The sequence below is a fragment of the Heterocephalus glaber genome, unplaced genomic scaffold, assembly GCF_053883595.1.
Source record: "Heterocephalus glaber isolate CG9 unplaced genomic scaffold, H.glaber_assembly_v1.0 deba00000006, whole genome shotgun sequence".
Classification (NCBI taxonomy): Eukaryota; Metazoa; Chordata; class Mammalia; order Rodentia; family Bathyergidae; genus Heterocephalus; species Heterocephalus glaber.
The window spans coordinates 1442-145620 of NW_028258136.1; the positions used below are offsets into that span (position 1 = coordinate 1442).

At 36.4% G+C, this 144179-nt stretch overlaps 7 protein-coding genes, 1 non-coding gene and 3 pseudogenes across 9 annotated transcripts; 4 read left to right on the top strand and 7 right to left on the bottom strand.

The window, feature by feature from the left end:
• Positions 1–3693: 3693 nt before the first annotated feature.
• LOC101702227 (GRAM domain-containing protein 2B pseudogene) lies at positions 3694–6720 on the bottom strand (annotated as a pseudogene).
• Positions 6721–14624: 7904 nt separating this feature from the next.
• LOC101702573 (sin3 histone deacetylase corepressor complex component SDS3 pseudogene) lies at positions 14625–15445 on the bottom strand (annotated as a pseudogene).
• A 4349-nt stretch (positions 15446–19794) lies between these two features.
• Positions 19795–22999, top strand: LOC101702931 (olfactory receptor 8B3-like; annotated as a pseudogene).
• Positions 23000–24234: 1235 nt separating this feature from the next.
• Positions 24235–25321, top strand: LOC147830701 (olfactory receptor 8B3-like). The gene has a single exon (XM_087212013.1). It carries the CDS (start codon positions 24395–24397, stop codon positions 25319–25321), a length of 927 nt encoding a protein of 308 aa, XP_087068139.1. The 5' UTR covers positions 24235–24394.
• A 9433-nt stretch (positions 25322–34754) lies between these two features.
• On the top strand, positions 34755–35800 carry LOC101713849 (olfactory receptor 8B8-like). The gene has a single exon (XM_087212504.1). It carries the CDS (start codon positions 34868–34870, stop codon positions 35798–35800), a length of 933 nt encoding a protein of 310 aa, XP_087068630.1. The 5' UTR covers positions 34755–34867.
• Positions 35801–54725: 18925 nt separating this feature from the next.
• LOC101714197 (olfactory receptor 8C8) lies at positions 54726–55667 on the bottom strand. The gene has a single exon (XM_004874447.1). The coding sequence runs from the start codon at positions 55665–55667 to the stop codon at positions 54726–54728; it is 942 nt and encodes a 313-aa protein (XP_004874504.1).
• A 9179-nt stretch (positions 55668–64846) lies between these two features.
• LOC101703285 (olfactory receptor 8B3-like) lies at positions 64847–65810 on the bottom strand. Its single transcript, XM_013069147.3, has one exon. It carries the CDS (start codon positions 65787–65789, stop codon positions 64851–64853), a length of 939 nt encoding a protein of 312 aa, XP_012924601.1. The 5' UTR covers positions 65790–65810; the 3' UTR covers positions 64847–64850.
• Positions 65811–79410: 13600 nt separating this feature from the next.
• LOC147830702 (U6 spliceosomal RNA) lies at positions 79411–79517 on the top strand. The gene has a single exon (XR_015448993.1). It is a non-coding gene; the product is annotated as a U6 spliceosomal RNA (small nuclear RNA).
• A 25354-nt stretch (positions 79518–104871) lies between these two features.
• On the bottom strand, positions 104872–108406 carry LOC101703633 (olfactory receptor 8B3-like). Of its 2 annotated transcripts, XM_013069148.1 has the most exons (2): positions 108390–108406; positions 104872–105805 (listed from the first exon to the last, which is right to left on the bottom strand). In XM_013069148.1, exons 1-2 carry the CDS (start codon positions 108404–108406, stop codon positions 104872–104874), a joined length of 951 nt encoding a protein of 316 aa, XP_012924602.1. The 2 variants fall into 2 exon arrangements, with proteins under 2 accessions (XP_012924602.1, XP_004874562.1); XM_004874505.1 differs by lacking the exon at positions 108390–108406 and having other exon boundaries at positions 104872–105819.
• Positions 108407–118123: 9717 nt separating this feature from the next.
• On the bottom strand, positions 118124–119169 carry LOC101714541 (olfactory receptor 8B3). Its single transcript, XM_021251908.2, has one exon. It carries the CDS (start codon positions 119144–119146, stop codon positions 118127–118129), a length of 1020 nt encoding a protein of 339 aa, XP_021107567.2. The 5' UTR covers positions 119147–119169; the 3' UTR covers positions 118124–118126.
• Positions 119170–141169: 22000 nt separating this feature from the next.
• On the bottom strand, positions 141170–142120 carry LOC101704007 (olfactory receptor 8B3). The gene has a single exon (XM_021251920.2). It carries the CDS (start codon positions 142097–142099, stop codon positions 141170–141172), a length of 930 nt encoding a protein of 309 aa, XP_021107579.1. The 5' UTR covers positions 142100–142120.
• Positions 142121–144179: the final 2059 nt, after the last annotated feature.

Below are 144179 nucleotides of genomic sequence, written 5' to 3' on the forward strand. Positions count from 1 at the left end.
CAGAAGATACAAGATCACTATGTACTGTTAAAGAGACGAATTCACTGTGAAGAGATAGAAATTATTAATATATGTGAAACAAATGTCATCACACTGAATTTCATGAAAGAAAGTCTACATAACATAAAATAACAAATAGAAGCAATACAATCATAGTACAGAACTTCAATAACCCTTTCACAAATTTGTTAATGAGATAAAAAATAACCAATATCAGAGTTGAACTACATGACAGAGCACATAGATTTAATATATAACTATAGTGTTTCATCCAACAATAGCAGAATGAACGTTTTTTCTTAATAGCACATGGAACATTATCCAAAAGAAGACATATCAGAATCTATATAGCATGGTTAAATAAATGAAAAAGAATTGAAGTAATCCCTTCCATACTGTTGTATTATAATGGAATTAAACTAGAAATCACAAGAAATGAAACCACAGAGACGATACTAACAAATGGAGATTACATAATACACTCTTGCATAATGAATGGGTCACAGAAAAAAAATCAGAGGAAAAACATAAAATGCTCCTAGAATCAAATAACAATGAAAGTACAAAATACTAAAACCCATAAATTAAACCAGTTCTAAGAGGGAAGCTATAGCTATAAAATGCTCACATTGAAAAAATAGAATAATTAGAAATAAAAGTAATAATGATGCATGACAAGGCTCTAGAGAAACAAGAGTAAAGCAATTCCAAAATTAGTACGAGGAAGGGAATTTATAAAGATCAGATCAGAAATTAATGAAATTGAGACAATAAACAATTCAAAGAATCAAGGTATCAGAGCCATTCATTTGGAGAAAAATTTAAAAAATAGACAACACTTAGCCAATCTTACTGGAAAAAAAAAGGGAAAGACCCAAATCAATACAATTACAATGAAAAAGATAAAATCACAATGGACACCAATGAAATCCAGAAAATTATTAGTAACTAATTTGAGAACCTTTACTCCAATAAATTGGAGAAAGAAGAAATAGACTCCTAGATACATATGAATTATTGAAACTGAAGATATAAAAGATACAAGAAGATACCAAAACCTTAATAATCTAATAACTGGCAAAGAAACTGAAGGAGTAATAAAAAAACAAAAACTGCCCACTGAGAAAAGCCCAGGACCCAATAGATTCACCACAGAATTCTACACGAACTTCAGAGAAGATCTAATGTCAATAGATCTCAAACTTTAATAAAATGGAAAATGAAGTAGTCCTAAAGGACTTCCAGGAAGATAGCATTACTCTGATTCCAAAACTACAAACCATCTCAAGAAAGAGGCCAATCTCTCTTTGTGAACTTACAACAAAAATTCTCTAACAAAATACTGGGAAATAAAATGCAACAAATTATCAAAAAGATCATAGAGTATGACCAAGAGGCTTTACCCTAGGGATACAGGGACTGGTCAACATATGAAAATCCATAAATGTAATGTATCACAAAAGCAGAAGAAGGACAAAAATTTCATGATCATCTCAATAGACAAAGAAAAAACCTTTTGACAAATCAAAACCTCCAGTCGTGATAAAACCCTGAACAAAATAGGTTTCAAAGACCTTATTTCCATCTGAATAAAAGCCATTTCTGACAGCTGATGACCAACATCATATTAAATGGGAAAAAGGTGAAAGCTTTCATTCTAAAACCAGGAAAAAGACAAGGATCTCCACTATCACCAATTGTGTTCATTACAGTACTCGAAGTATTAGCCAAAGCAATCATGCAAAGAAATAAAAGGGATATACATAGGAAAGGCAGAAATCAAATTATTGTTCTTTGAAGATAAACTGAAGACCAAAAAATTTCCACAAAATGACACCTAGAATTCATAACTAAATGCAGTAATATAGCAGGATACAAAACCAACACATAAAAATCAATACTATTCCTGTACAAAACTGAACTCACCAAGAATTAAATTTAAAAAACAATCACATCAAGAAAAATTAAACACTTAGGAATTAACCTAAGTAAATGAAAGACCTCTACAAGAAAAAATACAGTGTTGTAAAGAAGAATGTTGAAGAAGGCATCAGAAATGGAAAGATATCCTCTGTTCCTGGATAAACAGAACCATATTGTCAAAATGGTGATACTTCCAAAATTGATATAGAGATTTAATGCAATTCCAATCAAAATATCAATAGCATTCTCTCACAGAACTAGAGAAAACAATCCTAAAATTCATATGGAAACAAAAGTAATCAAGAAGAGCAAAAGCACTCTTGTGCAACAAGAGCAAAGCAGGAGGCATCACAAACCTGGATTTCAAGTTATATTACAAAACTTACAGTGATACAAAAACGTATGGTACTTGCAAAAAAACAAGTCATGTGAGTCAATGGAACAGAATAGAGAAAGCAGAAACAAACCTAGGTACATTCAGCTATTTGATCTTTGACAAAGTTGCCAAAAGCATAAACTGGAGGTAAGACAGGCTCTTTGATAAAATATTTCTGGGGAAATTGTAAAACCACATGCCTTAACATTTGGGTTGATTCTATTACATTTCATAAATATTCTGATGCTCAAAGCAGTCTTTTCTCTAAGTATTTCTGTATTTCTAAATTCTTTCAACCTGAGAGCTATCAAAAAATGTTTGAAGAGGTTCTTTGAAGAAGAAATTTTTCAATCCAGTTAAAATGGTGAGTAATGAAGTTATATAGTATGGAACAAGAAATACACTTTCTTCACTGTAGCATTCATAACAATACAGTGATATATAACAGTGCAAGAAGACTGAACATTGACCTTCCTCCTACAACAAACAGTGGAGAAATTCCACCATAGATGTGCACAGAGAATTGGCTCTTCAATGTATGAGTGTACTTTACTATGTGGTTTCGAGTTTTTAACCACTGAGTATTTATTAAAAGTCAATGGTGGACCAGGCACAGTTATTGTCCAGTAGGGTAACAAATACAAATGATATAACCAATTCACTTATTGGGTTATCTGATTAAATAAAATATATTTCATAGAAATGATTATAAAATGCATTACAGATAGAAATAGAATGTTTTATATTTACAGATCTTTATGGTATCCTAAATAATTATTAATAAAACCCAGACAAACAATATGGTGAATAAAGTTAGAAAACCCCCAATTCTTTCTTTATCTTAGCCAGCAAAGGAGAAAGACATACAATTGACAGGCTGAAATGACTTTCAGCATCCAATACAGATATCGTGTTTCAAAATGGCTAACATAGTCCACCTACAATCATAAAAATTCAGTGTTCTTTATTCTTTATTAAATCACTATTTCAGCTTTTGGTTTAAAGATTCATTTTGGTTTCAAAGTAAGTTTAATTTAGTATTCCAGTCTTGTATGTCACAGATTCTTGACCTGAGATGGGTGAGAATCACTCCAATTGCATATTAGTCACAAGCACAAAGCAAAACAAAATATCCAGAGGTGGATGTGTTTTCTTCAGGCAGCAGCAGCAGCAGCAGCAAAAACTTCCTCAGAAAGACAAGGTCAACTTTTATTGCACAAGAACCAAAATGATTTCCCTTCCCCTTTTCCTGAGCTGGAGACTTCCAAGTGCAAGTGTTCAGGTTCTCATACACTAGCTCCTCTGACCAGCAGGGAGTGCTCATCAGGAATGCCTCTGGAGCACCTTCTTCCAAGAAAAGTGAGAGGTATTCATTGGCCCCAGCAACCTAGTCATCAGTCACCATTCTCTAGCAGGTTCTGTAAGTTGTTTTGTATTTTTCTAATTTTACTATATTGTCTGCAAGTGCATGGCAGAGGATGTCTGCATTTAACTGTGATCTCAGGCCAGATGGTGTTATCTGTTCAGCACTGTGGGTCTCCATAATGAAGGTTAGTGACTCCAGCCACTCCTTCACCTTACTGATTCTGTAGCTCATGTAGAAGGTCAAGATGACTAGTGCACAGAAAACAATTGCATAGAATAGAAGAATATGGTGGACAGTTAGACATTTCTGAGGCTTGACTGACCATGTAGGGAGATTCTTGGCTTTTCCTTCAGACACTGTTCATATGGGCCTCTGCCCAAGATCGTTTCACTTCTGTCTTGTAGATACGGTGGACCCTCGAGTTACTTCTGGACTAATATACTAAGAGTGGTCCTAACGGGTTAGGATAAGAATTTTAGTTTTAAATTATGACCAAAGTTTTGAGTTACAACCCAAATACCAGCTACTTGTGCTTCCAGATGGTCTCAGATGCAGATTTAACCCTTAAAGAGTTCTGGAAGGAACACTACAACATCCTTTCCCATGTGGGGTTAACTGAGAATCCTGGCTCAGTGTCTCTCTAAGGACAGAGATCTGCCTGGAAGAAAGTGTGGCCTAAAGTTAGACAGAAGAGAGACTTTGGAGGCTGTGTGCTTGACCAACTTGAGCTACAACCAGCCCTCATAAACCAATTGAGTTCATAAGTCATGGGTCCATTGTATTCAGAACAGTCTGAGATGCGGTCACATGGAAATCTTGAGAGTTCTCAGATCTGGGAATGTGGGAGCCAGAGCTGCTGTAGCCTTTCATATCTTGCCTTCTCTGTCCAACTGTCCAAATCTGAAAACTCATCATTGAAATCCAGAGGCAGAGATGAAGGCAATCTGCCCCAAAAACAATTTTCAGTAGAAGATAGATTGGGACGATTCCCCACACTTGTAAGTGTCCACACACAGATTTCAGTAATTTCTTAGTTGAATGTCTGAAGAGTAGAGACAAATATGTACTTGTCAGTGACTGTCATTATAATCAGGGGATTTAGCACCAAAGGAGCAGTTTCGGTTCTATTAGGGTTACCAAGAAAGCTGGAATACAGATTTTAGTGTCTTTTACAAAGACCTTGAAATGAAAACAAATCCAGTTTTCTGATGCAAAGTGTTTTTCCCGGTACAGTATTTCTTTCTGTAGAGCACAGGTATAGTTTTGCCTCAGTGGTTCCTCAGATGGGAAATCCAGAAACAACTTGTGAAAGTGCGTGTTTGCTTTATACTGCCTCGAAGATGAAGACGTTTTTCTTTTGGTCCTAGGGTCATTTTTGCTTTCTGTTTTACAATCATTCTTGGCACCTGCTAAAGAGGTATCATCAAAACTGGATTTTGACTGCAGGCAAATGCTTCTCTTCTGCTCTCGGGACTCAGCCTCCATGGATGGTTTTGATGATCTGAAGACCTTCTTTGCCTCATTCACACCATTCTCAACCTCTGAGTGGGCAGAGCCAACTGTGCTCTCCCTCTCCCAAAGCACTTTGTGTCTTCCACATCCTGCTCTAGTTTAGTCACTGGGCCAAAACTGAAAGCAGGATTCAGACTCAAGCTGGCTGAACTCCCTGGCTCCCAGCTCCTTTGACTTGGCCTACCCCACCCTCCTGCTGTGCTGTATCGCAAACAACCAGGCCACCCAAGCCCCAAGGACCTCCTACCTGGACACTTCAGAGATGGGCTCTGATTTTTTTTCTTTTGATGTTACTGTTGTTTGTCTGTTTCCGGTACTCAGTGCTGAATCCAGGGCCTTGTGAATGACATTCCCATCCCTAACCCATCATTCATTCATTCAATCATTATTTATTTGTATGTTTGTTTGTTTATTTGACAAAATTTTGCTTAGTCACTAACTTCACCATACTGGGCTTTAACTCGCAATCCTTCTGTCTCAGTTTCCCAGCATGCTGACATTGCAGGAATGTCACCACACCCAGCCTAGATTAGGTTTACCCATCTCTGCTGTTCTCTGCTGCACTAGGTAGGTTGTTCTCATATACTTAAGAATAAAAATTCTTCTTCTTCCTTTTTTTTTGGTTTTCTTTTTGAAAGTTTATTTTAAAAAAGAAAACCTAGGTGGATACTAACTAGACCATTTTCTGGTGGTCTCACCCACTTGCAAGTAGAACTTTTATTATTTTACCCAAATTCTGTGTCACCATGTATTTCTTTCTGAGATTTCTGAAGCATTTTGTTCCCTGACTAGGAATCGGGAATGAAATAGCCCTTTTGAGGATCAGCCTGAACCCCACCAGAGGGAGAAGCTCTCTGTCTCCTCTAGAGAAAAGGCACACCCCTGGGACTTATTTCCTAGGCTCCCCAGCAGGACATGGAGAGCTGCTCACCAGTTGCAGATCACCTGAACCCAAGACGGAAGACCACAGAAGGAGGGCTGCTGCTGTTGGTGTCTCATCTGTCTCTTTCCTTTGCTGGGTGAGAAACTGCAGGAAACCCCCTAATTGTTAACTCATGGTTTGGCTTTGATTTTACTTTGTGAATTTGTATTTTGTAACTTTGGGCAAATGCAGCATGGGGTCCTGATCACCCCTTGTGCTTTGCCATTTGAGGAGGTAGCTTCTTTCATTTGTCTTGGTTACAGTTAGGGGGTCACTAGGAGGGAATGTGATAGCTTCTGAATAAATGTGTGAGTGAAAGAGTTCTGGATAGGAGAGTGAGTGGAACAAGGTGCAGAATAAGACAGAGGGAGGAGGAGCTTGCACTTAGAGTCCTCCCAGAGTCACAGAACTTGTGTGTGGTCTGTCTTTTGGTCCTGTGGTCGCAATTAACAAAGACACAATGGTGAGCTTACATGACATCCAACCTTAGCCTAAACAGACCTTAAAGTGGCCAAGAGGCCCACAGCCAGGCAGGTGAGTGAGTGATTCTCCCACCTTTGTTTGTCTTATGCTCTGCACAAGGTACCCATACACATACCAACACTCTGATCGGCCGATCATGGGGACAGAAACATCTCATCCTACTGTTTTGTAATGCATTCTTAAGAATTTTAAGAAAGGTTTTACTGGAAATTATGGTATTAAGCTAAAACGAAAAAACTTGGAACGTTTTGTGAGTTAGAATGGCCCACACTTTGCCCAGCTTGGCCAACTGAGAGATCCCTAGGTGAGGGTCTCATCTGGTCCATCTGGCTAATAGTCACTGCCCCTGGATGGGAACATCCAGATCAATTTCCCTACATTGATTTATGGCTCAAATTATTCCAGGGAATACCTCCTTGGATTCATATGTGCACCTTGGAAGGAAAAAGCAATATCTTGGTGGTCTGTCAGAAAGGGGATGATGCTGAAAAGAAACCGGTCCTTTCAGATCTGGACCAAGAGAATTTAGACTTTCCCCCTCCTTTTGAGTTGCTAAATTCACAGGTTCAAAGGAGGTGGGGACAAAAGCATGAGAACTACTTGGCTCTAGAGCACCAGAGGATGCATGCTGTAGTCAGACTCAGAGAGGATCAAATGGGGCTTACAGTCAAATTGAAAAAAAAATGAAAAGAAAAACTAAGTAATGGATTGAAAACAGCTAACAAAAGCTCTGAAAGGCATAAAACAAAGCCAGAAAAAGTAAGAAATTTTATGAGTTACAAACTTTAGCTAATTGATAAATGTATCTGTGTTGCAGTTTAAAAAGTTACAAATTTTAGCTAATTGATAAATGTATCTGTGTTTCAGTTTGAGTTGATGTTTAATTGGGGTGCTTAAAGTATTTCTTGTACATTGCAAATTCTTCAAATGTAATTATAGGGTTAACTTGCTCTTTTCTGTACTTTGTTGATAAAAAACTCAGGGTTACTACAATTCTATTGGCAGCCAACTAAATTTAAAGTATAACAATCTGAGAACAAAAATGGGACACTTTAAAATTTTTAACAGCTAAAGACAAATTTGTGATAAAAGGTCTGTAGTAAGTGAGATAAAAATTATTAAAAAGCTATAAGTAAAAGAGAAACAATTTTGATATAAAAAATTTGTATGTTTGCCTTGTTAGAAAGATAAAAAAAATACAAGACCAGAAGGCCTAGGTATGTCAAAAGATGTGTGAAAGTGATTTATCAAAAAATATGTATGTTTGTTGATTTCAAGTTTGTTACAAAAAGTTTAAATATGTTTACATTGGTTGTCATCAAAGGGTTCAATTCTAAATGTGTTACCATAATATGTGTACATTGGTCATCTTCAAAGGGTTTAAGAGCCAACAGGTTACAATATGACCTCCTCCTTTATGGTGAGTTAAAAAAATACTAGTGGGAAAAGGCACAAATATGTCAGACCAAGGTGCAGTATTTGATATTTGACTTAAAAAAAGGGACAAAGGAGGCTAGGTCCAGAGAGAAAGAAAGTCATTTATTCTCTCCCAAGAATCCTCCAAAATGCTTCAATTATTTGATTCCATCTTTGCTACCCATTGTTCTAATTGGGAGGACTATAAAGAACTTTGTAGAGCTTTGTTAATTTCTAAAGAAATGCAGAGAGTTTTAGGAGAAATTAAAAAGATCAATGCTCCTAGAATGCTGACAGGCACACAAAATCCAGATGCTTGACAGGAACAGCAATTTCCATTGAATGAGCAGCCCAATTGGAACCCCAACACCCCAGGAGGCCAGGTCAGTTAAAGCAATTATCAGATGGCCCTCCTGGCAGGGATATGAGCTGTGAGTAAAAGCCCTACAAATATGATTAAAGTGCTAGAAACACAACAGGAGCCTGATGAGAGCACTGAGAGATTTTATGAGAGGCTCTGCAAGGTCTACAGAATGTACACACCATTTGAACCTGCTGTTCCTGATAACCATCAGTTAATCAATACAACCTTTGTAACTCAGTCAGCTCCAGACATTAGAAGAAAGATTCAGAAGCAAGAAACTTGGGAAGACATGAATATAATGCAAGTGTTGCAATTAGCTGGGAAAGTGTGTTGAACAGAGAGTTAGTGTGAGAGAGAGCGAACAAGCAAGAAGGAAGATGAGTGAGATAAGAGAAAAGCCAGATACATAGCAGTTGCTATGGGAGCCAAGGAAGAGAGGGAGAAAGAAAGACAGGGAATGAAGTCAGAGGGAAAACAGAAGAAAGGTTTTAAACATGAGGACTTAGACTGTGACCAGTGTGCGTATGGCAGAGAGAAAGGGCATTATAAAAACAAGTGCCCCACAGCTCAAAGAAAACAGCAGAAATTAAAGGGAAAAAGGAAAACCATTTACTTTGGGATATAGGGGAAAAAAGGCTTTTAAGAAACTAAAATTGACTTTGGCAGCTGCCCCTGCCCTAGGCACACCAGATGTGAATTGACCTTTTACTCTATATGTGACTGAGAAAAAGCCATGTGGCCCTTGGAGTGTTGACCCAAGAAGTAGGCCCATGGAGTCAACCAGTGGCATACTTGTCTAAGAATTTAGATCCAGTAGCAAAAGGGTGGCCTCCTTGACTTCGGGCCTTGGTGGCCTCAGTGTTTTTAATCCAAGAAGCAGATAAGCTAACTCTAGGTCAGGAAGTCAGGAACTAACTGTACAGGTTCCACATGCAGTCTTGAAACTGTTGAACACAAGAGGGCATCGATGGCTCTCAAATAATCAGGTTACTTAGTACCAAGCCCCTTCTCTGTGAGAACCCCCACTTATGGTTTATTCCTGTAAAAGCTTTAAATCCTGCTACCTTCTTGCCCATGGAGACAGGCCCTCCTGATCATGAGTGCTTGAGTGTCACCAATGAGCTCTTTTCCAGATGCTCTAACCTACAAATGACATCCTTGTCTGATGCTGACTTTGTTCTGTTCACAGATGGGAGCAGCTTTGTGGAAGATGGGGTTCATCATGCTGGATATGGGGTAACCATGAAGGATGAGGTGATCCTAGCTGGGGCTCCTTCCTAGTCGGCACAGCATGGTGAGCTCTGGGGACTCGTACAGGCACTCTGATGGGCAAAGGGTAAAAAGGTAAATATATATACGGACTTTTGCTATGCATTTGCTACATTATACATCATTGGCATGATTTACCGAGAGTGAGGTCTTCTCACAGAAGAAGGGAAGCAAATTAAAAATAATAGGAAATTATACAGTTGCTAGAGGCAGTGTGGGAACCTAGCAAAGTTGCAGTAATACATCGTTCAGGACATCAAAAAGGCAAAGACTTCATAGCACAAGGTAACAATAAAGCTGAGACTGAAAGCTGAGAAAGACAATGCACTCAAAGCCCTGCTCTCACCACTCCAGAAGCTGGTGAGTCAATGCACAGCTGAAGAATGGAAGCACCAATAAGGACAACATGGATTATTGTGTTGTGCCAGATCACCACTGCTTTAAGTTTGTTTTTGAACTGGGGGTATTTAAGTCTAGTTATGAAAAGTTTGATGAACAATATGTGACTTTTAAAATGGTAAAATGGGAACCAGAAGTCTATCCATTTACAATATTCTTTGGTGCCTGCCCAAAAGAACATTATGGGGGACCTAGGATAGCTTCTGAGTGTGGGGGCTATTCTAATGAGAAATTATATTGCAAAGAAAAACACAAGTTTGGATCAACAGCTCCCTTATTGGATGAGCCACTGGTAATTGTTACAGTTTTAAACAAGGTCAATGTAATCCTATATCTACGTATATGCCAGCCCCATGGGATCCTACTTGGCTACAAGGAGAAATATATTTCATTAGGACAAGAAATTAGAAAAGATCTTGAGTAAATTCGAGACACACTTCAGGCTTTAGGAACCCAACTAGATTCGCTGGCCAATGTCATATTACAGATTAGGCATGCTCTCAATTTGCTAACAGCCCAGAATGGAGGGATTTGCTTATTTCTTGGTGAAGGGTGTTGTTATTACACTAATAAATCTAGTGTACTACAAGAATCACTAGACAAACTGAAAGATCAGATCAAGGCTCTTGATGAGGAATTTGGTATAGGAGAGCTATCCTATGGGATTAATTTTACTTGAGCAGGATAAAAAACTTGGGTAGGACCTCTTTTGAGTCCCTTTCTTATTATAATATTGATATTAATGTTTGGTCCTTCTGTCATCCAATGGATTTCAAAATTTATACAGCAGTGGATTGCTGTAGCTCAACACTACCAAATGCTAGTGTTAAGAAATGTAGATAAACTGGATAGAACTTATAATGGATAGAAGAATTATCCCAAAGTAAACAGAGGGAGGAATGATAGGAAAAAGTTTTAGATAACTTAGTAGATTGAATATTAAGGTAGTTGTAGAAGCAAAATATGTAATGTGCTCCTTTAAGATTTGCTTTTCCCATAACTCTTGTTGTTTAAGTTGACTGTAATCTGACTCTTTAACCAGTAACTTCATTAACCTAACAAAGTTGCAATGCCTGGGTGAATTTACCATGTATACGTGCCCATCTTGTGTCTGTGATTTGTAAATAGGAACTGGAATTGTATTTACACATCAAAGACCACTAGGGATGAGATAATGGCTAAAAAGGATATAAAAAGGGAAATGCTAAACAAAGGGGCATGGAAAACCAGACCAGTTTCTGGTGGTCCAGCCCACTTGCAAGTAGAATTTTTATTATTTCACCCCCCCAATAAATAAATAAATAAATAAATAAATAAATAAATAAAATTTTAAAAACCTTTTTACATTTTTACATTCACCCCTCAGAACATTTAGTTTTACCAATTAATGATGTTATATTTAAAGCCCACCCACTGTCTGAAATGGCTGCAGATTTATCTTGTTCTGGTATTAAAATGTTTTGATCTCTGAAAAAAATTGGTATAATAGTACCAAGATTTCTAAATCTCAGATGAGAAAGAAAATTTTTTAATAAGGAAAAAATTATTTAGTAAAAATTCAAGACTGAAAGGAAATGCTAAAAAAAAAAAATGGAAAAAGAGACGCCCCCACCCCCCGGCAACACTTAGGTTATACAATGCAATCAACCCCATCCCACTCCCTATTTCTCTTGGAAAAGCCACCCAGTTCTGAACACAGGGTCTCATATGCAAATATGTGTAGCTTGATTTTCAGATCAGCCTCTGAGATCATACACTTGTCCTAGTTAAAAGTTTAAAGTAAAAATTAGGTTAGGTAGTTAGACATCCTTAAATACTGGTATTCAAATGAATGGAAACACTTTGCCTTTGGTATGGGTACAGACATCTACCTGGAAATTGTACAACAGGACACTAGATTGGGGAGAATTGGACAAAGAGGGGAGGACACATAAACATCCCCATGTGGAGGTATAATAAGTATTGGGACAAATCCCGAGCAAACACTGGATAGAACACTTGAGGAAGATGTCTCTAAGAAACCACACACACAGGTTCTTGGTCAGAACTGTCTGGAACAGCCTTTTTCAAAGGGTCACTTGCAGGGCACAGCTGAATACATGTGCTGGTGTCTACTATAAGACAAAGACCTTGTAAAGTAAGAATGCCAGCCAGGCTGAAAACCAGCCCCTCTTATTTCAGAAATCTCAAGAGTCTGCTTCCATTTTTAGTTGTCCATCACAGAAGGAGCTCAACTTATCAGTGGAGGACTTCTGGCCTTGGTCACCACAGAGGTCTGTCAGAATGGTTCAACTACCACTTTTTCACCTCTGGGGTGACTAAATAAAAATTAAATCTGGTACTAGGACTATAACTTACTATACAGTGTCTTGAGTCTGCTCACATTTCCCCCTATTCTCGAGAGGTCATGATTAAGGGTTGTAAAGACACTGAGGAGAAAGCAGCAGTAGCGTCAAGACCATGTCTAAACATGACCTCAAATATCCTCAAACATTACAGAGAAGAGGACACAAAGGAGTCCTTACTATGGTCTTCAAATAAATAGTTACTTCACAAAGCACAAAGGTAAGACCAGAAAGGAAAGAAAAAAAGACAACTTGTTGTTGCTTCAAACCACAGCTTCCAGTGGCTATCAACACAATCCTTTACAATAAAAAGACACTTTAGCACACTACTGAGGAGGACAAGGAAGATGATCAGGTTGTTTTTATTTTCTCTTAATTTTTTAAAGACTTTTGATGGCAGATGCGTTCTGAATGTATCTAAATAAATTTCTATCACAGGGGACCTGATAAACATGTTATATGGTAGGACACACACCAGTGGTAATTCAAGCAAGAAAAGTTATCCCTCACAGAACAAACCAGTGGTGAGGCCTCTGCTTACTGTGGCCTTGGTTCACTGTAGTGAAGATCCTAACAATGAGGGAATGGAAGATAGAGAAGAAAGAGAACACTTGGGGAGCTTTTGATAAACAACATTTTTCCTGTTTTCTAAATAAGTCTTGAATACCGATTTTTAAAAAGGAGGAAAATGGATATAAATTAAAACAAAAATATATCTGTATAAGTCTTTACTCTGAGAACCATTTGGTATCCATAGAAGCCAGAACTGAGGAGGTGATTTATTTGTCATCACAGTCCCCTTGCTATGGGGTATGTAGATCAAGAGACAACATAAAGAGATTCCAAGTGACTGTGATCAAGGAACCAAGGGAATTACTTATAATGATTTCCTAAAATGTGTAAATTCTACTGACTGCCCAGAGAGATGCTAACAGATGCTCTAGCCCCAAATGCTTGAAACCACAAGATGGCAGCTAGAATATAAAAACCCCATCACCAGTGAACCAATCACTTCTCAATCAAGGGGCAGAAGGGAAGAAGCAGGGAGTGCAGGGAAGACTGTTTCATTAGGACTCATCAGGAAGAACACAGGTTTGGCCGCAGCCATAGCACAGCTTTCCTTGTCTCCAATGGAGCCAGGTCTCCTGAGAGGCTACAAGTGCCCAGGGCCTGATGACAAGGTTCCATGGTGAGGAATGGCCAATGTTTGATAATGATACCAGCACTGAGAGTGATCTCTGAATTATGCATCAAGCCTACAGATCACCGATTATTATACTATCAACCTTGCTGTCCTGCCTATGAGAGATAACCCAGATGATCACCCTGTGACATGTGCTACTTCTATCTACTTGGGAACTGGGGAGAGAAAGGAATTACAAATGAAAACTTAGTGTTCCAGCCTGAGCTAGAGTAAGTATGTTGGACTAAATCACCAGCATTAAATAACATTTAAAAATATGGTAACTTCAGCACATTATGAATATGAAATGTCCCTACCCCAGCTGCATTTGCTGCAGTGCACAGTCTCCTGTCGTTCGGCCTGGGGAATGGATGGCATGTGCCAGATGTTACACAAGGCATCTGTTTCCCCAAGAAGGCTTCGACCCAGGAGAATTAATCTCCTTCTGCTGGGACCTCTGCCCCAAGCTGCTGAGAAAACAGTGAATTGGGCTTGACAAGGAAAGCAGCTATGTGGTGATCCACTAATCAGATTCAAAACATGAAAATGCACCAAAAAGTGCATTCCTTCCTGCTTTTTTCACAGGAGAAAGACCAAAAGATAATTAACAAAAAGGCTTGTCCCTTCAAACTCAAAGGAGGTTTTTAAAATAAAGCCTAAGCAAAAAAACAAAGAAATAAAATAAATCAAACCCCCAATACTCCCGAAAGTAAGAGTCCATCATGACGGGGCCAGGGATTTAGCTCAGTGGTTCCGTCACCTGCACCATAAGCGCAAGGACCCAAGTTCCATCCCTGGTACCAAAAAACAAAAAACAAAACAAAACAAAACAAAAAAGAGTCCATCATGACAGATGTCTAGAAGAAGTTGAGGCAGGAAAGAAGGACACAAAGACGGAAGTGGCCAGCCACAAAAGTGCCTTGTGGAATCCACAACAGTGCTCTCCATTTCCAAGGCCAAATAGTTATTACCAGTAAGTTAAAAAAATTTCTAGTAAGAAGAAAACAAAACAAAAATAAAAACCACTCCAGAAAAAGGGTCAAGGGAAAAGGGACACTGTAGAAAGTCAAGCCACTGGCCCCCAGTGGATTACAAAGAGTCCATGCTGAAGCTGGCCCAGATAGATCTTCATCTTGGTGCTGTCACTTGCCTTCCTCACCCAGCTCTCATTGGATCCAACTGAGCTGATCATGCATCTCAGTTTCTGGTTGTCCTTTGACTCCAGATAGATGGCCTGGCTCTTGTGATACCATCTCTTGTCATAGTACAGCTTGCCATCTTCTATCTGAGCCTCCAATCTCTGGGCTGGAGACTCCACAGGTGTAGCAGGCAATTGTTCAGGAGAAGAAGGGGATGCTGGTCTCTTGGGTGACTTAAACTTATTTAATGTTCTCAGATCCTCCATGATCTGCTCATCAGTTAATAAATACTTTAGCTGAGCAGGAGCAGATTTTCTTCTCTTGTCTGGGACAGGGACAGGATCATTTGGTCACCTCAGCAACTTTCTAGTCATGATGGGTTTCACTTCCATAGACTCTCCCATCAGTTCCATGGTCGCTTTTCATTTTCAATTATTTTCTTCTTTTCTTCTAACTCAGCAATCAGGTTCTCTTTCAATTCAACCTTCATGTCTTCAAATTATTTCACTGCTGCTTTCTTTTCTTTAATGTAATTTCTTTCCACTTGTTCAGTTTCCAGCTGGAGGAAGAATTCTGCATTTTGGATCCTCTCCTTGTACTGCTGATCCAGCTTTTTCATTCTCTTCTGGGTTTTTTTGTTTGTTTGCTTGTTTTTTTGTTTTTTGGTACAGGGGATCAAATTCAGGAACTTGCGGCAGAACCACTGAGCTAAATCCCCTGCCCAAAGCATTTGCATTTTTTTTTTTTTTTTTTTTGTACTGGGGATTGAACTCAGGTCCTTGTGCTTCTGAGGCAGGCAGGTGAACCACTGAGCTAAATCCCTGGCCCTCATTCTCTTCTGATATTCCTGTAATGTTTCTTCATGCAGTTGTTGCAGCTGCCTCTTGAGAGAAGCCAGTTTGCCCTGATACATCTGTCCCTTCATTTCTACATGATCTTCATCATACTTTGCCAGGTCAGTTTCACTAGCATCCTCAGTGTCCTCCTCTGACCCATGGCCCCAACAGCTGCGCTCCTCGTCCTCAGTGCTCTCCAGCTCCTCATGTTGCCTCTGACCAAGGCTGACTCTGTCCAGGGGAACCACCGTGGCCACAAGAGCTGGGGAGAAGACCTCTGCCTAGCAGGGCCCAAGGGCTCCCTCAACTCCAGGAGCAGAGCCGCCTGTCTGTGCTGAGCTCTGCCCCCTGCAAGAATAAAAATTCTTAATGTCTGTTTATGATGTGCTGATTGTTCCATACAATAGGACTCTAGTAAAAGTTTTACAATTTTATTTTACTGTGAAATTTAGCACAGCCACACACATAAAAGTATATAAATTGTACATTTCAGCTAATTTTCATACAGTGAACAGCTTTAATCAGGAAACAAAATGGCTCAGTGTCATCTCCAGGGAACAGAGTCTAGGTGTAATAGGAAATAAGAAGTTGTATTTACAATTTGAACCCTAACATGTCTGTGGTTCCTTAGGGACTTAATATTGTGCTCTCTCTTTCCCTTTTATATAGAGAGTGTATATCCCCCACGGAAGAACCAAAAATAAACTCTGATTTTTCAGTCAACCAGACAGTAGAATAGGAGATCCTACATCACCTTTCCCCTATGAGCACAGCAATTCAATGATATTCATGGACAAATTTCAGTTATGAGAATTTCCAAAACTGGTTATGGTACTCCTGGAGCCTGGTCTACCATGAAATCAACCACATTGAATCATGTGGGAACATATGAGTTACCCTCTTGCCATGGTCCTTATTCCTGTCATAGCACCATAAAATTGGGACAGAAACTTCTCATAGGAAAAGATTGAGGTACATCATGCATCCAGTGCCCCATCTTTTTCATAGGTTATTCAGAAGATAAACATCTATCTCCTGTTCTCATCACACTGAGTGGGCACAGGACAGAGGCCACTCTGATCACCAGGTGCCACTTAGAAAAGATACAGCAATTTAGCCTGCCATTCAGCATATCCAAATCCCCTCAGCTCAGTGCAGAGACTGGAGTCAAAAATTTGAACAACACATCTCTACTTAAACTAGGGAAGAAGTACATTGCCCTTTCAATGCCCCAAAATTTTCTGAGCACTGCTAAGAAGACTGCATACATAGGCTGTCTCAAAGTACTAACAGGACACCGGACATAGTGTATTCCTACTTCTCACCCAGTGAGAATAAAATGGACTAGCGATCACCAATGCTTCTCCCAGAGATTCATCAAACATCAGCAAATAAAAATCCTAGTGAGACAGAGGTACTTTCTGAAAGCAGTCCTTCTTGCTTTTGGGCTCTGTTGTAGCTACAAAACTTTGTGTTGGAATTTTTCTGTCCGTGGATGTTAAATCATTGCTTCTGTGGAAATTTATGGTTCAGGTACCTTATGTTCCAACATTCTTTTGCTTACCTGTGTGATTTTAAGGTGTAAGTCAATCCACATGCCTTGGAATGTTCAATCCATTTTATAAATATGTATTTCTCTGTGTGTGAAAAAATGAACATATACAGGTATATATTTATATAAAAAAGGGACTTATGTGTAATAGAAACTTCATTCTATACTTACATATAGATAGGCTTAATAAATAGTACAAAAGAAGTAAGCTTCCTCATTGTTTTCAAACTCCTCAAAATGCAGACTCTTCAAACATAAAACAATGAATTGTACTAACACAATTATGAAATATTTCCAGAAACATAAGACAACAAATGACATCTTGTAACAGAGAAAGATGAAAAAGGCTAGTTAGGCATTGAATTTATGATGCATTAAATTAACATTATGCCTTTTGTAACTTAAATATTAGATTTCTGTATATCGTTTCCTTTGTCTTATTTAGGATTTTACCCCGATGTGTTACCTACGAGTTTAAAACTGCTAGACTCAGTAAATGGGGAAAGAAAAGGGAAACACACTCTGCAACATTATGTATAAGGAACCAAGATTATCAGATAATTACTACTTATATGAATTGAAAGTATATACCACATAGTCAACAGAACAATTATATTTGATAGTTTTAATTTTAATTAATTTTATTGGTACATTTTAGGTATAAAATGTAACGACATTAATCACTGGAAATTTGTACCTTTACATATTCACTCTTGGTTCTTATTTTTTTCCCCATTCCCCTGCCCTACCTTCAACCCCTCCAACCCTCCCTATCTACAAAGACTTTGTTTCCATTTTTTCTTTTTCTCATATTAATTCCATTCCCTTCCTTCTTTACCCCTACTCCTCCAACTTCCCCTTTGCCCCTTTTCCTCCTATTTCACATTATCTATTATACCTTTTAGTCCTTATTTACACTTTCAGTTTCTCACACTAGAAAAACTATTTGGTATTTACACATACGTGTCCTATTTATTTCACTTGAGAGTGTCACCTCAATGTGCATCCATTTAGCTATAATGTCTCTAATTTCTCATTCCTTATGGCTGAGTAGTACTCCATTTTATAGAAAATCCACATTTCCTTTATGCAGTCTCCAGTTGATGGGCAATTGGTCTGTTTCCAAGTGTTAGCTAATACAAACTGTGCCGCTGTAAACATGGGTGCACACATATTGCTGCGGTAGATAATTTTAATTCTTTGGGGAAGATACCCAGGAAGGGAATAGCTGGGTCAATTGAGACTTCCAATCCTAGTGATTTGAGGTATCTCCATACAGATTTCCTCACTGGTTTCACCAGTCTACACTCCCACCAGAAGTGGAGTAAGATTCCTTTTTCCCTACAGCCCCGCCAGCATTTGTTATTGGTTGATGTCATGATAGCAGCCATTCTTTCTGGAGTGAGGTGAAATCTCAGCGTTGTTTTCATTTGCATCTCTCAAATGACCAGTGATGTTGAACATTTTTTAATATGTTCATTTGCTATTTCTACTTCTTTGTCTGAGAAATGTCTGTTCATTTCAGATGCCCATTTTTGGATTGATTCTTTAAGTTTGAGAGGTCTGGTTTTTTAAGTTCTCTATAGATTCTAGATAGCAGACCGTTGTCCGAGGGACAGCTGGTGAAAATTTTTTCCCACATTGTTGGTTGTCTCTGCACACTGTTGGTGGTTCCTCTTCCTGTGCAGAAGCTTTTTAGTAAGAAGAGATACCATTTGTTGATTGTTTGTGCTAGTTCACGGGGAACTGAGGTTTTCTTCATAAAATCTTTTCCTACACCAATGTCTTTAAGAGTTCTACATAACCTCTCTTGCAGTCGGTTTAGTGTTTCTGTTTTGTATTTAGATCTTTAGTCCATTTTGATTTTAGTTTACTGCACGGGGAGAGATACAAGTCTAATTTTAATCTTTGGCAGGTTGAAACCCAATTTTACCAGCACAGTTCATTAAAGATGCTATCTTTCCTCCGTTAAGGGTGTTTGGCTCCTTTGTCGAAGATGAGGTGGCTGAGTGTGTCTGGAGTTGTTTCTGCATCTTCTAATCTGTTCCACTGGTCCTCAGGTCTGTTTCTTTGGCAGTACCATGCTGTTTTTATCCCAGTAGCTTTGTAGTATAGTTTCAAGTTGGGGGTTGTGATACCCTGTATCTTGTCTTTATTGGGGAGAATTGGTTTTGCTATTCTAGGTCTCTTGTTCCAAATATATTTTTGGACTGTTTTCTCAAGGTCTGTGAGGTATGCTGCTGGAATTTCAGTTGAGGCTGCATTGAACCTATATAGCAGTTTTGGAAGTACGGCCATTTTCACTATGTTTATTCTTCCTACCCAGGGGTAAGGGATGTCTTTCCATTTTCTGATATCTTCTTTAATCTCTTTTTTAAGAGTGCTGTAGTTTTCAGAGTAGAGGTCTTTGATTTCTTTGTTAGGTTGATTCCCAGGTATTTCAATTTTTTGGATGCTATTGTGAAAGGAATTGATTTATCCATTTCTCTATCAGTGAGTCTGTTTCTTGTGTACAGAAAAGCTATTGATTTTTCTATGTTGACCTTGTATCCAGCTACTTTACTGAATTTGGTTATTAAGTCTTGAAGACTTTTCATGGAGTTTTTATGGTCTTCTCTATAGAGTATCATGTCATCTGCAAATAATGACAATTTGACTTCCAAAATGGCTCTTCTGTGTCTGAATTGATTCTACTAGGCTTAACAGAATATGTTTCTAGTAATTCATGTGGTCACTGTGTTGGCAAGTTTAGGTTTAACAACTCCAATTTAGCTGAGTTCACATCCTCACACCCCTGTGTAATTTTTTCCTCTTAAATTTAATCCTTCATAGACTTCTGTTATTCTTCTGTATTTACACTGAATATGTTCATGAACTTCATATCAAAGAAGAATGTTATCTCCTACAGAGGGTGTAAGACTCAGCTACACTTTTATTGCTTTTTATTATTGCTGAGAGCTATGTGCTGACGTCACTGGCTTATGATCGCTATGTGGCCATCTGTAATCTGCTGTTGTATAACACTGTCATGTCCCCTAAAGTGTGTTCCAACCAAATGCTTGGCTCATACCTGATGGCATTTTCTGGTGCCATGGCCCACACAGGAAGCATGCTAAGACTGACCTTCTGTGACGCAAACGCCATCAACCACTATTTCTTCGACATTCTCCCTGTGATGCAGCTCTCCTGCACCAGCACCTATATCAAGGAATCAGAGGTTTTCATTGTAGTGGGGATCAATATCATTGTGCCCAGTCTCACCATGTTCATCCCTCATGGTTTCATTGTCTTCACTGTCTTTCACATCAGCTCCACAAAGGGCAGTTATCTTTCTATCTCTACAAGTGGTGATCAGAAAACCAAATTAATGTTTAAATCAAAAAATGTATTGCATCATCTAGCAGCTGTTGAATTGATACATCATGTACAGGTACAAGCACCCAAAGATAAATGTAAATGTATCGTATACCTAAAATGTACCAATAAAAGAATTTAAGAAAAAAATGTATTGCCGTAAAGGATATATGTTCCCTCAAAATACTCCGCTTTACTACAAACAATGTCATGTTGTCATTCTTGGAACTTTGTAAAGCAGTTATGGAAGCCCTCTTCATGAGTACATCTTCAATTTTTAATTAGTGTTTTTATTTCATGGCATACATATATTGCATATACTGTATTATTATGTTTGTGACTAAAGTTTCATAGTTTTTGGTACTGTTGTAAACGGTACTGCCTTATAAAATTTCAAATTTTTAATTGTTCATTGTTAATAAGAAGAAATAATATTGACCTTACAGTTTAAATGTCTCCCCCTAAACTCATGTAGAAATTTAATTGTCTTTGTAATAGTCTGAAGAGTTAGTACGCAGTTAATGTGGGAGTAGGTTCCTTATACAATGACATGTCTGGCCCCTCTCTGGCTCATTCTAGTCTCCTTACCACCTTCACTTTTCCTCTCAGCTTCTTTTTGCTTTTCTGCCATGTGATGCCAAGCATCATTTTATTATGCTGCAAGAAGTCCCTTACCAGATGCTGGTGTCTTGGTCTTGGATATCTAAGACTCCAGAACAGAAAGCTACTGAATTTGTTTCTTATAAGTCACCCATCTGTAGCATTCTGTTTTACCAGCAAGAAATGGACTGAGACAGATTTGATGTTCTGAGGCATTCTAAATTTATTTATAACTTGTAGTAGAATTGGTTTTTTAGAGTGTCTTGAATGTTACTGTGAGCAATCATTATCTGCTGAGAAAGTTATCTTGTTTCCTCCTTTACAATGTAACTGCCATTTCTTGTTTTCTTGCCATATTGCACTATCACCTCTAACCATGGAGTAGTTATAAGAACGGAAAACCATGTCCTGTTTTCTCACTATGAGGTAAAAGTTGCATTCTTCATGAGTTTGTCAAGTCTTCAAGTTCTTACTCTCTTTGAAATACCCTTGGAAAGAATTACTTCCCTTGGTGTTTAACACTGAAGAACTCATATGATTCTCAAAGTGACAGCAGGGAAAGTGAAAAAAAGGGCAAAACATTTATCAAAAGTTTCTTCCACCAACTTATAATTGATACTACTCTCTACATTCATGAATTCATACATCACTTCCATAAAAAGATGTAAGTAATATAATATGTAGTTTATAGATGAACACAGTAATTAAAATTTGATAAAAATTTGTGATGACTGTGATGCCAGAAGGTACACCAGAAAAGATGAGAACATAATCACAGATTGTCCCCAGTTTAAAATGGTTCAACTTACAGTGTTTCGATTGTACAAGAGCATGAAAGGAACAAAATCCATAGGAATGCTCGAATTTTGACCTTTTCTTTGGCTAATGACCTTTTCTTGTCTAGTTCTGAGAAACTGCATTTTGATTCTCAAATTTTGACCTTTTGTTTCATATGCTCTTGTGATGCTTTAAGTTAATGTAAGCATTCTGAGCACAGTTAAAATGGGCACAGCCAAGCTATGTTGTTTGGTAGCACAGCTGTATTAAATGCATTTCCATTTTAGTATATTTGCAGTGTGTGATGAATTAATCTGAACACAGCTTCTTCATACTGAAGGACATCTATACTCAAGTTGATATTTGACTATTTTCCTCATGCATTCCATCATTTTCACCCTTTTTCTTTTCTTCTTATATAATCATCACAACAATCCAGTGAAATGCATGTTACTTTAACCATCTCTATTTGATAAATGTGAATCTGTAGCACAGACATGTTAAGTTACTTGTCCAAGATATTATCATTTGGAAGCACGGGGAAGGATTCCAACATAGACCTTGTAACTAATTTCTCCATCTTGTGTATGACGAATTTAGAAATTTCTAACTACACTGCTGAAGTGTTATATTTAAGAGCTCAGCAGGATACTTGGGGAGACATTTCTACTAAGTGTTTAAAGGTCAAAAACTTCAGATCAAACAACAAGGAAGCATATATACAAACTCTACAGAAGATGATCATTAAAGATGTGGGAACAAACAACAAAGAACCCAAGGAATGCATTTCCTTTGAGAGATCACAGTGATGGGGAGATAGGAGTTTAATTTTGGCTCTACCATGGGAGATGTACAGTCCCCGAAGAGAAAGGAAAACCGGAGAAAATATTGAGTGTCTAGGGAATTCAATACACATTGTGGCTTAAGAAGTAAACACAATCCCTTCCTTTCTTTTTTTAAATCTAAACTCTCTTCTCTGTGCAGAAACTGAGGACTCTTCTTCCTTGTTTACAGACAAGTGCATTATGCAATTAAATGCACATTGAATATTCTGATGTCTCATGTAGTGACAATTATAATAAGAAGGGCTGTTTATTTTTCTCCAAAGCTGATGCTTCAGAGAAGTTACCGCTATCACTGTAAATTACGACCACTAATTCAGAAAGACTTCCTGCGAATATGAGAAATTAAGTCTATTTTATCCTCTTAGGATCAAAGGAATCAAAGCCAGAAACCCAAATTGTCCTTTCAGGACCAAGGGTAAAATACAACAAAGGAGCACCAAGTTTTCTCCCCTAAGAAGGGTAAGTTTTGACATCCATCTATATGAATATCTTCCAATAAAACCTTTACTGAGTTATCACTAACATGTATAACTATGTATATGCAATATACAAATTGATTGCTGACATACATACACATTGTAAAATGATCTGAACAATGAAAATTATTAACTTATGTGATATACACACAGATATATAATGAAAAGAATTTTTTTTTTTTTTTGGTACCAGGGATTGAACTCGGGTCCTTGCGCTTGTGAGGCAGGAGGCGGAACAACTGAGCTAAATCCCCGTCCCCAAAAAGAAATTTTAAAGATCTATTTTTTATCAAATCATGAGTATATGATACAGTATTAACTATTATTACCATGTTTTACATTAGATCTCGAATGTTTCATTGTTTATGTAATTGATCTTAATACCCTTTGGACAAAATCACCTGAGTTTCTCACTGGCTAATAACAATCAACATTCTACTCTCTGCCCATATGAATGCACTATTTTAGATTTTCACACACACGCAAGATCTGACATTATTTCTCTTTCTGTGTCTTGCTTTTCATAATTAGCATAAGGAACTCATGTTTTGAGGTGAAGTCCAGGAATCTGATATATGTCATTTTTCCCCATTTTCTGCTTTCCCACGACTCAAGTACAACTAGCAGAAGTACATCTTTGAAAGAGAAGTAGATGATGTTCTTAGGAATATTGGACACAGGGGTGCAGTATTTTAGTTAGTAAGCACCCTTTCCATGGACAGATCTCTCACTCTTCTAGACATAAGATTTTCTGCATCATGGGACTGTAATGGAACCACTCATTCTTAGGGTCTGGTTGTTTTGTTTAGATTAGAACAGTTTTTATGGTTCAAGCAAACAGAGTCTAATCTGCTTTAGAATTCAATATCAAGATGAAAGACCTCTGGCTCCAATTTTACTAGTGAATGGAGGATCCAAACAAAGGAGGAACTGATGAGATGAGAGAAAAAATTCTATGCTGTTCTAGCTTTGTTTTTCCTTTGTTTTTTCAAGGCAGCTATGTTTTCATATGGCACCACTGGGCTTGGCTCTACTCATGATGCTTTTCAGTGTGTTTAGCTTTGAAGACTTAAGTGAGGGGAAGACAGTGTCACTCAGTAGCAGGTAACATTAAAGGCAAGTGTCATGGACTCAGGCGGGTTAGGTCTGGACATTCACAGCTTATGCCTCACATTTGCAAGAGAAGATATTGTTGGAAGAGTGGGTGTGGTATGATGCAATCCTTCTTTCCTGTATCCACAGATTCTATAGAGAAGAATGGCTCCTGAAAATGGCTCTTTTGTGACTGAGTTTATTCTGATGGGGTTAACAGACCGGCCAGATCTCCAAATACCACTGTTCTTCCTATTTCTAGTAGTGTATGTGCTCACTGTGTTAGGAAATTTGGGCTTAATAACTCTAATTGCATTGAATTCTCATCTTCACACTCCCATGTACTTTTTTCTCTTTAACTTATCCTTCATTGACCTTAATTACCCTTCTGTATTTATACCCAAGATGCTCATGAACTTCATATCCAAGAAGAATGTTATCTCCTACAGAGGGTGTATGGCTCAGCTCTACTTTTATGGGTTTTTTGTCATTTCTGAATGCTATGTGCTGACGTCAATGGCCTGTGATCGCTATGTGGCCATCTGTAATCCACTGTTGTATAACACTGTCATGTCCCCTAAGGTGTGTTGCAGTCTTATGCTTGGTTCATACCTGATGGCATTTTCTACTGCCATGGCCCACACAGGATGCATGCTGAGACTGACTTTCTGTGATGCAAACACCATCAACCACTATTTCTGTGACATTCTCCCTGTGATGCAGCTCTCCTGCACCAGCACCTACGTCAATGAATTGGAGGTTTTCATTGTGGCGGGGATCAATGTCATTGTGCCCACTGTTACAATCTTTTTCTCATATATGTTCATCCTCTCTAGCATATTTAAAATAAGCTCCACTGAGGGCAGGTCTAAAGCTTTCAGCACCTGCAGTTCCCACATAATTGTTGTTTCCATCTTCTTTGGATCAGCTGCGTTTATGTATCTTAAGCCATCCTCTGCTTGGTCTATGGATGAGGGGAAAATCTCTTCTGTCTTTTATACCATTGTGGTTCCCATAATGAACCCTTTAGTCTATAGCTTGAGGAACAAAGATGTGAAACTTGCCCTGAGAAAATCTTTGAGCAAAAGATAGCTTTGATCAGGAACATTATCTCTCTGTGCTTGTGCTTGCAGCACAAATAAGTTCTGAGTTCACATAAAATATTTTTGGTCAAAACTTTCTTTCATAGTTGGGGGGGCAATATTTGAAACTTACCTTGTTTTCCAAATCTTTTTTTTTTTACAGTATGTTTTCTCTCTTTCCTTATAATTGTACAATATCTCCTTTCACCATTTTTTCTGTTATGTATGAATTAAGTGAAAAGGACTAAGAAAATGAGGTTGACACAGTAATCTAGGAAAAGTAGTAGACTTTAAATCAGAGTACTAACAGGTAGTGTTAGGCTTTCTTTTTTCCTTAAGCAGCTAAGGGAGTCTAAATTATTCATCTCTCTGAGTTTCACTAGCCCTTTCACTCAATGAATATACATTGATAATCTAGGAAGTATTAGTTACACTTCACAAGGTACAGTAAATATATCTTTCTAAAAAGTATAACGCATAGTGTTTATTGCTGCAATAGAGGTTCTATTTGATGGACTATGCAAAAAGATCTATATTTGTAAAATGGTAGCATATGAAAGAAACATATTCCTGCCCAATGTAAGCCAGAAAAACTAGAGTATAGAAAGGCAGCCTGTGGGACTCATGTTTCGATAACAACTGACAAATGAAAATTGTCTCATCCCCCAAAACACCATATCAGAATAGTGTCACTTTCTTTTATTGTGTACAGAATTATTCATTATTTATGAGGAAAAATCCATGTTGACAATGAAGGAGGGAAAGAAGGAAGGAGAGATGGAGAGGGAAGGAAGGAAGAAGGTAGGGAAGGAAGGGATAGAGGAAGAAGGAATTACACAGGACTATATAGGAATTTTTCTAAAGGTTCTTGAGTTAAGTTTTTGTTCACGTGCACAACCTGATGGTAGATTTTGTGGGGTCAGAATACATGGGAAATGACTGACACAAGTTGGCAACAGAATTTTTTTGAGAAGGAGAATTAGAATTCATTTTCAGGGTCTTTTAATTGAGAACACTGGGACCTGCGATAGAATGAAACCGACAAACCAGTTCCCAGAGAAACACGCTGTCAATTAAAGAGATCTCTGTTTGAAGAATGACCAATGAAAATTTAACAGCATTTAAATCTGACCTTGTATCTTGTTCTGCAGAGTCCTCTAATTATCCTCCACTCATCAGGGAGCTGTGGGAAAACTTATGAACCAGAATGGACATACATTAATATTGTTTTAGGAATAAAAATGACCATATTTGTGGAGAACCAGGAATCAAAAGGACAACAACTTCAAGAAATCAAACAGTGAATGTTAATTAAAATTAAAGTTAGAATGAAAGAATTTAAAAATTCAAATATTGGGAAAATGAAGGCTCTTCTCCCTTCTCTTTTATGGAAGGCCCAGGAAATATGAAAACTATAGGTTTCTCTGGATGGAACACAGGCTTAGGCCATTTGATTTTAAAGAACAGTTAACCTGGAGGGCAGGAGGATCTGGGAACAACTAAATCACTCCTGCTTTTATTGATTTTAATATACTGTTCCTATTTGGAATTTAAAGAATTAAAACCTGATATCTCTCCTTGGAGAGCAGTGAGAATTAGAAAACTACATTTGGTAAATTAAATAAATTATGATAATTTCTTTTCAAGAATAGGATGATGGATACTTTTTTCTTTCGGGAACCATAGTCAATGACTATTTGAAAATTCCTAATCTGATGCACCAAATGGCAATTTAAATAATTTCTGAGATAATTGTAATAATATACTATTTTAACTTTTAAAAAAACTTTCAATTTAGTGTTTACTGCAAAATTGAATGTCAATGGTCTGTTTTCTTGTATGTTTATATGTGTGGCTTTGCTAAATTTTTCATTTAAGCCTTGAAGTAACCACTCCTTCCCCATCTGATGGCTGCAACACCAGTGTGTTTGGTATTTCCCCACAAGTTTCAGCTGTCTATAATTGCTGAACTTGGTAAGGATTTGTTTAAATAGCTTTTACTGTTCCTTTTGATCAAATTATTTTCCCTCTTAAATAAAAGTATATTTAAATAGATAATATCTGTGTCTTTTGGTATCCTTTGAAGGCATTGCAGAGGTTATGTGTGCACATTATGTATTTCATTGGCACTTGAACTGACCAAGCCTATCTTAAACTGGATCACTGATCTTTCATTTGAAGAATCTCTAAATAAGGAAGTCTGTTTCTTTTTTAAAGTGTTAAACTTCCTTTAAAATTAACTCCCTCAATTTTATTTTTGTAAAATTAACTTCAAAACTTCAAATACTTTGTAAAAGGAATACAAGATACAAAGTCCTCAGAAAGTCCCTTATAAATAGAAATTCAGTTTGACCTAGATATTCCTCTTCTAGGCATCTTTCCCAAAGATGTAAAGAAATCATACTAGGCATACATGAACACCCTAGTTTATGGCAGTGCAACTCTTACTAGCTAAACCTTGGAAGTGGCTCATGTGTCCATCAAATGAATGGATAAAGAAAATGTGGTCTATATACATGGTGGAGTACTACTCAGCCATACAGAAGAGTAAATTTGAACAACTTGTAAAAGATGGATACACCTTGAGATCATACTATTAAGGGAAATAAATTATATACATGCTTTCTCTTATGTGCAAAACCCAAAGTATAAATTATTTAAAGGGCAAAATTAAAGATAGATAACAGGAAACAGGGACATAGATCTTTTGCAAATGGGAAGGAGCGTTAGAGGTAGAGGTAGAGGAGAGTGAGGAGAGGGAAAGGGGAAATAAAAAGATTTAAGATGTGTTATGTATGTTTACCAACTCCCCACAAATCACATAATCATTAGGTACTGCCAATATATATTAATGAAAACATACTGTGGACTTTATTGCTCAAAGCTGCTTCTCAGTGGAAGCTTATGTGAGGAGGTGGATCCACCCCGATGCCACTAGGAAGAGTCATAGGAGCGCTGCTTCAGGACCCTCTCACAGCTCAGCCCTTGGGTCTCTTCATATATGCCTTCCAATAAAACTGCACTCATAAAAAAGCAGATGGGATCCATTTAATAGAATTGTAGGGATGGCTCATCATGGTTTAAATTTGCATTTCCCTAATGAGGAATGATTTGAAGACCTTTTGCTTTTTAGACTTCATATTTTACACTAGTTTTAGATTCACAGTAAAATTGATGACAACATACACAAATTTCCCGTATAACCCCTGCCCCCACAGATACACAGACTACTCTGTTATGAACATTTGCTATCAGAGTAACCAACGTTTTACAACTGATGAACTCATATTGATGTACTACAAGCACCAAAACTCCATAGTGTGCACTGGTGTTCACTCTTGGTGTTTTCTATTCTATGAGTTTGAACAGATACATGACATGTGTAGACCATTAAAACATATAGATCATTTTATTGCACTCATAATACAAAATATTTTCATTTTCATCTTCCACTATTTGCCTATTCTTCATTCTGTTACTCTCTAACTCCTGGCTATTACTGATCTTTTCACTGAGTTTAGATTTTTACCTATACAGGAGCACCATGTAGTTGGAATCATACACATGTATGATTTTCAATTTGGCCTTTTCATTTCGCAAATGTAAATTTAATATTTCTCTATGTCTTTTCACCCGTTGGTAGCTCATTTCTTTTTACTGCTGAGTAATATTTCATTGAATAGGCCACTCATTTATTTATTTTTATTTTTTTCCCCATGAAGTTTATTGGTATATTTTTGCTATAAAATACAGTTGCATTCATCATTGGGATCTTGTACCATTACATGAGTATCTTGGTTCTTATTTTTTTCCCATTCCCTTGCCCTCCCATCACTCCTCCACCCTTCCCTATTTGTAAAGACTTTGTTTCCATTTTTTTTCTCTTCTCATATTTTTTCCTTTCCCTTATTTCCATTCCCCTACCCCTCCCAATTCCCCTGCTCTTTTAGACCTTTTCTTCCTGTTATACAATATCAGTTATACATTTTCAAAATTATAATATTAAGATCTAGGAGACATTACCACAGATTTTACAGAATTTAGAAGGATATAGGAAGCATATTACAAAAGTCTTTTTTGAAATAAATTTTCCAACTTCTAAGAAGTACCTTGGAAGACAAATTAATGAAACTAACTCTGGAGAAAATATAAAATTTGAATAGCACCTATTAAAGAAAGTATATTCCTAGCTTGAAAAATCTACCTATATGACAACAGCAGGCTCATAAACATTTTAACTGATAAATTATATCAAACAATTAAAGCAGAAAAAAGAAGGAACACTTCTCCCCTCATTTTAGGAACTTAACACTGTGCTAATCCTAAAACTGGATAAAGACAATAGAAGAAAAAAGTATGAACATAGATAGAAATTTGTTTAACAAAACAAACTACTGGAAGTCAGATCTGGCAGGTTGTAGAAAATGGTTTTGTTATAGGGATGGCAGTGTTGGTTCAGCATTGGAAGATCCACCCCCAAAAGTCATCATTTAAACAGAGGAAAGGAAAAAGTCATATGATCCTGTCACTAGTTGGAGTAAAAGTATTGGACTAAATTCTACAGCTGTTCATGGTAAAAGCCATCAGGAGACTAGAAGTAGAACAGAACCTTCTCAACAGATTAAAGACATGTACTCCATACTTCCAGCGAGAATGCCTTATATAAATGGAGAAGATATAACGCTTTCTCCTTAAGGTGGGGAACAAGGGCAGATATGCTTACTCTTTATCTGTCCATTAAACTTTGAAACGCAGTCCGCACCAAAATAGTCTGGCAATAAAATGGCACAACTAGGATAGGATTGACAAGGTAGAAGCAAAATCTTTATATGTAGATGAAACGATCATCTGCAGAGATGATACTAAGAAATCTCTAGGAGCCCCTAGAACTTGTATTTGAATTTAGCAGGGTTAGAAAACACAAGGTATATATAAAAATTCAGGCCTGTGTATACTTGCTATAAATGAAGAATTGGATATTGAAATTTAAAAGTTATGTAGGAGTACAAAGGACCTAGAAAAGTTAAAAACAAAAACAAAAACAAAACACTGTTGAAAGACGTTTGTTTAGTACCTAATTTTAAGACTTTTTCTAAAGCTACAGTAATCAAGGCAGTCTTGGTGTAAGGAAAGACATATAGATCATTTGAATAAAACAGAGAATCTAGAAATAGAACCACACATATATGGTCCACTGAGTTTTGAAATATTATTTAACATTAACATTTTATAGAATATAAACTCAATTCAAGAGTCGAGGAAGGGCCACTCATTTATTTATTCACTCATTTATTTTGCTGCTTCCAAGTTTTGGCAATTCTGAGTAAAGCTCCTACGTACATCTATGTACATCTATGTGTGGTTTTCAGCTCCTTTGGATAAATATTAAGGAGTGTGATTACTGGACCATATTATGAGTAGGTTTATTTTTCTAAGTTGTCAAGCTGTCTTCTAAATTGGTTTACCATTTTAGTTTCCAACCAGCAATATATGAGATTCTATTTTTTCTATACCCTCACTAGCATTTGTTATTGTCAGCCTTTTGGTATTTGGCTATTCTAGTAGGTTGGATTGTGTTTTACTGTTCTTTTCATTTTGCTGAATGTAGATGTTGTGGAGTGTCTTTTCATAGGATTATTTGCTCTCTGTATGTTTATATATATATATATATATATATATATATTCATGGATAAAATATTTGTTCTGCAGTTATATTTGTATTTTATAGTTATATTTTGTTACAGATTTCTAGCCTGAGATTGTATAATTTGTCTTCTTTCAGATTTTAAAATGTATTTATGGGCCTGAAAATGATTTATCTTGGTAAATTCTATGTCATTTGTGTTCTGCTATTTTGAGGTGAAGTAGTCTGTGGATATAGATACTCTAGGTCATCGCTGATGTTTTGGATCAACTGTGAGCTTCCTGTGGGAGCTTCCTATTTTTAAAAGAAGGGGTGCTTCCATTTTTTTTTCTCATATTAATCCCATTCCCTTCCTTCTTTTCCCCTTCCCTTCCCATTTTCCCTTCTCCTTTGCACCTTTTCTTCCTATTTCACATTATGGGGTGGAGGTGTTAAACAGTGGGCAGTAGAATGGGAAAAAAATAAGAACCAAGATGGATTACGTAAAGATGCAAATTTGCAATGATGAATGTCATTATATCGTATACCTTAAATGTACCAAGATAATTAATTAAAAAATGAAGTGTTGCTGAGATCTCCAATTGCCATAGTCGATTTATGTTTCTTCTTTCTTTTGTATCACATACCTTCATGTTATGTTGTTAGGAGAAATCACACTAAGGATCTTATCTCTTCTTGGAATATTGACCCTTCTATTATTATGTAGTGAGTGCTCTGCATCACTGTTAACCTTCAGTTGCTCTGAATTGAGCCCTGTCTGAAATTAAGATAGCTACACCTTCCTGCTTTATTTTGATTAGTGTTAGCAAAATATGTGCATAGTACATATATAGTATATATAATGTATTTATATTATATATATTATTAGTGTGTATATATGTATAAGATGGACATATACATTTATATATTGTATATATATCTATATATATACAATATATATTTCTCATTCTAACCCTCTCAAATTACCATTTTATTTTCTGTTTATAGATTTGCTTATCTTGGACAGCTCATAAAGTGGAATAATATGATACCCATTCTTTGTAACTTTTTTCATGTGGCTTTTTTCATGTGGCATAGTATTTTCAAAGTGCATCAATTCTGGAACTTATAAATTTTTTTTTTGGTACCGGGATAGAACTCAAGACCTTGCACTTGTGAGGCAGGCACCAGAACCACTGAGCTAAATGCCCGGTCCTTTGGAACTTATAAATATGCATCTTTCCTAATCCTTTGGTTGAATAATAGTAAATTGTTTGGATATATCACCTTTTATTTGCCCATGAATTAATTGATGTACGTTTTGAAATTATCTATTCTTGGTTATTACAAATAATGATATTATTAACATTCATGTACAAGATTTTATGGGAATACATGTTTTCATTTTCCTTAAACATATAGGCAGGAGGGGAATTACTGTTTGCAATGGTAATTGTGTTCCTAGTCTTTTAAGAAAATGCATATTGCTGTATAAGTGGCTGAAACCATTAAATAGCCTCACCAGTAGTGTATAAGCATTCCAAGGTTTCACACCTTCTGTAACACTTGTTATTAGTTGTCTTCTTTATTAAAACCATCCCAGTGAGTCTGAGGTGGATTCTTTGGTTACTGGAAGCACTGCTTGAAATAATTGCTTCCTTTAACAAAGAGCAAAGTAAAAGATAGCTAATATGAAGTAGAGACACAAATATTTTCCAAACAGGAAAAAGACCAAGAGGTGGAGGGATGGGGCAGATGGTGGAGAAAGAGATGAAAAAAGAACTGAGATGTGGTATGTACATGCACCAACTCTCCAAGAGTAATGAGATCATTATGCTACAAATGTATTAATAAAATAAAAAGAATGCAAATGTTTCTCATATTTAAAGGGAAATGAGGTCATAGAATAAGTGCCACATTTTTCTGCAATATCATTTTCAATATCTTCTTGCAAGTATTAAAATTAGATGGATATAAATCAAGGTTCCTAATTAGATTTTAAATAATTTTTTAAAGAGTTTTCATTTGGTATATCCATCCCTTAGCGGAATTTTAAAAATTAATTTAAATCTCGTCCAAGCCAAATTTCTTTTCAGAAGACACTGCCTATCTACACTAAAACTTAAACATTAATTTCTAAATGACAAAATGTCCATCTCTGATAGGAATCTACTTAGATCACACAGCTGTATAACTTCATTCACAGGAATGGTTAACACATTTACTTCCAGCAGGATATTCATACACAAATTTATAGTAGTTGTTCAAAAGTAAACACTTTGCTAGGAAGAGCTGAGTGTGGTTGCATTTGCCTGTAATCTCAGCCCTCTGACAGGCCGAACTGGGAGGATAATAAATTTGAGCCTATCCTGTGCAACTTGGTGACTTAGCCAGATCCTATTTCAAAATTTAAAAAAAAAAAATCAGTAGAAAGGGCTGGAGTAGTCACTTAGTGAGAAGGCTCTAGGTTCAATCTCCAGTACCACAAAACAAACAAAAACTTCAGAAGGGAGACATGGACTTTAAAAATGAGACATTCCATAAAAACTACCAAACGGAGTTCTGACAATTCTTGTAAATTTTCGGATGAAGAAAATAAGAACCAGGGAGCAAGAATGTGTGGGGAAATTGCCATCTAGAATGGGTAGGAAAGAGAAACAATGAAGTGTATTTCCCACTGGATATGTGAAGAGGGAGAGAATGAAACTTATTTTTCGCTCTGTGTTGGGGGTTGTACAAGCCCCAGGGTAAAGGAAAATGTTTGAATGAATTTGTGAGTCCCTCAGGAACTAAAGGCAGATCATAGCCCAAGGTGTAAATACAATCCTTTTATTTCCCTTTTTCTAGGTTGAATCTCTTCTCTGGGGAAGATACCAAGCAAGCTCTTATCCTGTTTATTACCAATCACTTTGTGTCACTGATTCCACATTAAATCTTTCACGTCATACTAAGTGGCAAATGTGACAATAATGTACACTGTTTTTCTCTGTTATGTAAAAGGACTAGAAGTCATAATCAGAAAACGTGATCTATAGTTAATAAAAATTTCCAGGCCCAGGTGGAAATTCAGTCTCCCTTGTCTCCTCTCAGTATCCAAGGAAACAAACCCTAAAATCCTGAAATTCTCTTTGCAGGCCTTTGGTGAACAAGTAGCAAGGATAAGGAAACACCAAACTTTTCTGGTCTATGGATGGTGAGTTTATAAATTCTATGACTATTAATGTCCTCCTTTGCATTCAGGGATCTAAGTTAGGTTGTTTGTTTCTCCCATTTTGGGCAGTCCTGAGACTCAAGTAGAGCAGGCAGAGGAATTTGTTCATAGGGGGTGCAGAAAATGTTCAGAAACATTAAGGAGTTTGGAGTATACAGATTGTATTAGGCAACGTGTTCATTGTTCAAGGACAGAACTCTCCCTGCCCTAGGAGATTTAGAACTTTAATTTTGTAGTATGATTAGTGACTCACCTCTCCTAGATCTATTTTCTTGCCTGTGGATTTTAGAGGTTATACTTCAACTGCTGAGTATAGATCAGCACCGTGGTGCTAAGGCCTCTGCTTCCAGTTTTACTAGTGAGAGGGTAGATAGGTGAAGCAAAAGGGTGAGGAAATGAGAAAGATCATTCTTTCCTGGAGTCCTTTCTTTGTTATCCCTTGATTTTTGAGCAGTCACATTTGGATATGGCAGCACCAGCCTTTACTTTGTAGGTCAGCTGGTGATGCACTTTAATATGGTTAGCTTAGTAAGACTCTAACAAGTGGATGTCCATGTCAGCATCTGGTCATGATAAAGACTAATTCTATGGGCTCAGATTGAGTGAGACTTAGACTTGGCCAGTATATACTCTTTTCTAGTGGGAAGAGATAATGCAGGAAAAATAAGGATGTCCTTTAATGTGACCCCTTTTTCCATGACCACAGATTCTACTAGGGAAGAATGGCTCTTGAAAATGTCTCTTTTGTGAATGAATTCATTCTGATGGGGTTAACAGACCAGCCAGATCTCCAACTCCCACTCTTCTTCCTGTTTTTACTAATATATATGATCACTGCATTGGGAAATCTGGGATTAGTAACTTTAATTGGACTTAATTCACACCTTCACACTCCCATGTACTTTTTTCTATTCAACTTGTCCTTTATTGACCTCTGTTACTCTTCTGTGTTTACACCCAAAATGCTCATGAACTTTGTATTAAAGAAGAATGCTATCTCTTATACAAGATGCATGACCCAGCTTTATTTTTACAGCTTTTTTATTATTTCTGAGTGCTATGTGTTGATGGTAATGGCCTATGATCGTTATGTGGCCATCTGTAATCCACTGTTGTACAACGCTGCCATGTCTCCTAGAATGTGTTGCAATCTTATGCTTGGTTCATACCTGATAGCATTTTCTGGTGCCATGGCCCACACAGCATGCATGCTGAGACTGACCTTCTGTGATACAAACACCATCAACCACTATTTCTGCGACATTCTCCCTGTGATGCAGCTCTCCTGCACCAGCACCTACATCAATGAATTGGAGGTTTTCATTGTGGTGGGGATCAACATCTTTGTGCCCACTGTCACTATCTTCATCTCTTATGGTTTCATCATCTTTACTGTGTTTAACATCAACTCCACTGAGGGTAGATCCAAAGCCTTCAGCACCTGCAGTTCTCACATAGTTGCTGTTTCTCTCTTCTTTGGGTCAGGTGCATTCATGTATCTGAAGCCATCATCTGCTGGGTCTATGGATGAGGTAAAAATCTCTTCTGTCTTTTACACCAATGTGGCTCCCATGATGAATCCTTTAATTTATAGTCTGAGGAACAAAGATGTTAAAGTAGCCCTGAGAAAATCCTTGACCAGGAGAAAGTTTTGATCAGTAATTTAATTTCTATATGCACTTAATTATAAGACATGGAGTCTATTTTAATAGATGAGCAAATAGCTATTCCTATTATTTCTCATCATGGTGACAGTTGAAGATTCTCTCCATGTGTTTCCAATTTTACTAATATTCATTTTCCCCTTCACAGACACATTTTTTATTTTCATCATTTTTCCTATTTAATAATAAAATTAAGGAAGATTTCATCTCTATTTTTTCTCCTTGTAATTATGAACTATTTTTCTTTTGGTAAAAATAAAAATTTTGCAAATGACAAAATAAATGTTAAGATGATATTGTACCATTTCAGAGGATGTGTTTCTTTTCTTGTTTTGTTCTATTCTATTGGAAACAAATGAGATGTGTTTTCTATACCCTTGTCCTTCTATCCTCCAGTGGGCAGGAAATGTCTCCTTTGAATGCCAGTGTTTCACACATATACATCCCCAGGTCTACCATATGCAATACATTTTGCTGTTGCAAACTCTATGCATTCATCTTCTTTTTGTCATAATATTCATATATACTGTGTAAAGCAAACTAGCTTATGGAAGTTAGCCAATATGTATTTATTGCATGGATAGTATACTGAAGCTCAGTAAGGTTAACAATTGAAAGACTCACTGCTCTTTAATGAAAAGGCATAGAACAAGCCAATACACTACTTATTTTAACTCTCCTGCTGTTTCATATGTGCTTCCCCCTTTTATTTGCTGTATTTCATTAAACATGACAAATATTTCTGTTTTTAAAGTTGACAATGCCTTGTCTCTAAATGTTACGTAAACTTATATCCAGGTATTTTGTTATTGCTATTCTAGAAAACAGTTTCAGGTTTCCTTTTGCTGTGAAAGAAGAGGCCTGTTGAGACAGGAGAGTCGAGAGATGATTGGCTCAAGGAGGGAGCTCAGTGTTGTACAAAACCTAAAAACAGAATTTGAAATGTTTTCAGGTATTTTAAACTTAGAGAATGAGTGTGAGAAAGAATCCCAGCAACATGTCCTTAGTCCAGGACCCCAAAAGGCACATGGCTTTTAGATAGGAGGTTGGTCTAAGGAATGGTGATTAGGGGTGTAAAAGCTGCATTTCAGCATGAATTTGTATTTGTTCTGCAGAGTACTGCAATATGCTTCTCTACCATGGAGCTTTGATCAATCTTATAATCCACAATGGCCATACATTAATAATTTTGGAGGAATTGATATGAAAAAGGCATGGCCACTTCTGTGAGAAATGTGGAAGAGGAAGGATATGAAGCTCAGGAGAAACACCATGAGTGGTAACTGAAACAAGATAAGAATTTAGAAAGTGAAAAAGATGGAAAACTAAAGCTCCTCCAGTAGCTATGGGAATTTTCTCCAAATTGGAGGACTTTACAAATATTATAGGAGTCGCAAGTTTATCTGTGTAGGATGAGTCTTAAGGTTTTTGGTATTAAAAAATGTTAAATCTAGAATGTGGAAGGTCCTGGGAAGAATTAAATAATTCCAGTTTTGTATGCTTTCACATTTTATTTCCAGATTGACTTTTAGATGTTAAAATATCATATTGTAGTTAGGAGAGCAATGAAAATTTGAGAGAATTATTTGCTGAATAAACCAAAAGATGACAATTTCATTTCTAAAATACAGTGTATCATTTTCCCTTTGAGAAAACTGACAAAAAAGATGATGAGTTCAAAAATCCTTAATCCTTACTTCTTAACCAAAAGACAATTAAATGTTTTCTAAAATAACTGTAATATTTACTATATTATAACTTTTCTAATCTTCACTTAATATTTATGCATTGTAAAATTTACCATATGTGCTTTATTGTCTTGTTTGGTTATGTTTCAGTGTGGAGCATTTTTAAGTCTTTGATTTACAGTGTGAATCGATCACTCATATTCCATTCCCAAACCTACTATCAATTTGCTTGATTTTCATTCACAAAACTTCTATTTATGCAAAACAGTTGAATCTTCTAGTTTATTTTTTTCTTTAACCTACTGTTTCTTTTTAATAAAGCATATCCTCTTATTGAATGAGAAACACTTCTAAATAAGTAAATAAAATCTCTGTTATTCATGATGCTTTGTAGACATTTTAGGGATTTATTCACCTTGTCATGTGTTTTATCACTAATTGGAGTAGCCCAAGGAGTAAATTAAACTGGATCACTTAATTTTCATTTGACAAGCCTCAAAACACAAACAAAATGTTTCCATTTCAGAGAACATAAACTTTCAGCATTCTGTAAGACTTTTTGTGAAGAAAAATAATGTTCACAAAGACATAAAGACATTGTAAAAGTTAAGGGTGTCACAGTTAAGACACAATTATTTTGATAGATTTTGCTTAGCATTTTTAAGTATGCTGCTTAAAGGTTTTATTCAAAGGAAGTAAAAAACGTAAAAGAAAGTAAAATGATATTAAATTTTTACATCTGAGATTTAAAAAGTAAGCCATGGGATTCACCTGAGTCTGCATACTCCAAAAAGGATATTTCTAAATCAGTGGGGAAACTTGAACTTTCTGAGTGATAGCTGAGAAAAATTTTCCAGCGGAAAAATGTGCTCATTACATTTAGAATTAGCTTAATGTAAACTTTCTCTAAGCAAGCTATGATTGTTGGTCAGGCTTAATTTGGAATGAATGTAGTCAGAGTTCACTCTCGTTAAAGGCTGATGAAAGCCGGAAGTAAAAGGGCTTGATTTCTATATCCCTATACTTCCTTAACCTCCAGTTTTCATTGACCTTCATTTTGTAGCCCTCTTCACACTGTTACCCTAAAGAATTACATCCTACCTGTTTAAAAATTCTAAAATTGTCTTATCTAGCCAGGACTACTCCTAAAAACTGATTGTGAGAGCTGATGAATTTTTCTATAAATCTACCTCAGCTGGCTCATTTCTTGGTTAGTTTGGCTGAGTATCAGATGAAGTAGGTTGTTTCAGGGACCATGTTTTGCAAAACTTTTATCTTTCCACATTAAAATCTCAATGTGTAGAAGTTTTTCTTCTGAGGCAGGAATTCCATCTGCCTTAGCATGTAGGAGGTTGATAGAATCACCTGAACTGTTCAAGTTCTCTCTCTCGGGCATGAAACTGAAGACCTACTTTGGACATCAAGCTATAGGTTTGCACAGGGGGGCACACATACTCAGAGGAGGAGTGCCTTCTGCACTTTCCCATCTGTCATTCACTGTTATCCTCAGGCAAGTACTGGAAGGTCAGCAGGTGAGGGATCATAGAGCTCATCTCATAGATGATGGGCCTGACGCTAACAGAAGTTTATGGCCCGTTCCAAATCATAATTTAGAAATAGTTGAGCAGACACTATGAATAGACATTTGGAATCTAAATAATCTTTTTTAAAATTATGAAAAATGTGCATATTTTTAAAAATTATCACAATGCGAACAATGGTTTTTGTGAAGAATAGTGCCTAAAAGCATAAATGAGAACAAGATACATGAGAACAAGATACATAAGAAAAATATCCAGAAAGTACCCTATTACTTAGTTCATATTTCATAACTCTCTCACCTAATTCAGAATTGTGAATATATTAAGTTTTAATGGCCTAGACAATAAATGGAAATGAATGAGAGTGGCCTATATCATCATTCTTGTTTTTAGTCCCAGGGTCAGCACTTAATTTGCACATTCAACATCTTATTTAATCACACATCAATCATGTTTGGGAGGCACCCATATGAGCAGCCCACTGAGGCTGAGACTGTTGCTATTCAACCCCTCTTCCAGAACACACTCTCCCCAGGCTTTCTCCAGTGATGTGGCATGTGGCAGTTCTAGAAATGAAGGATACCATATCAGGCCTGTGGTGTCCCCTTTCACATTATCTTTGTCTTTTGGTAGGCTGATGCACATGACAGTGAGGTCCTATTTAGATGCTGAAACTATGAAGAAAAGTCAGAATCAGGATGAAGAGGGAAGAATCAATGGAGACACTTATAAGATGGAACCTATGGAGGACTCTGACAATATTCTATTCCTAGATCTGTAATGTGGTTTTAAAGTCTATTTTAAAATAGGTGGAAGTCCATGTAATTTATAACACCTTTACATTTGTATTTATGTAAATTTCCCAATATAATCAGGTTACAAAACTTTGATTAAAGCAAGACTTTAAGTGAGCAATACACTAATTCATAAAGAGAGACTGAAAGTAAATCCCTGCATATAAAAATGATTTCCTAGTGCTAACTGCCTCACCTAGGAGAAGACCAGCAGATAAAACATATAGACTAATTCAGACTGGGTCGGGCATAGGAGTCTCAATACCAGCCCATATGTAGAATTCCCCCCAAGTTCCATGGGACAATGAAAATCAACATATCATCCAGATTGTGTGGACTTGTGCTTTGTTTAAGTCATTATTCTTGGATTAATGGGATCCTAAACAGTGTATTATATAATTTTATTTTCTCTACTCCTTCAACATTCTTGATAAGTCTTTCCACAAATAACTTCTTCAGTCATTATTTGTAATGGCTCTTTCTTCCCCACTTCTCCCCAATTACAAAAAAATTGTAGTAAAATGTGAAAGATGTATCATCTTAACTATTTTAAAAATGTACACTTGGTTTATATTATAGTCATAATGTTGTGTAATCATCACTACTAGTCAAATCTAGGACTCTTTATATGTTGTAAAATTAAGGCTTTTAATCCATTAAACAGTCATTCCCCATTGTTCTCTCTCCCTAAACACACACAACCACCATTCTATTTTCTATCTATATTTGGCTACTCCAAATGTGTCACATAAGTGGATTTACAGTATTTTTATTTCTATGGCTAGAATTCTATACTTAGCACACTATCTTCAAAGCACCTTCATGTTTTAAGATGCTAAATGTACTTCTTTTTAAGGTTGCATAGTATTGCATTGTGTATATACACCACACTTTGCTTATCCACTTGTTGCAGGACAGTTGTCTTGCTTCCCATTTTAGTTTTTGCGAGTAATGCTAGTTGAACATGTTTCTTGGAATTTCTTTTTGAATTTTTTTTTTGCATATATAGCCATTGATAGAAGGCTACATTCTGATATAGTAATTCTATTTAACTTTTTTGAAGAACTTTCACACTATTTCCCCAGTATGTCTACCATTTTACATTTCTTTTAACATTGTATACGGGTTCCAATTTCTCCATGTCCCTGAGAACATATGTCACACTTCATTATAAAAATCAGTCTTACTGTGCTTACATAGTCTTATATTATAGTTTTAATTTGCATTTCCCTAATGATTACTGGTGTTGATGTTTTCCATACGATTTATGTCCATTTGTATATCTTGGTTGGAGAAGCATCTAGTGGAATCCTCTGCCTATTTTTGAATTGAGTTTTTTGATTTGTTTTTTAATTGAATTTTTTGGTGTATTTACTTATTTTACAAGTTTTACATGTTCTGATTATTAAATGATTAACACTTTTTCTCCCATTCTGTGTGCTGTCTTTATACTCTTAATATTATCTTTTGAGGCAAATGTACAACCGTCCTGAGTACCAAGGAGGTGAGCCATGTGAACACCAGCAACATACATACTACCCCCCACTTGAAATGAGAAGACACATAAACAAGTCTCAAAACCAGACTTCCAGATCACCTAAAGCAACCTCAAAGGGAAATGAGATGGAAAAATATGATACTCAACCACCTGGACTCCCTGAAGTGACAACGAAAGAGGATTTGGAAAAAATGAAATCAGAAATAATTTCTCAGATAACAGCAGAGATTGTGTCCATAGTGCAAGACATGATTAATAAATCTAGAGAGGACACAGATAAAAAAATAGAGGAGCTGAGGAACAGGATGGAATCCCAATACAGGAAACAAATGGAATCCATAAAACAGATCCAAAGAGATATCCAAGAGATTAAAAACTCCATTGACAGTTAATGCAGCAAAATGATAGAATGTGAGGACAGAAATTCAGATATAGAAGATAAGATTGCAATTGGTGAAGAGGAAAAGAAAAATTTCTTAAAAATAGTAAGGGACCACAAGAAATCAATCCAGCAGCTGCTAGATAATGCAAAGAAAAAATAACATAAGACTGATGAGAGACAATGAAGAAACAGGAAAGAGTGCAGATGACATAAAAAAATTTTTCACAGAAATGATGACAGAAAACTTCCCAGGCAGGAGAAAAGAACTTGACATACAGATAAGTGAGGCATATAGAACTCCAACTAGCCTTGACCAAAGAAAATCTACACATAGGCATATAACAGTTAAGATTCCAGAAACCCAACAGAAGAACAAGATTCTGCAAGCAGTTACAGAAAAAAAAAAATCACATACAAAGGAAAGCCCATCAGAATCACAGCAGACTTCTCAACAAAAACTCTCCAGGCAAGAAGAGTTTGGAGTGACATATTTCAAGCATAAAAGGAAAACAGCCTCCAACATAGATTGAGGTATCCTGCAAAACGATCTTTCAAAATTGATGGAGAAATAAGATACTTTCATGAGAAAGAGCACCTGAGGAACTTCATGAATAAAAAACCAGCACTCCAAAAAATTTTAGACAATATCCTAGGAAAAGACAATGAGGATCACAACCCCAGGAAGCCCAACAGAATGAATCCATTGGTCACTACAAGAAATTAAACACAAAGGGGGAGAATTCAACAAAAAGAAAAAGTCATGACAAGGATAAGTCAGCACATATCAGTTATAGCCATCAATGTTAATTCAATTCACCAATCAAAAGAAATAGACTGGCTGAATGGGTCAAGTAGCAAGATCCAACAAACAATATGCTGTATACAAGAAACACATTTCATTCAAAAAGAAACTCATAGACTAAAACTTAAAGGGTGTAAAACAATACTCCATGCAACAGGAACCCCCCAAAAAGCAGAAGTACCTATCCTCTTTGAAAATCAAGTGGTTTTCAAACCAACAATGATTAAGAGAGACAAAGAAAGATACTACATCCTTGTAAAGGGGACAATCCAAGAGGAAGAGATGATAATCACAAACATATAAGCACCCAACACAAGTGCCCCCAATTATATAAAAAAATACAAATGGACATGAAAAATCAAATAAGTACTAACACAATAGGAGTGGAGGACCTCAATACCCAACATTCACAAATAGATCAACTAGAAAAAAAAATAAGCAACGAAATACTGGAACTCAATCAAAGTCTTGGACAAATGAACTTAACAGATGTTTACAGAGTGTTCCACCCCACAAAATCAGAATATACATTCTTTTCAGCTGCACATGGGTTGTTCTCAAAAATACACCACATACTCACTCATAGAACATATTTAATAAGTGCAAAGGAGTTGATTTTATCCTCTGTATATTATCAAATCATGGGGTTTTGATCACAGAGATAAATAGCAAAAGAAACTGCAAGAATTTCATAAACACATTGAAATTGAACAACACACTTCTGAATAACCAATGGGTCACAAAGAAAATTAAAGAAGAAATCATACAATTCCTTCAATTAAATGACAATGACAATACAACATATCAGAATCTATAGGGCACAATGAAAGCAGTCTTATGAGGGAAATTCATAACAGTGAATAGTCATATTAGAAAAACAGAGTGAGCCCAATTGAACAACCTGATGCTGAACCACAAGCTTCTAGAAAAAGAAGAGCAGGACAAACCCAAAACTCATACAAGGGAGGAAATTAAAAGATTAGTGCAGAAATCAATTCAATGGAGATTAAGAGAATGATACAAAAAATCAATGAAGCCAAGAGTTGGTTCTTTGAAAGAATCAACAAAATTTACAAACCCTTAGCCAATCTCATCAGCAAAAGGAAAGCAAAGGCCCAAATCCATGCAATAAGGAATGAAAAGAATGCAATTACAATGGATCCAGCAGAAATCCAGAGGATCGTCAATACCTACTTCAAGAACCTATATGCCAATAAGATGGAAAACACAGAAGAAATGGACAGATTCCTAGATATGTATGAATTACCAAAGTTGAATGAGGAAGACCTAAAAATTCTAAACAACCCAATATCAATCAATGAAATTAAAAACAATTAAAAACTTACCAACTAAGAAAAGCCCAGATACTGATGGCTTCACCGCTGAATTCTACAAGACATTTAGAGAGGAACTAATACCACTATTCTTTAAACTCTTCAATGAAATTTAAAGGGAAGCAATACTCCCGAATTCATTCTAGGAAGCAAGCATCACCTTGATCTCCAAAGCAGAGAAAGACCCAACTGAAAAAGAGAACTATAGGCCAAACTCACTCATGAATATAGATGCAAAAATCCTTAATAAAATACTGGCAAATAGAATGCAGAAGGTCATCAAGAAGATCATACACGCTGACCAAGTGGGATGCAAGGATGACCAGGGATGAAAAGATGGCTCAACATGAGCAAATCAATAAATGTAATACACTGAATCAATAGAAGCAAGGACAAAAACCATATGATCATCTCAATAGATGCAGAAAAAGCATTTGATAAAATCCAATACGCATTTACGAAAAAAAAAAATATTGGAATAGATGGTCTCTACATCACTCTGATAGAAGCCATCTATGAAAAACCAACAGCCAATATCATACTAAATGGTCAAAAACTGAAATCCTTCACACTAAAATCAGTAACAAGACAAAGATGTCCACTATCACCACTCCTGTTCAATATAGTCTTGGAAATATTAACCACAGCAACTAGACAAGACAAAGAAATACAAGGAATAACTACAGGAAATGAAGAAGTTAAACTCTTCATTCACAGATAACATGATACTCTATATAGAAGACCTCAAGAACTCCACCAAAAGTCTTCTAGACATAATAACCAAATTCAGTAAAGAAGCTGGATACAAGATCAACAGACAAAAATCAATAACTTTCCTCTACACGAACAACAGACTCACTGAGAGAGAAATGGGACAAATAATTGCTTTCACAATAGCATCCAAGGAACTGAAATACCTAGGAATCAACCTAACAAAAGAAATTAAGGACCTCTTCTCTAAAAACTATAGCACTCTAAAAGGGAAATTGAAAATGATACCAGAAAATGGAAAGACATTCCTTGCTCTTGGGTAGGAAGAATAAACATAGTGAAAATGGCCATACTTCCAAAACTGCTATATAGCTTCAATGAAATCCCAATTGAAAGTCCAGCAGCATACTTCACAGACCTTGAGAAAATAATCCAAATATTCATTCAGAACAAGAAGAGACCCAGAATAGCAAAAGCAATTCTAGGTAACAGAGACATGGCAGGGGGTATCACAACTACCAACTTGAAACTATACTACAAAGCTACTTTGATAAAAACAGCATGGTACTGCCAAAGAAACAGAACTAAGCACCAGCAGAACAGATAGAAGATGAAGAAGCAACTCTGGACACACTCAGCCACCTCATCTTCAACAAAAGAGCCAAAAACCCTCACTGAAGAAAAGATATACTCTTTAATAAATGGTACTGGTAAAATTTGGTTTCAACTTGCCAAAGATGAAAACTAGACCTATTATCTCTCACCATGTCCTAAACTAAAATAAAAATGGATTAAAGATCTAAATATTAAAACAGAAAAGTTGAACCAGCTGGAAGATAGGTTAGGTAAAACTCTTGAAGACATTGGTGTAGGAAAAGATTTTATGAATCAAACCTCAGTTGCCCATGAACTAGCACAAACAATCAACAAGTGGAATCTCTTCTTATTAAAAGGCTTGTGCACAGCAAGAGAAACCACCAACAGTGTGAAGAGACAATTCACAATGTGGGAAAAAATTTTCACCTGCTGTTCCTCACACAATGATCTACTATCTAGAATCTATAAAGAACTTTAAAAAATCAGACCTTCCAAAGTTAAAGACCCAATCCAAAAATGGGCATCTGAAATGAACAGACATTTCTCAGACAAAGAAGTAGAAATAGCAAATAAACATATAAAAAATGTTCAATATCACTGATCCTTCAAGAAATGCAAATGAAAATAACACTGAGATTCAACCTCAACCCAGACAGAATGGCTCCTATCATGAAATCAACCAATAACAAATGCTTGCAGGACTATGGGGAAAGAGGAACACTGCTCCACTGCTAGTGAGGGTGTAGACTGGTGCGATCACTATGGAAATCTGCAAGGAGATACCTCAAAGAACCAGGACTGGAAGTCCCATTTGACCCCACTATTCCCCTGCTGGGTGTCTTCCTCAAAGAATTAAAAGAATCATACCACAGTGATATATGTGCATCCATGTTCATAGTAGCACAATTTGTAATAGCTAAAACTTGAAAGCAGCCCAATTGCCCATCAACTGAAGACTGGATAAAGAAAATGTGCTTTTTTTAATAAAATGGAGTACTACTCAGCCATAAAAAATGAGAAACTAGAGACATTTATAGCTAAATGGATGCACATTGAGGCAATACTCTAGTGAAATAAATAGGACACACATGTGTAAATACTGAATAATTTCTCTAGTGCGAGAAACCAAAAGTGTAAATCAGGACTAAAAGCTGTAATAGATAATGTGAAATAGGAAGAAAAGGGGCAAAGGGGAATGGAAGTGGGAGGGGTAGGGGAAAGGAAAGAAGGGAATGGAATCAATATGAGAAAATGAAAAAATTGAAGCAAAGTCTTTGTAAATATGGAGGGATGGTGGGATTGAAGGAAGGGCAGGGGAATGGGGAAAAAATAAGAAATGAGCGAGATTATGTAAAGGTACCAATTTCCAATGATGAATGTCATTATATTGTATACCTAAAATGTACCATAAAATTTATTTTAAAAAATATTATCTTTTGAGGCACAATATTTAAATATTTTCATTTGTCAATTTTTCTTTTGTTGCTTGTACCTTTTGTGCTATGTTCAAGAAATCACTGCCAAATCTAAGAGCATAAAGATGTAACCTACCTTTTCTTTTAAGAGTATCGTAGTTTCAAGTCTCACATTTATAGCTTTGACCTAGTTTTAAATTAATTATTGTATATAGTGTTAGGTAAGTGTCCAAGTATACTTGGTTCCACATAGATATTTATTTTTCTCATCACTGTTCATTGAAGAGGCTCTTCTTTCCTCATTGAACCATGTTGGTAACCTTGTTAAAATGCACTTCAGTATATATGAATGAGATTATTTCTAGTCTCTGCTTCATTCCATTGGGGTATATCTGTCTTTTAACTAGTACTACACTGTATTGGTTACTGTAGCTTTGTAGTTAGTTTTGAAATCAAGACACATGAATTCATTGGTGTTTTTCTTTTTTAAAAAATACTTTTGACTAGAGTTCCTTAACAACCCATATAAATATAAAATGAATTTTCTATTTTTGCAGAGAACTCGGGATATTCATAGGGATTATATTGAATCTGTGCATTGCTTTGTATAATAGTAATATCTTAGTAATATTAATTCTTCTAATTTATGAATATAGAATGTGCTGTCATTTGTTTATGTCTTTGATTTCTTTCAGCAAGTTTTCTAGTTTTCATTTCATAAGACTTTCACTTCCTTGATTAAGTTAATCCCTAAATGTACTATTGATTTGTGGTATTATAAGTGAAATTGTTTAATTTTCTTTTCAAATTATTCATTGTTCCTATACAATAATTCAGCTCAGTGATTTTCTGCCAGAACATAGGTATTGTGAAAATCATCACTCAATCAAAGTGAAAACAAGTCAGTGAAAGACTGATATCAACATTGCCATCATTGGATATGTAAATTCTGTCAAGACCATTACTATTGGCCACGTGCTCTGCAAATGAGGTGGGATCAACAGAAGAACAACTGAAAAATTTGAGAAGACTTCTGGGATAAGGAAGAGCTCCTTCAAGTATGCCTTGCCCTTGGATAAACTGAAAGTTGAGCATGAGCATGAGATGTATCATCATTAACATCTCCCACTGTAAGTTAGAGTTGGGGAAGAATTATGTGAATATCACTGATGGCCCAGGACATGGAAACTTATCATAGACAGAATTGTGAGCACCACTGTGTGACTGGAAACCCAGGTGGAAGCTAAATAGGAATTTCACAGGGAATTTCCACAGCAATAACAACTTCTCTAACAGTTGCTGTTCTAAATAACTGTTTATTCAATATTTCAAAGAGCATCCTACCATAGTTCTTTAGGTCACATAGGTTCTTTGGGAAACAATCATCTAAAACAGGAGATGACTTCTTTGAAACCATGTGAAAGAGATCATAAATACTATGATTTCCCTTTGTATTCAATGTCATTTTTTAAATAGGGGAAATTTTTTATTTGTAGAGCAGATGTTTGCTTCATTCATGTCCTTACGCTTAAAAATCTTCTCTCCTTTGGATATGTATCCAGAAATAAGATAGCTCAATCATTGATTACCTCTATTTCAGCATTTTGAGAAACCTCCCTATTCTTTCCCATAATGGTTGCATTAATTTACATTCTGAAGGTTTGAGGGTGGGTAGTAAAAGGTCACTCACTTTGATGAGGGCCTGGTGTATGCTTGTATGGAAACATCATATTGAATCTTATTCAATTGAATAGCTAATAAAAATTTAAATTTTTTCTCTCTCTACACTCCTTACAGCCTTATAAATTCAACAACTAGGATAGGTGAAGGCTATGTGTGGCTTCAACTTTCTTCAAATATTGTATTGAGGGCTGGGGATTTAGATCAGTGGTTCTGCCGCCTGCCTCGCAAGTGCAAGGACCCAAGTTTGATCCCCAGTACCAAAAAAAAAAAAAATACTGTATTGACTAGATCACTTCCTCTTTTCATCCCCACCAGGAAACAACTGACATTAGAATGCTGAAGCCAGACTGAAATCAGGGCCAGTTTGCTCTTTCTTAACAACTGACACCCAGATTTTCAGGAGAGACAAAATACACTCAAATGTGCATGGTAAGGTAGAGAAAGAATCACATGGCTACAATGAAAGAAGTGATGAACACTAAACTCAAGGAAAAAGTTCCATCATCAGAATAAAACTGTTGTGACTTTCAATCGATCTTATAATCCTATCCTTCAATGACTGCATTGCTTTTCAAGTCTCTTCTCAAGACCACAGTATCTCTAAATAAATTCAAAATCCTCAGATAAGTGTCTAGAATATATTGAGCAGAGGGCCTTTCTTTAGAAGTCTAGTTCTTATACAACTTATGAATATCAAACAAATGGAATGGAGCCATATGTCTCCCTTCGACATGCCTCAAAAGAAGATTGGAAACATCTGAAATCTTCCACATATTGATACACTGGTCATATGAAGTTATGAGATCATTGTGAAAAGCCCTTACCAAAGGGCTACAATTGCTCTGAAGTCAAAAACTCCCCTGAAACTCACTGTGGCCACACTCCACATGCCTCCTGGAGCTGTAGTTAGTCTGAGGCAAGACATCCAAGTCATTTTCATCATGTTAACGTTACCAGTCATTAGATACTGGGACATCATTTGGGGCACCTCACTGTTGCTGCCACATGTTTGCATTTCAGCATTAAGACAATTATATTTTTTTTCAGGTTGCTTAAGGCATATAGTAAGAATAGAGTTGCCATCCTCACAATAGCCAACCAGTGTGACAACATATTTGCTTTGTAGAGATTTTAACATCTGTGTCAATGTTAAAAATTATTTTTCATATCCAAAATGGTTAAAAATGAAACTTCCGCTGAGTGTCTTTCTTCTCTCAGCTAAGTCTCTATCCTGATGGGTAGGTCACTTTAGTGTTCTTATTGGCCCCACAGACTGGCATAAAAGCATTTTTTTTTTTTTTTTTTTTTTTTTTTGTGAGGCAGGCCACCACTGAGCTAAATGCCCTGCCCTTAAAAGCACTCTTTAGCACAAAATTTCCAGCCCTACATTTTTCTCTCTTGTCCTCTTTAGGGACTTCAACAACAACTCATGATTTTACCACTCGTACGTTATCTCATAATCTCTAGAGCATGTTTTACTGGTACCTGATTCTGAGAAAGTATGTTAGGCTTCTCTAACTCTTTCCATGCATTCTTCCACTTCCTTCTTTACAATCCATTCCCTGCACAGCAAAGAGGGTTACCTTTCTGGTGTCCCCGCCCCACATACGTACCACATTATTTGATTTTTCACAAGCTGAACTTTATTTGAATATGAAAAATAAATTTCATATGTTATAGTGTATTCATATAATAATTTTATTTTTATTTCTTTTCTTTTTCAAAATTTTACTTTTCAATGGATACATAAATCATAACAACCATGCATATTTATGGGACAGCTTGTGATGTTTTGATACATATATATACTGTGTAATGTTAATTTAGGCTAATATACTGAATAATCAATTTGAACATTTTAGTTGAGAATTGTTGCATCAATTACCTTGGTCTCTTGTCAAAATTAATCTATGTGACCTATTTCTGAATTCTACATGCCGTCTCATTGAGCTGTTGAGCTGTCTCTCTGTGTTGTCAGTTTCCTTGAAGTCTTTTGAGCCTAATATATTACAAATTTTGATGAAATCTAAATTATTTCTTTCTTTCTCTTTTGTCTCTTATGCTGTAAATTTCATCTCTGAAAAACCATTGTCCAACCAAAAATAACAAAGATGTACTCTGTTTTCTTTTGTGAGTTTTATTACAGTATTCATTACACTGAGATCTATGCTTTATTTGAATTAATTTTATATTATGAAGCAAATATCTAAAATTATTTTTGAATGTGGACATCTAGTTGTCCCAGAACCATTGCTACATCATCCATCATGTTGTCTTTGCCTCCCAATTAAATATAAAGTGATCAACTCTGTATATATATATATGTGTACTTACTGTACATTAAGTGTGTATATTTTTCACATGCTAACTTTTGTGTAAAGTAACTCTACAGTATGATATCTATTCCATTAAATGTATATGTTAAAGTTAAAGTGACTGTATATTATGATGTATATAAAATATATGGTCATTTTTATATATAATTTATGCATTTTACATATATATTATATAAATTATCTATAATTTATGAATGTGTTAAACAGAGTCATTTTATCTCTGTGCTCTAGATCTTTAATTTCTTTCAAATATTATAAGTTCTTTACTATACTAACATGACTTTTTAAAATGTTTTATTCTTTTTTTTCCCTTCTCTTGGGAGTTGTGGGGATTAAACCCAGGACCTCACAAATGAAAGGCAAGCTGTCTACCACTGAGCTACATCCTCAACTTCTAGGTCTTTATTCTTGTCTGTTAAGAGTCAAGAAAACAAACACTTTCTAACTACTGTATTCATCATTTGTGGACACATAAAATGAGAAGAATGAAAATGGAGTAAAAAGAAGAATCTTCAACCCTTTTTTGAGCCTTCAAGCTATGTCTGTCCTTGAATTACTCTTTAAAATAATTATTTCCCTTAGCTCTTAATACTTAATAACTCAAATGCTTCTCAGAGTGGCAAGGAAAAAAACTATGGAATAATTTCTCTGGTGTAAGAAACTGAAAGTATAAATAAGAATCAAAATGTATAATAGATAATGTGAAGTAGGAAGGAAAGGTTCAGAGGGGAAGGGGAAGTGGGAAGGGTTGAGGGAAAGGAAAGAAGGGAAAGGAATAAATATGAAAAAAATAAAAAATGGAAACGAAGTCTTTGTAAATAGGGAGAGGTGGAGGGGTTGAAGGGAGGGCAGGGGAATGGGGAAAAAATAAGAGCAAAGATATATTTTGTAAAGGTACAAATTCCCAATAATGAATGTCAGCATATTGTATACCTAAAATATACCAACAGAATTAAAGAATGAAAAAAAGGAAAACTGTTTATGATGATAAATAAATCTTTACTAAATTATTCACGTGAAACCTAAAAATGCTAAAATAAACTTATGCATTCTGAAGTTATGTTACATTTAATTTACATATCATATTAATTTATAAACTTAAAGTCTTAAATTTAAGCAACTTAAATTACAAGTGTTAATAGATGTAGTTTTACTTAAAAAGTTAAACCAATTAGAGTTACCAGGTCAACATGAGAAGTTCTACCTGTAAAATGAGCCTGTGAACTTCACAGAACTGAGCCAGGATATCTTCTGATGTATTCTCTCCACCAGGCTGTGCCACTGACTACAACATCCTACTCAGAATCCGTATTGCATACTCTTCCTGTGACTCACATTCTAAAATGTTTTTAGTAACAAAGCTTTAAGAAAAAAGATGCTATATATCTCATTCTATGTCCTTAGTAAACATTCTTTGTTGACTACAATATGTACTTCAGAGTGAAAGTCAAACCAGTTTTATTTTGTCTGTTATGCACTACAATAACTATAAACAAACAAAAATGTAAATACTAGGCATTCAGACTCTGCTTGAGAAATTAAGTTTTAAATACATTATAATAGTTAAATTAAATATTAGAATAACAACAAATGCTTAACTCTCCTTTAATACCAGTAGCTTTAATCAAATTAAAGTTCACCACTCGCATCATTATCTTAACACTATTTTTATAGCAAAACATTTATTAGTACATTTTAAACGTACATAATTATTACACTCATCATAGGAAATTTGCACCTCTACACGATACCTCCTGCCTCTTTTTTTCCCATTCCCCCCTTCCCACAATTCTCCCTCCTCTTCCTATATACAAAAAGTTCACTTCCATTTTTTTCTTCTATTTTCATTTTGTTCTTAAAACTATTCTTATAAGTCAATGTATTAAAACTTTTTAAAAACCATGAAATCTTTATATAAGCATAAAAATTTGAGGGTGTAACTCAGTGGTAGAATACATGAGGTCCTAACTTCAATCCACAGAACACACCAAAAAACATAATAATAATCATCAACTATTACCACTTGATTAGGAGACAATGCCCTGGATTCATTCAAAGTAGTGATAGTTAACTGTTACTAATAGTGATATTTAACTGTAGTGATAGTTAAACTGTGAACAATTTAATTTCTGTGTAACATTCACAATCAGAACATTTCAAACAGCACAATTTTTAGCATGAATAACTCATAGTGACTCCAAATGAGTACATCTTGTGTAATAGTTGTATAAAAATGTGTCAACAGAAAGACCTGACCCAAGATTCCCATTTTTACCATTCCAGAAAAATTACAGCTATTATTAAAAGATCAGGATAAAATGATTCTATGTAGCCTATCCTGTTTAACATATTTTGAAGTCAGACTTCTGCAGCAGTATGTGCATTTTTCTAGTTGGGTAATAAAAACTTTGGAGGCTAAGAGAGTTCATTAATATAGGGTTTGTGGGGATGTTGCAGATACTAGCCAAATTCAAAGGACAAATATTCTAAGCTACCAGCAGCATGGCCACATCCTACTTGGGACAATGTACTTCCCATCTAAGGAGCCAGGTATTTCATAATGAAAATGTTAAGGGAAGAAAACATAAATCACTTACTCTACACACACAGTGGGACTAGATGATTGTATCAGGGCAGTGCAAAGGTGACAAAATTCTCGATTAGGGCAAGAGGCATAAAGAGAAATTGCTGCTAGCTCTTGGTTGATTGCTTCTAAAGGCAGAATGGATGTCACCTTGATGGCTAAATCTTCAATGTACAGAAAAGTAAATTTGGTGCTTGCAGGCCGAGGGGTATTTTGTTTTTCTTTATTTTGTTAATTTAGCTTGAAGCTGCCAGTTAAGATAAACTCCTATTATCTTTTTCCTCCCTCCATCCTCCAGCCTGTACCTTAATTTAGGGCATCTTAGTATTTATCTCTAACCACCCAGTAGGTCATCTCTGTCATAGGCATCTTTGCTCAGGGCATGATTGCAATACAAACCCCATTTTCAGGCTCATGTTGAAATAATTCTCCAGAAGTTCTCTCTGCTTCTTTACAATTCTTCTTTCTTTTTCCCATTGTTCATAAAATGCACATTGGTTCAAAGGCTGAACTTGCATCACTACATGTATCGCCTTAAGCAAGTAGCATAACCATCCCCTCATCAAGAGAACAGAATAAAAAGGCATTGTTAACTGAAAATTTAAAGAATGTGACACACAGTATGGCCCACTGAATCAAGTTATCTCTCTAAGAGGCAAAAGTAAGAAGACAAACTTATGCATTGAAAAAGTAAGTCCCAACTGGGCAAGATTCATTCCATATATTTTTATGTGTGTTTTTAAAGGATGAAATAGACTTTGTTTTACAAAACACAATCCTTGTTATGAAGGTGGAGAAATAAAGAATCTTAATTACATGTGACACAGTATTCATGAGCCAGGAGTACCCTTGTGTAGTTCTGAATGGCAGACACAAACCACAGGTACATGGACAAACTAATAATCTCAGTTCGATTTATTACAAAATATCAGTTGGCCAACACATTATCTTTACTGGTGAGATTTGAAAAAGTTGGACAGCTATAGGCCTCATCCATCCTCATGTATCCACAAGCATAAAAATTTTAGTTCAAAAAGTGTACAATTTCATTAACAGATGTGAGGCTAAAACTCTCAAAATAACAATTGCTACTAAAAAAATCTAGACATTTTTACTATGTCCACAGTTTTTATCATCCATTTTGTTTTAATATAGTAATACGTACTAAAACACTTCAAACAGGAAAAATTTGATATAACTGTTTCCTTGGAAGAAGGAGGCATGCAATGAAGCAGGAGATGCTACATTTAGATAGGAAAAGTTATCAGCCCAGTCAGTGTCTTCCTCTTGTAGGGGGAATATAGACCAGATTGGAACCACCTTGGAACTGAGGTTGAGTCCTGAGTCCAAGAATGGGCACTTGTGGTCGTATTGCATGGTGGACAGAGAGAGAAAAGATAGTACTATAGAATTCCTGTGCAGACTGCAAGATGGGCTAGAAAGATGAAGAAAAGCAAAAGTAAAAAAACAGAAGGAAGGTGATGAGGAAGATTAGGAAGTGATGATTTACCAAGAAATGTGGGCAGGGACCGAGGCAGCTTCTCTGTTTGCTCAGCTTGTGTTTCTCTTCAGGGCTCTCTTCAGAGCAAGTTTGACATCCTTATTCCTGAGGCTATAAATGAGGGGGTTCAGCATGGGCACCACAAGTGTATAAAACACTGAGAAAAACTTTCCCTGGCCCACTGAGCCAGCAGATGATGGCCTGACATAAGTGAGTACCCCAGATCCATAGAACAGTCCAACAGTTATTATGTGAGAACCACAGGTGCTGATGGCTTTGGAGGAACCTCTAGCTGATGACATGTGACTGATGTTAAAGATAATCAAAGTATATGAGATAAAGATAATGAGGCTGGATGCAATTAAAATTGTTCCCACAACAACAGAACTCACAAGCTCATTGACATAGGTGCTGCTGCAGGAGAGCTGGAGGAGGGGGAGGATGTCACACATGTAGTGGTTGATGATGTTGGAATCACAAAAGATGAGCCTGATCATACACCCCATGTGGAGCATGGCACCAGCAAACCCCATCAAGTATGAACCAAATATCAGCAGAGAAAAGGTTCTAGGGGACATAATGGCCATGTACAGAAGGGGCTGACAGATGGCCACATAGCGATCATAGGCCATAGCTGTCAGTACGTAGCACTCAGAGTTGACAAAAAAGCAGAAGAAGAATAGCTGAGTCATACACCCTGTAAACGAGATGATGTTCCTCTCTGAAACAAACCCCATCAGCAATTTGGGGGTACAGACAAATGAGTAGCATAAATCAATGGAGGACAAATTGAAGAGAAAAAAGTACATGGGTGTGTGAAGGTGTGAGTTCAGGCAAATTAGGTTAATTAAGATCAAATTTCCCACAACAGTGACTATGTTGTTGACCAAGAACAAGAAAAACAGGGGCAGTTGTAACTCAGGTTGGTCTGTCAGCCCCATTAGAATAAACTCCATCACTGAAGTGTTTTTTTCCATGTTCATTTCCTTCATGGTGGGATCTGTAGAAACAGGGGAAGACAGTGATATTAACAAGGAACCATCTGAGCCAGAGGTAGAGCTGCTGGTTCACAAGCTACAGTTGTCTGAAAACATACAGCAAGGCCTCCAAAGAGCACGACTGTTGATTTCTGAGGAACCCCGATTTCCTTCTTTTGCTTCTATGTGTTGTTTCTGGCCAGGAAGCAAGCTGGTAGACCTCACAATGCCTCTGAATATTATTTCCTCACTTCAGTTTTTATTGCAGATTAGGACTGCGAAGAGCAATAAATAAATGGTGTTCCCACACATCCATGATAAATGAGAGGCGTTCCCACAAACCCATGACTTGAATGTAAAGATGATTTGATGCTCACCCTTACCCTAGAGGTCCTCGGTTCTGGGATCGAAGGGCCCTTCCTCTCCACTGACCTGAAGTTTACTCAAATTTTGTGATGATGCAGGAGGTAATGTCCATCAGTGCCTAGCTGTCATATTAGAGGAGTACTCTGGGTTACATGCCATGGTTTTCTAAGATTCTCTAGAAAGTTCTCTTCACTTGCAAGAAAAAAAGACAGCAATCTTATATGAGTCCCCAAAATGTCACCTCACTCAAATGAGAACCTATTGTATGACACATAGTTCTGTAGAAAATGATTAGATGCACAGAAAATTATTCTCTCCTTTATGATTCCCTCTTGAGTTGGATGAGGCCCCTGAGGGTAGATATTACTGAGCATGTGTTTCCATCCTATGCTATAAACCTAACATTGGGTCTTTAGAGACTCAATGTTCTACCTAACTAAAAATTTCCCAGCAGGAATACCTCATCCCCTGGGCAGAGTAGAGGATGACCCACTTTTAACCCTCTTCACCATGCCCTGAAGAACTCTACAAGAATAACCAGGGCATAGTCACTTGCTATTTCTAATATGTTGCTACATGCCTCTGGGATTGCATTAATAAATATTATACTTGATCATAGCTTTAACACTTTATATATTGTCAAGTTCACTTGTAGCAAAAAACTTGAAAGAACAGGTGCGGGTGCCCAGTCAATCTGAGTTTAAATCTAGACTTCTTAACTTCCAAAAATGAGACTGTCAGTGAATCATATAACTTCTCCGACCCTTCTTTATTTTTATATCTACATATTTGTGTATATCTGTAAAATGATGCTCATAGAAAGGTGCTCATTGGGATGTTGCAGGAATTAAATGAGATGACTCACATAAAGTATTGGGATTGTGACATACCCAAAGAGCCTGGTAGGTATTACAAGTAGTATGCCTTCCCTCCTTGCCCTGTTCCACACATATATTCATATAACAGACGTTGGCACTAAGGACATTTGGGTGACATTTGTGTGGTGTGGGGCTGTTCTGTGTGGAGAATGCACAAATCCACAGCCTCTGATCATTAGATAGTAAGAGTATCCTTCCCCACCCCACATGCAGACACACTAAAAAATAAATATTTATGGCCATCGAAATCTTCAGACACTATTAATAACTAATAATTGATACTTTGAAACGGGAAAAGGTACAAGGGGGTAGGGGTGGTGGGAGGAGATGGGGAATGGAAAGGAAAAATTATGAGAAAAGAAAAAAAATGGAAACAAAGTCTATGTAAGTAGGGAAGGGTGGAGGGGTGAAGGGTGCACAGGTAATGGGGAAAAAATAAGAACCAAGATACATCATGTACAGGTACAAGCACCCAATGATAAATGTAAAAGTATTCTATACCTAAAATGTGCCAATAAAAGAATTTAAGCAAAAATAAATATTCTGTGTTTGATCATGGGGCTTGGAAAATGATACTTCAATACATAATGCTTTGGCAAGCTAAGAACTTTGAACTGAAAATATCAGAAGGGTGCAGGAGAGAGTCACTCTCTGATCTTTTCTGACCCCTCTTCCTCCTGTTCCCCTTACTCCTCCAAAGCTGGCCATAGAAATTTCCTCTTATTCAAGGAAGGTCATCGAAACTAGAATTCATCTTCAAACCCAGCCATGAACCTAGAAATATTCTTTTATAAATTAATTTTATTGATACATTTTTGGGTATACAAGACAATGACATTCATCAGTTGTAGCTTTCCATAATTTATTTTGGTTCTTATTTTTCCCCCTTTCCCTACCCTCCCTTCAACACCTCCACCCCTCCCTATTTACAAAGACTTTGTTTCCATTTTTTCATTTTCTCATATTAATTCCTTTCACCTCTTTCCTATCCCTGGGGATTTAGCTCAGTGGTGCTGTCACCTGCCTTGCAAGTGTGAAGTCCTGAGTTGGATTCCAGATACCAAAAATAAGAAATCCTACAAATATTCTTATTCTCAACTTTTGGTATAAGACCTGGACATAAAAAAATTTTCTAACCATCACTGTTAGTAAATCATAAAATCTTCATTGCAGAAGATATTCGCTTCCATACCCAGGCAGAAGGATGACACACAGAGATCTAAGAAGAAGCAGAAAAGACAGGCTTTACTGGGTTTCCCCTTTTAGCATAGAATATTAGAGTAAATATTTTTATCCAATCTCATTTTTATAGCTGCCTATTTTTCCTCAAACCTAATCATAAACATAGTTTTCCCTGGTCTTGGTATCTTCATTTCTGGAAGCTCCTTTGTCCATGTAAAACTGTGATTATATAAATCTGTTAAATTTTTCTCTTATTAACTTTGCTTTTATTATAAGAATGTCATCCATGACTCATAATGGGAAAGAAAAATATCACACTTTTCCCGTCTACAGTGGTAAAATTGCCCACATTTAAGAACTGCTGATCTGTTTTGTATAGCCTGACATCTGCTATGTGTGCCTCACAGAGTTCTATTTCAAACCTACATACGTGCCTCTACCCCAAAGTATAGGTAGGCACTGAATTCCAGTTTCCAGTGGTCTCCAGTGCTGCTCTTCTGCAACTCATCATTTTCTCAATAATTTTCACAATTACCCAGGCACTGATGAACAATCTAAACCTCAGCACTTTCCAGTCTCCAAATCCCAGTAGATCCCTCTTCTTCAAAGATCAAGATTTCCTGTCAGACAGTATTTTTAGCCTCTCTTCAGCTCACATTTGGGTCACTGTAACAGTTTCCTTAGTCTCCTATGACAGATGAGAATTTGGACATTGTACTCATCACTAGCATTGTATACGCAGTCACCACTTTTCTTCATGATCCTCCCAGTTCCTGTCAACATTATTAAAATCATAAATTCAGATATATGAATATTACTTTTTATTACTAAAACTATTTTTAAAATACTATTTACAGTGGATCTATCATGTGCTATGATTGTATTCATTTCCATTATTCTTTTAGGTTGGTTTTCATAATATTCCATAAGTTTCCTGATTCATCCCCAAATTATTCCCCAGTTGTTGTTTGTTTTTTTTTTAAATCAAGACATTCAGGCACAAGTATTCAATTTCATCTCCTTAAGTATGATTTCTAGGAATTTATGAAACACTGTTGTAATGGTATCTTTTCTTCTTACTGTGATAGATCATATGAAATTTTGAGATCTTCTGCAATCTTCCTATCAGGGATTCCCTTTATCTCTCTCATGTACTGGGTAATTTATTTCCTGAATAACATATCTCCCTGTTTCTTGGTTCCCTTCCTCATTATTACACAAGATGTCCTACCTTAGTTTCTTGAAAAAATTAGGAGTTATGGAATAAAAAAATTTCTGACTTGTATGTCTAAAAGTGTCTTTACATATCATCCTGTTTATTGATCATTTTCATGGGACTAGAAAACTGACTTCAAAATCTTGAAGACATTGATCAAATCTGAGAGTTCATTTCTCCTTCGTTTTTTATTTCTTTATAAAAACTAGTTACTCTTCCACTCTTTTTTATATTTTTAAGATTTTATGTTTGTTTCTATTGTTCTGAAAATGTATAATGTTGTATCTTACACCTGCATCTGCACATTAGGAGAAGCATTACATAAGTCCACCTTGGAAGCTCAATGGCTTCAGTTCTGGTAGTATCTTCAATTATATACATATAATGGTCTATTCATAATCTCCATTCCCTTTCTAGAAATTTCATCATTCAAATGCTAAACCCTAGAGTTTATTCTTTCTGTGCTATCATTTGTGTTCTATTTTTCATTTCTTTATGGTCAGAAACATAACCTCAACTCTTTCTTGTAGAATTTTTAAACTTTTCTTTCCCTTATTTCTAATATTCCAGAGTACATTTTGGGTTTTTTTGATGTTTTCTTGTTTCAATTCTTTGAATTTTTTCTTTCATTCAAATTTTCTGTTTTTTCAAGCTGTACATTTTACACCAGAGGTTTTATGAGAGTCTTAGCATCCCCACCCTGCCTTAAGTATTTCCACGTGGTCAATTAGTACTTGTTAACTGTGGACTTCACAGGATATTGCCCCATGCCAATGGCACACTATTATTGGAAATACCATTAGGTCTTCTAGGGTGGCCTGGTTTGAGTAGTAGGTAACTAAAGAAATGTCCTCCAAAACTCCTGAAAGATATTGTCTTACCTTCAACATTGTTTGAACTAAGTGAAGAAAATAGACTAATGGTTTCAACATTAATGAGGCAAGACTTCTACCTTCTTCCCTTGTTTTATAAATGGTAAACTCAGTCACACATACACACATGGTCTCCTGATTTAGAAACTCTAGTTCACTTTCTTTAATGAATAAATGTCTATTTTACAGGATGTAGAGGTAATCATCTGGCTATGTGGACAGGGAAAGATCTGATGATTTAAATACTTCCAGAAAAGACTTTTAAGCATTTAATTTATTTTATCTCCCCCTTCCTATCTCACCGAAATACCTAGTGCCATGGAATTCAGAGTGTATGAAACAGTGCACACTGTAAGTCAAATTTTTCCATTGGCTGCTTCATTTCTGTTGGTAACACAAGTCATGAGGATTCCAAAGCAAATATTGCTCCTTTTTCTATTTTGTAACTCCCAAAATTTTGGTGGTATATTATTCTACAGGGGATTTTTGTTTGTTTTGTACTTCTGACTTACTATCATTTTCCCCCCTTTCATGTTAACATTCAACTTGTCAGTGAATTTCAGGAAGAAATAGAGATCATCTGTTTGCATTAACTCTGCCATCACTAGCCAGAGAATGCTGGCTGACTGTCTGGGACAATACTGAGGGGCATCCTATGCCTGTAAGAGCCAGGAAACTGATGATTAAAGCTGCCAAGTCTTGAGAGATTCTGTTCTATTCAGAGTAGATGGTACACAAGACCTGAAACCCCTTACTTCTTTATTTTAGAGGTTTTACTGATTTATTTCATCCAATAAACTCTTTTTTAGCATTTAAATATGCAGAGGACCAAGAATACAAACAAAATGAGATATAGGTTTCCCCTGGGTTCCCTCATTTCCATAAGAGAGTCAGTCAAAGAAGCTGAGATTTGTGCCACTGTTAGTTACTCTTTTCCCTTCACAGTGCAAAATTCTTTATATACCTTCTCTGCATTCATCCTTACAATCACCCTCAGAACTAGGCATCCAATCCTGTCCCCCCCAAAAAATAACATGGTGTTTCCAACAGTGGATTTATAAAACAGAAAAATAGTTATACAAATATCACAAAAGCAGAAGAGCAAATAGTTAATAATTAGAAAATATAAAGATTTGTAAACTAGAGAAAAAAGTTCCCATTCCCAGGCCTGGTGGAAATATAGAAAAAAGAAACATAACCAAATTCAAGAATCTGAGATGAGGAGCTGCATAGGATTGGCACTTGGATTAATTGAAAGTTAGTGAGCAGTGCCTCAGAGCTGGTATTTGGCTTTTCAAGTAGAGGCTCCACCCAGAGGTTGTTGGGACCACATGGAGGGAGAACAGAGAGGATGCCAGGCAAATAATCCCACCACTCAGTGGGCAAAGTTCATCTAATATAAGAACAGAGAGCTTGCCAGTAAGGGAGTGCTATGCAGCTAGGATATGTACAAGGGGGTGCAGCAAGTCAAACACATGTCCATTCCATATCAACCATTTGGATACCTTCTTTTAGGATTTTTAAAATAATTTGTGCATTTGTTGAATTTTTTATTATTGTGACATATTTTAATTATGGAATTGTTTTATATATAGGTAAAATATTTTATTTTGTATATGTATGGCTGATACAGGGTTGTTGTCTGCCTGCAAACATTCCAAACAAATAGTGCTTCATAAGTTTATGTGGTGGATTGACGAGTGGTCAACTTGTAATGCCCAGCTAAATTTAATGAGCATGGATTGAGCATGGAAGACCCTCCTGAGTATTGTTGTCAACAGCATAAAAAAAGAACTGGAGGGGAAGATTGTGGGCTGTTGATATTCTAGGAGAAGCTTGCTGTGTTTGGTTTTCCTGTGGCGCACTTGGCTGTTTTCTTTGGAGGAGGAGCTTGGGTCCTCACTGTTGCTGGGAATGCCTACTGTTCTCATCAGGGGAGCTCTGATCTTCTCCATGAGCATCACTTCCTGGCTCCAGTGTATATCTCTCAGCCTAGTGGCACAAATCCATCACCCCACTGGTGCAGGTTTTCTGGCCTCCACCACTGCCTTTGGGCTTTCTGGGTTCAGATCCTCCATGTAAAAGGAGCATGAGACATTCCCGTGGGCTCTAGGCCACTAGCTGGACTCCTAGAGGACTTTGCCTTGTACTTTAGGCTTCCTGGCTGACTTGTGCAGGACATTGCTGTAGGATCCAGGCTCTTGGCTGGATTCTTTGGGTCTCTAGTGTGCAATTAGATGTCTTGTACTCCTCTGCATTTAACTTTTTGGATGACCATTATGAAATAATCTTGTAAATTATATTTCCTGTATTAAATCTATTCCCTTGCAAACCCTGACTATAATAGCCACTATAATAGCTTATTTTATCTTTTCTTTTTCTTTTGTGTTTAATGCTTTATAGGGTATGACTAAGAATCCTTTGCATATAGCAATACAGAGGACCCTTGACTTATAAATTCAATTGGCTTCTGAGGGCTGGTTGTAACTCGTTAGTTGTTAGTCAATACAGCTGAGATCTGGATATTTACCTGGATACATGTTATAGATAACAAGAGGCAGATGAGTCTTCCATTAACTTAATTAACCCAAGTTGTTCATATGTCAGGCCAGTCATAACTTGAGGGTATGCTGTAGTAATTTCCTATACAGTACTAACATATAAAAAATTTATAGTTTAAGCTTTTATGGGTGGTCTCCTTTCTATACCACTCCAGGTGAACATGCCAAGCAACACCCTCTGGCTATGCCATCCCTCTCTGGTTCTTTTCCCAAACTAAACTTTGATTGCTCTCCACTATCCAGCCTCTGAATTCAGTGGTGCCTAAAGATTGTGAAACTCAGAAGCTTTTGACTGGGGATGGGAGGGTTTCTGTGGCAAACCAAAGGTTGGGGGCTAGCAGGATACACCACAGGCTCCAAACTCACCGGTGTTTGGGGAAGTGATGCAAGGGTACCTGTTTTGGGAGTCCTGGAAGGACTTTTCTCCTCCCCTGGGTCACACTGGTCATTACTGCTCCCCACCTCTTGGTTATCATATTATAATACCAGTTCTTAAAAGTAATTAATGTAAGTCTTCTATATCATTTAAGTTCTCCCAAGAAGGACAATCCAAGAAATGATTAGACTTGTAAAACATTTATTATGGCACACCGTTTGAAGATCACAATGAGGGGTTTGGAGTCAATAATGAAGATTTCAGACCAAGATGAGTGTCTGACATCAAAAGAGAGAGAAGTGGAAGGATTATGTGAGAAAACCCAGACTGCAGTGCAGTTTTTTAAAATCTTGATCACAATGATAAGAAATTTCTAAGCACACATTGCCTATCAGAATAGACCTGTATTAGGCAGAAATTGGCCACATCTGGTCAGGCCATTATACCATGCTCAGCCATTGGCTGGGGCATTCCATAGTAAATATGAGTAAACATTATGGTACCTCCAAAGGAATATCAGCTGCAGAGTTTCAGTAACTGGGCTCCTTGCAGCTGATTCTCCTCAAGGGCCTGAATAGGATCCTGTAAGTCTGTCATAGTCCACTTCCAAACCACAGATTAACCACTCAGAGATTTCTGATTTATTATTGTTATTACTATTTATCATTTTTATTGATAAACATTTATTATATAGTAGCAAATAATTGCCACTGATGTTATTTAAACAAGATATTCCTATTCAACAGGTCTTAATCTCATACATATATTTAAAACATTCTAAACATATAAATGGAATATGCATTGAAAGAGAAATTACATGAAACAGTCTCTATCAGATACTTTTGATTTATTTATGATATAAAGGCTATATAAGTTTGTAAACTGTTCTTAGGAATATAGCTTGTTCCCATTCCTACACATTTCTTTTTCATAATAGACCTCATTGTATCAGTAAAACATTGAATAATATATTTCTATCAACTTAATATACAGTTTTTGTATTAGTGATAAAAATAAATATATTAAGAACTACATACTTTTTTCCAAATATTTGACAACATACAAGATAGAAATGAATGTAAGTTTCGTAATACAAACCACCATATTTGAGATAAACACATATTTTCTTATGAATTATCTTCTGTTAATGTGTTTGAGAAAAAGAGGAGTTTTATATATTTTCTTCAACAAAAAAATAGATTGATAGAGGTTCTCAGGCACAGATGACATATGGTAATATTTTGTCACTAGCCAAAGGGAACAAGAGGAATCATGAGCAAAGGGCATGAAAAAACATTAAAAAGGCCAAGATTGGAGAAATATGATTCCATTTTAAATTAACCCTGCTGCTTATACTGGTAATAATATTGACAATAATAGAAATGCTTGTAACACATTCTACTGGTTTTTATGTAAAAAAGCTGAAAATTCAACTTTTTAAAACTTATAAAACAACATATTTTTCCAGCTTAAGAATACCCAAGGAGACAGAAAAGTATGAAACAATAATGAAAAACAACAGTGTATGCGTGGCTTAAACATTCCTTTGAGACACTGTGAGAAGTTCCAGAGATACACATACAAAAATTAAGACAAGATAATTATAAGTGATAAGATAACAAAAATGTACTAAACTATACATAATATTATCTGTAGAGTTCATGTAAGTATAAACAAATTCTCTTCAGGAAAAAGAGGAATAAAAATTTAATATCTTTCAATTTATGTACTTTATTACTGCTTCTAATTAGAATATGTTTCTGTTTTGAAACTTAATCAATGAAACTTTCACATCCTTGTTTCTCAAACTGTAGATCAGAGGATTAAGCATGGGCACTACATTAGTGTAGAAAACAGAAGAAATTTTTCCCTCTTCCATAGATCCTAAAGAAGAATTTTTAAGATACATGAATGCTGCTGATCCAAAAAACAGAAAAATGGCAATGATGTGAGAGCTACAGGTACTGAAGGCTTTGGATCTTCCTTGTGTAGATTTGATGTGCAGAATATTTGTGATGATGAAAACATATGAAATTAGGATGGTGAAACTGGGGACTGTGATATTAATACCCACCACAATGAGCACTACTACTTTATTGACATAGGTGCTGGTGCAAGAGAGTTGGAGGAGGGGGAGGATGTCACACAAGTAATGGTTGATGACATTGGCATGGCAGAAGGTTAGTCTAAGCATGCAGCCTGTGTGGGCACTGGCTCCAGCAAAGCCCATGGCATAGACAGCAAGAGATAGCCCAGAACAGACCTGCTGAGACATGCTGACCTTATACAGCAGTGGGTTACAGATGGCCACATAGCGATCATAGGCCATTGCGGTCAACATGTAGCACTCAGAGATGACAAAGAAGAGAAAGAAAAACAGCTGAGTCATGCAGCCTGCATAGGAGATGACATTCTTCTTGGAGACAAAGTTCATCAGCATTTTGGGAGTAAAAACAGAAGAGTAACAGAGATCAATGGAGGAGAGGTTGAAGAGGAAATAGTACATAGGGGTGTGGAGGTGAGGACTGAGAACAATCAGAATGACCAAACCTAAGTTGCCCACCAGGGTAACAATGTAGATAATCAGAAACAGGTAAAAAAGGGGTAGCTGGAGCTCTGGATGATCTGTTAGTCCAGCAAGAAGAAACTCAGTCTTCAAAGACTCATTTCCAGACAGCTTTCTCATTGTCAAAAATCTGGGAAGATAGAAGAAATTTTTATTAACAAAGGATTCAGCTATCTCCTTCCAAACTCTCCTTCATAATGAAAGGCCTGGGACAATTTTGAAGATTTTCTTTGCATCATGACTAAAAATACCACATCTTCCCCCTCAAGATTTTAATTACTCTGTATTTTCTCTGGTTAGCTGAATATGACAAACACTTTCATCTGTCCTTACTAGAAGACAGAGAGATAAAGTGGTTTAGATATAACCAGTTCATGAGCATAGATCGTAGAACTAGGGCTAGCAAATCTCCATCTCACTCATCCTGACCTTCATCTTCTAGTTCCTACTGAGGTTTCCATTATTCTACCTGACCCTCCAGTTTCCCTATGATAACCAGCAAAAAAAATTCTCTATGCCAGAGCTGTACCATATTTTGTTATTCTGCTTCCTAAAAGGTAGTCCTTCCTAGTCTACATGGTTTCCCAATGCCTTGCTGCAAGAATCCATGAAACTAACAATTGAATTGACAATTTTGGGGGACTCCTGTGATACCTCAAGATTTATGATTAATCATATACCCAAGTGTTTCTACACATTCTCTTCTACTCCATTAAAGCTAGACAGAGGATGAAAGAGGATGTTGAATGTGTTTTCAAAGATGTTTGTATGAAGGAATGAAAGAGCAACAATTAATTTAGGTACTTGTTATGTCAGTTGTCACTTTTGAAAATATTTCCCAAATTCTATTCTTTATGACATGTAAACTCATCACATATCACTGGTTTTTTTCTTTTTCTCTTTTCTTTTCTTTTTTTTTTTTTTTTTTTTTTTTTGAGAAAGAGATAAACACATCTCCTTTCTTTGATGCTGCTGTGTTGTTGACATATCTTCTTAGGCTTTTACAGCTGACTTGCTACTAAAAATGACACCAACACAGCCAAGATAAGATGAGACAAATCCTGGCAGTAGATAAAATCAAAGTTCCATACTAATGAATTTCTTGTTTTTGTAACATAATATTTCTCATTTTTCAGCCACATGAAGAGAGAGAAAGGTAAAAAGAGGCTAAATTAACTCACCCTCCTTCTAGAGTGAATGTAGTGCTGATCTTTTGTGTTTCACCCCCACTGTCCTGAGGAGGATGTGACTTCAGGAGTGTCAGAGTAGACCCAATGCAGTTACAGAATTTTCCTCCCAGATGGGCAGAAGGATCACAGGCAGACCTCACAGTCTGTATGTCCCAGGAGCCATTCTGAGTGTAGGTCAAATGTCTAGTTATACCCTTTCCCAGAGAAGAAGAAGGAAAGCCACAAACTTGTCACCAGAGTCCAAATGCAATAGAGCTTATGGCATACGCATAAAGCTTATGATGCTTTTGTACCTGATTAGAAATCCAGGGATAGATGCCCCCTGGGAATTTTCCTTGGTTATGAACAAGAAAGGAAAAAATACCAGTACCTGTGTTTATACTCTAATTCACAATAGCAGATATAATTTCCCCCCCCAGGGACTGTACAGTCCCCAGGCATGGATGATGAAGCTTCTGCTGTTATTTATATATTAATATCATTTAAAGTTTCACTAATTATAATTATGGATAAAATCTTAGAAAACAATTTTTTCAGTAAAGTGTCTATTATGCTCTTTGTTAATGTTAATATTTTCATTGCCTTTAAAGATTCTATATATTTTTACATATATACAGATATCATATGTGCGTGTGTGTGTGTGTGTGTATATATATGTGTATATATACATATACACATATATATCCCCTTGTTACCCTTTATCCTTAGGAAAGGATAAAGAGCAAGATATCTTCTAATTTAAAAATTGTGTAATATAATAATTATCACTTATTTTGTGAATATTTAATTACCTTGTGTTTTTCTCACTCAGTGTGTCTTTGCATTTAATGAATTACAATCAAATTTGTCAGAGAAAATGTTATTTATAGGCTGATTTCAAGAAAATATGACTAGAATGTCCTTGTACATATGAACATGTGCTACTGTTTATGAAAGGGCAGTATTTTTTGACTTTAGATTTTTAAAATAGAACCCCTTTATAAAGGTATATTTGACATACAGTGAAATTCCCTTATATATAGTGTATGGTTGATAAGTATTGACAAGTGTGAACACCCATGAAACCAGGGAAAAGCCAAGAGACAGAACAGAACTGCTACTCTCAAAAGCATCTACCACTACATTTGTAACCTGTCCTTCATCCCTGGCTATGCTGGTCTGCTTTCTGTCATCACAGACTAGTTTCCAGTTTCTGCAATTTTATAGACATGGGATTATACAACCTGTAATTTCATTTTTTCAAAATGTATTTAGAACCAATTGTGTTTGTGTCTGTGTGTATGTGTGGAGAGAAAGAGAAAGCATGAGAGTCAGACATTGGTTCAAGGAACTATCTTACACAATTGCAAGACTAGAAAGCCTGAAAAGTGTAGAGAGGACCAACAGGCTGGAGACAGAGGCACTGAAAATATCTTGAGGAAGAATTTATTCTTTACCTAGAAACCTCAGTCATTTTTTTCTTGGAATTTATTGTTTTATTCAAAATAGACCATGCTCCTACCAACAATGAAGACCTTAACATATCCAAAAAAGTGGAATTGACCAAGTTTTTGAATGATTATGAACACACACAAGGTGACAAAAGTGATGCAAATTCTCTTGAACTCTTCACCCATTTCATCCTGTAGTGACATTTTCCATCACTATAGGATAATAGCATAACCAGGAAAGTGACATTTGTAAACAATGGTAATTATACCACAGGACTTTTTCAGTTTAGCAGGTGTATGTTTGTAGGTATATGCATAATTATGCAAATCAATCTTATGTGTGTATTTATCTAATCATCACAGCACTCAGGATACAGATTTATTCTACCACCATAAATGAGCTCATTCTGACTCCCTGTCCAACATAACACCAGTACCCTCCGTTTTCATCTGACTTCTCACTGCCAGTAATCGTTCTCTATCACTATAGTTCACTTATTTTGAAGGACTTGTACAACATGTAACTTCTGAGATTGGTTTGTTTTGTTTTGTTTTTTCATTGATCATAATGTCCTTCAGGATCACTCAAGTTGCACATGTATCAACAATTTGTTCCATTTATAGCTGAGTAGTGTTCCATTTTGTGACAAAACAGCTTTATTTAGCCTTCTGTAGTAACTTAAGTAAGTCTGAGTCCTTGACATAAGACAAAACTAAATCTTTTTTGTTTGTAAAAAAAATAATGATTCATGAGCAGGGCTTAGCAGATTGCAGTGAAGACTGGTTTTCTCAGAATTAAGTAGAGAAGACCTCCATTTTTATCCTCTAAAAAGAATGTATGTAACACCAAGATTTACATAGATCTTATAAACTGTCAAAGATAAGGTGAACACAGAAGATTTCCCACCATTTATCTTCATGAAAGTTGGCAACATAATTGTGACTCATAGCAAAGTAGACCCACTAGATTGGCTAGGAGTAACACAAAGTTAGATAACAGCAATTACTAGGGCACTTGAATGCTAGTATGTTGCTGATGGGAATGTAAAACAGTAGAGTCTATTTTGATCATGGTTTGACAGTTTCATAAAAAGTTAAACACAAGCTTTCCACTTGACCCACCCACTTGATTCCCCTTCACTCACTTAGCTCACTCCCTTAATCATTAAGTCATACATCAATGTCCAAGAGTGTTGGTTGTCCATTATTCCTCACCACTACTGCTACATCTACATCCCTATGTTCTTGTTGACTTACCTTGAGTCTAAAATATTCTTTCACAAATGATGTTAGAATAATAATATTTTCAAATGCAGCTGAGCATATTGGCAAAGGCCATTAATCCTAACTATTCAGGAGGCTGAGGCAGAAGGATCACAATTTGGACACTAACTGGGACAACTTACTTATTGAGACTCAAAATGAAAAGATATCCAAGTGTGTCATCATAATAATCATCATTATCAATTAGATTAATAACACATGTATCCAAAATTAATTTTTAAAATATCATAGGCTTAAAAATATAACAGTTAAAGTCATAAAACAGTGCTGAAAAAGTTAAAAGAAAACATTGGGAATTGAGAACTAGCAAAGATTTCTGAAAAGTAACACAAAAATCCATTCTAAAATTGAAACATCACAATTAATTTTTTTTCTGTAAGATAATGAAAAAACACAAACCAGGAGAAAAAAGGTTTTAATTCATATGTTGGATAAAGAATTTGTATTTGGGATTACAAAAAGAAATCTTCGAGGTCCCCACACACCAAATCAGCCTGCTGCAGACAGGAAGGTCTGTGCACACCATACCGAGGTCCCAAGTAGTGCAGAAGATGCCGAAACACCCCACTGCAGACAGGTAGCCACCTGGTTCCACACTACAAAGACACAGAGGACACCAGACCACCAGACCAAGGTACTGAGTCCCACTGCCCCCGGCACAGAGAAAGGGGCTTCTGAGCTGCCATCCTACTGCTCCTGGTCCAGAGGAAGGGGCTTCCCAGGCACCATCCCTCCCGCTGCTCCCAGCCCAGAGGAAAGGGCTTTTGGGCCACCTTCTGTCCCACTGCTCCTGGACCAGAGGAAGGGGCATCCCAGCCACTATCCCTCCCGCTGCTCCCAGGCCACAGGAAAGGGCTTTTTGGTCACCATCCCTACTGCTGCTCCTGGCCCCTGTCCCACCTCTCCCAGCTCAGAGGAGGTAATCCGTGCAGGCGCTAAAAGCCCCCCACCCCAGTCGAAAAGAGAAAACACATAAATAAGTCTCAAAACCAGATTTCCAGATAACCTACAGCAACCCCAAAGGGAAATGAGATGGAACACTCTGATGCTCAACCACCTGGACCCACTAAACTGGCAACAAAAAGGGATATGGAAAAAATGAAATCAGAAATAATTTCTCAGAAAACAGGAGAAATTGTGCCCCTAGTGCAAGACATGATTAATAACTCTAGAGAGGAGCTGAGGAACCTGATGGAATCCCAACACAGGAAACAAATGGAATCCATAAAACAAATACAAATAGATATCCAGGACATGAAAAACTCCATTGAAAGTCTACACAGCAGAATGAGCCAATGTGAGGACAGAATTTCAGATATAGAACATAAGATTGCAATTAGTGACCAGGAAAAGAAAAATTGCTTCAAAATTATAAGGGAACATGAGAAATCAATCCAGCAGCTGCTAGATGATGCAAAGAAGAATAACATAAGACTGATTGGAGTCAATGAAGAAAGAGAAGAGAGTGAAGATAACATAAAAAATCTCTTCACAGAAATAATGGCAGAAAACTTCCCAAGCAGGGGAAAAGAGCTTGACATACAGATAAGTGAGACATATAGGACTCCAAATAGCCTTGATCAAAAAAAAAATCTACACATAGGCATATAATTGTTAAGATTCCTGAAACACAACAGAAGAACAAAGTTCTCCAAGCAGTCAGAGAAAAGAAACAAATCACATACAAAGGAAAGCCCATCAGAATCACAGCAGACTTCTCAACACAAACCATCAAGGCAAGAAGAGCTTGGAGTGACATATTCCAAGCCCTAAAATAAAACAGCCTCCAACCCACATTGATGTACCCTGCAAAACTATCTTTCAAAGTGGATGGAGAAATGAGATACTTTCATGACAAAGAGCACCTTAGGAACTTTGTGAATACCAAACCAGCACTCCAAAGAAGTTTACACAATAGCCTAGGAACAGACATTGAGGATAACAACCCCAGGAAGCAAAACAGAATGAACCCATCTGGCATGACAAGAAATTAAATGTAAAGGGGGAGAACACAACAAAAAGAAAAAGTCATGGCAATGACAAGTCAATACGTTTCAATTATAACCATCAACGTTAATGGTCTCAATTCACCAATCAAAAGAAATAGACTGGCAGAATGGCTCAAGAAGCAAAATCCAACAATATGCTGCATACAAGAAACACACTTAATTCAAAAGGAAACTCATAGACTGAAAGTTCAAGGGTGGAAAACAATACTCCATGAGACGGGAACCCAAAAAAAAGCAGGTCTAGCTATCCTCTTTGCAGATCAAGTAGATTTCAAACCAACACTGATTAAAAGAGACGAAGAAGGACACTACATCCGTGTAAAGGGAAGAAACCAAGAGGAAGAGATGACAATCATAAATATCTATGCACCAAACACTAGTGTGCCCAACTATATAAAACAAATACTAATTGACATGAAAAGTCATATATGCACTAATACAATTGTAGTGGGGGACCTCAACATCCCACTGTCACAAATAGATAGATCAACTAGACAAAAAATAAGTAATGAAATACTAGAACTCAACCAAACTCTTGAACAAATGAATTTAACAGATGTTTACAGAATCTTCCAACCCACAAAATCAGAATACACATTCTTCTCAGCTGCACATGGGTCATTCTCCAAAATAGACCACATACTCACACATAGAACATGTTTAAGTAAGTGCAAAGGAATTGAAGTTACCCCCTGTATATTATCAGACCATAGTGCCATGAAATTGGAGATCCACAGCAAAAGAAACTCAAAAAATTTCATAAACACATGGAAATTGAACAACACACTTCTGAATAACCAATGGGTCACAGAGGAAATTAAAGAAGACATCAGACAGTTCCTTCAATTAAATGACAATGACAATACAACATATCGGAATCTATAGGACACAATGAAAGGATTCTTATGCGGGAAATTCATAGAAGTGAATATGCATATTAGGAAAACAGAATGAGCCCAATTAAAAAACCTGATGCTGAACCTCAAGCTTCTAGAAAAAGAAAAGCAGAACAACCTCAGAGCTCATACAAGGGAGGAAATTATAAAGATCAGAGGAGAAATCAATGCAATGGGGACTAAGAGAATGATACAAAAAATCAGTGAAGCCAAGAGTTGGTTCTTTGAAAGAATCAACAAAGTTGAAAAACATTTAGCCAACCTTGTCAGAAAAAGGAAAACAAAGGCCCAAATCCATGCAATTAGGAATGAAAAGGGTGAAATGACAACAGACCCAGCAGAAATCCAGAGGATCATCAATACCTACTTCCACAACCTATACGCCAATAAGATGGACAACACAGAAGAAATGGACAGATTCCTAGATACATATGAATTACCAAAGTTGAATGAAGAAGACCTAAAAATTCTGAACAACCCAATATCAACCAATGAAATTGAAAATGTAATTAAAAACTTATCAACTAAGAAAAGTCCAGGCCCCGATGGCTTCACTGCTGAATTCTACAAGACATTTAGAGAGGAACTGCTGCCACTACTGTTTAAACTCTTCAGTGAAATTGAAAGGGAAGCAATACTCCCAAATTCATTCATGGAAGCAAGCATCACCTTGATCCTCAAAGCAGAGAAAGACCCAACTGAAATAGAGAACTATAGGCCATTCTCACTAATGAACATAGATGCAAAAATCCTTAATAAGATACTGGCAAAGAGAATGCAGAAGATCATCAAGAAGATCATACACCCTGATCAAGTGGGATTCCTCCCAGGGATGCAGGGATGTTTCAATATATGAAAATCAATTAATGTAATACACTATATCAATAGACCCAAGGACAAAAACCATATGATTATCTCCATAGATGCAGAAAAAGCATTTGACAAAATCCAACATGCATTTATGGTAAAAACCCTACAAATAATTGGAATAGATGGTCTCTACCTCAAACTGATAGAAGCCATCTATGAAAAACCAACAGCCAATATCATACTAAATGGTCAAAAACTGAAGTCCTTCACACTAAAATCAGGAACAAGACAAGGATGTCCACTATTACCACTCTTGTTCAATATAGTTCTGGAAACATTAGCCACAGCAATTAGACAAGAGAAAGAAATAAAAGGAATAAAAATAGGTAATGAAGAAGTCAAATTGTCATTATTTGCAGATGACATGATACTCTATATAGAAGACCCCAAGAACTCCACCAAAAGTCTTCTGGACTTAATAACCAAATTCAGTCAAGTAGCTGGTTACAAGGTCAACACATAAACATCAATAGCTTTCCTCTACACAAATGACAGACTCCCCGAGAGAGAAATAGGGCAAATAATTCCTTTCACAATAGCATCCAAAAAACTGAAATACCTAGGAATCATCCTAACGAAAGAAATCAAAGACCTCTTCTCTGAAAACTATGGCACTCTGAAAAGAGAGATTGAAGATGATATCAGAAAATGGACAGACATCCCCTGCTCCTGGGTAGGAAGGATTAATACAGTGAAAATGGCCATACTTCCAAAACTGCTATATAGATTTAATGCAATTCCAATTGAGATCCCAGCAGCATACTTCACAGACCTTGAGAAAACAATCCAAAAATTTATTTGGAACAAGAAGAGACCCAGAATAGCAAAAGCAATTCTAGGCAACAGAGACATGGCAGAGGGTATCACAATCCCAAACCTGCAACTCTACTACAAAGCTACTGTGATCAAAACAGCATGGTACTGCCAAAGAAACAGACTTGAGGACCAGTGGAACAGATTAGAAGATGCAGAAACAACTCCAGACACACTCAGACATCTCATGTTCAATAAAGGAGCCAAATACCCTCACTGGAAGAGAGATAGCCTCTTTAATAACTGGTGCTGGAAAATTGGGTTTCAACTTGCCAAAGATTAAAACTAGACCTGTATCTCTCACCATGCACTAAACTAAAATCAAAATGGATGAAAGATCTAAATATTAAAATAGAAACTCTGAACCAGTTGGAACAGAGGTTAGGTAGAACCCTTGAAGACATCAGTGTAGGAAAAGATTTTATGAACAAAACCTCAGTTGCCCGTGAACTAGCACAAACAATCAACAAATGGGATCTCTTCTTATTCAAAGGCTTCTGCACAGCAAGAGAAACCACCAGCAGTGTGAGGAGAAAACCCACAATGTGGGAAAAAATCTTCACCTGCTCTTCCTCAGACAAAGGTCTACTATCTCAAATCTATAAAGAACTTAAAAAGATCAGACCTCCCAAATTTAAAGACCCAATCCAAAAATGGGCATCTGAAATGAACAGACATTTCTCACACAAAGAAGTAGAAATAGCAAATAAATACATGAAAAAATGTTCAACATCACTGGTCATTCATGAGATGCAAATGAAAACAACACTGAGATTCCACTTCACTCCAGAAAGAATGGCTGATATCATGAAATCAACCAATAACAAATGCTGGCGGGGCTGTGGGGAAAGAGGAACCCTGCTCCATTGCTGGTGGGAGTGTAGACTGGTGCAAGCACTGTGGAAATCAGTATGGAGATACCTCAAAGAACTAGGACTGGAAGTCCCATTTGACCCTGCTATTCCACTGCTGGGGATCTTCCCCAAAGAATTAAAAGAATCATACCACAGTGATATATGTGTGCCCATGTTCATAGCAGCAGTTTGTAATAGCTAAAACTTGGAAACAGCCCAAATGCCCATCATCTGGAGACTGGATCAAGAAAATGTGTTTTTTTTATAAAATGGAGCACTACTCAGCCATAAAAAATGAGAAATTAGAGACATTTATAGCTAAGTGGATGCACATTGAGGCAATACTCTTAAGTGAAATCAATAGAACACCCATGTGTAAATACCAAATAGTTTCTCTGGTGTGAGAAACTGAAAGTGTAAATAAGGACTAAATGTATAATAGGTAATGTGAAATAGGAAGAAAAGGGGCAACGGGGAAGGAAGTGGGAGGGTTAGGGGAAAGGATAGAAGGGAATGGGATTAATATGAGAAAATGGAAAAATAGGAACAAAAGCTTTGTAAATAGGGAGGAATGGAGTGATTGAAGGGAGGGCTGGGCAAGGGTGAAAAATAAGAACCAAGAGAGATTATGTAAAGGTGCAGATTTCCAATGATGAATGTCATTATATTGTATACCTAAAATGTACCAATGATTAGAATGAATAATCGATAATGCAAAATAGGAAGAAAAAGTCCAAAGGGGTAGGGGTAGTGGGAGGGGCAGGGGAAAGGAAAGAAGGGAAAGGAAAAATGATGAGAAATGGAAAAAATGGAAATAAAGTCTTTGTAAATAGAAAAGAGTGGAGGGCATGAAGGGAGGGCTAGGAATGGGGAAAAAATAAGAACCAAGATGCATTATGTAAAGGTACAATTCCCAATGAGAAATGTAATTGTGTTGTATACCTACAATGTACCAATAAAAGAATTTTTTAAAAAAAGAAATCTTAAATTGAGCAATAAGAAAAACTACTCAATTAAAAAGTGGGCAAACAGTTGAAGTTACTTCCCCAGAGAATATTATAAGAATGGCACACAAGTACCGGAAAAATGTTCCATGTCATTAGTCATTTAGAAAACATAAATTAAAGCTACAAAAATATCTACTTCATCATACTTTACAACATTGCACACTCTATTATAAACTGTAGCATATTAGTACACCTAAAATTGAAAAAGTTGAACAACAGTGTGAGCTTGCTTGTGGCGGAACAGTTACAAACCGCACATAATGATATACAATGGTAATCACTTCTGAAAATGATTTAACAGATTTTTTTAAAACCTCAACATCATGCAATAGGTGACCCAGCCATTCTACTCCTGTGTATTTGCTGCAGTGAAAAATAATATCCATATAAAGCCCTGTGTATGAATATTTCCAGCAATTTTATTGGCAAGAGCAAAACATGTACACAGTCCAAATGTTTATCAATAGGAAAAGAAAAAAATTTTAGTATGATTATATAACTACTGAGGGTCTGAGTTCACTAAGGAGGAGGAGGAGGAGCAGGAGATGAAGAAGAGGAAGAAGAAGAAGAAGAAGAAGAAGAAGAAGAAGAAGAAGAAGAAGAAGAAGAAGAAGAAGAAGAAGAAAGAGGGGGAGGGGGAGGGAGAGGAGGAAGAGGAGGATAGCAGGATAGTAAGAAAGATCTATTACTATATATTACAATAGTAATAAATTTAAAAATCTTTCTGCTGAATGAAGAAAGGCAGATCAATGAACAATGCTTTGCATTTGTGTGATGTAATAGAAAATGCAAAAGAATCCACAAAAAGCTGGTCAATGTTCCTAAGGACCGAAAGGTGGCCAATGTTCCTAAGGACACCAAAGATGGGTAGTTTAGGGAACAGGGATAGGGGACATTACTAGGACCTCTACAGTTAAGACCTAGTCTCCTACAAGTCATGACAGCAAAAGGCAAATTAATTAGAAAAGATAGAAAAATGAGACTTAGAGAAGAAGATGAGCTTTGGCCCTCACCAATCTGCACTGGGCAGGAAAGATGAAAGACCCCAAATTTGTGTGGAGTAACAAATGTAACAAATGACTCAGGGTACTGTTGTTCAGTACATTGGGAGTAACAAATGTAACAATGTAACAGGTGAAGATTTTGTTCCTCTCCAGGATGTTTTCAGCTGGTGTAATCTTGCCCTGCAGTATCACACAGCATCATCAGACCATTGACGTTTTAGCTGTGACCAGAGATGAAAATGAAGTTTTGTCTCCACATGCCATAGCTGGCCTATAGGCAAGATAACTAGACCTAATCACAGCTTCAATTGTGAAATGAATTTTCCCCAAAATTATGTAGAATTGCTCCTGACAGGGCAGGACAGAAATATTACATGGGAATAGAGAAATACTTGGAGGGATAGTAGATAGGTCCACCATCTTGACTGTGATGATGTTTTCACAGGTGTACATACAATGCTAATCATGACATCTGACTTTATGAATTTATTCAATGTCAGCTATACCTCAATTAAGAAGACAAAACTGAGACTTTAACTGACTTACATAATCAAAACATATGTTTTCAGGTAAACAGTGGTACATAAAGAACCAATACTGCTAAACAGCAGGAAAAGGAGGGGAAAAAAGTCTATTTTTAAGAAGTTTCAAAACTTTTCAGAAAAAACTGTAATTATTTGTGAACAATGAATGTAATTCATTTTCTTTTTATTGTCTACAAAAATTTTATAGCAGTCCTGCATTTAACAGAAATTATTAGTTTCCTGAATAATTGATAATTTGAAATAGGAAGAAAAGGTCCAAAGGGGTAGGGGAAGTGGGAGGGGAAGGGGAAAGAAAAGAAGGGAAAGGAAAAATTATAAGAAAAGGAAAAAATGGAAACAAAGTCTTTGTAAATAGGGAAAGGTGGGGGGGGGGGTGAAGGGAAGACAGGGAATGGGGAAAAAATAAAAGATACATCATGTACAGATACAAGTACCCAATGAAAAATGTAAACATATTGTATACCTAAAATCTACCAATAAAAGAATTTAAGAAAAAAAAGAAATTATTAGTTTCCATTTTACAGATACTGCAAGCTCACATGTGTTACAGCTACCTTGATATGTAATAAATATCCGAGAACAGACTATATACCCAGTTTTACTTAAAACAAAACATTACTTCAACTACACTCATTTCTAAAACATTTTTAGTAAAATAACTTCAGTTATCATAAATCAGAGTTTTAAAATGTATATTTCTCTTACTTTTATTTAAAAAAATCATGTGTAAAAACTCTTTGGAACATAATCGGATACTGAGAATATGATCAAGAAAACCATGAGAAGTTTTAGTGTCAATAGTTATATATATTATCCCCAAAGCAAGCATGGGATTTATGAGTTAAGGCACAATTTTATGAAATAATCATGTGTTTTTGCTCCTCCTTATTCTTCCAGGTAACCTGCTGAGAGTCATATGGTACAGTCTGCTTACACAGACAGGAATGAAACAGCAGGGGAAGCCTGGAATGTGAACCTGGTACTTTGCATAGGAGGCCTGCTCAGCATACCTCCTTGCTCACTGAAGGAGGAATAGAAGCCTAATTGCACAAAGATCAACACACTTTTCTTGAATGGAGGAAGGCAAAGTACCTGGATTATTGTACTTCAGAAGATAAACAAATGTCTGCAAAAGAAAGGAAATACAAGTGTCACTGAGCTTATAATTTTCACTAGTAATGTCTCTATGGTTCTGGATTTTATTCCTTTTGAAATGTACAATGATTCATCTCTCAAGAATTCTGTCATTATCTGTCCAGACAGTTAAATTCCAGGACCTCACCTATCACCTGAGGTATAATCATTTTTTTTCTCAGAATGCCTCAACTACGTATAGTTATGAAAATTATTATGTGCCCATATTTGGATGAACATGTGATTATTTACAGCCTTGAAATTCATAGCAAATCAAAGTTAAAAGTCAGATATTATCAATAAAAGTATTTTTTGGTAGGAATGTCTCTTGACCATCAATTTTACTATTATCATACTTAACACTGAATGAGAAGTTCATACCATAAATGCCACTTTATTTTTCTGAATTGTGGATCACAAGCCTATATATTTCATGATATTCTTATTTCTTAGACAAAGTACAAAGTAACCTTAAAATTTTTTCTTCCTGTTATTCAGAGCATCAATGTATTGATCTTTTTTCCCCCTCAACCTTTTGCTTACCATTAATTTATAAAGTATAAAAGAAAAATTATTAAATATTTTACCTCTTCAAAAAACATTTGTATATTTTTTAACTTGAGTAAAATTTTCCTAATTGGATACATGCTGAAGAAGCTAAAATTTCCTCAAGGTGATACTTTACTCACCAAAAGTTCTTTATCTGTGCTCACTTCAGCAACATATACACTTAAAGTGAAATGATATGGACAAGGTCAACATGGCTCCTGTGCAAGGATGACATGCAAATTGAGGAAAGAGTCCATAATTTTATAAAGAGATTTATGGGACACTATCAAGAAAACAAATATTCACATTATGTGAACTTCAAAAGATGATAGAGAGAAAAGCATCAAAATTCTCCTTCATAAAACTAAAAGTGTAAATAAAGATCAAAATGTATAACTGATAATGTGAAATAAGAAGAAAAGGTCCAAAGGGGAAGGGGAAGTGGGAAGGATAGGGGAAAGGAAAGAAGGAAAAGGAATAAATATGAGAAAAGGAAAAAATGGAAACAAAGTCTTTGTAAATAGGGAAGGATGGAGGGGTTGAAAGGAAGGCAGGGGAATGGGGACAAAAAATAAGAACCAAGATATATCATGTAAAGGTACAAATTCCCAATGATTAATGTCATCATATTATATACCTAAAATGTACCAATAAAATTAATAAATAAGAAAAGAGTCTATCGACTTCAAGACACAGGAAACCCAGAGAACTCCAGCTAGACTTAACCTACATAAACCTTCACTGAGGTATATTATATTCAAAATGTCAAAAGCACAAAACTAAGATGAAATCTAAATATCAGCAAGGAAAAACCATCAAAGCACATATAAGGAAATGTCCATTAGACATACAGTAGATATTTCAGCAAAAACCTTACAGTCTAAAAGACAATTGAATAAAATATTAAAATATTGAAATGGAAACTCAACCAAGTATATATACCTAGCAAAATTATTCTTTAAAACTGAAGACAAATAAAGTGCTTTCCAAATAAACAGAAATTGAGATAATTCCTTACCACCAGACAAGTTTGCAAGAAATACTTTAGGGAGTCCTAAACTAGAAATAAAATGACAATAACTCCCATCACAAATAAATATATATGTGCCTATATCATATAAACGTATATATATATATATATATATATATATCACTAGAAGAACACATACACAAAGAGAAAATCAAAAAACAAATCAGACAGAAAAGAAATCAAACAATATCATGACAAAAACTGCCAATTCACAAATATAAAATATAAAGGACTTATAAAGAAACAAAAATATATGCAACAAAGCAGTATATGGATAACAATATTATAGGAGAAACTTTATTCCTATCAATAATAATCTTGAATGTAAATGAAACGAATTAACCAACCAAAAAGCGTAGGTTGGGGAATGAATAAAAAAAACCTCAAACACTTCAAGAGCTTAGAAAAGAAAAAAAAATTAAAAGAAGATATAAAATAAATATTGAAGGAGAAAAAAATAAAGTCAAAAACAAAAATATAAAAGATTAATAAAAAAGACTTGGCTTTTTGAAAAAATAAATAAAACTGATAAACTTACAGTTAGATTAACAAAGGAGTAAAAAAGAAAGAAGGAAGGCCCAATTAAATAAAATCAAAGATGCAACAGGAGACATTACAATTAATACCACAGAAATACAAAACATCATAAGAAATTGGTATGAAAAATTACATGCTATAATTTTGAAAACCTAGAAGAAATGGATAAATTCCTGAACACATACACTTGAACAAAATTGAACCATGTAAAATGTCTGAATAGACTGATGACGACTAATGAGACTCAAGCAGTAATTGAAATCTCCCATGTAGAATGTTCATGGCCTATAGCTTTTCTGCTGAAATTTATATAACATTTAATTAAACCTAATTCCAATTCTTCTCAAACAATGAAAGGCAAGGAACTCTGCCAAACTCTTCTGAAGCCAGCATTACCCTGATACCAAAAGCAGACATAGATACAACAAAAAATAAGAACACTATAGACATATCTCTGATGAATATCAGTGCAAAATTTCTCAACAAAATACTAAAAGAGTGAACCCAACCACACATCAAAACAATGATACATGATGGTTGTGGCTTGTGTCTAGTTGTCCCCACAAAGCCTCATGCTATCATAGGGGGCTTTTTCAGAGGTGGCTGAATCTAGAGTGTGTGATTGATTCATGATGCAATGCTAGGATTAAGAGTGCTAGGACTGAGGGTGTGTGATTACTAAATCAGCCCACTAATTAGTTTGGTACCACCCTAATCCTTGCAGTCTGGATATAATACAAGGGACAGAAAGAGGCTATCTTCTCTCTTGCTTGTTGTTTTGCTACCTTCTGCCTGCCACAAACTGTTTCTCCTCTGCAATACCTGTCTGCCATGCTGCCCTGCCTTGGAGCCAACCAATAACGGACTGAAATCTTTACAAACTGTGAACCAAATAAAACTTTCCTCCTTTAACTTTGGGCATAAGTTATTTTGTCTTAGCAATGAGAAAGTAACTAAGATAATGATGAAGTGAAATTTATCACAAGTACATGCAGATGTTTCAAAGTACACACATCAATAATTGTGATAAAGCACATCAACAGACTGCAGGATAATTATATGATCATTTCAATAAATACAGAGAGAGCATTTGATAGGCTTTATCATCCTTTTATGATAAAAACTCTCAATAAATTAGATAGAGAAGAACCCTACCTTAAAGTCCTAGAGGATGTAGATAAAGTGATATAGATATATATCACAGTCAATATCATACTGAGGGGGGAAAAGCTGAAAGTGTTTCCTTTATGAACAGAAATTAGTCAAAGATGTCTGTATTCACCAATATTGTTTATTAGTACTGTAAATCTTAGCAAGGACACTTAGGAAAGAGAAAGAATTTTTTTTAAAAAAACAGAGCATTCAAATTCAACATGAAGAAGTTAAATTATCCATGTTTACAGATGATATGATTTTATACATAGAAAAATCTAGATATTTCATCAAAAACTGATAGAAATGATAAATCAATTCAGTAAGGGTGCAGCATACAAAATCACCATTAAAAAGTTGCATTTTTATTCATAAATAATGAACTTGCTGAAGAAAGTAGGAAAGCAATTCCATTCACAATAGCTATTTATAAAATTTTAGAAATATATTTAACCAGGAAAGTGAAAGATCTCTACATTGAAAATTATTAAATACTGTTGAAAGAAAAGAAAATGTAGAGCATGGAAGAGCGCAAGATACTTTACATTTATGGATAACAAGAACCAATATTGTTAAAACAACCATACTATCCAAAGTGGCTCTTATGGCTTATATCTAGATGTCCTACCACAGCCTCATGTGCTCATAGGTGGGTCTTTTTGGAGGTGAAGGATTTTAAGCATGTGCTAGTGGATAGTAAACTGATGAGTTTGTAGCTGAGTGTGGTGTTGGGAGGTGAAGCCTGGTGTGAAGTGGTGGGTCACAATGGGAATGGCCTAGAAAGGGGTATATAGTATATGTCAATCCTTTGTTCTGCCTTGATGCAGCACAGCTTCCTCTCTGCCATAAAATGAGTTCTTTCTCTTCTACCATGCCACCCTACCTTGGAGCCAGCAAATGGTGGACTGAAACTTCTACAAACTGTGAGCTAAAGTAAACATCTCTTTCTTTAATTTCTAAGTGTTGAGTTGTTGTCCCAGCAAGGAGAAAGTAAGACAGTCATATATGAATTTAATGCAATTCTCAACAAAGCACCAATGGATTTCCTCAAAATAATATAAAAAATAATCCTAAATATGATATGGAATCACAAATGATCCTGAAGAATCAATATAAGAGATAAGGGGATGGTGTCACAATATGTGACTTTGAAATGTACTATAAAGCCATAGTAACAAAAACAGTGTGGCACTGTGATAAAAACAGACACATTTAGTAATGTAACAGTATAAAGAACACAGAAATTAATCTTTAGTTACACAGGCAACTAATTTTTGAAGAGGGTACCAAGAACACGAAGGGGAAAATATCAGTAAATGATCCTTGCAAAATTGGATGTATTTATGCAAAAGCATGAAACTAGACCTCTTTCTCTCACTATATAAAAAAATAAACTAAAACTGAAAAAAATTTAAAATCTGAAACTGAACTCACCATAAGAAAATATAGGTGAAATCACTAAAAATGTTGGTGTTGACAGTGACCTTTTTAGATAAGACCCAAAGATACAAGTAAGCAAAAGTAATAATAGATACCTGGGAGATTATCAAACTAAGAACCTTCTGAAAAGCAAAATAAGTAATCAGCAGAATTGAGAGCAGGTAGCTTAGATGTCATCTCAAGACCTTATTCTGTGCAAGAGTTCCTGTTTTCTCCTCAGGTAATCATTTTAATTTTAGTTCAGATAAACCTTTTACACTTTGTGTGTGCCTTGACTTGCCTTTTAGGTGCACATTTTGGCAACATGAATGAATCCCGGAAGTGATTCCCCAGCACTTTTCTATGGTTTGGCCCTTGTATTGAACCTATTGTGTTCTCTGACTTCAGGAACATGGCCAAAATCAGTGATGAGTTCTTGTGTGATCTCACATCCCCTACATCTTTATCTAAAATGTTAGATATTGGGCACATGTTTAATGGTTACACACCCTAACATTTTTATGTTTTTTTAAAGCTAAATATATGTGGATTTACACATTCAAGAGCTGTGTTATGAAAAAGCATTTATTTCTAGAAATTATAAATTCTCTACAAGGTGCTGGTTAATAGTTGCTAAGAATTATAGATGCTAAGTAAAACTATAAATAAGAAGGGAAGCAAATTTTTGAGAAAACTGAGATGTATTTTACAAAAAAAGGTGTAAAAAGATTTATTTTTAAAAGAAAATTAAGAAAAGAAAGTGATTTTTATTCTGCTGAGAATCTTGTTTGATAAAAATAATGAAAAAAAAAGACAAAAACTGAAAGTTTAAGGAAAAAGTAGCTTCAGCCAGTTCTAAATTTTTAAAAGATGAACTTTATGAAAGCAATTTATATGTCTAACATGGCTAAGATTAAGGGAATTATTTATAGATCAAGTTTTTTATCAAAAAGTATACTAATACATAACTAATATAGGCCCCTGTATTAAAATAGCAATGTCTCTCAATATTAAAATAACAAGTTTTTTCTAGAGTACTTTTCCTACTAGTGAGGCAGGAGGTAGCTAAGCAAAAAGCTGGAAAAAAAAGGAAAGGTCCTCCGTACTACCGTCAGTCCACTTGAAGTCCTGCAGGACATATGTTGAGTGGAGCCTCCTATTCTTTGACCTAACAATCTATCCTCTCTCTAACAGATTGAAAGGGTGAAGGTCACAATCTGAGTCCAGATTATGCTTCTCAGTGGCAGGAATTCAACAAGGCAAAGAGTGATTAAACTGATTTGCTAAGGATTCCACTACTTTTACAAATGGATTACAAACTTTGTTCCTAGCTTTTGATTGTTCTTGGAAAAATATACAGTATATATTAGCCACATTTTGTACCCAAGATGAAAGGCAAAGAATCCTAGAAGAAGCTAGAAAGAATGCCAATGAACAATATGGAGCAAACAGGGAAAAAAAGGACCCTGGGGGTGTTATTTTTCCCCCTTCCACGCCAAATTGGAATTACAACACCGGAGATAGGTTAAGCGGGATGGCAAAGATGGTACCAACACTTATTACAGGAATGAAAAAATGCATTAGGAAACATGAAGAAAATTGCTACAAGATCAAATAGATAGATTCCTGAGCTACCAAGGCCCTTCGAAACTGCAGAGGTATAGAATAGATATGCTAAGTAAAAAACAGGAAGGTCTCTGCATGGCTTTGGAAAAACAGTGGTGTACCAACTGCTCAGGTGTTGTGCAATGAGCTGTAAATGCCCTCATAGATCAACAGTCCTGATGAAAAGTACAAGGACTATATAGTTAGCTGTCTTGAAAATATACTTGGGGATGGCTTTCTTGATTAATTTCCCTTTCTTGGCCCACTAGTGTAAATTTTTCTTTCACTTTTCTTTGGATCCTATTTACTTGTCTCACAAAATTTCCCCACTCCAGAATCCAACAAATCCACCTTCAAATAACTTTCTACAGAAATTCCAACCTCTCTCAACTCCTGAAGACTCCAACTATACCTCTTCTAACTCAATCCTTTCCATGCTCAGACCCCTTCCTAGGCCATTAAACCCACTTAGCCTTACATTTGTAGATGATGGAGTTCCATAATCTCCTATAAGTAGGACTAATGGCCACTCTCAGCGGAAGCAGCTTCAGAAGATACAACCAGGACCTCAACATCCCATAAAAGCTTATAAGGATTACAACTCTCAGGGAGAAATTGAGTCATCAGGTAGCTAAAGAAAACTGGAGAAAGAAGGGAGGACTTACCTTGGAGCCCACTTTCTGGGCTAGATCTGAGGCATAAGGTAACTAAAGTAATAAATACAGCATGAAGGAAAAGATTGCCTTGGAGCCCAATTTCTGGGACTAGATCCACACTCTGAGTTGAACCCAAGACCAGGATACTCAGGTTTAAGTACAATGGAAAAAAGTAACCATGTTGCTTAACTTATAGACAGTAAGTTCAGGCATGTGCTCAGTGGTCTTCTGCAACTCTGCCAACCACAACCCTAAATACCATCTCACTGACTGCAGATACTTCACACACACACACACACACACACACACACACAAATACACACCTACCTCTGTGAGATTTAGACATCATGACAGTTCCTCTAAAAGCTACAAAATGCAAATGTAAAAAAATTAAAATGCCATTGCCCAATGGAGGAACTGACTCAAGCTTATCATTGACAGGAATAATACCTCAGACTACTCCTTCAATCTCACCTCAAACTCAAAGGCTTAAAAGCCTCAACAATAAGCCCCCTCAGGGCAGTGAGCTCTTCTCACTGGCCTGGCTCTACCCTGTGGAGTGTATCTTTTCTCTTTCAAATCAATCTTAGGTCTTGCTGCTAATTTGGGATGTCTTGCTCAATTCTTTGTTCAAGACATGAAGAATCTGGGGCAGGGATTTGGCTCAGTGGCACCATGCTTGCCTCACAAGTACAAACCTGAGTACAAACCTGATGGAACCTGAGTTCCATCCCCAGTTACCCCCACCCCGAAAAAAAAAAAAGACATGAAGAATCTGGATGAGACCTTCAAAGTTGTGAAAGAGTGAAAGGTTTTTTTGTTGTTATTGTTTATCTTCACTTTTTAATGATCCAGAAAATAAAGACACTGTGTTTTAACAGGATAATTTATTTTGCTTTGTATTATCTTTTATTAAATCCTAACAGAAATCAGATTCCTCAATTTTAAAAGAGCTGAGTTTTTTGTTAAAATCATAATCATCTCTAAACTCAAGGAATCGCTAGAACTTCGCTGTTCCTGCCCTCTACCAATAATCTTTGAATTCTTTGGAAGCAGTGAGAGTTGACTATCTTTACCCTTCCCCTGTCAAAAGATTTTAGGCAAATCCCAGCACCCAGGAGGAGGCTCCCTGGCCACCGCCATTCCACCACTCCCAGGGCAGAGGAGGTGAGCCATGCACCCCATGCCCCACCACTGTGGAAATGAGAAGACATGTAAACAAGCCTCAAAAACAGACTTCCAGATCACCTAAAGCAACCCAAAAGGAAAACAAGACAGAACAATCTGATACTCAACCACCTGGACTCACTCAACTAGCAATAATAGAGGGTCTGGAAAAAATGAAATCATAAATTATTTCTCAGATAACAGCAGAGATTGTGCCCATAGTGCAAGACATGATTAATAAATCTAGAGAGGACACAGATAAAAAAATAGAGGAGCTAAGGAACATGATGGAATCCCAACATAGGAAACAAATGGAATGCACAAAACAAATGCAAACAGATTTCCAGGAGATGAAAAACTCCACTGAAAATCTACACAGAAGAATGAACCAATGTGAGGACAGAATTTCAGATATAGAAGATAAGATTCCAGTTAGTGACCAGGAAAAGAAAAATTGCTTTAAAATTGTAAGGGACCATGAGAAATCAATCCAGCAGCTGCTAGGTGATGCAAAGAAGAATGACATAAGACTGCTTGGAGTCAACAAAGAAACAGGAGACAGTGCAGATGACATAAAAAAACTCTTCACAGAAGTGATGGTAGAAAACATGCCAAACAGGGAAAAAGAACTTGACATACAGGTGAGTGAGGCATATAGGACTTCAACTAGCCTTGAACAACAACAAAAAAAAATCTACACATAAGTGTATAATAGTTGGGATTCCAGAAACCCAACAGAAGAACAAAATTCCACAAGCAGTGAGAGAAAAGAAACAAATCACATATGAAGGAAAGCCCACCAGAATTACAGCACACTTCTCAGTGCAAACCCTCAAGGCAAGAAGAGCTTGGAGTGATGTATTTCAAGCCCTAAAAGAAAACAGCCTCCAACCCAGATTGATGTACCCTGCAAAACTATCTTTCAAAACTGATGGAGAAATAAGATACTTTCATGATGAAGAACACCTTAGGAACTTTAAGAATACCAAACCAGCACTCCAAAAAATTTTAGACAATATCCTAGGAAAAGACAATGAGTATCACAACCCTAGGAAGCCCAGCAGAATGAATCCCCCCTGGCATGACAAATTAAACATGAAGGAGGAGAATCCAGCAAAAAGAAAAAGTCATGACAAGGCTTTTAAAACTTTTAACTTCATTTCCCTAATGCGTGTATAATTCAATCTTGTTATTGTACTGATTAGTATTTTTCTGATTCTAGTGTTGCACACCTTTCCTTGTGCTGTACTGGCTATTTATCATCTTCTTATGTCTACTTTTTAATTAGGTTGCCTATTAATGAGCTGTAAGAGTTCTTTATATATTCTGGTCCTAGGTTATATGCATGGTAAATATGGTCTGTTTAAGGAGTACTTTTCATTTTAATGATATCATTTAAAGTTCTAAACTTTGATGGAATCTCATTTATCAATTTTTTTATTTTATACGTCATCTTTTTTGTATCCTAGGAAGTTCTTGCCTACCCTAAATTCATAAACATTTTCCCTTATAATTTCTTCTTAACGTTTTATAGTTTTAGTCTTTCATATTTAGGTTCATAGATACTTTAAAGTTATTTTTATGTATGGAAATAAAGGGTTGAGGTTAATTTTTTATATACGGATGCCGGGTGTTCTAGTGCCATTTGCTGAAAACACTATCTTTTCCTCTACTCTTGAATTGAGTTTATATTCTATAAAACGTTAATGTTAAATAATCTTTCAAAACTCAGTGGGCCATATATGTGTGGTTCTATTTCTAGATTCTCTGTTTGATTCCAATGATCTATATGTCTTTCCTTACACCAACACTGCCTTAATTACTGTAGTTTTAGAGGAAGTCTTAAAATTAGGTACTAAACGTCTTCCAACACTGTTTTTCTTTTTCTTTTCCTTTTTCTAGGTCCTTTGTACTCTTACATAACTTTTAAATTTCAATATCGAATTCTTCATTTATAGCAAGTATACATAGACCTGAATTTTTCTATATGCCTTGTGTTTTCTAATCCTGATAAATTCAAATACAAGTTCTAGGGGCTCCTAGAGATTTCTGAGTATTTTCTCTGTAGATGATTGTTTCATCTACATATAAAGATTTTGCTTCTACCTTGCCAATCTTATCCGAATTGTGTCATTTTATTCCCAGAATATTTTGGTTTGGGCCTATGTTTCAAAGTTTAATGGACAGATGAAGAGTAGGCATATCTGCCCTTGTTCCCCACCTTAGGGAGAAAGCATTGCATCTTCTCCATTCATATAAGTCATTTTTGCTGGAAGTATACAGTACATGTCTTTGATCTGTTGAGAAGGTTCTGTTCTATGTCTAGTCTTCTGATAGCTTTTACCATGAACAGCTGTAGAATTTGGTCCAATAATTTTTCCCCAACTGCTGACAGGATCATATGGCTGTTTCATTTCCTCTGTTAAAATGATGACTTTGGTGGGTGGATCTTCCAATACTGAACCAACACTGCCATCCCTATAATAAAACCACTTTCTACATACTGCCAGACCTGACTTCTAATAGTTTCTTTTATTAAACAAATTTCTATCTATGTTTATACTTTTTTCTTCTATTATCTTTATCTAGTTTTAGGATTAACACAATGTTGATTTCCTAAAATGAGGGGAGAAGTGTTTCTTTTTTACTGCTTTAAATGTTTGATATAATTTATCAGTTAAAATGTATATGAGCCTGTTGTCATATAGGTAGGTTTTCAAGCTAGGAATATACTTTCTTTAATAGGTGCTATTCAAATTTTCTATTTCATCCAGAATTAGTTTCATTAATTTTGTTTTCCAAGGTACTTCTTAGAAGTTGTCAAATTTATTTCAAAAAATATTTTTATAATATGTTTTCTATATTCTTTTAAATTCTGTAAAATCTGTGGTAATGACCTTGATCTTGATATTGTTATTTTAAAAATGTATATATTTTGTAATCCGAAGAAAAGGTCTAAAGGAGCAGGGGAAGTGGGAGGGGTAGGGGAAAGGAAAGAAGGGAAAAGAAAACATGAGAAAATGAAAAAAATGGAAACAATAACTTTGCAAATAGGGAAGGGTGAAGGGGGTGAAGGGAGGGCAGGGGAATGGGGAAAAAACTAAGAAACAAGATACTCATGTAATGGTACAAGATCCCAATGATGAATGAAACTGAATTTTATACCCAAAATGTACCAATAAACTTAATGGGAAAAAAAACAAAACAAAAGATCTTAGACAGGGCTACCACCAGAGGCCCACCATTCCATCAGTTAGTGCATGCAGATTCTGGGAATCAGCTGTGTGGCCCAGACCAGGACAGGTGCAGGCCAATTTGAGCCAGGGCTCTTCCCTGATCCCAGAAACTCAGGCACACCTGCCCAAGCCAAAGATCCACCCAGAAAGGGGCTGCACGGGCGCACAGGCTTTGGCCAGAGACCCACCAAACCATTGGCCACAGCCAGAGACCTGCCTGGAGAAGAGCTATACAGGCACACAAGCAATACTCAGAAGCTTGCCTGATACCATTGATAAGTGTGTGGTGACCCTAGACAAAGCTTGTGCAGACAACACAAACTGGGCTACATAGCCCCTAACCAAAGGCTCACATGGACAAGAGCTACATAGGGGTCCCATCAAGAGGCACACCTGGATTCCACCCCAAGTGTGCACTGGCCCCAGCCAGAAACCTACACAGATAACAAGTCAGCTCAGGGATCCAGAAGGCAAGCACTCTGAAACCAGGAATTGGTGTACTGGTGATCAGCAGAGAAAAGGCTGCTCAGTGGCATGCTGAGAATTCAGGACCACTGGGTGAGCAAAAAGTCTCCTCAGTAAGGACAAAGCAGGTGGCATCTGGTGGAATGAAAAGACACATAAACAAGTTGAGAAAACAGACTTCCAGATTGCCTAAGGCAATGCCGAAGGGCAATGAGATGGAAAAATCTGATACTCAACATCTGGGACTCCCCGAACTGGCAACAAAAAAGGACCAGGAAAAAATGAAATCAGAAATAATTTCGCAGATAACAGCAGAGATTGTGCCCATAGTGCAAGACATGATTAATAAATCTAGACCAGATACAAAAAAATTGAAGAGCAGAGGAACATGATGGAATCCCAACACAGGAAACAAATGGAATCCATAAAACAGAGGCAGACAGATTTCTGGGAGTTTAAAAACTCCATTGAGGGCCAGTGATTTAGCTCAGTCATTCTGCTGCCTGCCCCAGAAGTACAGGGTCCTGAGTTGAATATCCATTTAAAAAAAACAAAAAACTCCACTGGAAGTTGACAGAGGACAATGAGCCAATGCAAGGATAGAATTTCAGATATAGAAGATAGGATTCCAATTAATGAAGAGGAAAAGAAAAATTTCTTTAAAATAGTTAGGCACCATGAGAAATCAATCCAGCAGTTTCTAGATGATAGAAAGAAGATAACATTAGAATGACTGGAGTCAATGAAGAAACAAGAGAAAGTGCAGATGACATTAAAAAAAAAGAAACTGTTCACAGAAGTAATGGCAGAAAAATTCCTAAATGGGGGAAAAGGACTTGACATACACATAAGTCAGGCATATAGGACTCCAACTAGCCATGATCCAAAAGAAATTTACACATAGGCATATAATACTTAAGATTCCAGAAACCCAACAGAACAAAATTTGACAAGCAGAGAAAAGAAACAAATAAAATACAAAGGAAAGCCCAATGGAAACTCAGCAGACTTCTCAACACAAACCCACAAGGCAAGAAGACTGTGGAGAGATGTATTTCAAGCACTAAGGGAAAACAACCTCGAACCCAGATTAATGTACCTTGCAAAATTGTCTTTCAAAATTGATGGAGAAATAAGATACTTTCATGACAAAGAGCACCTTAGGAACTTCATGAATATGAAACCAGCACTCCAAAAATATTTAGACAATATCCTAGGAAAAGACAAGGAGGATCACAGCCCCAGAAAGCCCAATAGAATGAACCCATTGGGAATGACAAGAAATTAAATGCAAAGGGGGAGAATCCAACGAAAAGAAAAAGTCATGACAATGATAAGTCAATACATAGCAGTTATAACCATCAATGTTAATGGTCTCAACTCAACAATCAAAAGAAATACACTGGCAGAATGGGTCAAGAAGCAAGATCCAACAATATGCTACATACAAAAAACACACTTCATTCAAAAAGAAACTCATAGACTGAAAGTTAAAGGGTGGAAAACAATACTCTATGAGACAGGAACCCCCCAAAAAAGCTAGAGTACCTATCTCCTGTTCAGATCAAGTGGATTTCAAACCAACACAGATTGAGACAAAGAAGGACACTTCATCCTTGTAAAGGGAACAGTCCAAGGGGAAGAGATGACAATCACAAACATATATGCACCAAACACTAGTGCACCCAACTATATAAAACAAATACTAATGGACATGAAAAATTATACAAGCACTAATACAACAGTAGTGGGGAACCTCAATACCCCACTGTCACAAATAGATAGATCAACAAGACAAAATCAAGCAATGAAATACTTCAAACTCAATCAAAGTCTTGAACAAATGAACTTAACAGATGTATACAGAGTGTTCCACCCTACAAAATCAGAATACACATTCTTTTCTGCTGCACATGGGTTATTCTCAAAAATAGACCACATACTCACTCATAGAACATATTTAAGAAAGTGCAAAGGAGTTGAACTTAACCCCCTGTATATTATCAGACCATAGTGTGATGAAACTGGAGATGAACACAAAAAAAAAATCGCAAGAATTTGGGAAACATATGGAAATGGAACAACACACTTCTGAATAACCAATGGGTCACACTGGATATTAAAGAAGAAATCAGACAGTTCCTTCAATTAAAAGACAATGCCAATACAACAAATCGGAATCTATGGGACATAATGAAAGCAGTCTTATGATGGAAATTCATACCACTAAATACTCATATTAGGAAAACTGAGTGAACCCAATTAAACAACCTGATACTGAACCTCAAGCTTCTAGCAAAGGAAGAGCAGGACAAACCCAAAGCTAATAAAAGGGAGTAAATTATAAGGATCAGTGCAGAAATCAATGTAATGAAGACTAAGAGAATGATACAAAAAAATCAGTGAAGCCAGGGATTTAGCTCAGTGGTTCCAGAAAATGCAAGGACCCGAGTTCTATCTCCAGGACCAAAAAAAAAAAAAAAAAAAAAAAAAAAGATTCACCAAAAAAAATCAATGAGGGCAAGAGATGCTTCTTTGAAAAAATAAACAAAATTAACCAACCTCACCAGAAAAAGGAAAGAAAAGGCCCAAATCCATGCAATTAGGAATGAAATGAATGAAATTACAATGGACCCAGCAGAAATTCAGAGAATCATCAATACCTACTTTGAGAAAATATATGCCTATAAGATAGAAAACTCAGGAGAAATGGACAGATTCCTACATAAATATGAATTACCAAAGTTGAATGAAGAAGACCTAAAAATTCCAAACAAACCAATATCAATCAATGAAATTGAAAACATAATTAAAAACATAGCAACTAAGAAAAGCCAGGGTCCTGATGGCTTCACTGTGGAATTCTACAAGACATTTAAAGAGGAACTACTGCCGCTACTCTTTAAACACTTCAATGAAATTGAAAGGGAATCAATACTCCTAAATTCATTCCTTGAAGCATGCATCACCTTGATCCCCAAAGCAGAGAAAGACCTAACCAAAAAAGAGAACTATACACCAATCTCACTAATAAACATAGATGCAAAAATCCTTCATAAGATACTGCCAAATGGAATGCAGAAGATCATCAAGAAGATCATACACCCCAACCAAGTGGGATTCATCTCAGGGATGCACGGATGGGTCAACACATGAAAATCAATAAATGTAACACACTATATTAATAAAGCCAAGGACAGAAACCATATGATCATCTCAATAGATGCAGAAAAAGCATTTGACAAAATCCAACATGCATTTATCATCAAAATCCTACTGAAATTGGAAGAGACGGTCACTACCCCAATCTGATAAAAGTCATATATGAAAAACCAACACCCAATAGCATACTAAATGTTTAAAAACTGAAATCCTTCACACTAAAATCAGGAACAAGACAAGGATGTCCACTATCACCACTACTTCTCAATATAGTCTTGGAAACGTTACTCACAGTAATTAGACAAAAGAAATAAATAAAAGGAATAAAGATAAGAAACAAAGAAGTCAAATTGTCATTATTTGCAGATGACATGATACTCTTTATGGGGGACCCAAATAACTCCACGAAAAGTCTTCTAGACTTAATAACCAAATTCAGTAAAGTAGCTGGATAAAAGTTCAACACACAAATATCAATAGCTTTTCTGTACACAGAAAACAGACTCACTGAGAGAGAAATGGGGTAATCAATTCCTTTCACAATAGCATCCAAAAAATTGAAATACCTAGGAAGCAACCTAACAAAAGAAATTAAAGACCTCTACTCTGAAAACTACAGCACTCTAAAAAAAGAGATTAAAGAGGATATCAGAAAATTGAAAGACATCCCTTGCCCCTGAGTAGGAAGAAAAAACATAACAAAAATCGCCATACTTCCAAAACTGCTATATAGATTCAATGCAACCTCAATTGAAATCCCAGCAGCATTCTTCATTCATTTGGAGCAAAGAGAGACCTAGAATAGCAAGAGAAATACTAGGCTAAAGACAAGGTAGGGAGTATCAAAATCCCCAACTTCAAACTATGTTACATAACTACTCTGATAAAAACACCATGGTATTGGCAAAGAAACAGACCTGAGGACCAGTAGAACAGATTAGGAGATGCAGAAACAACTCCAGACACAATCAGCCACCTCATCTTCAACAAAAGAGCCAAATACCCTCACTGGAGGAAAGATAGCCTCTTTAATAAATGATGCTGGAAAAATTGGGTTTCAACTTGGCAAAGATTAAAACTAGACCTATATCTCTCACCATGCACTAAACTAAAATCAAAATGGATTAAAGATTCAAATATTTCCACAGAAACACTGAACCGGCTGGAAGAGGGGTTAGAAGAACTCTTGGAAGACATTGGTATAGGAAAAGATTTTATGAACAAAACCTCAGCTGCCCATGAACTACCACAAACAATCAACAATGAGGATCTTTTCTTACTAAAAAGCTTCTGCACAGAAAGAGAAACCACCAACAGTGTGAAGAGACAACAAAGGATGTGGGAAAAAATTTTCACCACCTGTCCCTCAGACACAGGTCTGCTATGTAGAATCTATAAAGAACTTAAAAAAATCAGACCTCTGAAATTTAGACCCAATCCAAAAATGGGCATCTGAAATGGGGAGACATTTCTCAGACAAAGAAGTAGAAATGGCAAATAAACATCTGAAAAAATGTTCAAAATCACTGGTCATTTGAGAGATGCAAATAAAACCAAAGCTGAGATTCCACTTCACTCCAGAAAGAATGGCGGCCATCAAGAAACCAACCAATAATAAATACTGGGGGGGCCATGGGGAAATAGGAACCCTGCTCCACTGCTGGTGGGAGTGTAGACTGGTGACATCAGTGAGGAAATCTATATGGAGATGCCTCAGAGAACTAGGATTGAAAGTCCCATTTGACCCAGCTATTCCCCTTCTGGGTGTCTTCCTCAAAGAATTAAAAGAATTATACCACAGTGATACATGTGCCCCCATGTTCATAGCAGCACAGTTCATGATAGCCAAACCTTGGAAACAACCAAATTGCCCATCAACTGGAGACTACATAAAGAAAATGTGGGGTTTTTTAATAAAATGGAGTCTTAGCCATAAAGAATGAGAAACTAGAGACATTTATAGCTAAATGGATGCACATTGAGTTGATACTTTTAATTGAAATAAATAGGACACACATGTGTAAATACTGAATAGTTTCTCTAGTGTGAGAAACTGAAACTGGAAATAAGGACGAAAAGGTATAATAGATAATGTGAAATAGGAAGATAAGCTACAAAGTGGAAGGGGAAGTGTGAGGGGTAGGGGTACAGAAAGAACGGAATGGAATTAATATGAGAAAAAGAAATAATGGAAAGAAAGTCTTTGTAGACAGGGAGGGGTGGAGGGGTTGAAGGGAGGGCAGGGGGATGGGGAAAAAATAAGGACCAAGATGGATTATGTAAAGGTGCAAATTTCCAATGATGAATGTCATTATATTGTATACCTAAAATGTACCGATAAAAATAATTTTTAAAAAAAAGATCTTAGGCAGGGCCAGGGATTTAGCTCAGTGGTGCTGCTGCCTGCCTCACAAGCACAAGGTCCTAAGTTTGAGCCCAACATCAAAAAAAAAAAAAAAAAAAAAAAAAAAGATCTTAGGGATCCCTCCTCAGCTCTTGATGATCTTAGGGATCCTCCTCTTTCCCCTCACCCCAGTCACTCTTTTCTTCCCTTTCAGTTCTGGGAATCAGAAGTTTTCTAAAATTTCTACTTACTAGCTTTGGCTCCTGGGTAGCTTCACCAGATTATGAACCAGTGAAATAAATCCTTGAAGCTGAGAGGGTTTAGTTTCACCTAAGGAAATGTGTTGGGTTTAGTGTCCAATTAATATAACGGTATACCATCTGTTTAATTGTCAGCTGTGGAGGCAAAACAGAAAGGTGGGCAGAAAGACTGTGGAGAGTCTGCAGCACTTGCAAGGTGCATGGATGACAAATAGGATGGCTTAGGCTGCCAGGGCTTGAGGCCCTTCTGGTTGCCCATGTGTGTGCCCTGAAAGTGGGTGAGGTCTCCACCTCATGCAGTGAGGACATAATGAAACAATTATGCTGTGAATGACACTGGTGACCATACCCTAGATGACCTCACCCCATCCCTGATAACTACTTTAGTCCCCTCACTGTTTCCAGTGAGCTAGTACTTGGTGCTAAGAGTGCAGCACTTCCTTTCCAAAACCCGCAAACCATGAGTTTGTGAACAACCAGTCACATAAGAGAATCAGAGCTGTTTGTGGCAGAGATTAGTGTGCTGAAGGAGCCGGGGTTGTCAGCCTAGTCTTGGAGTGACCCCCAGGCATCAGGAGTGGGTGGGAAATGGAGGCAATGGACTTCCATAGTAGTGTGAGTAATCTTCTTTGGTGGCCCACATCAGTTTTAGAGCTGCAATTCCCTTAAGGGGGAGAAAATATATTGACTATATCACTAGTGTTAGAAAGTAGCAGCACAGGGCCAGGGATTTAGCTCAGTGGTGCCACCTCCTGCCTTGAAAAAGCAAGGTCCTGAATTTAATCCCGTCACACCACCCCACCCCACCCCACCACCACCACCACCACCACCACCACCACCACCCCCCTCGCCACAAAGCACACCTTTACTCAGCTCTAACCCAAGTAGGCATTAATGTCGATTTTTGTCTTTCTCCAAAAGACCTTCCACTGCTATTATATACAGCTAAGCTACATAGAAATTAACAGGCAGTCAGATAGGGGTTGGGCCTTCCAGCAAGTCAGTGCAGAAGATGAAAACACATCAAGATTGTGGCTGGAGGCATATCTGAAGGAGGCCAGGCCTAAAGATGGAAATACACAATAGGCCTGGGAGCCTCCCAAAGAGATAAACTGCAATTTGAGATTATACTCTCATTTGCACCAGTGTCGGGAGCAATGCTACATAATTTTCAGGAAAAATCATTTGATTAAGCCTAGTTCTCCTGCCTACAGGCCAGCTATGGCATTTTGAGACATAATTCCATTTTGGCCTCCGGTCACAGCTAAGATCTCAATGATCTGGTGATGCTGTGATGCTCCAGGACAATATTACAGCAGCTGAAGACATCCTGGGAGGAACAAAATCTTCATCTGCATAGTTCCTCATTGATCTAGGAATTCCTCCACTCTCCAGTCATCTGTTACATTTGTTACTCCCAAGGTACTGAACTCTCTGTCCTGAGTCATTTGTTACATTTGTTTCTATCAATGTACTGAATAAAAGGTGCAGCAAGCTTGGGGACTTTCTTCTTTGCTGCCCAGAGCAGCACTGATCAGGCCCGAAGCTTAGCTTCTTCTCCAAGTCTCATTTTTTCTAACTTTCCTGTATAATAAGTTAATTCGGCTTGTGCTGCCATGGCTCACAGGAGACCAGGACACACTGCAGAGGTTCTAGTAATGTCCCCTTTCCCTGTTCCCTACACACCAGTATGTCCAGATAGACATCAGTCGGTGACCAGAACATCTGGACCCATCCTCCCATCACTTCCCCTCCCTTTTCAAGAATACTTTTGTTCTTTCTATGGTAGAAGTTACAGATGAGTTAAAGTTATTGTTTGCTGATGCTCCTGGTGCTGCTTGTGTGCTTGTTCATGGGGATCTGGTATCTCTTTTGTGAAACAGCAGCTGAGGAGACTTGGGCAAGTGTTAAGACTGACAAAAAGCCCAAAGAAGGAGTCAAGAGTGAGAACAAAAACCATATTAATTTGAAGGTGGTAGAGCACGATGCTTAGGTGGTGCAGTTTAAGATTAAGAGACATATACCACTTAGTAAACTAATGGAAGCCTATTGTGAATGACAGGGTTTGTGGATGAGACAGATCAAATTCCAATTTGATTGATGGATAGCCAATCAGTGAAACAGACACACCTACGTATTCCAAATGGAGAGAGAAAATATAACTGATAGATTTCAGCAGCACACAGAAGGTATCTACTAAAATGGGAACTTGCAACAATTTTACTCCAGACCAAGAATACATTCTCAGAAAGCTGCAACTTGGTTCCACCATATCTTGACTACTACAGTACAGCTTTCTCTATTCTTTCATTTACTCTGTTCTCCTTCCTTTATTGTACATAAGCCCCTGGTGTATGTGCACAAGCATATTGTATTTTTAAAACTAAATGGCCAACAGTATGTTTTGATTGACATCAAATGGAGATGGGATGGGAATATACTGGTTCTGTGCAATAATCGCCTTTCTCCACTAGTAGCATGTTCATTCAGCTCTTATCTTTATATTCCAATAAGTTATTTTGCTTTCACTGATTTGTTTTGTTTTGTTTTGATTTTTATACCGAGAATTGAATTCAAGGCTTTACACACTTGACAGGAAGGCACCATGCTGCTGCACTACATCTCCAGCCCTTGCTCTGTTTTAACAGAAAAAACAACAACATAAAAATCCTGGGATACATTGTTTGGTTGGAGAATTTTAATGTTTTTCATTTATCCATGTTTATACTATTTGATTTGATTGATTGATTGATTGATTGATTGATGCTTGAGACATCGTTTTGCTGTGTAGTTGGGCAAGCCTTGAGCTTACTATGTAGTCCAGGCTGTCCTCAACTCACAATGAGCCTCCTACCTCAGTCTCCTCAGTGCTGGAATTGCAGATGTGCACCACCACATCTGGCCTAATCAAGGACAATTTTGTAACTTGTTTGTACATAGCTGTCTACATGTAGGGCGATCTGTCTTTAAGGGGAGTAAATTACTCTTTTTTTAAAGAAGAAGAATCTTAGATAATGTTCCCTTTAAGTTAAATGTCTTGTGTAAATAAACTTCTTGTTTAAAAAAAAAATAAAGTTATCCAGTCATGGTGGTACATGCCTGTGGTTCTAGCACTCAGGAGGCTGAGGCAGGAGTATTACCATAAGTTCGAGGCCAGCCTAAACTATGTAGGGAGACCCTCTCTCAAAAAACAAAACAAAAAAATTTTTTTTAATTTTAAAAGTTAATGCTAGCCATATGCCTTGCTACATAACTCAATTCTCTATATTAGATAAATGTTAGCTATGTGATTATACTTGTAATCCTATTGGTTGTCTGTGGTTTGACTCATGTTGTATATACACGCTGTGATTTTGATGTAGAAAGCATTCTTAGAAAAATAGCCTCTTTGCAGACCCCTTTCAGTACCCTTTCTATTGCTCAGGAGCCTTCTCTCAATAAAACTATCCTATTCTTAAAAAAAAATCATAATCATCTCAAGTGGCCTTGTTAATTTTTGCCACTTTGATAAATAACCAAGATCATGCTACAGCACGTTTTCTAGACCGCTTAATGTTTTTAACAAACTTTCTATATAATCAAATAATAATTAGTTCTTTGATCTAGAACTAATTTAGGGATGTCCAGAGACCCCCGTAAGTCCAAAAGATGAATATTTGACTTATGTTTGTATAAATGTGTTAGAAAAGTGTGCTTTCAAAATATATGAGAGTCTTAGATATCTGATATGTCATGAATATAACTCTAATGAAAAATTATTATATTTTAACAGGAATAACTAAATTTAATTGTCAATTGTGAATGGCCATCAGAAAACATGGCTATTTTAATACCTGCACATAAATACATTGCTTTGTTCTAATACCTTTCTGGGAACTTCATGAAAGTAACTATAATCCTAACATGTTATGTCTTTAAGAAAGCTCATGGATAGGATGATACAACTATGACAAATAAAAATTTCTGATAATTTGGGGATCATACCGTTGGACCATTTTCTGGATTTTGAAACTCAGATGAAGAAATGTATGTCTTTAAGAAACTGCTAACTAAATCAAGCAGAACAAGAATTAATCAACATGACACTGAAGGAACGGAGAGAGGCAGAGACAGAGACAGAGAGAGAACACATTTCTGTGACTTTTTATTTCACTCAAATCCCAAAAATAAAATGTCAGAGAACTTTCTATTTTCAGAAAACAAAGAGAGTACTTTCCCTGCCCTTATAAATTGCTTGGGAGGGACATTTATTCAAATTAGACCTAATGTTTTCAGCAGGTCCTAAGAGAAATAAGTGCCTCCCTATCTGCCTTCTGTCAAACACCTCTTACCAAGTATACCTTGAGCTCCTAGATTTAAATATAATTGTATTCATTTGGTTATTCCCCAGGGAAGTGTTACTCTTGAGATCAGGATTTCAAATTTTTTGTTTTCTGATTGTCATTGTTTATTCTGTTTTTGCTTTTGGTCTGCTCTGGTTGTAGTTGTGGTTGTGTTGATGTTGTGGTTTTGCCTTGTATAAATTTTCTATCTTTTGTGTATCTCAGGTTTCAGAACAGTGGGGAAAACTAAAATTTTGGTGGCCCAAAGACTGAACATGATTCCAGAATTTACTGAACTTATATAACTGAGCCACATGCACTCATGGGACTCCATGCTGTTAGCCATGATTTGGCAGAGACCTCATAACTGCAGCCTTCTCTTTCCTTCCTACATGAGATATGAGTATGTTGCAATGAGCCACCCGATCGATTTGAGACCTTCAATTCTACAATCCTGAGCACCATCATTTGATCATCAACATTTTCCAGAGAAAATTTTTGATTGAAAGGCAGAAATGAGAAACATCTTAAAATGTTACAAGAATGAGATGACAAAACTCTATTCTGGGAGCACATGAGGCATAAGACCATGGTCAACTCGGTCATTATGACCTAGTGTAGTAGGTTTTTGAGGACACCTTGCAATCATAAGAATGTATAGAAACAGTAAAAGCCACCTTTTCTAGTTCATTATAATTTTTACTGGAAATGTAAAAAATAAGTGACTGCTGGCCAATCAATATCCTGTGCTATTCTTATTGACCAACGTAATTGTAACAACTTGTTTGCTATAACCTCTTTCTTGTTCTTTTTCTTAATCTATAAGGAACTATACCCCTTGAACACAATTTCCAGAGCACTTCTTCTGAGCAGATAGAATTTGTGTTTTTTCCCCAAGAGCTCCTCCTCATTTGGGCTCAGACAAACTGTTCTCACATTCAGTTTTTGCACCTCAAGCTGCCTTTTAGTTAGAGAATAGGTGTCAAGTTACCACACTGTTCTTCATAAATATGTACAGTTATTATGTGTTAATTAAGAAAAGAAAAGTTTTTCTATAAAATCCAATTCTTCCAAAGTTTTAGAATTCAAGTTTTTGCATTACTTTTTATTTGTTTCTTTTGCTCATTTGTTGTTATATTTCTGTCATTATGTTGTAAAGGCAAAACTTTTATTTCCCTGTTGTCATGATCTTACCTTAACAAAATACCACAGACTAAATAGCTTAAACATGAAAATTTTATTTTCTTACATCTCTGGAGTCTGGAACCTATGATAACTGTGTGAGAAGACTTGGTTTCTTCTTGATGCTTCTTTACTTGATATCGATGGCTACCTTTTTGCTGTGTACCAGGTCCTTCCTCTGTTCACTTGTGTCCTAGTTGTCTATTTCTTCTTATTATAGAACATCAGTTCTATTGGATTAGTGCCCACTCTAACAGTTTTATTTTAATGTAATCCTCATGTTAAAGGCCCTATATGTAAGTATTGTTAAGTAGGAGGCATTAGGAGATTAAGCACATACATGTGAATTTGCAGGGACCCTACTAAGTCCATAACAACCACTATTGATCAAACAAGGTGGAGGCAACATTGAATCCGACAGAAACATTGATGTCGTCATTTGTGGAACAAGACACAGTGTTTTTTATTACCAAGTATACAAAAATCACTACTGACCATGTACTGCCCTAACAGTCATTTGATACTTAGAATTTCTTTCTTATACTTAGTGAATGTACTTTCTTAAAATTATCTAGAAATAACCATATAACTAAGGATTCAGCAATTTATTCTGCCTTCAGGCACATAGTTTTCAATTTTTAAGCCATTATTTTGTATCTAAGAAATGAAATATGACCCAGTTTCATCAATTTGTGGATATCTTGCTTTCTTAGAACCTAGAATATATTTTATTGTTGTTTTACAATAAATAAATGCATAAATAAATAAAGCCATAATCATTCCACCAATAAATATCCTTAGTTATTTAAAATGCATTTCCACTTCTCTTTTTCTAAATTTTTCTGTATATATAACCACTGATATATTATTCCTGAAGTCACAGTTATAAGAACTGTAGAACTACATTTATATATATGGATATATATTGAAGACTATATATATAAAAATATACATATGCATACACATAAAAGAATCTTAAATGGTAACAAGCTAATTAACTCTATGTATGTGTTGCCACCAATTTTCCTAACTAAATTGCAATGACAGCTATATCAGTAACTAAGATCAAGATGGAACAGTTATCATCTATGAAATGTATATAATAACTGAAACCAAGTCAAAAACTGTGAGATGACAGTAAATATAAGATGAATACTGAAAATATTCAAGGAAGTTACATGAAAAGAAATGTGCATCTTAGAATCACTCTGTTGCACTTTTTAGAACAACAAATTAAAATAAAACTTTAAAAACCTGTAGGATTGTATTTAATCTGTGCCACAGAATTTTTAATATTTGGTATGCAGAAACTAAGATGGAGAGAACATAAACATGAAACTTGCAGAGTCTGGAATCAAAACCAGAATACAGGTTCCAATATCGTGGATCATTCCGTGTTTCCAAAACCAAGATCAAAGGAACTCTCACATTCTTCTGTACTTGGTTCAGTTGAGATTCTGCAACTTCTGGCTCATCTTTTCTCAATCATGCAAAATTATCAAAATAAACATAATTTTTCTTGTAGCACTTGGCATTTTGGTTTTATTCAAGGTATACTGTCTATAGGTTTAATCACAAATTGTTCATGGAAGCCTTAACCTATTTCTATGGGCACATGAAATGAACATAGAGCATCAAAATAGGGGACAGGAAAGAAAAGAACTCATTTCTGGGGTTAATGTCACATTGATTTTTATTGTGTTTTAATATCTTTCATTCTTTTCCCATCCAAAGCAGTAACTCTTCTACTTGTTTCCTAATTATTTTCCTATTTACCACACTAATCTAATTATTATTATTCTTTCACTACACCACAAACACTGATCTCTCTTTTGTGCTCTTACTCTCCAAAATCATTACTTCCTCTTAATCTTTGTGTTAACTCTGCCTCAGAACATCAAGATAGAAGACTTTCTATTATCGGTGAGATCTCAGCTCATGTGCCACCATCTGAGTGAAGTCTTTCCCTCTCACCTAGTCTAAAGAAAGAACAATTACTCTCTGCATCATCACCTCAAGTTAAGGCTTGGCATAAATTTTTGATGCGTGTGTGTTATTATTTGCTCATCCTCTCTTCCTCCTAACCTCCAGAATCCTATCTCTATCTTACTACAGACAAATAAAACTTTGAGGGCACAGACAGTTTCTGTCTTCTTCACCACTATGTTTTTTACATTGAAAACAGCCTGCAATTTTTTAATGTCTAAAACAGGAACTCAGCCTATATTCACCAATCAGATAAGCGACATCATTTGTGTCATGTAAAACTCTGAGACAAAATTAGAATGACAATGTTAAAGGAAAGAGCTGGCTACTAAGGAAATAAGATTATAAAATCTACTTGAAGAAACAAAGTTTCTCTACTGATAGTTGCTAAACATTTGTAGTGAACTGCTTCCTAAGCAAGACAGCATATCCTTATAGCTACATTCCTTTCTGGAGTCCAAGAGGTTCATCTAATTCAGATTCCCTTATCCAAACTGCTCCAAACAATTTGCCTGCCTATAATCAGAAGAAAATATTCCTATGATAAGAGGAAAATCTTCAACCTCTTTTTACTTGACACATTAGAGACTAAAATAAGAAGAGAAATCAGAGTGAGAGGTCATTCCCCTGCCCCCATGTTCCCTGTTTTTGAAAAGTAAAGTACTCTCCCAAAACAAAAGTCACTAAAACACTCAAGAGAGGTTTGTCCGATAAACAATTAAAATACAGAATCGAAGTCCACGAAGATCATTAACTATATAACACAGTTGCACAGGAATTCCAGATATATCTGAGTTGAGATTTCAGAATGCATCATTTCTAGATTTATTACCACGTAACAGTTTTCTACTTAAAAGCTTATAAGCCAGGGATAAGCAGAAGAATGAAAGACTAATCAAAATTCTACTCTTACTGAAAGGAAGAAACACTGATCTTCCTCTTATTTGGATTGCCTTGTGAAATGATTTGTATATGTATTTAATTTTCTATATTTTAAAAATCATTTGCATATTTTGACTTCTTGTGATTCTCTCTATATCTTTATATATCATTGCCCTAATTAATATAACATGCATAGCAAAAATGATTTCCATTTACATACTTATCCTTTTCTTCAAAGTCTTTTTCAGTGCTATATGGACATCCCTGTTCCTCAAACTGTAGATGAAAGGATTCATCATTGGCCCCACAATGGTATAAAAAACGGTGGATACTTTATCTTGATCCAGAGACTCAGTAGGAGAAGGCTTAAGGTACATGAATGCTGATGCCCCAAAGAAAAGAGAAACAGCAATGATGTGAGAGCTGCAGGTTTTGAAGGCTTTGGACCTGCCTTTTGTAGAATGGATACAAAGAATATTGGAGAGGATCAACATGTAAGAAATGAAGATGATAAGACTGGGACCTATAACATTGACACCCACCACAATGAAGACCACTACCTCATTAATAGAGGTACTTGTGCAGGACAGCTGCAGGAGAGGAGGTATGTCACACATGTAATGGTTGATGACATTGCTGTCACAGAACATGAGTCTCAGCATGCACCCTGTGTGGGCCATGGCACCCAAGAAGCCCATTGCATACACACTCACTGTCATCATGAGGCAGACCTGATGGGACATGGTGACCTTGTACAGCAGGGGTTTACAGATGGCCACATACCTGTCATATGCCATGGATGTCAAAATATAACATTCATTAATAACAAAGAAAGAAAAGAAAAAGAGCTGAGCCATGCACTCAGCATAAGAGATGATGTTCTGATTTACAAAACCCATCAGCATCCTAGGAGTTATGACAGAGGAATAGCAGAGATCGATGAAGGAAAGGTTGAAGAGAAAGTAGTACATGGGAGTGTGCAGGTGAGGATTGAGATAAATCAGAACAAGCAAGCCCAGGTTCCCCAGCATGGAGACCACATAGATTCCTAAGAAAAGGAAGAAGAGAGGCAGCTGGAGCTCTAGCTGTTGTGTTAAACCCAGCAGGACAAACTCAGTCACTGAAGAGCCATTGCCTGAGGCCATTCTTCCCTGGGACATAGTGACATTAAAATGAGATCACACCACTCTTCAATCAACTCCACTGTAATGAGAGTTGAGTCATGGAATAGGAGGATGAGCTTGAGCTCATACTTCCATGCACTCTTGTTTTCTCCACTTTAGAAGACAGAGAATATATAAAGATGAACATCATGCAGTACATAGAAGGCAATTTCTGGAAGGATTAATTTCAGGAGAAAAAGGACCATCCTTGGTTCTGCAGCATCTCTGCTCTGCTTGTGCTTCAACAGTCCCCCTCATAGCTAAGGTCAGGGATGATCTCAGCAGACAAGAGATGAGGCATTTCAGGTGCTCACTGTACCCCATGGATGAGGTTTTCAAGAAGAATAGCAGAAAGGATGCAATTCAGCACTCACCCTTTGGCATAATGGCTTCAGGAGAGGACCTTGTTAACTCTCCTCCTGCATTTTCAGAGAGCTAAGTGTCTCTGATGAGTTTTAGAAGTATATTGTCCAGAAGAAAGATTTTTTCTTTTGTCAGGATTGCTGTTGCTTGAGACAACTTTTGGACTGAGAGAACCAGAAAACAGCCCCAAAGGCCCCAGGCTGTGAGCAGCCATGAGTTATTGACCATGATTTCCAGTGGTGGCTTTGCTCAAAACAGCCTCTCTAGTGATGGGTGGTAAATAGCACGTATTAATGGCAAAGAGCCACCTTCTGACATGACCCAAGGGGTTTTTATGAGTTCTGAAAACCTAGGAACCTGGTTAAAAATGGAAAGACCTATGTTTCCTAATATTTTCTCCAGAGATCAGGTCAAAAGAAATTATTTGTGCTGCATTTGCTGGCTAATTAATGATAATAACATTGGCTCATTAAACTATACCATTGTATAAACATTTTGATTTGCTTCCAAATAGGGACAGCAAGAAACCTTGTTCTCTATCCCTAATAGATTCTTCCTAACAATTGTCTCTAGCTGGGATAGTATACAATTTTTTGTTGGCTTCTTGTGTCTTCCCTTGGTACACGTACACATAATTTGAATCTAAGCTCCATAACAACAGAGATTTGTATATTTTCTTCAGTGCTCTTCTTGCACTTCTTAGAGTAGTACACGGCATATATGGTAGCTGCTCTGTAATGTGTATAACAGAGGGATGGATGGCAATCCCTTTCTTATATTTTCTGTAACATACACTGGATAGTACACAATCTCTTTGTCCCACTGGTGAAGGATTGTGTTGTGTCAATGCTTCTATTTGTAAGTAAAAATATGGGACAGGAAAACCTTAGTAAAACATGTGGGGGCCACTGCTAGACTCTTGGATGCCATCTGCAAGCAACCTGTGTCACAATTACTGAGCTCATAAAAAAAATACTGTAATTTTTCTACTGAGAACTTGCATAGGCCCTAGGAAGGATTGTGTCTCTCACCACAGGCCAGCAGCATAGACAAGGATCAGAGACACATTTGGATTAGTCCAATGTAGGAAGTTTACAAATGCCAATGTCTGTTCCCAATGAGAGAATATTTGGAGCCACTCGAGGTTTTTTTTATTATTTTGCAGAGAATTGAAATAATATCAGAGATGAATTAGATTAATTTGTTAGGCACTAGCATAAGAGATTAGACAGAGAGAGTGAACTTCTGGAGGCAATTCCAACCATTAATGAATGACTCAAACAAAAACAAAAAAAGGAAAGGGAAACTGCTGTAAATTATTGCTCTTGTGAGTGGCTCTGAAAAATAGTCATATACAGAAGGTATATCCAAGGAAGATTCAGGAAAATTTATCACAAAGAGGATAGAAATAGACAATAAAGTTTCCCAAGACACTAACCTGCATGCTCCTTCAGAGAGTACTCAGAAAAAAAAATAAAAATATTATAAAAGTTATACATTCAGTTTGGAATAAGTAGGAATCTAAGGAAAGTATACAACAGAAAAAAATGCATAATGCTAAGTAAAACTGAGGAAAGATCAGATCATAAGAAAAATACTTGAGGGTCATTTCTACAGATATAAAAGCAATGGGGTTAGTGAACTACATGAGGAAGGGTCAAGAAAAATTAACAAAGGATAAGAAAAAGAATCATGAAATCCCTTATGTACAGATTTTATACTTTAGATAATACAAAATACAACAGCGGTTAAAATTAATTCTAGTTAATACTCTCAGACTTCCCTCCCCTAATTTTCCCTAATTTTCCCTTCCTAACTTTAGTTTTAATTTAGTTTTAATTTTAATTTATTTCCCAATTTTCCCTTCCTAACTTCCCTTCCCTAATTTTACTAAGGGACCAAAAGTCCCTGCAGGAAAACTTGAAAAATATCCCCCAAGACAGACATTCCTTCAGTTGCAGATATGGTGCAGACCTTGGTGATTCATTAATATTTGTGTTTTCTATGCAAATATGAGGAGCTTTTATTTAGGTGATGCAAGAACATGAAATGCTCCCTCTAAGGTCACATCGCAAGAGCATTTTATGTTAAGGTCTGAGCCAGAGCTCAAAATGAAGGTCATTTTTCACATCTCATACTGCCAGTGTCCACGGGACAAACATGGAACATAGAAAGATGCCAAACTTGTCCTTACATTGCAAAACTCTCTCATCTTCTCCATCTTTTTCCTTTCCAGAATGTACACATTGGCCTAATTCAGTTATAACACAGTATATGAGCTGAGCATGCTTTCACTAAAACATACAACAGCATCTTTTGCTCATTCCTGAGTCTTTCCAAGTCAAATGAGTTTGACCTTGTCAAAGTCAGTGATGATTTAACTCAGAAAGCTTTATTTACACTATATTTCATGGGGGTGCAGAAAAGAAAAACTAAATGAAGTTTTGATTTGAAGGATTATGTCACACTGAGCTAATCTGCTATAAATACCCAGAAACATTAGCTCATGTAAATTTGAATATATATAATTTAAATTTGCATATATATAATTGATATAAAAGGAGAAAATTCAACCTTCAAGTGCCAGAGAATGAAAGGAAAGAGAAATTGTAATTCCATATATTTGGGGTAAGGTCTGAGATACTAACCACCATTTGTAATTAGTTGCCAAGTAAATCTCAGGCTGCTCTCGGGTAACTGCAGAATTAGCAGCAGGGTTAGACCAGTATCTGCAGCAGCATATTCAGTTAGTTCACAGGTGTGTAGTTGTTGGAAAGTAGAGCAATACATTCTGGTTTTAATAAAGGTGCTCGGGCTTCAGAAAAGGTAAAAGAGCCAAGAAACCCTTAGCAAATGAAACAAAATGGGAGAGGAAGCAGGTGGAAAAAACAGAAAAGTGGACCTCAGCTAAATGTCAGATGACCTCAGCAGATGCTACCTCTACAGGCTTGGCTTCCAAGTTTTTAAATTAATAAAAAGCTTCTGGTGTATCAACACAAATGAACATAAAAAAACATGATTTTTAGTAAAGAATGAAGATGCAAAAGGACAGGCATAGCATGAAAATATTACATAAATGCATTATGCAAATTTTTCAACATATAGAAATGTATTGATTATAATTTATGAGCATGAATAATGACTAGGATTTTAAAAGTATACTCCACAGTACACACCAACTAGCAGTGTTTGTCTCCAGTTACAAGATGGGGTAAGGGAAGGAGGTACATGGGGAGAAAGAGAGAAGGCAAAGGAGGGAAGGAGAAGAAAAGATATGAAGTTTAATCAAAAGATATTTCATCTTAATATGAGCTTTGTTATTTTTGATACAGAGCCTCTCTATGCTTGCCAGGCTGGTCTCAAACTTCTGGACTCAGTGATCCTCCTGTCTCAGCCTCCCCTGGAGCTGAGACTACCAGGTATATGCCACTGCATCCAGATTTCTTAACGTAATTTTAGTGTCTACTTTATTTTCATTTCTAACCCCAAAAGTCTACATTCCTAAGGATTAATGATAAAATGGTTCATTTATAAGAAATGGGAAAGCACCCCAGATTTCAGAACAAAGCTGAATAGAAATGTGAATGATAAATCTAAAGCCAAAATGAGTCCCCCCTTTTTATCTCTGTATCTCTGTAGACTTCACACAGATCTCTCTAAAATTTAATATGTATACACCAGTGATGGCGAATTTTTTAGAGCTTTCAATGATATAAACAGCCCACTGCAGCATGTGTGCCAGGCATGCTTTGCCTCCACTGGTAGAGATCTTATCTGAAGCGAAGAGGCCTTCTGTAAATTGGAGGAAATGGTCTGTTCAAATTGCAATGTTAAGCACATAGTGTTAGACACAGTGCCGGTCTTCCCAGAAGGTCTGCGTGACGATAGATGATCTGGAAAAAGACATTATTTAGATAAACACATTTGCTGCCTAGACCCTTTTTCCCCATCTCAAACTCCTATAAAGACCCATCTCTCATGCTGAAAGTACAATTTGTCTCCCGGAAACTTGACACTGTCCCCCTTGACAGAGTCCTCTGCACTACATAAATTCTTACCTTTACTCTTACCCCTGCCTTGGGGAATTCTATTAATCACCCATGTCATCAACCCTCCATATACTTTTCCCCATGGGATTATCCTTGCCTTAGCAATTTATTTAATGATATATTCATATTGCTTCAGGCTCATAGATATTCATTTAATAAACTGAATTGTAACCTAATAATACTTTCTGTTCACATTTTTCTAGCATTGGAAACTTTTAGTTGTTGCTTTTAGCCCACTAGGATAACCCTTTAATGTGATGTGGTGTAGTGTGTGTGTGTGTGTGTGTGTGTGTATCCTGTTTTGTTGTTTTGCTCACTCCCTTGCTTTCTCTCATAAGAGGCATCAGAATCATTGTTGCTGGATTCTTCCCCAGCCTTTGAATCAGCTATTTCTCCAAAAAAGCCCTAATTCTCTTCTTTGAAGAACAGTAAGGTAGGATAGAAAATACAGTGATAGGTTGAAAGGAGATGAGGACAATTGTCATTTTAAAACTGTACTTTAAAAAAAAACCCTGCAACTTCAAGACCCAAAAGTTACTCAAGCCTTTTTCCATTTCAGGAAATTTACTTCAAAAAAATTTCTTTCTAAGGGTCTTAAAGACACAGTAAGCCTGCACACTGTGCTCTAGGCCTGTGATTTTCACCTAGAAAGTGTCCTTCCTGCCACAGACCTCCACACTCAATAGGTAGCAGCACTAATGGGCCAGTGTGTCTCAGTTTGCTTTTCAGTGTAGCCTGCCATATGGGTAACAGACAATAGGAATACACATCCTAGATCACTCAACTGACTGTACCTCTGAGACCAGATAAACGCCCCCAACCTCAGACCTCTCTCTCTACAATCTACTCTGAGTGTATAGTTTTTAAATTCTGCCTAGTAAACCTCTCTGTGCCTTTTTCTGATATGCCTTGACAATTCTCTTGCTCTGACAGAAGTCAGCATGCCTATAACCTACCTCATGGGTGAGTTGATTTAAAGTCCCCATCTTGTATTTGGGGGACCTCCTCAGACCCCATCCAGTGACAGTAGTATTAGGAAACCAGATCTTATTGGTAGGTGTCCTCATTGCTACTAGTATTTCATTTCTTTAGGTCCTCTCATTTGACAGAATGAAAAATCTTTGCATTCTAACTCATGTATACACACACACCTGTAAGTATTTCTGCATGGAACCACCTACATCTATACATTAAATAAGCATGAGTTTTACTAATATTTCCAACTCTAGTACCACATAAGTTATTTTAGCCTTTTTTCCTTGTTTTCCTGTAAGTTCCCAATCCAACAGTTAGAAGCCAGACTTCCACCTTCTGCCATCTTTATACTTAATTGTTCACTTCCACATATAGCAGTATTAGAATTGTTAATCTGTACACACAAGGGAAAATCTTCATTAACAAAGGCACTTCCTATGGGGAGTAATTTTTGGTTTAATCTTATATTTTTCATACATTTGCAAAATTTCTTATGTCAGCATCTAGTCCCTTGCCCTGTTCAGTGTTGTTTCATAATTTGAAATGAGTTAGATTCTCTTTTCACAATATGTATTTCTTTCCAAGATCCTCTGATCTTATTATTTTAAATTTGCATATACTAATACTCACTCCTTGTGACATAAAGTTCTACAGGTTTTGAAAATTCCGTTCTGTCATGTGTCCACCAGTATTTATTCCTTCCTCAGCCCTCCAAAACCCTTGGAATCATTGACATTTTTACTGTCTCTATAGTTTCCCTTTGGGGGCATGTCATACAATTGGAATCATATGTGCTAGCCATTTAAGACTGAGTTTTCCACTTAGCCATATGCAATGAAGACACTGTTGTGTCTTCCTGTGGCTTTTCATTCCCTTACATGGTTATGTTATGGCTTCCATTTCCACTCACCTTTAAGGAATGTTGTGGTTGCTTTGAATTTTCAACAAGCATGAATAAAGTTTATATAGAGATTCACACATAAGTTTCTCTGTGGAACTGTACCTTCAAATAAATTCAGTAAATATCTTGGAGCAGATACATCATGAGGCTACGTTTACCTTTATGAGAAACGGCCAAATTCCTATCCAAACAGTCACTACCATTCTTCATTCCCATTAGTAAAGGAGGCTTTCTAGTGTTCTACCTTTTTATTAACATTTGGTATTGTCAGTTTTTTAATTTTAGCCCTTCAGATAGATATGTAGTAGTATTTTTTGCTTTAGTTTGGAACTCCTCAATGACAAATGAAGGTCAGCCTATCTTGGACCCATTTTTTCCTTTGGGTCTTTTCATATCATTATTAGTGAGTTATATATATTCTTTGCATATTGTTGATATAAGTCCTTCATTATATGTGTATTTTGCAAATGTTCTTTCTTTTTCTGAGGTGATTTCCATTCTCTTAAAAGTATTGCTCATGAAGGAAAATTTTTTATCTTTAAAAAACTTCAAACTATCAATTAGTTCTTTCAAGATTCTGCATAGGGAATAGGTAAGGGGGCATTACCAGAGATCCCTATAGTGGTCCTGGTTACCTGTGAGCCAGTACTACGTCCACAAGATAGGAAACTGGGAATTAAAAACAGTACACAGAGACTTGAGAGAAACTGAGTCTTGGGCTGATCTAAGCTGCTCTGGGCAGCAAAGACAAACAGCTCCCAGGATATCCACTGTTCATTCATTACAAGTGTGGGAGGGGGAACCTGGGCAGGCCTTGGGACACCTTCTGATAGCAAGTATCAAGCAGGCAGGACTGTAGAGTGAGGGCACAAGCATATCTTTGCTGAAGAGAAAAAATGATTAATTCAGAAGGGGAGAATTCAGTTGGAGTCAATTGCCCTTGACTGGGAGTGAGCCCAGCCAAGCTCTGCTACTTCCAATGTAACAGCTGAATTATGGAGGGGCAAGAAGCTTGTTCTCCTGTGGCCTGTTAACACTAGGCAGGGGTGTCCACTACAATTCTGCTGTGATATTTGTTGTGTTGTCATCACCAAATCCAAGATCACCTAAATCATTTCTTGTGTCTTCTAGAAGGTTTATAGTTTTGCATTTTGTTTTTAGGTATATGATCTATTTCAAATGTTCCTTTGAGTGCGGATGTAGGGATGTGTGTGTCTGAGTGTGTGCACATCTGCACACATGCACACATATGAGTGAAAAGTTGTAAGTTCTATATCCAGTTTTGGGTGGGGAGGTTCTTGTTTTTGTTTTATTTTGGTAGATGTATGTCGAATTTTTCCAGTACCATTTATAAAAAAGACTACTGTTTTCCACTGAAGGGCTAAGCTTCTTTTCAAATACCAGTTGACTCGCTTGTCTGGGATTGCTTCTTCTGTCTCTGTTTTGTTCCATTGATCTAGATGCCAATCCTCTTATAAATAACACACTGCAAGAATTACTATAATTGTATAGATAGTGTTGAGTTTGGGTTAGGGTCAACCCAGCATTACTCTCCTTTCTGAGAATGGTATTGGAATTCTGAGTCTTTTATCTTTCCACATAAACTTTAGGATCATGTTGTTGATCATCAACAACAATATTATACACAGGAATTTTGGTTGGGATTGCTCATATGTCATGTGGAGAAGAGTTGATATGTTAACATTATTGACTTAAAATTTTTAAACAAGAAACATTTCTCCTTTCTTAGGTCTTTTTAATTACTTTTTCAGTTTTATGGTTTAGCACAAATAAATATTGAATATACTTTATTAGATTTATACCTAGATATTTTTCTGGTTTGGGTGATAATATAAATGATATTCTATTTTAAATTTCTCTATCCAATTGTCTGTTGTGGGATAAGAAGAAAGTAACTATAATATATTAAGCTTGTATTCTGTAACTTTGCTGTAGTCATTTATGAGTTTCAGGAGTTTTACCTTGTTTTGTCTCTTATACTTGATATCAATTTTAGAATTTTTTACAAAATATCATGTCATCCATCAACAAAGTGTTCTATTCCTTCCTTATTTTGTATTAAGAATAAACTTTTATATTATTTTCTGTAAAGCAGTATAGCCTAATCAATATATATTTAATTATCTCAGCAACTTTCATTCTAAAGGAAATAGAAACTGACACAACAATAAGATTTTATTCTATACACATCACAATGGGTAAAATTAGCAGAATTGACAGTATCAATGTATGGACATGTGTGAAACAGAACTCTCATACACTGCTATTAAGAGAATAAAATTTCAAACATGGTTTGAAAAAAATTGGAATGTTCTGATTAAGTTACACATACTTATAGGCTCTGCCATAGAAATTATAGTATACACACATAAACATAGAAAGAGAAACAGAGAGAGGAAGACAGTTAGATACAAGATAAATTACTTCATAACTCTAAAACAAAAATCTTATATATTAATGTTCCTTGGACTTTTATTGCTACTAGTAAAGTTTGCAATGATAAAAAGATAGACTATCTAATGAACATAAATTCACTGGGATAATTCACATCAAGTAATGTTCTGATAAATTCACCAAAGCAGTTGAAACTCAAAACAGCATTATGTTACAAAAAAGAAGCCAAATACAAAAAAAAAATAAAGAGTATATTTTATTAATAATATTTTAATGAATACAAAAACTCAGTAACATATCAGAACAGTCATAATGAAGGTGGCTATTGGCTGGTAAAGTATAAAGTACACACAAATTTAAACCAACTTAGAATCCATTTTACTTTTTCAAATAAGAACCCTCTCCAATTTGCAAAAGATTATGCATTATTGGAATAATCCATTGCAACTTAAATTCCATTAAAAGCCTGTGTAAGCTAGAAATAGATTTAAGTATATATCCTGGAGAGCAAGCAGTTGAGGCTTTAGCCTAAATACATGATGTCAGGATTCTTGGACTGAAAGCCTTGCTCTACGTGAAACACAAACTTTACCAACAATGCCAGGTCCTCTTGCTCACAATCGGCTCTGTTCCCTTTGCTCATGAGTGCTATCCTGCTGTCAGGTACCTGTCATTATTAAAATAGTAAATGTCTTTATTAAAATATGTGCTCTAAAGTGAAATCCAAACCAAACAGTGTTAAGCACTCATCCTAACCAGGATCTTTTGAATATAGACAAAAGAGTAGAAGGAAACACTACACATTCAGACTCAGAGGAGTAAAATTTTAAACAAATTATAATAGTGAGGCAAATTATAATAAATATAAATACTCTCATTTCAGTAATCTTAATCAGATTAAAATAAATTTCTTGAGTTGTCTGTTATGGTTTAGATCTAAAATGTCTCCCAAAAGTCTCACATTGGAAATAGCTCATGGTCAGAAGAGGAAGGTCACTGAAGGTATGACCTCGAAGGGTGTGTTCTTGTCCCAGGCTCCTACATTTGTTTTCTGCTTGCTAGATGCCATGATGTGAGCAGTTTTACTCTGCCATGCCTTTCACCTTGCTGCTTCTGCCTAGAAGCCCAGTAACCATGGACTAACCCAAATAAAACTATGAGCCAAATTATACATCTCCTTTTTTAAGTTGTGAAAGTTGGGCATTATGTCTCCCTGACTGGAAAGCTACTAATATCCTATCATTTTCTTCTAATGCTAGTCTTAAAAAGCATTGTTTCATCATTATAACTTTGTACAGAACATTACAGTGATAATAAGTCATCATTCCCTACTAGGATACGTCCATGGTGGGACATAGACACCAAACTTATTCAATGTAGTAATTGATGGACAACAGATATTTTATGTTATGTGTAACATACAGAGAAGAACAATTTATAGAGCACAATTTTCTATTGTTTTCATTATAAATAATATTTTAGTTACTCCAAATGTTAGCATAATATCTAATAAGCTTGGCTCTTATGGAAATGTAATAAATGGACATGTATTACTAGAAAGGCTTAAACTGAACTCCTCAGTCTCATCTTCCCAGAAAATTACGTACACTATTATGGAAAGATTGATATGAAATCTTTCCTTATAGCTCACCCTGTTTGTCATACTTTAAAATAACTTGGTTTCGCTGCCTGCTGTGCAAGCACAAGGACCCGAGTTCGATCCCCAGTACAAAAAATAAATAAATAAAATAACACTTTTGCAGATGCATGCATTTGAGCAAAAAAAAAAAAAAAAAAAAAAAGCCATGTAGGTCATTTCTCTATTATAGGCATCTCGGTTCCGGACATCATTTACTTACAGTGCCTACTTTGGGGCTTATTCTGAAAAAGTTGTCTAGAACTCATCTCTGTTCCTTCATGATTCTCATATCTTTTTTCTTTCCATTTTTTTACAAGATGTGTAATAGCTTCAAAAACTGGGCTCTACACCATTATCTCTGTGGTGTTAGGCAAGCAACACAACCATTCCCTCATCAAGAGAGCTGGAATGACCCCCTAAGAAGGGAAAGAAAAACACATGAGAGAAGAGGGAAAAAAAGGGAAATAAAGCTTTTGTAAAGAGGGAGGGGTGGAAGAGGAGGGGGCATGAAAAAAAACAAGAACAAAAATATATCATGTACAGTTACAAATTCCCAATGATGAATGTGATCATAATGTATACCTAAAATGTACCAAGCAAGACTCACTTTTGAAGGCCTCAAACCAGGATGAAATTCTGACACCTAAGAAAAGAGAGGTACAACAGTAGGAAAATCTCAGAGTGTGATGTAGATTTAAAAGGTCTCTATGAAGATGATACAAAGCCTTGAAGCAAAGATTTTCTATTAAAAAATAAAGATTCATGTTAGGTAGAAATCCATCAGCACTGATACTTCCCACACACACTGATCAGCCATCTCTGGTCACATCTTGGAATGAGCTGCCTTCTGCCTGAGCACTATGGTGCACTCAAGGAGCACAGGCTACAGATGTCCAGGAAAAGACTGGTTTTTTTCATATAGGGGCTAAGATTTTCTAAGGCTGCCCCAGCGAACTTTCAAAAAGTAAATTAAGCCCCAAACTTTTGTGGATTTCTCATTCTTGTTATTATTGTGTTTCATTAATTATTAGTTACAACAGTAAACTTATCAAAAGGGTTATGAAAACATACTTTGATTCAACAAAGGTTTGATAATCTTAAAAATGTCTCTAGTTCCAAATATACAGGTGGTAAAAACAAGGAAGAAGTACAGAAATTTTATGAAAAAGCATCCATGTTAAATATATTTTATGTCTTATGACACAAAGTTAAAACTCACAAGATATTTGTAAATATACAGTTCATTATTATTAATAAAACCATTATTTGTCATGATAAACTTCATTGGATAAAAAGTACTGGCTAAAATATTTCTACTGATGTAATGTTCAATGTTTTCCTACTGATAATGAAAATAAGAGTTATAATAAGAACTATATGCTCTTTTTCAAAATATTGGGTGCCCTTTTAGATAGCAATAGATTTAACATTTACAATGCAAACAATCATATTCTGTTACGGGAACCTTGGGAACACATGCATTATTTCCCTAATCATCTTCTGTTAATGTTGCCTGTAGCAATAAGAGGTGGAAGTGTACATTTTCTCTCCTGTAATAAATGCGATGATTCAGACTCTCAGTATCAGTACTGAAATACATGAGAATTATTTCATCATATTTGTCATTTCTGTATTTAGATGAGAAAGCAAAAATTTTCCATTTTTTTCTACCTTAAGAATAACCATGGAGACAAGGGGTTATTAAACAATAGTGTATATCATTGTTGTATGTATTCACTGTTAAACATGCTATTGGTCATTCAGAAAATTTGGTACAAATGCAGGGCACACAGAAACAAAAAATTAAATAAGATTATGCATGTGAAAATGGTAAGACAAGTCTACTAAACCACACAAAACATTATCTGTAAAAGTGCCATGGTATAAATAAAATCTTTTCACTAAAAACAGCAATACACATTTAATGTCCTTTGATTTTTCTTACCTTATTATTGCTCCTAATTAGAATATGTCTTTGCTCTGAATTTTAATCTTAACTTTCCTCAGTGCGACTTTCACATCCTTGTTTCTCAAACTGTAGATCAGAGGATTGAGCATAGGTCCCACATTAGTGTAGAAAACAGAAGAAATTTTTCCCTCCTCCATAGATCCAGGAGAAGAATATTTAAGATACATGAATGCTGCTGACCCAAAAAACAGACAAATGGCAATGATGTGAGAGCTACAGGTACTGAAGGCTTTGGATCTTCCTTGTGTAGATTTGATGTGCAGAATATTTGTGATGATGAAAACATATGAAATTAGGATGGTGAAACTGGGGACTGTGATATTAATACCCACCACAATGAGCACTACTACTTTATTGACATAGGTGCTGGTGCAAGAGAGTTGGAGGAGGGGGAGGATGTCACACAAGTAATGGTTGATGACATTGGCATGGCAGAAGGTTAATCTTAGCATGCAACCTGTGTGGGCACTGGCTCCAGCAAAGCCCATGGCATAGACAGCAAGAGATAGCCCAGAACAGACCTGCTGAGACATGCTGACCTTATACAGCAGTGGGTTACAGATGGCCACATAGCGATCATAGGCCATTGCGGTCAACATGTAGCACTCAGAGATGACAAAGAAGAGAAAGAAAAACAGCTGAGTCATGCAGCCTGCATAGGAGATGACATTCTTCTTGGAGACAAAGTTCATCAGCATTTTGGGAGTAAAAACAGAAGAGTAACAGAGATCAATGGAGGAGAGGTTGAAGAGGAAATAGTACATAGGGGTGTGGAGGTGAGGATTGAGAAGTATCAGAGTGACCAAACCTAAGTTGCCCACCAGGGTGATAATGTAGATAATCAGAAACAGGTAAAAAAGGGGCAGCTGGAGCTCTGGATGATCTGTTAGTCCAGCAAGAAGAAACTCAGTCACCATAGACTCATTTCTGGACAGTGTTGTCATTGTTAAAAATCTAACAGAACAGAAGAATATTTTGTTAATAAAACATCCAGCTCTTCTCCAAACTCTCATTCATGGGAAGAATATTGACAAAATTTAAGTAAATTCTTCTACAATCCGTAGTCATTGAATGTATTACAGCACCATCTCCCTCAATATTCATATCACTCTTTTGTTCCCATGAGTGAATGTGGCTCTCAATTCTTTCTGTCCTTACTAGAAGACAGAGTTAGAGTGGCTGAGGTACTAACTCACCTGATGATGAGCTTCAGTAGGGCAAATATGTCTCGCAAATCACCCTTTCATTCATCCGGCCCTTCACTTTCTACTTTTCACTCATGTTTCTATTTCTACTGTTATTCTACTAGAATCCTCATTCTCTCCAACAAGAAAGAAAATATTCCTATAAGAAATGGTCTATGCTCTTATTCTATTTCCTAGAAAGAAGATTGTGACAGTTTTTAGAAAATCCAATTACTTTACTAGAAAAGTCCATGACATCAATTATAGACACAGAAGAGATCTGCGGAAATTTGAGATTGATAATTAACTACATATCCCAGGGTCTCTACATACTCTGCTCTATTTCATTGAGCTAGTCCGAGGATAAAGATAGGGGAATGTGCTTTCAATGATTCTTTGTGATGGCAGGAAAGAGAATCATAATATGATCACTGGTTGTATAAGTGATGTTTGAAAAATGTTACAAGGTTTATTTCCATTATACCCAAGTTCTTCTAAATGCAATATGTTTTAAAGAAAGAGACAAATTTCTCCTTCCTTTGATGCTGCTATGTTCTTGATCTGCAACCTGAAGCTGCTGTAGTTATCTTCATACCAGACTAAGACTGAAGCCAACACACCAAGGTTAAGAGGAGGGAAATGGAGACAGTACGGTCAGAGCTCTATACCGCTGAGTTCCTTGTTATTCAACGCAGTATTTATCCTCATATTTCAGCCACATGAAGAGTGAGAAAAATAAATGGAGACTGGATTAAGTCACTCTCCTTTCACCCAGAGAGCTCACTGCTAACTCTTTCTGTGCACTTACCTTCACTGTCCTGAGGAGGAACTGCTTCAGAGCTAAAAAAGCTGACCAGATGCAATCAGAGTCCTCTTCCTTGACAAGCAATAGGGTCTTCCCACAGATCTCATAAGCTGAATGTCCCAGAATCCATTCTGAGGAGTATATCACACTTCTAGTTATACATTTTCCAAAAGGGTGTAGGAAAAAAGCCACAGACTTGACAGCAGAGCCACTATGTCACAGAACACATGGCATATGCTTAAGTTTTATAATTCTTTTGGAAGTAGGTGTCTCCTATGAGCTTTCCATGGTGATAAACTAGGGAAGGAAGACTTAATGGCATCTGTGTTAACACAATAATTCATGATAGTAGATGTGAACTTCCCAAGAGGGCTTTTACAGCCTCCAAGGACAGATGAAATATCCCTCTGCTGTCATTCATAAAAATGTAAATATTATTAACATCATTAATCATAATTATAGGTACCCTATTAGTTTCCCTAAAAATTTATGTGTAACTTAGTAAAATGTTTTTTTGCTTATTTTTAATATTTTACATCCCTTTAAATAATCAGTATTTGAACAATGTATATTTTATTTTCATTTAAAAGTATACTTTTATTCCCATTATTTTTTAATTTTAAAAAGTTGTGCATAATAAAAAAAGTCCTTTATTTCATGAAAGTTTAATTTCCTTGGGTTCTTCTGACTCAGTATACCTTTCCCTCATAGTAAATTAAAGTCAAATCTGCAAGGAAAAATATCACTTGTCATGGGCTACTATTTCAAGAAAACATAATTTATAATTCCCCTGTGTATATGACTATGCATTTGTGGTTGTGACAAAGCATCTATTTTTAATTTTTTTGAAAAAAATGTCATACAGATTCACAAAAATTTGCTTATCAATATACAAATTCACCTAAACTCTTCACCCAACTTCTAACCAGAGTGTCATCTTTCAACTCTTTAGGACAATAACAAAACTAGAAGACTGACTTTGGCACAGCAATGTTAAGTAGACCAACTATTCATCGAAGACATACAAGTGTGTGCCTATGTGGATCTACACATAAATCTTTGCAATTCAATCCTATGTATATATTTTAATTCAGGCAAACTTTTCAACCATCATGATAAAGCCGTGTTCCATCACCATGAACAAACTCTGATACACAGTCTCTGTATATCATGCCTATCCCCTCCCATTCTCATCTCCATCCTTTTATTACCAATAACCTACTCTCCTCTACAGTTTGGTCATTTCTGAGGATGATGAATGGTGTCATACAATATGTAACCTTGAATATTTTTTTTCACTCAATGTGAGACCCTTCAGGTCCTTCCAAGTTATATATAACAATTTTCCCTTTAATTGCTGAGTAGTTTTCCACTTATAGCAATCCAAGTTTATTGAATCTTCAATAGTAATTTTAAGAGTAATAAGTCCTTGTTTTGACACAAAACTTAGTTTTTCTTTGTGGAAAATATTTCAAGACCAAAGGTTTCAGGATCACAATAGAGACTAATTTTCTAGAAATTTCCTTTTAAGTCAAGAGGGTCTCCTAATTTCTCCTTCAAGAAAAAAGACCAAACATTCAGTTTGGCTTGGTCTTATGATCTGTCAAAGGCAAGTGAACACAGAGTATGTCCCATCATTATTCTTTGTGAAAGTACACAACATCCTAATGATCAGTCAGGACAAGGCACTTGGGAATAAAAATTAGATATACACAATGGGAATCTGTGGTGATTTTTAGTGAACCACTCCACTAAACAACCATCTCCTACATCCAGCTTGGATGCCACAGAAGTTATGCAAAAGAGCATGAAGCCAATTATACATCAATTCAAAAAATAAAACTGAGGTTTCATTTGATTTATGTAACCAAAATAAACATATTCAGTTAAACAAGTACTTAAGGGACAGGTACTGCTAAACAAGAGCGAAAAGAGAAAAGTAAAATATACACCTTCAAGGGCCGGGGATTTAGCTCAGTGGTTTTGCCACCTGCTACACAAGGGCAAAAAAAAAAAAAAAATCCACCTTCAAGAAGTTTCAAAAGTTTTCAGAAAAAAAAATGAATGAAAACAATCTTTTTTTTATTATTTAGAGAATACTTTACTAGTTTCTGTAATCGAACCCATGTAGATAAGACCTTACATTATTATTCAATACAGTGTGTTACCCCTGTACAAATGGGAAAAAAATTAAGTTTAACATTTCTAGACCAATATGGCTGTTAATTTCTGTACAATCCCATAACAACACAGTAAACTGGGATAACTTTTTCCAAAGTTGACAGCACAGTTAAAGTGTCCACAAATTCAAATTATATATATATATATTTTATATTTATATAAAAAGACCAATGATAGCAGTATGTTATGCATCAATAGCAGCAACAGCTTTTCCAGGTTCTGCAGTCATCTGAACAAAATTATAGAGACATCCAGCACACTCCGTTTAAAAAAAGAAAAAAAAAAAGGAAAGAAAGACAGACAGACAGACAGACAGAAAGAAAAAGAAAAAAGAAAAGAAAAATACCCAGAAAACAACAAAGTTCTGTTAATATTGTGGTACTGGCACCATTTTTTTATTAGCTTCTTAATCATCATCTGGAAAGAAAACATTCTAGAGTAACATCATTAAAAGCAGTGCTGATAAAGCATGATCACTATTACGTATCATAAAGCAGGTACAAGATATTTTACGTTCACAGAGATATGAAACAGTACTGTCCTACATCTATAATACTAGAGGATAGAAGATACAATTAAAAAGGCATTATTTCAGACTTGATTCTACTTTTCCAGCAGAGGGCCCAAAGGATGATATGATACAACTCTGTAAAGAAATGTACTTTCTTAGATAGGATTTCCTTTCATTAAATGCACAAATTTAATTACTCATTCTCTTCATGAACATCAGCTAAAAAAAGTTTTTTAAAAACCTGGGGTAAACACAAAACAACAGAAAAAAATTCATACGAATATGAATGAGTGAAGACAAGCAAGATTCAACCAAGCTAGTATTTTATCAAATCTGTCATGTTTGAAAGGTAAGAGCTCCATTGAAGAAAGGAGACGCCAAGTAGTAGTGCTTCAAAGCTTCGGACCAAACCAAAACACTGCATCCTTTCAAAGAGAAGTAGTAGGCAAACATTACTCATTTGGGTATGTTCAAGGACTCCAACATCAATATTTAATCATCTGCTTGCTCATCCAGGAAGAAGGGGAGATAAGTTACTACTGTACTTTGATTTTGTTCAACCCAATCACCATGTTACAAAAATAGCAAGCTGCCATAGAAAAAAATAAGGCTTCTCTATCCAGCACCAGTTATCTGCAGTTCTTCACCTCCAGGCCTATAAACACTATCACCATACCCAAAGAACATAAGGGAGCAAAGAAACCCTATCTGATGTATTAGCAGGGACCACTACATTGTTCAGGCTTAGCTATTCCTCTGTAGTGTTATTTTCCTCCTACTTCTGGTGTTTCATCTAACCATAAAGATTTTTAGGTCTAAATTATATGCACTAAGGAGTATGTGCACATATCTGTTTATAAAATTCTGACTGAAGATGCATGGCCATCAACTAAGTAAATGCTATATACTAGATGCAAGCTTGCAAAGCCTAATATAACTGGTGCAGCAGCCGTGAGCCAATGTTATTTGTTCCTATGTCCCTTGTGCATCCCCAAGCTCTACACAGGATAATGTCACAAACCATTTTAGCCCCATGGCTGCTGGCATTATCTGACTTCCCCCTCCCCCTCCCTCAATGCCTTGCAATACACCATGTCCTTTAAGATTTTGTTTCTTCAGTTTTGATCGCCTGAGGTTTGATTGGTCCAGTGAATGAAAACAATCTTAATTATTTTGAATTTTCTAGAACTCCACATTCTACATTATTTTTATTTCACACTAAATTTGTTAAGCATTCCTGTATACAAGATAAAATTTTAGTCATTTTACAGAGAAATTGTCTCTTACAAAAGACATAGCTTCCTTGATATACATACAATTAGCTGAGAACTAAAGCTTCGGTCTTTCTTCAAATATCACATTCCTTTAACAAAACTCATCTCTAGGGGAAAGAAATATGAATATTATTGAGATAAATGTTATAAATGATAGTTTTAAAAATGGGTACTTTCTGTTCCTTTTAAAATGTGCGTTCTAATGCTCCTTGAAACATAACAGGGTACTGAAAATATTATCTATAAAATATTGTTATGTTTTGAGTATCAATAATTATTTATAGTACCATGAAAGAAAACATCAGGTTTATGAATCAATACATGTTCCATTGCTTTAAGCAGTAACTGCATCCTTTTGCCTTACCCTGACCCTTCCAGGGTGATCTGCTAATAGCCAGATGTAGAGGTCTTCCTACGTGGATATGGTTGAATCACTAGAGAAGAGCCCTGGAATTATGAACCTGGCACTTTAGGAAGGATGCTTCCTCAGTATCTCCACTCTCTCCCAGAAAGAGAGAGGAAGAGAAGTGTATCTCCCAAATGTAAACACATAATGTAACCTAGAGAAAACCTAAATAAACTCTCTACATTCACTTGCTTTTAGTTAACTGTAAAAAGCATTAATTTTGGAGATCCCATGGTATGGAAATGTATCATTAGTCCTTCACTAGCTTTGGTGTGGATAACACTTCTGACATGTGGAATATGAGTAATAATAGTTACCAAGGTTACTTTTCAGGGACTTGAAGGCCACTTTTTTCAGAAGCACTGACTCTTCACATGGGCCTGTATATTCAACAGGTGACTAATACATAGCAAAAAAAACATAGCATCTCTGCATTCCTATTGCACCTGTCTTATTTCCGACTTTGTCTTTAGGGTCAGATTTTTTCTGCTCAGTGTTGTGTACAGACATCCTAAACCCTTAGGGAACATTTGTCAAGAACAGATGCCACAAACAACTGTAGGTCTGACAGGTAAACCACCAAATTTGATGTTATCATATTTAGCATTAAATGAGAATTTAGACAACATATGCAGCTTTTTTCTCCTAATTCTGACCTATATATGATATATTCTAAATATATCAAAATAGTTCTTCCTCTTGGTTGAAGTAAGATTTTCATTATAGGAAGTGTTAAAATTATCCCCTTTTCTTAGGGATATTAGAATATTGAGCTGCTTTATTAATCATTCTCTTGTAATTAATACATAAATTTTTAAAAATCCACAAAGATTTCTCATCTTTCAAAAAAAGTATTTTTGTCAACTTAAAATCTGAGTAGATGCTTCAGAAATTTCTTTTCTTTTAAAGGGTTTTGAAACTTCATAATTGTTCCAATCTTCCAAGGGGATTAAGTTCTCTCAAATGAAAGACTTGCTCATGAAAAAATTTTGACTTTTTATTAGAAGAGAAGAGTTCAAAAGTTTCCAACACAAAGAAAAGAGACATTTTTCAGGAGATAGGAATAGCACTTATCCAGATATGATTAGTACATTGACTACATTGACAAAGAAATTAAAATGTCATAAGAATGACGTCACAAAATTCTTCAACCCATAGGAAACATGAGACAGGAGACCACTGTCACCTAGGTCATTCTGGGATCCCTCAGCAGGTTTCTGGCAACTTCTTGATGCCATTGATAAAGTAAATAACCACAACACAAGCACTGTCTTACTTAATCATAATTCTGACCTGGAATGTATAACATAAGTGACAAGTGAACAATAAACATCCCATTATATTCTTGTTGACCACTGCAATTGTAACCAGTTTATAATAACCCTCTTGCTCTCCTTTTAATCTAGAAAAACAGACCATTTGGGGATTTAGCTCAATGACAATGCACCTGCCTTGCAAGCGCAAGATCCTGAGTTAGATCCCTGGTACCAAAAGAAAAAAACAGACTATTTGGATGCTATTTCAAGAGAACTTATTCTAAGCAATTAGAAATTGTGTGTAGTTCCTGGGAGGAAAAATCTCATTTTGATTCAAATAATATCTTCGTTCTCACATTTAGTGAATCAATTTGCTTTTTAGGTTAATGAATAATTGTCAGTGACTTTCAATTCTCCAGCAGCTCCAAGCCCTAAAAATTGAACCTATTTTGTTCTCCAAATTTGGTGGCTCCAAGCCGCGGTGACCAGCCAGGTGAGACAAGCAGCATGAAGCTCCGCCACCGTCCCGGGCCACGCCCATGGCACCTTGAGGTCACAGAGGCGTTTTGAAGCCCCACCCCCATCCCATGCTCTCTAAGCTGCAGCGACTGGCCAGGTGTGACAAGGAGCTTGAAGCTCCGCGGCCATCCCGGGCCATGCCTATGGCACGGTGAGGTCTGTTTAGCGCACAGGAGCCTCCAACACTCAGTCCCGTGTCCCCCCACCCCCACCCCACCGTGCGCCTCCTACTTTCTGGCTTTTCTGCTACCTGGTCCCACACTACAGAGGCACAGGAGATTATAAAGACCCTTGTCCTGAGCGCCACAAGATAAAGCAGAAGTTAGTAACAAAAAGAGGGTTTCTCAGGCTCCTCGATGAAAATTGAAGCTCAGCAGAAAAGTAAAGAGAATCTCTACAATAAAGGCACATCAGACCACTGTTCTTGGTCTGCTGCTGGCTTGCTGAGACTCACAGACTCATATATGCACAGGGATTCCTACATTGCCTACTGTGACAGCAGAGACATACCCTGAAGGAGGCCCATAATTTCTATTGCTATTTGCAAAAAAGAAAAAAAAATTTTTTTCTCATTTTTAATTCTTAATTTTTATTTTTTCTACTCTTCAAAGTTTTACTTTTCTTTCTTTTCTTTCTTTTATCTTTTCTTTCTCTCTCTCACTCATTCTCTCGCTGTCCCACATTGCTCCTCATCTCCCCATTTCTGCACTGAATTTAGATTTCTCCCTTATTTTTCCTTTTTTCTCTTTTTCCTTCTTTTATTAGGTTTAACGGAAAGTAAATTTGGTATCTAGCCTCCCTGTTGCTGTTAGGTGATTCTATTCACATCTTTATTCTTTCATTCTGCCTTTTTCTCTTGCCTTTAATAACTTCTTAGAGTTTGTGTGATCTTCCTGTGTCTTCTGGCCTCACCACTAATCTTACCTGTTCTTTTTACCTTTCCCTCCTTCCCCAACTCCCCAACTTTATTCATTATAAACTTATGTTGGGTTGGTCCTCAGTTTTAATTTAACTCACATAGTTAAAAGTGATAGATTAATAACTACCACAAATTGTCATTTTCTAAGCTGTGCTTGATGCTATGGTATTTCTGACTATGTCATTTGGTCTAACATGTTATGATTGATCTAATTAGTTTTCCTTCCTGGTATAAGAAAAATATAATAGCTTCAGAGTCATTAGTCTCAAAACCCAAACACAAGCTACATCTGGAAGACACCTCTGAAAAGCAATCATTCCACAAGGGTTTTAAACACAAGCAACAAAGATACCTACATTAAGCAATTTTGAATTATCAACCCAGAAATTAAATCTAGGACAGTACCAAAAACAAAAATGAGAAGACACTTAAGCAAGGCAAAAATGCAGGCTTCCATGCCACAAAAAGGAAATTCTGGGGGAAATGAGGTGGAAAAGTCTGATAAGCAACCACTTGGACACCCTGAACTGATAGCACAGGAAGTAACAAAGCAGATTCATGAGGCTCTAGAAAATTTCAAAACGGAAATAATCAAAAGAAAAAAAAAAGAAAGAATCTCCCAGACAGATACAGACCTGGTGAGCAGAGTGAAAGAAATGATTAGAGGCTCTACAGCAGAAACAGATAAGAAAATAGATGCAATCAGAAACATGCTGGAAGCCATGAAAGCCCACCATAAGAAAGAAATGGGAAACATGATCACCCAACATAAGAAAGAAATGGAATCCATGAAACAGATTCAAACAGATATTCAGGATATTAAAAACCATAGAAAGCATGCAGAGCAGACTAAGAGAATCTGAAGAAAGAATATCAGATATATAAGACAGGATTGTGGTTAAGGACCATGAAAACAGAGATTTCTTAAAGATGGTAAGGGACCATGAGAAATCAATTCAACAGCTGCTAGGTGATGCAAAGAAGAATAACATAAAACTCACAGGAGTTCACGAAAAAACAGGAGAAAGTACAATTGACATAAAAAAAACTGTTCACAGAAGTAATAGTAGAAAACTTCCCAGACAGAGGCAGAGAATTAGACATATAGATAAGTGAGGCATACAGAACTCCAACCAGCCATGATCAAAAAAAATCTACACCTAGACATATAATAGTCAAGATCCCAGAAAACCAACAGAAGAACAAAATTCTACAGGCAGTTAGAGAAAAGAAACAAATCACCTACAAAGGAAAGCTCATCAGAATCATGGCAGATTTCTCAACACAAACCCTCAAATCAAGGAGAGCCTGGAGTGAAGTATTTCAAGCCCTAAAAGAAAATAACTTCCAACCTAGACTGTTGTATCCTGCAAAATTATCTTTCAAAATCGATGGGGAAATTAGATACTTCCATGACAAAGAACACCTGAGAAATTTTGTGAATGCCAAACCAGCACTCCAAACAATTTTAAGCAATATCCTAGAAAAAGACAATGAAGGTCACAACTCCATGAGGCCCAGCAGAGAGAAGGCACCGTGCAAGGTAAGACACTAAAGAGAAAGGGGGGGAAATAAGAAATAAAAGAGCCAACAAGAGTAAAACATCATGACAAGGATGAGTCAATATCTGTCAATTATAACTATCAATGTTAATGGCCTCAATTCACCAATCAAAAGAAATAGACTGGCAGAATGGATTAAGAAGCAAAACCCAGCAATATGCTGTATACAAGAAACACACCTAACTCAAAAGGAAATCCATAGACTGAAAAAGTAAAAGGATGGAAAACAGTTCCCCACGTGACAGGAACCCAGAAAAAAGCAGGCATAGCGATCTTATTTGCAAACAAAGTAGATTTCAAACCAAAACTAAGACAAAGATGATCACTACATCCTTGTGAAAGGAACAATCCAAGAGGAAGAGATGACAATCCTAAATATATATGCACCAAATACAAATGCCCCCAGCTATACAAAACAAATATTAATGGACATGAAAAACCAAACAAGCACTAATACAATTGTAGTGGGGGACCTCAACACCCCTCTATCACAAATAGAAGATCAACTAGAAAATAAAATTAACAGTGAAATTCTAGAACTAAACCAAGCTACTGAACAAATGGACTTAATAGATATTTACAGAGTGTTCCACCCCACAAAATCAGAATACACATTCTTTTCAGCTGCACAAGGGTCATTCTCCAAAATAGATCACATGCTAGCTCATAGGCCATATCTGAGTAAATGTAAAAGAATCGAAAGTATCCCCTGTATATTATCAGACCATAGTGCAATAAAATTGGAGATCAATAACATAAGAAACTGCAAAACTCCCACAAACACATGGAAATTGAATAACACCCTCCTAAACAACCAATGGGTCACAGAGGAAATTGAAGAAGAAATTAGACAGTTTCTACAAGTAAATGATGTTGCCAGTACAACATGCAGGAATCTATGGCACACAATGGAAGCAGTTCTACATGGGAAATTCATAGCAGTGAATGCCCATATTAGGAAAACAGAGAGAACTCAGTTAAATAATTTAATGCAAAACCTCAAGCTCCTAGAAAAAGAAGAGCATAACAAACCTAAAGCTCATACAAGAAAGGAAATTATAAAGATCTGAGCAGAAAACAATGCAATAGAGACTAAGAGGATGATACAAAAAAATCAGTGAATCAAAGAGTTGGTTTTTTGAAAGAATAAATAAAATTGATAAACCTTTACCAACCTTATTAAAAAAAGGAAAGAAAAGTCTCAAACCCATGCAATTAAGAATGAAAAAGGTGAAGCCACAACAAAACCAGCAGAAATCCAGAGAATCATCAATACCTACTTTGAGAACCTGTACTTTAATAAAATGGAAAACACAGAAGAAATGGACAGATTCCTAGATAAATACAAATGGCCAATGTTAAATAAAGAAGATATAGAAATTCTAAACACCCCAATAACAATTAGTGAAATTGAAAATGTAATAAAAAACTTACCAACAAAGAAAAGCCCAGGTCCTGATGGCTTTATTGCTGAATTCTACAAGACACTTAAAGATCTATTGCCATTACTCTTTAAACTCATCAAGGAAATTGAAAGGGAACGAAGGCTTCCAAATTCATTCCTGGAAGCAAGTGTTACTTTGATTTCAAAACCAGGGAAAAACCCAACCCAAAAAGAGAACTACAGACCAATCTCCCTAGTGAACATAGATGCAAAAATCCTCAACAAGATACTGGCAAACAGAATACGGAGAGTCATCAAGAAGATCATACACCCTGACCAAGTTGGATTTATCCCAGGCATGCAAGGATGGTTCAACATCCGTAAGTCAATAAATGTAATACACTATATTAACAGAGTGAAGGACAAAAACCACATGATCATCTCAATAGATGAAGAAAAAGCATTTGACAAAATCCAAAACCCATTCATGATAAAAATGCTACAGAAAATTGGAATAGGAGGTCTTTATCTCAACCTGATTAAGGCTATCTATGAAAAACCAACAGCCAGCATCATACTAAATGGTCAAAAACTGAAAACTTTCACACTAAAATCAGGAACAAGACAAGGATACCCACTAGCACCACTCCTGTTCAATATAGTTCTGGAAACATTAACCATAGCAATTAGAAAAGAGAAAGAAATAAAAGGAATAAAGATAGGAAAGGAAGAAGTTAAACTGTCATTATTTGCTGATGATATGATACTTTACACAGAAGACCAAAAAAACTCAATCAAAAAATTTCTAGACCTAATTGACAGATTCAGTAGAGTAGCTGGATATAACGTCAACACTCAAAAAACAATAGCCTTCTTATCCACAAATAGCAGACCCATTGAGAAAGAAATTTGGGAAATAATTTCTTTTACAATAGCATCTTAAAAAATGAAATATCTAGGAATCAACCTAGCAAAGGAAGCAAAAGACCTCTACACTGAAAACTATAGCACTCTGAAGAAGGAGATCGAAGAAGATATAAGAAAATGGAAAGATATCCCTTGTTTCTGGGTAGGAAGAACCAATATAGTAAAAATGGCCATACTTCCAAAACTACTATATAGATTCAATTCAATGCCAATTGAAATTCCAAAACTATACTTCACATAACTAGAGAAAACAATCCAAAAATTCATTTGGAAGCAGAAGAAACCTAGAATAGCAAAAACAATTCTAGGCAACAGAGACATGTCTGGGGGTATCACAATCCCCAACTTGAAACTATACTGCAAAGCTACTGTGATTAAAAACACTATGGTACTGGCAAAGAAACAGACCCAAAGATCATTGGAATAGATTAGAATATGCAGAAACAACTCCAAACAAACTCAGCCACCTCATCTTTGACAAAGGAGCCAACCACCCTCATTGGAGGAAAGATAGCCTATTTAATAAATGGTGTTGGAAAAATGGATTTCAACCTGTCAGAGATTAAAACCTATCACCGCACACTAAACTAAGATTGAAGTGGATTAAAGATCTAAATATTAAGTCAGAAACACTAAACTTGCTGGAAGATAAGTTAGGTAGAACTCTTGATGACATTGGCATAGGAAAAGACTTTATAAACAAATCTTCTGTACCACAGGAGCTAACACAAAGAATCAACTACTGGGATCTCATCATATTAAAAAGCTTCTTCACTGCAAGAGAAACCACCAACACAGCTAAGAGACAACCTACAATGTGGGAAGAAATATTTAGCAGCTGTAGCTCAGACAAAGGTCTACTATCCAGAATATATAAAGAACTGAAAAAATCAGACCCCCCTAAATTCAAAGACCCAATTCAAAAATGGGCATCCGAAATGAACAGACACTTCTCAGAGAAAGAAGTAAAAGCAGCAAATAAATATATGAAAAAATGTTCAACATCACTGGTCATTCGAGAGATGCAGATGAAAACAACACTTAGATTCCACCTCACCCCATAAAGAATGGCTGCTATCAAGAAATGAACCAATAACAAATGCTGGCAGGGGTGTGGAGAGAATGGAACCCTTCTCCAGTGTTGGTGGGAATGTAGACTGGTGCAACCACTGTGGAAATCAGTATGGAGATACCTCAAAGAACTAGGACTAGAGGTTCCATTTGACCCAGCTATTCCCCTGCTGGGTATCTTCCCCAAAGAATTAAAAGAATCATACCACACCGATATATGTGCACCTATGTTTATAGTGGTACAGTTTGCAATAGCTAAAGCTTGGAAACAACCCAAGTGCCCATTGACTGGAAACTGGATAAAGAAGATATGGTTTTTTTTATAAAATGGAGTACTATTCATCCATAAAAAATGAGAAACTAGAGACATTTATAGCTAAATGGATGCATATTGAGGCCATACTCTTAAGTGAAATAAATAGGACACACATGTGTAAATGCTGAATAGTTTCTCTAGTGTGAGAAATCGAAAGTGTAAATAAGGATGAAAATGATTAAAATGAACAATTGATAATTTGACATAAGAAAAGGTCCAAGGGTTTGGAGATGGTGGAAGGGGAAGGGGAAAGGGAAGAAGGGAAAGGAAAAATTGTGAGGAAAAAAAATGGAATCAAACTCTGTGTAAATAGGAAATGGTGGAGTGGGTGAAGGGTGCACAGGTAGTGGGAGAAAAAATAAAAACTAAGATACATCATGTTCTGGTACAAACACCCAATGATAAAAGTAAATGTATTTTATACCTAAAATGTACCAATAAATATATATATAAATTTAAAAAAAAATTGGTGGCTCCTCCAGGTGCCAGGGACATGTCCTTCAAGATCCCAAATCTCAGAAATCTTTGAGACAGTCATTTATTCAAGCTATTTTCCAGCAATTCTTGGTATCAGGAGTAGAGTTCCATCCCGTAGGACAAGTGCTGCTTTCTACCTTCCTTTGCAGACTGTCTGGCCTTGTTATGGAGTCAGGGTTGCTTATTGATATGTCCTAAAGTTTTTGTTTTGACAGATTTAGTATAAGTGCCTTGTAGACTGCAGTGGCTTTTATGTGTTGTTCAAATTCAGCTTTCTTCATGATAAACCTTCTCTAGTCTCTCACAACTTGGGGTTTAAGCAGATGCCTCAAAGATGAAATGGGACCACAGGTAAGTCTACCACTTAGCCTTTTGGCTCACAACATGGGAAAAGAATTTCAGGATGTGTTGGGATTAAGCATGAGCAGGATAATTAGGCTGAGCTAGAGAGTAAGGGAGAATAGGAAAAGCACTCCCATTTGAGCAACCAGAGTGAGCACACTCAGGCAGGGATACATACTAGCACACTCACAAATGCAGGAGGCCAGAATGAAGTTGATCATTATCTCAGTTCTTCTTTTGTAGTTCCAAAGGAATCCTTATGGCCTGAGGGCAAGTATGGTTCTCCTGATAAGATTGTTCTTGCTTGAGAGAGTAGCTGCCTCAGTCTCTGTCCTGAGGTAAATGTACCTGTTTAGTGTGAGAGGATCTTATAATACAGTTGTCTACTGGGCTCTGATTTTTCTGGAATCTGAAATAGTTTTAGGTTTGGAGACTTCTAAGTGTTGCTCCAGAAGAGTCAGGAATGAAATGTTATAAAAGTTAACAATTCGGTGTGCCTGCAAACCCTAAAAATTGCTTTAGTTACTCTTATTTGGGTGCCTTAAACCTTGAAGAGGAAAGAGATAGACAAAGAGAAATTAGGGCCAATAAATCTTGCAACACAGACACTGCTAAAGTGATTAACATGCCTACATGAAGAGCTGAGCAAGGATCTGGCCCAGGTTTTAAGGTAATAAAGGAGACAAAAAAGTTGAATGCTCTTGTCTATTTTCTACTTATCTTTATTTCTTCTATCCTATATCATGAGACTTAAATTAAAACACATGAGAAGAAATCTCACTCCAAAGTATAAAAAAGAAAGAAAATACTTCTTCTACCCCCGCCCCTGCAACCTCCAAATATGTATTCTAGACAACTAGAGCTCTGGGGAGATTTATAAGAACATTTGTCTGACATATAGCAGTCTCACAGGGACTCCCATCAGAAGAATATTTTTAGGGAACTTTCAGCTCATCTGGGAGGCACACACCAATGCTGATATCATGGGACTTTAAGGACTCCACCTATGTTAAGGTAACTGGCCTTCTGAGACACAAAAAAGAGCAAAATTGACTACTTGATGAGTAAAGTTAACTTTATCACATTTGACTCAAAAATGTATCCTTGACTTCCTTACATCTCAAAATCCTAAATTATGAGAACTTGCTCATCAAAGCCTGAGTCTTCCTTAAGGAACAGACAGTCTCCTTTAATTTCATCTGGCTTTATGTATAACAGTGTCTGCCTCGTGTTTCCAGTGCCTAGGAAAATGCTCTAAAGTTTATAAGAATGAGTGTGAGTGTGTGTGGTGTACTGGAGATTGAATCCAACCAGGTTTTACACATGCTAAGCAAAAACTCCACCACTTAACTACACTGAAGCCAATAATAATGTTAAATTCCTGTGGCCAAAATTGTACCATTGGACTGCACAAGAATTTCTAGAACTCTGTTCAAGAAGCTGAAATTAATGAGTTTATATAATTGCTAGTCAAGTTCACACAAAATAAGATCTCTTAACATGTGCTTAAATGAATTAGAGAGAAATGAGTTGTGGATGTTTATATTTGTTTTAAATTAAGTCCATTGATTCAAATTTTCTAAGAGGCAACTTTACACTGTTAAAAAAATTTCTACCTCATCTTTCAAGTTCCCTGGAAAGGATATTTATCCAAATTAGTTCAATCTAGCATTTAGTGGGTCCTATATAATACCAGTGCTTCTTACTCTATTTCTACCTTAAAACTTGACAAACTACTTCTTCCCATGTGTGCCTCACACTACCAGACTCAAACATATTAGTTGATTATATTCAGGGCTAATGACACTTCTTGAATCAGGATTTCATATTGATTTTTGCTGATTATCATTGTTCTTTTTTGTTTTTGCCTTGTTTAAATTCTCTTTTGTAAATCCCAGTATTTTAATTATATGGGAACAACAAAATTTATAATATTTCAATAATTGGATGTGATTCATAAATTTATTGTACTTGTTCAACTAACACCTTATGTCCTTGTAAGAGCCCATGTGTCTACAATTCATCCCTAGCCTCATTACTACAGCTTCTCTTTCACTCCAACATGGGACATGTCTACCTAGGAATGAGCCATCCTAAGAATATTGGTCCTTTTGTACTAAACCCAAGACAGCCATTACTTGATGCTATACTTTATATCTAGATGTGCTCAAAGAGCCCCACGCACTCATAGGTGAGGCTTTTGGAAGGTGACTAGATTATGGGACTTACAGCTGACTTGTTGGTAGAAAGCAGGGGCTGGTCCAAAGATATTGGTATGTGTAAGTCAAACCTAGAAAGGTTTATCTCCCTCCCAGCTCCTCCTTTTTCTCTCTGCTTCTTAGCTGCCATAGAATGAGCAGTTTTCCTCCTTCTACCACACATTCCTGCCTTGAAACCAGCCAACTTTGGTCTGAACCCACTGGAAACTAAAAGCCAAATAATTCTCTTCTCCTTTAAAATATAAGCGTTCAATGATATTTTGTACCAGCAACAGTAAAGTATCTAATACAGAAATTAGGACAATATGTGGGGTCATTAGTGTTCCTATACTTGATAATGTGGTCCAGAAGCATTTGGAACTGGTTTGCAGGAAGAAATTGAAAAGGTTTGGAGATGCCAACTGGAGCTTAGAATGCTGTATGAGGAATACTTGTAAGTTGAATAGATTCTGGCTATGCTCAGAAAGTAAGAATGCTATAAGATGGGGCTGGGGATTTAGCTCAGTGGTTTCACCACCTGCTGTGCAAGCGCAAGGACCCAAGTTCGATCCCTGATACCAAAAAAAAAAAAAAGGAATGCTATAAGAACATGGACATTAAAGGGAAAATTCATGAGTTTTCAATTGGGAATGAGGACTTTATTGGCAATAGGACTAAATGCCATGTGTGTTACACTGCAGCATAAAAGTCTTCATTTTGCCTATGCCCTAACCATTTGTGGAACTCTGAGATTAAGGTTGGTGGACTAATTAATTGGGTGACAGAAGTTTCAAAGCAGCCTAACATTTAGGCTATGTCATGGTTGCTACTGGATGCTTATAACCAGTTTACAGTGAAAATTGGAAGCCAAAAATAGAGCTGAATAACTTCAAAAGTTTTGCTGGCAGCCAGAAAAGAAGCAGCTATAAAGCTATGGGTAAACAAGCTTGGATGTTGAAAAGACTAGTGCTAAAAAGAAGCCAAGGACACAATAGGAAAGATGGCTTGAAAATAACCTAGGAATCAGCAAAACCTCACTCTTCACCATCTCAGTCATGCAGAACTATAAAGTTTTCATTTGAGAAGATTCCCCTAGGTCCTCTGCTTAGGAATGACCACCTAGGAAATAAATTCCCCAGGATATTTTTTGTCATACTCAGCCATAACTCAGAGGTCTTGCAGCTATGATCCAAGAATGCCTGGCTATAGCTGAAACTGGTGACAGACCTTGGAATAATCCATGGTGTGTTGGTTTTTCAAACATTCAGAGTACAAGAGTTATGGTGTCAGACAGGTCTCCACTCAGATTTCAAAGGAAGGCCTAGGAGAATAAACAGTGTACCCCTGAGTAGCCAGTGCATAAAGCTGGGGATGAAGCCAAAGATGCAGTGGAGAACCTATTAGAGATTCCAGGAACACAGATTCTCTGCTGAAGAAAGCCACAAAGCAGTGAGTGGAGTCAGCCCAAGAGAGAGGTCATGTGGTGTGCAATCAGCAAAACTGTAGGGGTGTGGCTACCCAAGCCATTAAGAGTTCACATCTTATTACAACTTACCCAAAGTGCTGGACATGGAAGTATTTAACTTTGCCACCCCAAGTTGCAGTCTTGCTTTGGTCCAATTCCTTTATATTCCCCTATTTTTCTCTTATGGATGGAAATGTTGTCCTATGGTATTGCATGTTGAAAATATTTAACTTTTTGTTGGATTTTTACAGGGGTTCACAGTTAAGAGTTTGCCCTGAGTCTCAGAGAAGATTTGGACTTGGAATTTTCACAATGCTAAACTATTATAATTTTGGCAACTCTTACAGATGGACCAAATGTGTTTTGCATAATGAGAGAAACATGAGTCTTTTGAGATCAGGGACAGAATGTTGTGGGTTGGATATAAAATGTCCCTCAAAAGTCTCATGTGCTTTGAAGATGATTGGATCAAAGTAGGTAGAGTATTGTTGGAAGAGTCACTGAGGGTGTTACTTAGAGGAGTATATTCTTGTCTCCTAGAGCCTCCGTTTTCTGTTTTCTGGCTACCATAGGATGAGGAGGTGTCCTCCAACCTGACCTTTCACCATGAATTTCTACCTTGGAGCAAGCCAGATTTGGACTAAACTCACTGGAAATTATGAGCAAATAAATCTCTCCTTACAAAGTTGTAAGTGTCAGGTATTTTGTCCCAGCAATAAGAATACAGCTAATACAAATGTAATACTATTATCCTCTTTCCTGTAACCACCTCCTCCTTCTCAATCACCACCTCCTCTTTCTCCTTTTTCCTCTTCCTCCTCTTCTTTATTCTTAATCTTTAGATATTTAGATGCCTCAGATGCCATTTTGGAGATAATTTTTCTGGACAATTAGATTTATGTTTATTTCCTGGGTGGTCATTCTTATGTTGGTTCAATGAACTCTGTTCTCACATTTGCTATGTCTCAATTTGCCTTTTAGGTTGAAAATATATATCAAATTATCATACTGTACCCCACAAATGTGTACAATTATTACATGCCAATTTTAAAAGAAAGAAAAAATCTATTTATGTAAAATTTGGTTATTCCAAAGTTTTAGATTTTGGTTTCTGTATTAATTTTGTTGTTTGTTTGTTTGTTTTGCTTGCTTTTGAGTTTTGTTTTGTTATTTTCCCAGTCTGAGGTGCTGGGACTAGGACACCAACACATGACTTTACAGGAATATAAGTAAGTCTTTAACAACAATCATTCACCAAAAAGGTAAACATAATATGGAGTTTCACTAAAACATTACTGTCAAAATTTTTAAGACATGATATCATGTTTTGTGTCCCTGAAACTGTACAGAAACATGATAGACACTTGTTGCTTAGAATTTCTATTTTATACTTAATAAAAGAACTTTTTAAAAACATCATTCCCATATTTTAGAATATTTAACAATTTACTTTCCCTTCAAGTATATGGCTTTTAACATTACAGTCACTTTTTATATGTGTCTCAGATGAAATGTATGGCCCAACTTAAGCTATTTACAGATATCTTGCTTTCTGCCATATCATTCTTTCCTATTGAATGAATGAGTTCATTAATGAATGTATAAAATTGTGACTATTCCTCTAATAGGAATATTTTCTTATGGGATGTAATTCAGTAGCAGAGGCTTCACTAGCATGGGTGAGGCCCTGGGTTTGGTTCTTAATACCTGAAAAATGCATATTGTTATTTATTTCAAAATTTATCCTGATATATTCTCCATTTTCTTCTGTATATAGGATAACTTTACACTTCAGTGCTATATTATATTTTCAGTTGAAGTTATACCTACAAAAAGTGTAAAATTATATCATCTATATTAAATAAATATGCACTTGTAGCCTGAGTAACATTTTGGCCATTCTTTTAAAATGATGATATACTGGGTATTAACTATTATTATTCTCTAATTATTTTGGCATGAAATTTTATTTTTATAGAAGTAAGAATACTTTTTAATATTTTCTTTATTAATATTTACTCACATTATATTAAAATAAATGTCTAGGTAAAATTGATATATATGAAAGAAATATATATTTTTATTTATGTATGACTCAATATAACTTGATGTGATCTTTAAAGTATCTAACACTTTTAAAACATATGTTATCTCATTTCCTTTGCACCAAAGCACTTTGAAATATTAGTCATACAGAAACTAAGGCTGAGAAAACATAAAACAAAAATATTCATCCGGAACCAAACCACATCATAAAATTCTAAGTCCAGTGGTCTCTCCACATTAGTACATTTTTATTGAAAGAATGAGGGAAAATCCAGGGTACTTCCACCTAATCTGTGTTCCTGTTTTACCTGCAAACAAATTCATCTTCTCCCAGACATCCAATATTATAAAAGAAACATCATGCATCCTGCAGGATATGGCAATTTGTTATTATTTAAAATACATTGTTTCACAAATTTCACTACAAATTATTCATGGAGCCCTCAACATTTTTCATAGATCAGTTATAAATGGGCATAAATAGGACTTCAAAATAGGAAAAAAGAAAGCTAAGACCTTTGTATGATGAATATCATATGGATTTTTTATTGTGCTTTAAAAACATCCACTCTTTTCCCTTATGAAACTTTAATACATCAGGCCCACTTCCCAATACTTTAACTACATACTGTGTACATCTCATAATGATTATCCTTCTATTATGCTGTAGACACAATGACCTGTTTTCCATTTCCCATAATCATCAATATTGTTCTCCCTTTGGAAAACTGCTCCTGCTCTTCCCTCTGTCTAGAATGCTCACATGTGACAGTGTCCCCTTGGCAGTGAGACCTCAGCTTCCAGGACAACTCTTCAGAAAAGTCCTTTCTGAACATCAAATACAAAGTAAGCACACACATATTCTCTCTATCATTGGCTAATTTATGACTTTCTATAGGATTTTTCTGGTATATATGTTTATTGTTTATTTGCTCTTTATCTCTCTTCCTTAAGCCCACTTCCACATTACTATGGACAATAAATCCTCTGAGAGTATAGGCATTTTCTATCTTCACCTTTATGTTTTAGTCATTAAACTGACCCTGGATATTTTGATGTCAGAATTACTTAATTTGCTGATTAAATAAACTACATTATTTGAACTATGTGAAACTCTGAGACAAATGAAAGTAAACATTTCAAATGAAAAGAGTTACCAATGAATTAAGACTGTAAAATGTATTTATAAAAAGGTAAAAAATGCTCCTACTTAAGGATCAATATACATTTCAAGTAAACTTCTCCCAGTGAAGACACAACATGATCTCATACCTACACTTCTGCTCTCAAGTCCAAGAAGTGAACTCTGGGGAGGTTTCCTTTCTCCTGGTCACTCTGAATGGTTATTTCTTTTCCTATCCTTAGAACTTAGATCAAAAAAAAAAAATCAGTCTCCCTTTACTGAATTTTTTTGAGACTACAGAGAAAGCACAAGACATCAGGAACACAAAGGAAAATCCCCAAAAGCATTCAACAGAGGATTATTAAATGAATAAACAAGATAATAATTCTGACTACCAAAATCAAAGTCTCCATGACAGCTTCAGTAACTCTACATGATTGACTGAAGATCTATAAGATAAGTAGTATAGCAATTAGCAAGAACAGGGCCCTGGGATCTATCGCCAACACTGCAAAAATAGATGACTGACAGACAGACAGTAGATAGACAGATATCTTATAATCTTACAACTTCTGGATTTATCGTTCAAATTTTCTACTTCAAATTTTATAATTTCTAGGAGTGGTGTATACCACATTGGAAGATGGATTAGGTTCAATCTCCAGCACCAAAAAAAAGCACTCTTGTATTTTCTGAAAATAAACTAGAAAAATGACACAATAAAGTACTCTTCTCTCTCTCTCTCTCTCTCTCTCTAAAAGATTAGTGATCAGATCATTCCCCATATATGTTGTCCTTCATCTCAGAAATGATATCTATAATTAACTTACTGTTGTATAGTACTGTCATTTGCATTTTATTTTGGTCACTTCCTATACTCTTATTCTTTTGATTTCTTTCTTGGTGTTGTTGTTAATGCTGTCCTTGTTATTTTGCAGTGCTAGAAAACAATCCCAAGCCTTGTGCATATTAGGCAAACCTTCTTCACTAAATCACAGCCTTAGCCCATTCTACAGTTTTACACATCACATTCCTGAACTAAGATTTGTCATCAATAATACAGGACCTATTTAGTAGAGCACCCTTTTCTCCAAAGTCTTTCTCAGTGCAATGTGGACATCCTTGTTTTTCAGACTGTAGATAAAAGGGTTCATCATTGGCCCCAAAAATGTATAAAAAATTGAAGATATTTTATCTTGATCCACAGATATAGTAGAAGGCTTAAGGTACATGAATGCTGAAGCTCCATAAAAAAGAAAAATGGCAATTATGTGAGAGCCACAGGTACTGAAGGCTTTGAACTTGCCCCTGGTAGATTGGATAGAGCAGATGTTGGACAGGATCAAGACATATGAAATGAAGATGGTGAGACTAGCCACTGTTATATTGACACCCACCACAATGAAGACCACCATTTCATTGATGGAAGTACTTGTGCAGGAGAGCTGCAGGAGAGGAGGTATTTCACACAGGTAATGATCGATGACATTGCTGTCACAGAACATGAGTCTCAGCATGCACCCTGTGTGGGCCATGGCACCCAAGAAGCCCATTGCATACACACCCACTGTCATCATGAGGCAGACCTGATGGGACATGATGACCTTGTACAGCAGGGGCTTACATATGGCCACATATCTGTCATAGGCCATTGATGTCAAAATATAGCATTCATCAATAACAAAGAAGCAGAAGAAAAAAAGTTGAGCCATGCACTCAGCATAAGAGATGATGTTCTGATTTACAAAACCCATCAGCATCCTAGGAGTTATGACAGAGGAATAGCAGAGATCGATGAAGGAAAGGTTGAAGAGAAAGTAGTACATGGGAGTGTGCAGGTGAGGATTGAGATAAATCAGAACAATCAAGCCCAGGTTCCCCAGCATGGAGACCACATAGATTCCTAAGAAGAGGAAGAAGAGAGGCAGCTGGAGCTCTAGCTGTTGTGTTAAACCCAGCAGGACAAACTCAGTCACTGAGGAGCCATTGCCTGAGGCCATTCTTCCCTGGGGGAGTTCTATGAGAACAAGATAAGTAGTAACATGTCCACATTAATATGAGATACCAGGATTCTCCATCCAACCCCAGGATAAACAGGATGAAATGTCCACCTTTTCATTTGCCTTTATTTTCACCATTTTAGAAGACAGAGGGAAGGTATAAAGAAAACTATTGAGAATAATATAGGAGGCAATTTCTGGAAAGATGAACTTTAGGAAGCCTGGAGTACTCTGACTCTGAAGCATCTCTGCTCTACATTTGCCCACCAGTCTCCTCCCAGCTCGGGATCAGTGGTGATCTCAGCAAACAGGAAATGCAGTATGTCAAGGGCTCACTGAACCCCACAGATGAGTTTTACAAGAAGAATAGCAGAACAGATGCAATTCAACACTCACCCTTTGGCATCCTGGCTTCAGGGGAGGATTTATTAACTCTCCTCCTCTATTTTCAGAGAGCCAAGTGCATCTTATGAGCTTTAGAATACAGAGAATATAGAGCCCAGAAAAGCAATTCTGCTTTTGTTTTAATTGCTGATGCTCAGGAAGAATTTTGGACTGAGAGAGTCAGAATACAGCCCACAATCCCTCATCCTCTAAGCAGACATGAATTACCTCTCATGATTTCTGCCACTGGCTTTGCCCAGTCTCCTCTCCAGCCCAGGAGGTGGCAAATATGATCCACTAATGACAAAGAACCACCTGACAATATGACCTGAGGGGATTTTATGAGTTCAGAATCCCTAGGGTCCTGATTAAAAATTGGAAGACCTATTTTTCCTCAATATTTTCACCAGAGATCAAGGACAACTAAAAGAAATTACATGTGCTGCATTCACATACAAATTAATGATAATGACATTAGTTTATTGAAACTATACCATTTTATATACATTTGGATGTCTTTCCAAATGGGGACATTTCTGTATAGAAAAGCAAGCCAATTTGCCCTGTGTCCACAGTGGATTTTTATCTAGCACCTGTGACTAGCTGAGATACTATGCATTTGTTCTTTGCTTGTTGTGTATTCCTTCAATGCATATACTTCCATACATTCGATTCTAAGTTCCACAGTGGCAGAGATCTTGTCTGCTTTCTTCAGTGCTATTTCTACACCTGCAGAGCAATCTGTGGCATTTACAGTAGGTGCTTAATGAACATATGTATCATAAAATGATCCCTTTCACCTTCTTCCTAGAACATACACTGGATGCTACTCAAACTTTCTACCCCAGAGGTGAAGGCTTAGGTGGTGCCAATGATTTACCTGTACACAGAAGCATGGGACAGAAAATCTTTACTAAGAGCATGCAAAAGCCATTCCTGGACTCTCAGATGCCATCTGAGAGCAAGCCAGGTCAGAGTTTCTAAGCAAGAAAAAAAACTGTAGCTTCCTTCATCACTGAATGTCACCACGAAGTCTTGCACAAGCTGTCAGAAAGGTCCCAGTGTTTCTTCTCACAAGAGAGCAGCAGAGACAAGAGTCAGAGACTGATTTAGATCAGTGCAGTATAGGAAGCTCTCAAATGCCCAGGCTCTGTTCGATCCAGGTGGGAGGACCTTGAAAACCACTCAAGGGTTTTATTTGTCACTTTCCAGAGGTTTGAAAGAAGCTCAGTGCTGCCTTAGAAGCATAATATTCAACCACTAGCTGGGATGAGTGGACTTAGAAGTAAGATGAACTCTGGGAGGCAACTGAATGAAGGACTCAGTGAGTAACTGAAAGAAAGAAAGAAAGAAAGAAAGAAAGAAAGAAAGAAAGAAAGAAAGAAAGCTAGCTTCCCTGAATTAATGTCACTGCTACAAGTATTTTCAAGAAAAATCCTATACTGGAAATATTGCAAGGGAAGAGTTGTGCAGGATTTTTCACAAAGGGCAAAGAAATAGGCAATACAATATTTCAAGAAATTTTAATAAGCCTTTGAACAGAGAAATCTTAGAAAAAGAGAAAATACTAGTTAGTAATAATTACAATACAATTTTGAACAAGTGGGCATCCAAGTACAAGTGTACAGTAGGAGAAGGCACAAAAAAGGCTAAGACATGCTCAGGAGAAACAGATTATGAAGAAAACATTGGGATC

Bases quoted from the DNA above. Each gene is read 5' to 3' on its own strand.
- LOC147830701 (XM_087212013.1), top strand. From the start codon at position 24,395: ATGGCTCCTGAAAATGGCTCTTTTGTGACTGAGTTTATTCTGATGGGG.
- LOC101713849 (XM_087212504.1), top strand. From the start codon at position 34,868: ATGGCTCTTGAAAATGTCTCTTTTGTGAATGAATTCATTCTGATGGGG.
- LOC101714197 (XM_004874447.1), bottom strand. From the start codon at position 55,667: ATGAAGGAAATGAACATGGAAAAAAACACTTCAGTGATGGAGTTTATT.
- LOC101703285 (XM_013069147.3), bottom strand. From the start codon at position 65,789: ATGAGAAAGCTGTCTGGAAATGAGTCTTTGAAGACTGAGTTTCTTCTT.
- LOC101714541 (XM_021251908.2), bottom strand. From the start codon at position 119,146: ATGAGAGTTTGGAGAAGAGCTGGATGTTTTATTAACAAAATATTCTTC.
- LOC101704007 (XM_021251920.2), bottom strand. From the start codon at position 142,099: ATGGCCTCAGGCAATGGCTCCTCAGTGACTGAGTTTGTCCTGCTGGGT.